The sequence below is a fragment of the Stegastes partitus genome, unplaced genomic scaffold (assembly GCF_000690725.1).
Source record: "Stegastes partitus isolate 25-593 unplaced genomic scaffold, Stegastes_partitus-1.0.2 Scaffold51, whole genome shotgun sequence".
Lineage (NCBI taxonomy): Eukaryota > Metazoa > Chordata > Actinopteri > Pomacentridae > Stegastes > Stegastes partitus.
The window spans coordinates 545,652-677,980 of NW_007577782.1; the positions used below are offsets into that span (position 1 = coordinate 545,652).

At 40.9% G+C, this 132,329-nt stretch overlaps 5 protein-coding genes across 6 annotated transcripts in view; 3 read left to right on the forward strand and 2 right to left on the reverse strand.

Annotated features, from left to right (window-relative positions):
• Positions 1 to 36,007: 36,007 nt before the first annotated feature.
• LOC103376584 (leucine-rich repeat neuronal protein 1-like) lies at positions 36,008 to 38,155 on the forward strand. Its single transcript, XM_008307001.1, has one exon. It carries the CDS (start codon positions 36,008 to 36,010, stop codon positions 38,153 to 38,155), a length of 2,148 nt encoding a protein of 715 aa, XP_008305223.1.
• A 1,067-nt stretch (positions 38,156 to 39,222) lies between these two features.
• sumf1 (sulfatase modifying factor 1) lies at positions 39,223 to 47,179 on the reverse strand. Its single transcript, XM_008307002.1, has 9 exons — positions 46,769 to 47,179; positions 43,560 to 43,733; positions 43,380 to 43,454; positions 42,234 to 42,316; positions 41,963 to 42,085; positions 41,746 to 41,860; positions 40,728 to 40,841; positions 40,577 to 40,636; positions 39,223 to 39,885 (listed from the first exon to the last, which is right to left on the reverse strand). Exons 1-9 carry the CDS (start codon positions 47,048 to 47,050, stop codon positions 39,784 to 39,786), a joined length of 1,128 nt encoding a protein of 375 aa, XP_008305224.1. The 5' UTR covers positions 47,051 to 47,179; the 3' UTR covers positions 39,223 to 39,783.
• Positions 47,180 to 47,460: 281 nt separating this feature from the next.
• Positions 47,461 to 121,222, forward strand: LOC103376586 (inositol 1,4,5-trisphosphate receptor type 1). Of its 2 annotated transcripts, XM_008307004.1 has the most exons (60): positions 47,461 to 47,644; positions 48,463 to 48,577; positions 51,516 to 51,586; positions 63,038 to 63,147; positions 63,807 to 63,893; positions 64,324 to 64,482; positions 65,800 to 65,898; positions 66,773 to 66,856; positions 67,544 to 67,690; positions 67,835 to 67,930; positions 68,823 to 68,867; positions 69,873 to 70,027; positions 70,800 to 70,899; positions 71,289 to 71,449; positions 71,579 to 71,720; positions 71,891 to 72,049; positions 72,634 to 72,806; positions 73,041 to 73,160; positions 74,198 to 74,392; positions 74,554 to 74,805; positions 74,930 to 75,071; positions 75,160 to 75,313; positions 75,404 to 75,594; positions 75,683 to 75,815; positions 75,904 to 75,958; positions 76,052 to 76,217; positions 76,541 to 76,714; positions 76,835 to 76,909; positions 77,032 to 77,169; positions 77,248 to 77,373; positions 77,501 to 77,701; positions 77,804 to 78,055; positions 78,766 to 78,891; positions 78,979 to 79,107; positions 80,552 to 80,672; positions 80,788 to 80,972; positions 81,094 to 81,242; positions 81,330 to 81,441; positions 83,114 to 83,149; positions 90,368 to 90,415; positions 91,932 to 92,064; positions 94,018 to 94,205; positions 98,955 to 99,138; positions 99,315 to 99,568; positions 100,879 to 101,079; positions 101,168 to 101,278; positions 101,607 to 101,702; positions 101,862 to 102,005; positions 102,169 to 102,276; positions 102,385 to 102,577; positions 104,084 to 104,206; positions 106,905 to 107,080; positions 109,390 to 109,554; positions 110,133 to 110,322; positions 110,441 to 110,533; positions 114,076 to 114,215; positions 115,080 to 115,245; positions 117,704 to 117,864; positions 118,708 to 118,869; positions 119,819 to 121,222. In XM_008307004.1, the coding sequence occupies exons 2-60, from the start codon at positions 48,486 to 48,488 to the stop codon at positions 119,903 to 119,905; spliced, it is 8,235 nt and encodes a 2,744-aa protein (XP_008305226.1). In that variant the 5' UTR covers positions 47,461 to 47,644; positions 48,463 to 48,485; the 3' UTR covers positions 119,906 to 121,222. The 2 variants fall into 2 exon arrangements, with proteins under 2 accessions (XP_008305226.1, XP_008305225.1); XM_008307003.1 differs by lacking the exons at positions 83,114 to 83,149; positions 90,368 to 90,415.
• A 2,854-nt stretch (positions 121,223 to 124,076) lies between these two features.
• On the forward strand, positions 124,077 to 127,895 carry LOC103376587 (class E basic helix-loop-helix protein 40-like). The gene is made up of 5 exons (XM_008307005.1): positions 124,077 to 124,437; positions 124,560 to 124,623; positions 124,901 to 125,008; positions 125,430 to 125,553; positions 125,776 to 127,895. The coding sequence occupies exons 1-5, from the start codon at positions 124,367 to 124,369 to the stop codon at positions 126,699 to 126,701; spliced, it is 1,293 nt and encodes a 430-aa protein (XP_008305227.1). The 5' UTR covers positions 124,077 to 124,366; the 3' UTR covers positions 126,702 to 127,895.
• Positions 127,896 to 130,949: 3,054 nt separating this feature from the next.
• ttll3 (tubulin tyrosine ligase-like family, member 3) overlaps positions 130,950 to 132,329 on the reverse strand; it is a 9,573-nt gene continuing 8,193 nt past the window's right edge. The window contains exons 11-12 of the mRNA XM_008307039.1: positions 131,824 to 132,259; positions 130,950 to 131,714 (exon numbers count right to left, since the gene is read on the reverse strand). Of these exons, the coding sequence (XP_008305261.1) occupies positions 130,950 to 131,714; positions 131,824 to 132,259 (1,201 nt within the window). The remainder of the gene's footprint in view (positions 131,715 to 131,823; positions 132,260 to 132,329) is intronic.

Here is a 132,329-nt window from a genome sequence, read left to right on the forward strand (position 1 = left end):
ACACACACACACACACACTAATGAGAGCCCTTCTCACTGCTGAGAGCGTGACCCAGATCAAGGACAGGGAGATCATGGCAACACTCTGTGTATGTAGCATGTGTGTGAGTGTGCATCCCATTGAAAACATGCACTTAGAGCTGATTTGCTAAAGTAGCTCATTACTGGTGGTAAGGCAGCACTCAGCATATCGCCCTATGGCCTGACAAGGACCGGTTTGTCAAGTGTGAAGTGAAGCAATGGCTTTTCTGAATACACCGCGTGACAAGGCCTTCTGACTCAGTCACTCCCTCAAAGCTACACCACACCAATGTGATGAATATGATGGTGATGATCTGTTAGATGATAGAAATATATGGAGACAAGTTCTTTGCAGGTTTTTCTCAGTGCTTACAGCTGGTGTTTCATTGTTGCTTGGTCATTTTTTGGACAGTAAAAGTACAACTATTTCAATCACTGATGTATGAAAATCAAAGGTTAGTGATCACAGATTTATTGCAAAATGACTGAATAACAATATTTTAATTTGCTTAGTACAGCTTCTGTATGTGATGGCTGTCATGGATCAGAAATTCTGTTTGTCTCTCCCAGACTGCTCCCTGGATTCCTCCCACAGTCCAAATTGCTCTTTTCCATCTTCATAGCCATCTTTGATATGTTTGAGATTGTCTCACCCCTGGGAGGTTACAAGAGCAAAATTTGACTACAGATGCCAATATGAAAGTCGTCTCTTTTTTGAAATTTCGTGGCGAGACTTGACATTCCTACCAATTACTCGGGGCTTGAAATCAAGAGAGAAAAAACACATTTTGAGAGCCTTAATCCTGTATTCACTTGCATGGTACTTCTGTCATAAGGTCCTAGGCTTGGCTGTGGTCTATCACAAATTAGAGAGTGTGTTGCAGCTGAGTTGAGTCAATCCAAGGTTGTTGGCACCTCATTAAATCTAATCACTGCCGTACACAGCCTCATTAAAAGTTTGTAGGATGGAGAATGAGACAGGAGGAGAAGGAGAGGAAGAGACAAATGCCATAATGCAGATGCCCTAACCATCTGCAGTTTGTACAGCTTCATAAGGCACATCCCATTTTAAATGTGTTGCACGGCACAAGGTAAATACTACAAAATCGAGCCCCTCAGCCCGAAAATCAACCCTGATGGCAGCACTCTACCAGTGATTTGGATAGTGGATAGTGTATTAATTCTCTCCCCTTGCAGTGCAAAGCATTAGAATTGCTAATTTAGTCCATTTTTCTGTTCACTACTGAATGGAGCCATAAATATTAATAGATTCAAACTCCCCTCCTGGCTGCTTGTCATGTGTTCAAAGGATTGCGGGTGATGGTATGATATTGTTAATTAGGTTTGCAGAAATAATGTTAGCAGTGAACCTATAGACGGGCTGACATGGCGAGGTGATGACTTTGCTGCCATTCTTAATGCACAACAGAATACACTGTACTGTAGCGTGGAAAACACAACCAGGAGACGTGTAGGTGGGGCTGTCCATCTTCTGAATTTACAACATAATGACTCATCGCTCTTCAATTAAATATTTAAAAAGGAAACAAGACTTTATTAACAAAATGGTGATGATGTTTTGTCATGCAAAGATACAGTACAGTGAGTATCAACATGTACACAACTTCGAACACACACTGTTACACACACAATACAAATGCAGCCATTAGAGTAAAATCAATTATTCATCAATTTTTCCACCGTAGCTTTGACCAGAGCAGCGAGGCACCAACACATACTCGGGTTCTTCCCCCCGCAGAGGTCATTTTGTCACATGTCTTCAACATGTGGCCTTTATACAATCTCCATCACCAACAACGTGTCCCACAGGACATTGTGTGCCGCATGGGATGACATGTGGTTACTGTAAAAATCTATTGTGGTAACAGTTGTATATTCGCGTGGCTTTAACAGCGAGGCAGAGTTAAACGAATGCAAAAACCTATTACTTCCTTGATCCTGTGATCCAAAGCTGTAAAAAAAAAATGCCTGTGTTTTGGGAAATCAGTGAGACCTAAGAGGCTCTGATCTTTAAGTCTGAGTAGGAGAGGCTTGCGTCAGCTTTTCTACCCTGAAGAACAAAAGGAAATTTCTTCATCTTGCTTGATTTGTTTTTTTTGTGTGAAATATGTATATGCTACATCTAAAATTAAAAGAGCCTTTTTCATCACCAGAGGAATGGAGTTTTAAAGTGTCTTCACCTGTCAGCTACTTTACTGTGCAGTAGGAGTCTAAGTTTTGTTCAAGGACGCCTCAGTGGGGTGACTCTCGCTGCCAAAGGGGCTCAAACCAGGACTTTCTGCAGCAGGTAAAGGACAGGCACTGTGCTCACTACGCCACCTTCATGTTTCAAACTAACATTCAAGGGCAAAGAAAACCAGATGGAAAGTCATCCCAGACCCAACAGCAAACAGAGGTTGAACATCTGTTGCAGGGATGTTTCCAAGCTCACTCTGGAGCTCGATACAAGTCTCGCCTCACCTTTCCTGCTGTTGTTTCCTCTGACTCAGACTTGGCAAAGAGATACAGATGGGATCGCAAATGCCCTCTGGATGCTGCTATTAAATTTCACTTTGAGATAATGCATGCTAAAGTCTCATTAAATCCCAGTCAGAGATAATGCATGGTAAACTCCCATTATGGTTTGATTAGAAGGCACGGGGCCTGCCGTCCTGCTGATTGTGTTTTTAATCAGATCCTTCCGTTGCAGAGCAAACAAGAGCTGAGAAGAGGAGGGGGAAAAAGGAAAGAACAAAGCAAAACAAGCTGAGCAGACAGTAACAATTTCCTTGCACTATATCATGTAAGGCATAATGAAAGCATATGAGAGTGGAATTGTTTTTCAGTGTTGTTTCTGTAGGGCTGCAGAAATGTCTAATTTGGTGGAAAGGAAACAAGAGTACAAGCAAATAAAGCCTTTGATTAGTTTAATGTCTTTTGTATTCAATGCTTTTATTCTTTTTTTTTTTTTTTTTGCACTTGTCCAGGATTGCAGGTGCATTATTGTTCAGTGGCAGCACATCGATCATTTTAATAGCTTTGTTTCATATCAACCTAATTGCTCATTTTGACACAATAGCCTGTATTTACACAGTATACATTGCATCATACATCATATTATACAATACGATACAGTGCAATGCTATTTAACCTGATTAGATGGCTAAATGTGTGATACAGTTTCCTCCAATGACTACACCGAGGCCTTAAATCCACTCCACTGATAGTGTCATCATATGTAACCTTAAGCTATGTGATGTGTTGTCATGCAGTAAGATCACACAACGTTTGTGCAAGCATATATGGATGGAAGAATGAGGGTACTTTTACCTGCACTAGTAAAAAAATTGCAAAATTATTAACTTTCAAGTGAGTCAGAAAATGAATTACTAACACTTCTGCCTGTGTGCCATCAGTAAGCGTGTCAAGTGTTGACCTCCATGTTGCCAGGACTTACAGAGACTTTGTGCAGTTTGTGTAGACTTTTGCATGATAGCCGCAGTGTTTTTCCACCCAGATGGTACAGGGCTTTTTAAAGTATTATGGAGAGAACCAGAGAGGAGTCAGCAGCTGTCTCTGTGTTTCCTGCTTGTTCAGACTCTGTGATTTATCATTGCCTCTACCAGTATTATTGGAGGACACCCTGTTCAGCGAAGTCAAATCAGGTTTATTCAAAATGCCATTTATCCCATTTAGTGTTCAACTGAATCTTGTTACAGTATCAGAGTCCATTTTTTCTGCACTTATACTTCATAAAAAAATGTGTTTTTATTTGAAACATTTTTTTTGTCTCAAGTGTCAGACTTTGCTACATTTCAAACTGAGTTAGATACGTCAGTTAGAATTATTAGTCTAAAATGACAATGGCAAAAAAAAAAAAAAACAAGGCCATGACATAAAAGCTGCACTGCTGTACCCCATTAACTTAAACATATTCACCAATCCTGTAGTGAAACAGCTACATGTTTAAACTGAACCTGAACTACACTAAAGTGACTGTATAATCCTATCGAAATAGGAAAGTTATACACACTTTTAAGACATAGGTTTTATGTCTGGATTGGAGAATCACAAGTGGGCAGCTTACTTGAGAGCAGTTGAAAGTTGATGCCAGATAGGGGGCTGGGTGAGAACAGGTTTCTATTTCTGGAGGATTTTCTTAATTCTTGGAAGTGATGATGCCTCTCTACTGGCTGTTTAGGATTTGTAATGTTTTATGTGTGACATTTAGTCCTTTCATATATGAGAAGTCAGCACTGGGAGGCTCAAACAGGAGAATTATGAGCCATCAGAATTCACGCTGTGCTATCCAAACCTGGTTTTTAATAAATGTTGGGAATATTAAAAGCCAGGGGAAATTACATTACACGACAGTCTGCAAGTTAAGTGTGCTGAATTCTCTGAGGAAAAGTCTGTTCACAGCACTATGTCCTGTACGTGTCTGGCGAGACTCTGCTTCTCTCTTCAGCTGAGCCTAAGAGACACTGAGGGCTTTGTGATTGGATGCTATAAAAATAATTTTCTGCTGATTACAGCAGTTACAGTACGTCTACAGAAAAGGTGCAGCTAAGAGAAGGGAAAGGACCTGAGACATTGTGAGTTATCTTATTAGATCCTATTGTCTAAAAACAAAATAAAGCATTTTTACTTTGCACTCATCTCCATAACAGACAAATACACCTGCACACACAGTTGGTAAAGACAGAAGCAAGGCATAAATTCTGGCAGTGAATCAAAATGTGTCATTTATGGCACATGGTAAACTATTATAGAGGCCATTATCATATTAAGTATGGGGAAAGTGGGAAACAAAGCCATTAAAATTGAGCACAACAGTATATTTTTAGCAAGCTTTACCAGCCCCACTGCTGTTTTCTCGCCACCATTACACACGTCTGCTGATGTGTGTGTACAACAGACAGCTCTATCTCCGCCATCCTCTTAGTGTGAAGCAGCCAATTAGAGACTGATTGGGAGAAAATGAACAGTACAGGTGGAAGAAACAAGAAGAAATTATAGGAGAGGTTGTTGGGAGAGGCAAAGTGGGGAGAAAGGAAGAGAAGATGGGAGATAAATTGAACAAAAGAACAGCAAAGGGAAAAGAGATACACACTTTTTTCTGAAAAGGGGAAATTAATTGGACAATCTTTAAAGAATCCAGATCTTTTTTTTTCTCCTTTTTTTTTCCCTTTGTGGCTCCAGTGTTATTAATCAAAGTCAGGCAACTGAGTGAATTATTCTGTAAGAGCGATAATGAATGATGAGGGAGAGTGTGTCCAGTCCTGTCTGAATGGTTCTATCTGTTCTGGGAGTAATCCTCATGGTTACAGAGCACCGGGGAATACAACAACAGAGCTTTCACGTGGTTCTGGTTCGAATAACTAACGAGAACCGTGATCATTACTGCACACGTGAGCAGAAGATAAATGACAATAGGCGTTTACTGTCACAAAGTACCGCTGTTGTATTATCACATGGTGAACAACTGACTTTGTGCATTCTTTGTTTTTTAAAGTCAGGGACGCTTCTTGTCTTTTCATCTTATTTTAGGGACATTAGCATTGTGACATGTTTGATCCAGACTGAAATATCTCTTCAAGTTCTAGATATATTAGCACATGCACTGCAAGCCCTAATATTGTGTAGGTTCTCGTTGCTCTGACCTGTGGTTGTGCAAATCCTTTGGGTCCTGTGGGTTGCAGAGTGAAGCCTCCATGGATCCTGTTTGTTCATGCTTGATCAGAATGGGATCTGGGGAGTTTAGAGGCCATATCAATATCTTGGACTCTTTGTCATGTTCCTCAAGTCATTCCTGAGCAGTGTTTGCAGTGTTGCATGGCGGACTGCTCTGCTGGAGGGAGCTGCTGACGTTGGGGATGCCGTCCATTGGAGGTCGTGTCAAAGTAACATCGACATGAATACCAGGACCCAAGGTTTCCCCTCAGAGAGTCACGGTGACATTACTGGAATAAAGGATGGACGTAAATGGGCTTTTTTGTGTTTTTACTTAATGTGAGCAGTTAGTCATTTACAATTATTCTGGGTCACTCCATAAAAGAATCAACTACATCTGATAAAGTTACCTCCTGACCGCCTCAGAATCAGCAGATTTTTTTCATTTTTATTTGTAATTGTGTTGGAACAAGATACCATTCACCTAACCTGTCACTGGCTCTAATGTTGTGGCTGATCCATGTATATGGGTTGCAGACGTTCGTGCTTCCCAGATTCTGACCTTTCATATTGTCAGGTCAAGTCAAGTCAGCCTCATTTCTATAGCACATTTTAAAGAATGAGATAAAGAATTTAAATGAAAAGTTGACTCAGAGTGCTTTCCATTTGAGAAAAAAGTTTAACACTAAAAGAAGTAAAAACACTGTGCCGTCATGAGATTGAGATATTAAGTATTTTGACATGGTTTACTGTGAAATTCAGTTTTGAAATTTATGTAGTAACTTAGTGGTTCTTTACATCCATCCAACCTGCAATAACAGATTTTTTTGGCTACCTAGGGAAGTTAACAAGTTATCAGCTTTGCATTAACAGGTCATCGTCTAAGTTGATGTGCCATACTTACAAAACAGATTACAGATTATTTACACAGAAGTTAAAAAGCATCTATGTGGCATCATAATTGTGCCCACCAGATGATGGTTAGTACATTTTTTGCTTTTAGCTCTTTGGTTCCTATCAACACCTGGGGGATTTTTTTTCCTTAGCTGCTAAATGCTCCACTGTGTCCATCAGGCTAGTCACTGACTTTGCCTGTCTGCTGTTTGTTGCTGAACAGATAGAGCACAGGGTTTTATTATTGCATTATTTGCTAAAATTGCTGCCTTCTGCAACACAGTTCTCTGAATTTTTGTATAAGAGCAGTGACAGTAAACCAAAGCAGAAAAGTTTTCGGCGAGACAGACAAACAATGAGCTATAAGGAGTTACAGGCTCAGGAGAGAATTCTCTGTTGGTTCATCGCTGTGAGGGCCTCTGTTCACATGGTCACATTTTTCTCGCATAATTACTTAAAACACTGTAATCAAATATCTGTTATGTCCACTTTATCACTCATACACAAATACACAGTTTTTTTTTGTGTGTTTTTTTTAAAAACCTCGGCTCCCATTTAGACTAACTGAGAAACTTGTGAGGTTATTTGTCAAAATAGTCTAACTATCCAGTAATCAGTTGTAGCTGTATTAGTACAACTGTACAGCATAATTATCTCAAAAAGAATATTCTTCCTAGTTTCTTTTCAGGGTAAAGTTTACGGCAACCTGCAGCACGGAGTGTCAGTGTCAGTAAGACCATGGCAGTCCTCCACCTCGTCATCTCACACGATGATCCGCAGAAATGCACACAAAGCTCCCTAATCTGCTCTGTGTAACCAGTGATGAATATGAATGAGCATATGAATATAGATGAGAAAAAAGAAATTAATATTGATGAAGGCAGTTTCTCCTCCCTCTGACTGATGGTGTGGGGACACAGAGTGGAACCAATCAATCATCGTAGAGAAATGACATGATTGGCAGGCAGGTCCATCACTCTTTTCAGTATATCCGCCACCACCTCGGAGTATATGTCCAACTACACATGCAGTACATGTGTTTGTGTGATGTACAAGTCATAGAAATCTCTAAGCTGCATGTATAAAAGATTACTGTGACTCTGCAGTGAACTGTCTTCTGCCTCAGTAACTATTAAGCACTGATTCTGGTACTACACCATTTGAAAATGAAATATATTGAATGCATTTGCCCTGACAAATGAATGGAATTACTGCAGAGGGTTTGTTGGGATGATAAATTGCATGCAAAACAAGTACATGAATTCTCCTTAATGGTTTCATTGTCATTAAACTGATTGAACCAACTCCAGAGCTTAATGAGGCATGCCAGTCAAATGGTTAGATGCATTGATGAAAGTTATTGGGTGAGGTCAGAGTTCACAATTTCTTATTGATCGAGCGATTGCTGCACCCTAAAGCACCGTTTCATTGATAGTGGATACCTGGCACTGATTTGATCTTTTCAGTGTCACACAGCACTCAGTCGCTTCAGCTTTAACTTCACTCTGAAATGAAAAACCCTCATACAGGTTGAAGCCTCTCAGTGCTTCATTACAAGGCTAATGCAGCGTCTCCTGTACCTACAGCTGTGGGATCATTTACCACCTCTTTACCTTGCGCTTCTCTCCATTTACCCCAGGCCTGCCATTCCAAGTAATGAGTCAAGAGCCTCCAATGACCGCGTGGATCACATTGTTCCCCCACCAGCTGTGGGATATTGACTGTGCAGCCCTTGATCCCTCCAAGAGAGGGAGATGAGTCTTGGTCAGAGCTGAAATGTCTGTCTGCACATTATTGCATTAGCACAGAGTCACAGTCAGTTCAAGGGCTCTCTGTTACATGACTGAGGTGCATATCTGCTGCTGGAGGAGGAAGATTTGTACAGATGCTGACCTGATGCACCACCTGGTGCACGCTGTACAAATGCATCAGGGGATTACAAGGCTTTTTACAACATTACAGGACAAAATTAAGTTAATAAAGCAGTAACAAATGGCTTATTAATCATGAAAGGTTAGTTTACATCCCATGTCCACCTATCAGCACCTGTACAGCTCATTTGTTTAATCTGTACTACTGTAAAAATTACAATCTATAGTGTATTCCTTAGAAAACCACACTTTTTCAGAATTCGTTCTTAATAGCTTTGAAGGACTTAGTTTTTTGGCTTTTTAATTCCCTTTATATCTCATCTTTATACTAACCTAAGTTAACCTGTGGCTAGCTAGTTCTATATTGAACAGATAGATACCAGTGATGAAATGAAATGAAAAATACTTTATTTATCCCAGAAGGGAAATTCAATAGTGATGCACGATATTAAAATTTCTGGCCAATATTGATATCCGTTATTAAGATTTCTGATATCGCTGATAACCAATATTATCGATGTCAATATTCAATTTTTGTTCACACCAAAAATTGAGTATAAGTAAGCACTGTGAGAACGTGAAAACTATTCAAAAGAAGCCCATACCAAATTAGATCACATAGTCTTCTTTATTACGTAGCAACAGTAAAACATATTTTAGCATATTTAACGTTCAAGTCCAGGATCATTTAAGTAAAAACATCTGTGAAATAGCAGCAACATCAAATGCAGAGACAGAGGCACTAATGTTAGACAATCATCAATTTTTCACATCGGCTAAATTTGTTCATTGGACCGATACCGATGTATCGGAAAAAACACTAATATAGGCCGAAACAGATGTGGTCGCCGATATATCATGCATCCCTAATAGATACAAGAGTGTCTTCTCATATACTGTCTGCCAGAAAATAAATGAGCTCCCCAACATTTCAAACTTTTCCTTTAAAGAAGCCACCTAAACCACTTATTGAAAAAAAAAAAAAACTCTTGCAAGTACAATGTTGATGTTTAAGATACAGAATTGTATGAGCCTCAAGAAAATCTGTTTTTGATGAGCTGGAGACCGAGATTTGCCAAATTGTGGGTAAAACCGCACTCTAAGAAACATCTTTCTCACTAAAATGCAATAAACTCTCACCGTCATGCTCTGTGTTCTGCTATAATACTGTATAATGGTTACTGCTGTCTTGTGCAGGAGAAAAGCAGTGTTTATGTGAAAACAGCCTGTAGCTGAATGAGATGTTGATGTATCTGTATCAAGGGAGAACACACACGGAAATGGTCATAAAAGCTTAAAATCATATCTTCTGCAAGAGGGGGGGAAGTGGGTATTGTTTTCCTCCATAATAAGATATTGTATAAATGTTTATTATCTTCTCTGATCTGACATAGACGCTGTATGACACAGCAGATCACAAACAAGGTCCTGTATCCACACTGTCAAACATGCTCTGCTGCTATCAAACTTTCCCGTCCCACAGTCTTAGCTCCTCTCACTTTCTGAATGTGCTGTGACAAGGCCCATTTCAACGGCGGCAGGAATCCCTGTGACAAGTATGATGGTGTAAATTGTGACATGTATCCATGGTGGCAGTGCAGTGTGACAGCGGCAGACAGGACTGTCTAGTCTGTGTCATGAGACAGTATGACAGCGTTGTGTGCGTGACATCACCCCAGGGGCACCGTTTGTACGAAAGAGACACTTAAACCGTCGATGTCCGCGTTAAAGCCTGCACGAGGACACGAGTGTCCAAAAAATATGAATGAACAGTTAATTAGAAGTCATTGTGCACATAATTGCCGGGTAATTTGTGGCTACCCAAAATAAAATGTTACATGATCATCTCTGGAGGGAATATAATCGGCTTATATGGATGAATCTCTTTTGTACAAACCCCCTCTGAAGGCTTTTAGCTCGCCAGAGGTGGCATTGCCCTGGGGTTGCACATTTGTGTTGGTTTTCTGCTTTACAATACACACTCAGCAGGCAGCAAATGCCCACAATGAGCCTGAGCAATGGAAGTCTCTATTACAGGCACATATTCACTGGGAGCTGCACACAGAATGTTCTAAATGAGATCATGGATTAAATTTTTTAATTGGTAAATGGGCTCTAAATTCAGACTAGAGCATAAGCTGATAGAGAAGGATAGATATTTTTAAAGCCAGAAACTGCACTCTCAGGCCCCATAAATCTGAGTTTTTTCCCCCTCTGTCTGCACTGTAGAGCCAATTAGTCAGATGGATGTGCAGTGTTATCTTCACTCTGGCTCATCTCCACTACACAAGCACACAGCCCCTGTAAACTACTGGGGCCGAATGGGCCCAGATAAGATCTGTAATAAAGAACCACCATGCTGATATTTCTGCCATCACAGCAGCTAAAGGAGAAAACGCAAAGGTTACCATCATGTGGTGCTATATATACCCTCATCTAATCAGATCACTTAGTACCATTCAAAACTGCAACTTCATTGAATTGGCAATAAAATGTGTCTGTAACCTCTGTACTCACTGTTCATTCTACGCATCTATTGTTGAAAAATACAGCGTATATACCTGCTGCCTTTACTAGAGAGTTTAGGCAACCAAGTATTTAATCTACTTGCATGTTATCTCATTGTTTTAATCTCTTTATCACAGAAGGTGAGGGACTCCATCTTAAAGGAGTACCTCAGCAATTTAATATTGCACTTTTATAAAGCTGGGGGAAATATGGGAGACATAGATTTTTTTAAATGTTGTAATTCCTTTACCACTTATTCAGACAGGACCTTTGCGTCTACCTATAAAATCAATAGAAAGGTGTAATCAAGACAGTGTTTGCCCAGATGGGGACAAATTGAAGAGAAGAGGTGCAAATATTTTAAGTTGAAAATCTGACTGTTGAATCAGCTATGTAAATGTACAGAGACGTGACGAAATACCTGAGAGAAATAGAGTTCCTAGTAAACATTGACAATGGTGATGTCACTTTTGTTGACTAACTTGAAGATAACATTTGTACACTCAGTATATTGAATGTCAGACGAACTATTAAACAAAGATGGGACGAATGATCCAGTGGTCAAATTAACGTGAATATTGCAGGACAAAACTTCACCTCAGGTTCCCCCTGAACACACCTTTTGGCTTCCTGGATTCACATAATGCAGCTCTAGACACATCCCATCAATGAACAAGCCTCCACAACCCCAGTTTATAACATGGGCTTTCTGTTACATTTGAAGTGTCAATGTAATCTGAGGTCAACCTTGCCAACGTCACCACCACGTCACTGGGATTAATTTACAAAAGCTCCTCCAGGTCAACAGAGGACATTATACAACTGATTTAACCTGTGTGTGTGTTTTTTTTTTTACTATGATGAGTAAACTGAACCCTGAGTGAAATCAATACAGTAGCAATTAAATAAAAATAATCTATAAATGTATGAATGACTGTAATTTATGGTTTTGGCCTAATTTTTGGATTTCCAAAATCAGACTACTGTATTTTACTGGTTTCACTCTTGTCATATTTCTTTTCCTTGGTGCACTTGAGGTAACTACAGTCTCTTGGGCTTGCACACTGAACATACCAGGGATGGGGAATAAATGAGTGATAGCGGAATGGCTGCCAGTAAACCGACATAGTCATTAAAAGTGGCTTCAGGCTGCGTTTTCAGAACAAAAAGCTGCATCTAATTCTTATAGATTTATGTCAACGGTTCACTGCCTCCGCAGCAGGAGCACCATCGCACATTATGCCAGTGTAGGCAAGTTTTGCCAGAGTTTATGATTTAGCCTTCATATTTATTTATGGTATAGTATTTAAGGATTATAGGAGCTTATTCATTTTCGAAATGTATTTATTGCTGAGATCTTTATTTTGTATGAGATTTCTCTCAATGATCAGCAGCTTGTTTAGAAAAGCCTTGCATCAAGGGCCTTATTATTCCATTGGAGTAAAAATATAACATGTTCAGTTCTTCCAGGCGTAGCAGCTATAATGTTAAACAATTTTGTGCTTTCATTACAAAGCACAGCATGCTGGTGATTCAGATATCCCAGTGGAATTTTGATTTACTTCATAGCCTGGTTCTGTTCTTTTCTTAATAAGCACAACAGCGTGCACCATTTTTACACTAAGGAAGGGGTCTTAGTGCAAAACTGGTATGCTTCTAAATAACAAAGAAGGAAGAATGAGCAAGTAAACTTAGAGGGATATATGGGGACGCTGGTCACTTTTCAGACAATTCATCAGCCATGCAGATTACTGATTTACAGTTACAATGTTTGTTTTATCGACTCATAATCCCACCCAGTGTTCCCAGAGGTTAAGTATACTCAGAAAAACATCCTGCAGGGAAGTCAGAGGTCAGTGCCACACTCTTGAACACTGATGACATGGCTTGACATCATTAGTCTGATTCCTCGGCTTTGTCACTGCACCCCAAAACTCCCCTCAGTGTGCAGGACTCCGTGTGGCTGGGACAGATGTTCGCTTCCAGAGACGGCCATCCCACCCATCAGAGCCTGGGAACTCATGCGAAAGCTCACCTAGCCTGGGCTCACTCTGCCGTTCACACACATCCAATGCCTTCACTCGGAGAGGTCGGGCGCTCAACCGTGGGACTCAGGGTGGGGGTGGGTTGTTGTGCCTGGTGCAATGCTTCTCCCTCCGCCCTCTTCCATATCCTATTGATGTCCCAAAGAGCCCAGGTTAGAGGTCAGCCCTTCAGAGGTGGCAGGGTCAAACCTCATCTCATGAATATGGAAGCACACTGAGCTCAGGGGACCATCTGGTCGGCTCTATTGGAAGCTAAACAAATGGGCCTGCTGAGAGGGTACCGTATTTGTGTAATTACTGTGGACTTCCCAGGCCTCGAAAACAGTGTCAGTACTTGTTGGCTCCCTCTTTGCACCCAGCATCTGCAGGTGGATTAGACGAAACTACTACATGGAGCCATAATTTAAATCTATAAGGAATTTCCTGCTAGTTTGCATTTTTTTCTTATAGGACCTGCTGTGTTGATAATTCAGTAACATTGCAACTCATTCGTGTTCCTTTTATTATAAAAATATGTTTTCATTGGAACAAATAATCATCATACTGTCAAGATCCTAAATTGATTTTATGTGTTTCGTTGTCAGTTTTGATTTAGTTCAGAGGTTTGAATGGTGGTTGTGATATATAGTTTTTGAAGACTGTTCTTTTGGTAAAAACTTAAGACACTATATATATATATGATGTCCTCATTTCTTTTGAGCACTTTTGTTCATTTCAAACCCCCTGTTCTCTGTAAGCTCACTCTACTATTAGCTATCTAACGAAAAGACATAAAAAACAATCATATTTCATCCCATCAACACATTGAACACAAACGTAGTAAAGATATTACATATCAACGCACCTTTTTTTGCATACTGCAGTGCTGCACTTTCATTTCAAAATGTTAATAAAACCAGCCCTCAGGACAAAAAGACAGTGGACACAGTTCATGGTACAGTATAATTATAGTGTAATGGTGCCCATACAGGAAAATTCTGAGTATTGTTAAGTGAGCAGTTTGACTTTATATGTGACTTGACAGCTTTATATGATACATACAAAGAGCAATGACCTTTCTATAGGCTATGAATGTCTAAGAAATGGAGACAGGCTGACTGTCTGGTGACCTTGATAAGAATCTCATCCTGTTTGTCACACTGCGAGTGGCTTTGTAAGGCCTTCCACCAGAGGCGAGTCATGGGTCAACCTCTTGCTGTCATTCTGCTTTCCTTTCTTCCTCTTTCCCTCATTTACTCCTCCCAAGAGTGGAAAAAAATACAATGCAGCTCTGTGTGTCATTGGCTGTGCGCATATATATTTGTCTCTGGAGTGTCTTTTTTTTTCATGTTTGAGTGCAGTGAACAGTGTCCCTATTCTTTTGTCTTGCTCACTGATACAGGTGACCTGGAGTCAATGAAAGCAGAAGCAGCAGCCTGAAGATTTCAAAGGGATATTGAAAGGGTTGGGATACCTTTCACAGCAGACAACACTGTCTGAAAGCTTTGTGACGGTGGAAATACAAGGTACCATCAGAGCAGTTGTGTATATATATTGTGTATATATATATATTTGAAACAGCTTCAGGTGCTGGATTTGGTAAAATTTAAATAATCCAAATCAGAATCAAAATCTTTGGTGAGGTAAATAAATTCCTGTTATTGTATATATATATCCTGTAAATTATGCTTTTTGCTAGAGGGGCTCTGTTGGTTGACCTTTCTCTTAAAAATAGCCCAAGGTGTTCTGCTGGATTCAAGTCAGGCAACATACTTGGCCAAGTCATGATATTAAGTTCGCTCTTCTTTATAAAACTCTTGTGTGATTTTGGCTGTCTGCTTTGGATCATTATCATGCTAAAATATTCCTCCTCTGCCAAGCTTCTGCAGACACAGTCATCTCGTCTGCCAGTAATCTGGTATATCCACTGGCATTCATGATGCCATCTATAAATGCCATCTCCCCAACACCTCCAGACTGTGCATTCACTGTGGTTGTCCTGGAACGGTTCATGCCAACCATGCTGGCCCCCATCTGTGCCAAACAAATTTAGCTTGGTCTCCGTGGATTATATAATGTGCTCCCAACACTTGTCAGGCTTCTTTTTATGAGTTTTAGCAAAGTTTCATCTTGCAGTTTTGTGCCAAAATGCAAGCAAGGTTATATTTTCTTGGATGTCGTTCATAGAGGTTGACATAATGAACTGTTCTTCACACTGTCTGAGCTGTCACAGAAACTCTGATATCCATGAATAACTTCTGTGCCAAGTCTGAAGCACTTGGCTGTCGGTTTTCAGAGCTAGATTGTACAATTAGCACACTGTCTGTGGAGTCATTTTGGGAGGATAGGGTTAGGGCCTCTGTGCTGTGGATCAAGGCTTGAAATTCTGCACAAATTAGGGCGTGGTTGCTTTGCTTGACATGTGGATGCCGTCATATGACAGCTCATGGCCCAGAGATGTTCACATGGCCTGCCTCGGCTACACTCAGATTCTACCTCTTTGCTCATTTTTTAACTAAGAGACAGGTGGAGTCAGGAACTGCCAAGATGGCAATAGACAAAGATACTATATTAAGCTTAAAAAACACTGTTTAGAAATCCTATGTGCAATGTCATGGAGGATTTGTGCACCTTTATATTAGATAATGGGGAATACACAGAGTGGAAACAGTATGAAATAACAGTTTAATTTTAGTCACTCCGTAATAGTGTTCAGATATTTTTTTGACATGTAGCCAAAATTCTGCACCCTCGAATTACTTCTAATTGTGTTTGGAAGCACAAAAACATAAGTAATATAAAAGACTGTATATTGCAAATATATATTTTACATGCAGGTGTATCAACACAGGGGGAAAGCAGAAAGCCTTTATGTTCAGAGAGGGTGAGCCTACAGCTTGCCTGTCAGGCTGAGTGGCACTAAAAGACTCAGAGCATGAATAAATCACCACAGTTTGACCCATTTAAATACCAAATGGAACCATACTCTCCACTGGGAAACTACAGGCGTGCTTCAACACACAGCCTCATTTCCATGATGGAAGCGAGAAGCCACTGGTAGACAGTGGGACAGTGGGAGTCACACAGCGATCTTAAAAGTACTTCTGGCCTGAAGGTACTGCCTTTGACTCAGGGTCAAATGAACAAATATGACCCAATTGTAGCCTGAGGTGGATGATAGCACAGTAATCCAATGATACTGTAACCCTGATTTGAACTCAACATTTCTCAGCCACAGCTGAAGGAAAATTCTCAGTCGTGATTATCTTCTTACAGCTGCCCCACAGCGTAACCCTCCACCGTCCATCTCTAATTGGTCATGGAGTTGCTCAGCAGCAAAGTCATCATATCTGGCTAATGGATGCCTCTGTTCACTTAACTCCCCAGTGCTTTAACAGTTCTCATAATGTAAGCCAAGTAGACCACATTAAATTTTTGGAAAAAAAAACAAAACATTAATTTTTCAGTTAATTGTGCAGGCCTAGATTCACCATTTTTTTTTCAGTGGTGTAATTTTCTATTCCCTTTAGAGGAACAAAGATTTAAAAAGCTAACCTTTGGCCCTGCTGGGCTTTTTCATTCATACGACTGCAATCACTCAGTTAAATTACTAATGAGATGCCCGTGGTTTGACCATGGTAGATGTGCAGATGTAGTTTCACTGAGCTGGTTTCCACCTGCCACCGCCACTACTGCCATCTGTACGACTGTCCCAGAGTGTGTGTCACTTCTTGTCTGTGGAGCTATTAATATTTAAATTCCATGTTTGTCTGGATATGCTTAGTGACAAGAACCACAGCAGTGGGAAGGAAGGAAGGAAGGAAGGAAGGATATAGGTAACAGGGCTGTAATAAGCAGGCTGGAGGATCAGACAGGAGGTCATCGCTGATATGAACCTGTGGATACTTGATCTCTCTGTTTCTGTCTTTATCTGTGGGTCCCCTTATCTACAGAATGAGGAACTTTGTCACAGTGTCACACTTAAAATAGGCCATTTATTGGACTGCTCAACATAGACTCAGAACAAGTACAGTGACACCTGCTGAGGAAATGTTACATCCTGTGAATGATGATTACCTGGAATCGTCCAGTGGTTGGTCTGAGATGATATCCGACGTGTACACATTGACAGAAAATCTGTTTCACTGGAGCTGACTTAGACTGCAGGATACCACAAAAAACAGGACTGCAGCAGTAGTGGTAGACAACGTGGTGACAGAACCAAGAAACTCACACTTCCAAATGCTTGTTGTGACACTGTGACAACTGACACAAAGAGGGGAAAAGATGGCTGAATGAAAAAAACAAACAAAAAAAAAACAGCCTCACATTAGGGAGTGTTACTTAAACAGAAATGTGTTCTGCTGAGTGTAGAAAACTGAATGTATGCAACCTCAGCTTTACAGAGAAAATGACAGAGCAGCACAAGGTGTGACTTTTACCATTTATGATACTTTTGCATAATATGCTTTAAATACCTTGTGATGCATATAAATAGTTTAATGTGTTGGTCCAGGCCAGTAATAATACACTTCCTGTGTATTATACACTCTGCAGATACTAAATAAATGAGAGATGATGTGACACTTGCATTAACTGCTCATTATTCATTTTAAAAGGCCGATCTCCAACAGTATGTCTTGGCTGGTTGTGAACATAACTGCAGCTGCTCTGTCTGGCTGTGGTGGTGAAGCTGTGGCTGGATATATGGTTATTGTTCAGGCTTCAGCTGCTGCTATGGTTCAATCTGTGGTGCTATGGATGTGTCCAGCTGTTACTATTTCAACCTGCAGGGCTTCTCTGACTGTGAGTTTATTTAGGAGTACATTTGCATTCCCTCACAACACTTCCGCAAGGGAACGTAAAAGTATTGTGTGGTAGCACAAAAGCTACCGCAAACTAGTGCAAAGGGATTGCAAGGGAAGGCTAAGGAAGTGAGAGGTAGCTCAAGAATTCTCTCTGTGAACTTTAAGGGTGTTCATAGAAAAATGTACTCTGACCACTAAGTATTTTAACACAAGAGATGTGGCAGATAGAGATGTCTCTACTTAGGGAAAGGTCATTGGTTTTAGATCTCAGATGAAGTTACCAAAAAAGCAAAATACTGAAAAAAGAAAAAAGAGAGAAAGCTTGATATGAAATATGAGGGATATTATTGACTCTTGGGAGGGCAGAATGATTTGAGGAATGGAAGAACATACTTTATCTCCGGAGCCACTTCTCTTACTCTTATGGCATCTTTATAATCTGCAGAGGGCAGTTAAAATCTGTACTTTGCCATATTATTGCCCTCTGCAGTGGAGAGAAGTTCACAGTCAAGAGTTATTGTAGAGTGTAGTGTGAAAGTTTGCCACTTACTCGAGTAAGCCACTGCAAAACCAAATGTCGAGGTTAGAGGCAGGGCCACATTGCTTGTTTACTTAAAACGATATTTACTAATTATTCAAATGTAACGAGGCTCAGTAGAGTTGCAACACTGCTTCACTGTGTCCCTTTGAAGAGAAACTCATTATTGATTTACCCTAATGAAGCTCTTTTATAAAATCCCAAATGTATTCCAATTACTGCACTGAATCCTGGAGCTGCAATTAGTCCCAAAGCTGATGGTGTGTTTTGGGCTGTGCAAGGAATCAGCCGCAAAGGTCGATTCCAACACGCTGTATCAAGAGGACACCTGAATTTGTGTCAGTCTTTTTTTTTTTTTTTTACACGAAAACATATTCTGTTTATGAGTAATCTGTGTGTATGTGCAATACTGGTAACTAAGGGCAGCCTAGTATCCATCAAACAATTAGCAGCTGTATAGTGTATCAGGCAGTATTCCACAATAAACCTACTCTATTCCTGAAAGTTGGGAAGTTAAAAGACTCTTTAAGGTAAATTCTCAGGAGTTTTCCTGTCCTTGACAACCTCCACCCACCCACTACCTTCTCTTGAGTACCAGCTCTCTCTCTTTAGAATCAGCATGATTTATAAGGGCTAATAGCCGCCTACTCTTCACGCTCTTTAACTCTCTATCTATTGATATTAGTCAGCCAGGAAATGGAGCTAAATTATCCCATTCACCAAGAGACTTTAACAGTCCATGGGATTTACCCTCTAACTGAGGCTTTTGTACACTGCAACATTAGTGCAGGGCATACAAACTGGCATATCTTAACCCAATCACTTCTGCTTATGCACATAGCAATTTAATTATGCATACATTCTCATCATGTTATGGAAATAATTCATTGCGTATACGCCCTTATTCTTGCTACAACCTAAAACAGCACAGCAATATAAATCAGCATGAAAAGGCTATCGGTACTTTCAGTAAAAGATGAACAAAAGAGAAACATTGCAGACAAAGAAATTCTTCATAGGGGACCAGACTAGTTAAGGAGGCCATCCACCCCCTATTCCCCCCTCACCCATATCCTCAGAGAACAGACTGGTCAACCACTTCATCAGCCCTCAGCACATCAGTCCTGCCATATATAGACAACATTGGGTGGGGCATAAGAGATAGAAAATTCCATCACTCCCCTCACTTCTCCTCCAAATGCAAATCCTCTCCCCCTCTCGTTCTAATCACTCCCGTATGTTTTTACTCACCTTGCTTCTTCCCAAGTGGGGTAACCCAGCCTGTCATTTTATCCAAATCCTTGTGCTCACTGGGCACTTTTTCTTGTTAAAAAAAAAAAAAGCACTGGCAGGCTGTAGGGATGAAGTGCTTTGTACTGTATCTTTGACAACATCTCATCCTCCTGACAGGAAAAGTGCAGTGTTTCTTTGAAAATCTGAGATATTTTCAAGCTGAAGCACCCAGAGCAGCAGAACAAAAAGGTGGAGGGTTTTGAACAAGAAAAGGTGCTGGGTAAAGCGCTTTTATGGAGACAGCTGCTTCAGCTCTCTCTACTCTGTGTCTATTGAAAATGCCTGAAAAAGGCGCCAGTGCTCTAAAGAGAGACCTAGTGGGCACAAGGCCGAACATTTTCTTTAGGATTATTTCCTCCCCCCATATCGCCTGCCCATAGTCACACACACACATTAGCAGTAGGACGACAATCTCTGCCATCAGCATCAGTAAAAAGACAAATTCTGACTCCGAGTCTCAGACAGAGCGTGTAGCTAACAAAGAGCAGTTGTCTTTGTTCAGCTGGTGCAGGAGAGGGAGGGGTGAACAAGGAGGGATGAGGATGGAGGATGGGGAGAGAAAGATTTTTCCTTTTACCCCTATGAACACAAAAAGAGCTGAAAAGCAAAATTTCCTTCTCTAATCATACACATATACACACACATTCAAAATTCTACCTGCTAAGACCCAGCATCCTGAGTTGCATCTTTTTCAACAGGATTGTGCTTACTCAGATAAGTCTGCTTACACACTACACACAAGTGTATATTATTATTATTGTTATTATTATTATGTATTATCATTAATAATAATAATAAAAACAATAATGATAATAACAATAATGCAATATACTGTTCTATTGATGACATTACTGCTCGCAGATGTTTTTAAGAGTCAAGCCCTGTGAGGCTGAGCTGTAGCCTACTTTTGCACAGCTTAGCTTTGAGTGAAACATACTAACCTATCATGCTAGTATTCTTATAACGACAGTGCTGTCATGCTGATGTTTTGCAGATACACAGTTTTTTTCTTACCATCCAGTTTTGCGCATTAGCTTGATAATGAGCACTAAACGCCAATCACAGCTGGTGGGACTGGCATTCGTTCTGTAGGTTCTGGTGGGGCTTGAGGAAATGTCAGCTCCAAAGCAACGAGACATCATCCTCTCATACCATTAATGTCAGTACAAAATTTCATGACCAGCCATCTAATAGGAGATATCTGATTGTGCATCAAAGGCTGACAGTTCTCTCCCTCCACACCCATGCAGACTAAAAACTGAGCAAGGAGAAATTGAATTTGTGACCTATGTTAGACAACAGCAAATATGTGAAAATATCTAAGGTCACTACATGAGCAGCTTCCCAGTATAAACATGTAAGCCCTGCTGTAGTGTTCAGACCATCAGAAAACTCACAAAACAAAGTAAATGTATTTCATTATTAACTAACAATGTTTACATCCTTCTCTGTTTCGGTCTCTGGAGACCAAATGCAGCATCTATGGTTCCATGATCTCAACATACTGATGATAATTACTTAATGATGAGACACAGATGGTAAAGACATCTTTAACACTGCCTTACAATCTTACTTTGGAATAGATTGCATGGAAAAGATCTTAATTAATTCAAGAATAATTTAACGTGATGGCATTTTCCTCCCATGTGTCCCCAGCTGTGTCTGAAATGTGAAGTTTCAAAAAACAAACTCCATTAGTCGAGCTGAAGCAGCCGAGGCATTTTCTTCTCCTCCTTTGCAAAACATCACTGATGTAAAAATCTGCTGATGCCACATGTCCATTAAATATTAATGTTCTGTTTTTTTGTAGGAATGAACTAAAAGGAAGAAGAAAAAAAAACGTGGCTGGTTAATGTTCTTGTTTGCCTAAGAGGGAACATAAGAAGGATGGATAAATAAAACCGATTAACAGGACGCTATTATTCTACTATTCTATGCTATCACAAGGCAGCACACCCAAGAGCAATTACCTTTATTAATTTATTTTTGCATAAAGCAAATTAGTACAAACAGTTCTTCTCATTGATGTCTCACACACACACACACACACACACACACACACACACACACACACACACACACACACACAAATGATTCAGAAACTATTTTAATTTTCGACTGGGCCAAAACAAATCAAGCAAGGCCTGTGTTTGACAGACCCAAATGAAAGTCAATCCCCCAGAGCTTCTGCTAAATTGCTTTGCTCAGGAGCAATTAGAAAGGGATCTGTTGACTTTGTTAAGTGGCTCTGATTGGTTACAGAGTAGAAGGCCCTAATGTGGACACTAATGCAAAGTGACATGTGTAACATGAGTCAGGACCTCATCACCTTTGTGGCTATTAAGACAGATTCCCAAGAGACATTTCACACTCACATTCACCTTAAGTCTTGGCAGAGCAACTGGACATAAACAATCAATGCCAACAAGAGTGGAAGAGCACTGCCCTACATTTCAATACAGAATGGGTAACAATTGACAGTTTGTACACAGCATTGGAAACTTACACTAACTTAAGGCTAATTCATGCCTTCCACATCTGTGGAACACCTAACATTAATTTCGTCATTCACCCAAATCTGCAAGTGTCCCCCTCTGTGAACATCCATGTACAGTCTAATAGTTGTGCACAAACAAATCAGAAGATTCTCCATAAAGCACACCTTTAAAATCTATCTATACACTGCTTAATCCTCACTAGGGTCGCGGGGGGCCTATCCCAGCTGACAAGGGCCAAGGCAGGGGACACCCTGGACAGGTCGCCAGTCTACCACAGGGCTACGCTTAGAGACAGACAACCAAGCACACTCACATTCACACCTACAGACAAATTAGAATCACCAATTAACCTCAGCATGCTTTTGGACTTGTGGGAGGAAGCCGGAGAATCCGGAGAGAACCCACGCTGCACGGGGAGAACATGCAAACTCCATGCAGAAAGATCGAGGTGCCCCCACCGCAACACGAACCGGCAACCTTCTTGCTGCGAGGCAACAGTGCTACCGACTGGGCCACCTTGCAGCCACCTTTAAAATCCATCAATAAATGAGTTGTAGTTGATGTAGTTACTGCCTGGCGTCAGAGATGCTTTGAGTTGTACATGGACAGAGCCCAAACTCAGTGGAAAATTCTAAATTCTCTAAAAATCTTGTGCTATGTCCATCCACTGTATTCTGCACAACTGGGGAATCATCAAATTGAGACAGTGCTACAGTCCAATCTGTAACTAGCTGCTATATCCTGTGCAAAGTTACAGTCAAGCCTTTCAGAAACATCCAAAGGAGTCCCGTGTGTTTTCTTTTTTTGATATGAGGAGCAACGGTACTGTCTGTGTAGCAGACTGACATGTACCCATGGTTTTATGAGTAACATTGCATGTACTTCCACTGTCTGCTTTCAAAGTCTTTATTGTTCTGCACACGCAAAGACAGAAAGCACAAATTGGCCTTTATTCCAGAGTAGTCCTTTGTCCACATATACATAAGGCTGATACGAGGACTAGACTTTCTCATATCACTTCCCTCTAGCGTAGAATAAAACCGGCCCATTGCTGACACCGTGTTATTTAGATATAGTTTACATATACCTGCTAGTGACAATAATTGCATTCTTCTAAATGGGGTCTGTTTTTTAAAAGTGAAACATTTCTCCATATCCCTGTATACGTAATACACTGTATTACTTTTGCCTTTTAGGAGAAATCAAGAAGTCATGTTAGAGAGATGTGTTACAAACAGCTGTGGTCATACAGTACTTGCATTACACCTATTCACTTTCTTACCAGGAGTTCAATAAGAAGACTGATACTCATATGAGTCACTTAGGCTGACTTTGCATAAAGAATGGAAAGTGAGAAACAGCTAGTCTGGCTCTGTCAAAAGGTGGAAGAAAATTCACCTATGACTACCTCTAAGGCTCACTAATGAGCACGCTCCTTCTTGTTTTCTTCAAATTAATGCAAAAAACAATGTGAAAAATAGTTTAAGTTCTGACATTATGACAGGGTTATGTGTGGTCACCTCCTGGGGTCTCAGTTGGTTGCCTGGCAACTTGACTTTGATTACAAATCCAGCATATACTCCCCAAAATCCACATCTTCTCATTAGGCAAACAAGATATAGCATGTTAATATAGTGACCTTTAGATGTGTCAGAGTGTAGATTTTGCTATCTTTGGACAGAGTCATTCTAGCAATTTCTTGCTGTATCCACTCAGTAGATTTTCACTTTAACATAAAATTGTAATGCCTGTAGCTTCATAGTTGCAGACATGGGAGAAATGTTGATCTTATCATCACTCAGCAAGAATGTGCACTTGTATTCCCCAAAATGTCAATCTATTTCTTTAACTGTGATCTGATTATATTTTTTGATATGATGTTATAAAGTCAAGTGAAAGATACAGAAGAAACAAAATTATGTGTACATTCTGTTGTCATCCCATATAAAGACCTAGCAATAAAGTTCTGTTTATGTTGAGAGTAAAAATTGCTGATTCAGCTGTGAGGGGATTTTCTGAGGTTGTTTGCACAAATGTATTGTTGGACTGCATCATGTTAGAAAGTGCTTCTGTTTCTGTGTCCACCCCTGTCTGATATGTTCCACCTGTCCTGCAGATGGAGTGGAGACCACAGGACTACCAAACATAATATAAGGTTAGTTAGGACAGAAAATGTGGATAATCTGGAGACAGACAGTGTTTGTCATTTACACACACACACATTTTTGTGTCCGCGTGTGTGTTTGTGAGTGTGAGTGAAACAGCATCTGCAGTTTGTCAGCAGTGTTTGGAGCTTGGCAGAAGGTAGTGATGCTACCAAGACTGGTGTGTGTGTGACATAATGCCACAACAAGGTTGAAAATGTGTTAAATGTTCACAGACAAGCATCTGTTCCAATTACTGAAGGCAGCATCAAGATGTTCATATTAATGGAAATTAAGATTAGATTTAATCAAGAAAATCTAATTAAAAGTGTTACATTCATCCTATCCGTACAAATAAACCTCTCTGTCCTCTTGCTTTGAATAAATAATGTTGTATGTATTCCAAATAAACTGTGGGTGAACTCAGAGAAATGCTTCTAGTAAAGATGGAGGCATAATCAGTTTGCTTGCAGTGAAGTCTTACATGTCTCAGTGTGTCTTTATCTACTTCTCAGCATTTACTTTATTTTCTTCCAACATTCATCTTATCACTGCTCACTTCACATTTAATATTCCACCAATCTATGACTGAAGAGAAGCACTGACAAGAAAAATAACACCCTGTCTTCTCTTCAGCAGAGTGTAATGCGGCAAAATGATGTGAAGACTTGCAAAAGGTAAAACGGGGGGCATATGTTTCTTTGTGACTGGTTTTCCCAGATGGCCATGTGGAGGGAGCTATGTGATCAGAGATCTAATAAACCGGTGGATATGCTGCATCGCCTTTCCTGGGAGGGAGCTGTTGCCATGGCAACCACACCACAAGCACTGCAGGTTAATGGTGGGAAATTATGATTTGTCGGTTGCAACTTACACACACACACTGACTGCTGAATCAACTTTAAGCTCTCTGTGGTGTTAGAATAATGTGAGCAGTTCCCACAGAGCTGTTCTGACAAATACATTTCAGATGGCCCCTAGCAAAATTAAATACATGTCATAAATATATTTGTATTTAGAAAGATTTTTCTGTGTAGATGCTAAATAATCTCCGTCTGCACTATCAGAAAGTATTAATCAGGGCAAATAGCCAAAATAATCTCCAGAAACGAATCCTTCTCAAAGGTCTCCTCTTAGAGGATCTAATGATGATGAAAGCTTTTAATGCTCTCATTTGGCAGTTGGATTCAATTTCATGAGCCACACCCACATATGATTACTGCCAAGCTTGTTAAATATAAACATCACCTAAATAGAACCTGTCTGGCATTGTGTAGTAGACTACAGGGTCTCAAAAAGCTGCACATGATGCTACATTTTAAAGCGATTCAAAAAAGATGAGTAACAAAGTCAATGACATTTATTAGCCTGGAAAGAGTTACAAAGCCATTGCTATGGCGCTGGGACTCCAGCAAACCACAGTGAGAGTGATTACCCACAAATGGAGAAAACATGGAACAGTGGTAAACCTCCTCATGGGTGGCCAGCCAATAGCGTGTCGACATCTCATCCAGGAGGTCACAAAAGAACCCAGAGGAACAATCTAAAGAACTGCAGGCCTCACTGTCCTCAGTTAAGGTCAGTGCACATGATGTGGCAAAAAGGAAGGACACTGGTCAGAAATGGATCCATGGGAGAGTCACAAGGCTCAAACCATCAATCCATCCATTATCTAAACACCGCTTAATCCTCACTAGGGTTGCAGGGGGCTGGAGCCTATCCCAGCTGACTTAGGGCAAAGGCAGGGAACACCCTGGACAGGTCGCCAATCTATCGAAGGGCTACACTTAAAGACAACCAAGCACACTCACATTCACACCTACAGACAATTTAGAATCACCAATTAACCTCAACATGTTTTTGGACTGTGTGGGAGGAAGCTGGAGACATGCTGCATGGGGAGAACATGGAAACTCCACACAGAAAGAACCTGTGTGTCCTCACTAGAACGTGAACTGGCGACCTTCTTGCTGCGAGGCAACGGCACTAACCACCGAGCCACCTTGCAGCCCAGGCTCAAACTAATCCTGACCAAAAAGAACATAGAGGCTCACCTGGCATAGGCAAAAAAAAAAAAAAATCTAGTGGAGCCCCAAGACTTTTGCAATAACATCTTGTGGACTGATGAGTCAAAGGTGGAACTTGTTGGAAGACACGGGTACCGTTACATCTGGCCTAAAGCTAATACTTTATTCTACAAGAAGAACATCATACCAACACTGAAACATTGTGGTGGTACTGTGATGGTTTGGAGCTGCTTTCCTTTTACAGAACCTGGATGACTTGTCATAACTAATGGCACCATTAATTCTTCTCTCTGTCAGAAAATCCTTCTGGAGAATATCCACACATCAGTTAATCACCTAAAGCTCAAAAACAAATGGGCTGTGCAGCATGACAATGATCCAAAGCATGCAAGCAAGTCCAACTGTGAATGGCTCTAAAAGAACAAAATTAAGGTTTTGGAGTGGCCTAGTCAAAGTCTGGACTTGAAACCAATTGAGATGCTGTGACAAAACCTTAAAAGGGCAGTTCATGATCAAAAACAATCTAGTGTGGACAAATTAAAACTTTTTTTGCAGAGAGGTGTGAACCAAAAACTTTTTTACAGCACTGTATAATATAAAGCATATTAATTAATGAGCTTTGGAGGTGCTGGTAAGAGAATTTGCTACCTTTAGACAGATCCAGGCTAGATTTTTCTCCTGTTTTTAGTCTTTTTGCTAAACTAAGCTAACCAACCTTGGCTTGCTATTTAGTGACAGACATGAGAAAGTATCATCTAACTTGCAGTAAAAGGGTTAATCATTCATGTCTAGAGACCCCAAGTCCTTTGGCAAAACAAAAGGAATAATCTAAGCTGTTCACTTTGAAGATGTCGTAAGGAAAAAGTCATATTGACATCGTCAGAGGAAATGTTTGTCCCCTAAGGCATCGGCTCTATATTGACAACAGCTCTTTGAGTCTGCAAAGTGAGGATACATCCATTTCCAGAGTCCTATTTTTTGTCTATGGCACACAACACACTTTAATAGACTTTACACCAATTTGATAAAAAATACAAGATATGTCTCTAGTTTCAAATTCGTTGGCTTGCTAATATCAACAAATCCTTGGCATTTTAAATCCAACACCTGAAATATTAACTGTGGCCAAACATTTTCCAACAACAAAATTTCAAGTGCAATGTCACAGAGATGTCCATCAGGAAGCCCCAGCCTTCCCGCATGTAGAACTTCGGCTATAAAAGAGAAGAAAACACTGAAATAGCAAAATTGTGTTGATCCTCCTTGTGTTGAAAATGTAAACACATCTGTAACTATCTGCTAAACTCCAATGTAAACAGACAAAACCTGCACATGACATCTGCCGGCGAGCTTTCTTGTCACCACACAGAGACAATCACATTTCCTCTCTGTAGCTACAGTCTGGATGAAGAAGCAGCCTGGCAGCTCCCAGAGTAGCAGCTCAAACAGAAAGTGATGAAACGTTGTCATTTTCACTGCTCCCCTTAGAGAGGAAGGGAGGAGGAGGAGCAGGAGGAGGAGAAGGAGGGAAGCAAGAATCCAAACAAGTGACATGTCTGAGAGAAAAGATGCATCTCTTTTTCAACATGGACTCCTGTGTGCAAGTGTTTGCTTGTGTTTGTGCCTGTATTACTCAAGTTGTGGGAACCTAAATCAATTTATGCAGTCACACTGCGAGGACTCTGTGTCCTTATGGGGTCCAAAGCGAGTTTCAATGATGTAAAAGGTTCAATATAAGGGTGACTTCCCAGTTGAAGGTGAGGGTGATGTTAGGTTAAGGTTTGGTTAAGGGTCGGGGTTATAAAAGTGGGGGTTATGGTCAGGCTAGGGCTCGAGGTAATGGTTGTAAGTCAATATTATGTCCTCTGAAGGGATGGAAACACTGTGTGTGTGTGTGTGTGAGAGAGAGAGAGAGAGAAAGAGAGAGAGAGAGACAGACAGACAGACAGAGAGAAAGAGAGAGACTCATAAGATCCACTTTAAAGTCCATTTCATTTCATAATTATTATGAATTATTAATTACCAAGTCATTAAATTTATATCATCCCTGGGACCATGGCACCCAAAAGTCTTCTGATGTCCTGCACTAATTCAAGCCCCCCCCCCCAACCCGGATCACTGATCATGACTACACTTTGGTGACTTGACGAGCGACAATAGACGCAGTTTTCGAGAGAAGCATAACACAAACGTTTAAAACAATGTCATCTTGTCAGCGCGCTCAGATGTCGGCGGCTCATACTGCGGCTCCATCACGCCACAATTCGCGCATAGCTGCTCGTGGCCGGTAGGGTGGGACTTTTGTTCCCATGGTTGTGATGACAGAACAGATGGTGAGGTTGCCTGTTTGGGCACCACAATCGGTGTCAGACGCGTTTCAGTCCAGCTGACCTGCACAGGGCAGCTGCTCGTCTCTGGAAGCTGCGCTGCTGCTGCTGCTGCTGCTGGTTTTCCCACTTCTGAAGTATCACCGTGTTGGAGCAGAACGGATACCAGAGGGCTGTTTTCCACACAGCTATTTATTGTCGTTAATAAGGCTGATTACTTCTATTCCAGAAGAAAAAAAAAAACAACACCAACAAAAAAAAAACCCCATCATCTGCACCCTTCGAGCATCATCCTATAGAGCTGCGGATACTGCATGGGTCAGATACAGTAGCCTGCAGCATTCTTGCGTTCAGAGGATACAGCGCTTCATAGGTGAGAGCATGATTTTTTTATGCATGTGCTGAGATATTGATATATGTCTGTAGGATAATTCAAATTATTGCCTTTGTTTCTTACCGGACGGGACGAAGTGAATATTCAGTCGGGTTCAAAGTGATAAAGATGAAGTCATCATTTCTTGTGTGTTTTTAGGAACTGCACTGATCAACAAAGATGAAATGAAACAATAAGTGCTGTGGATCCTCGTGTTACAACCGTTAAGAGGAAACACTGTTTTGATTGCGCGAAACTGAAAATAGATCATAAAAAAATAAAAATCATAATCGATGTTTGAATTTATCTGCAATGTCCATTAGTGTAATTTTTATTTTTATTTTTTTTTAAATCCATAAAATGTATTTTAGTAGTGATTTGCAAGGACACCGTGCCCTGTAGTCAATCTATACAAAGTATATGATTATTATGGAGCTTTCTCAAGTCTAGACAGTTGGTCAATATGAACTGATAGGAGGGAGGAAAACAAAGAAAATGTGAACCAAATCTACAAACCTGGGTTAAGTTGCAGTGTTTTTGTTCCATACATGCTGTTTATTTATTTATTTATTTTGCCTATGAAATATTATAAAAACATCTCCATTGCTGAGCGTGTATTCTTGTCAACAGCCCTGACATCGGGTTCAACTAACAATGTAGTGTAACGTTTACACAAACTGCAGCATCCCTCCACAGTGCAGAGTGCAGCTGGAACAGCTGAGTAGTAGCATCGAACCTATTTGCATGCCTAAGGGTCAGGAAACTGGCTGATGTCTGAAATTAAGACAAAGAGGAGAAAGACAGACAGTCCAGTGTTTCTACTCATGAGTTTGAGAAAGCAGTGGGAATCTGCATTGTTAGGGTCACCTTTGTCAAGTGGGCTCTGTTGTTTCAGCTGCTGCATTACAGAGCACCTGTTACTGAGCTCACTAATGCAACACAAAGAGCTGGAGATCGATAATGTTGACACACATTTACAACTGAGACAGGAGAAACATCATGTGTTGCATAATTTGCACTACTAACCTGTTCTCTGGCAAACGCACAGCGCACAACTTTGTTTAGTTGCGTGGTGAATAAATAGGAAACAGTTGATCCAGATGTCACCCAGTGAGCCAATGATACGAGAGTTTAAGAGGTTGTGGCACCTTCCCCCCGTCCTGGCAATCACAATGAACAGTGACGTATCGCCTCAGCTGGCAATGAGGAGTGTGAGAAAATTCCGAAACAAAGACACGTCTTGGTGTGTCTGTGTGTGTTGGGGTAGGAGCCTTTGTGCGCCATAGGGCCAACTCTGCAGCATGTGCTGGTGCTGGGGTTCCCACAGCAGTGGAGGGGAGACAGGGGGTACAACAGCTTGACCCTCTCCCTTTGAGAGTGTTCATCTGAAGGGGAGACATGGAAACACGATGGGTCACTGAAAGGTTTTGTCAAGGTGTTGTGACTGAGTCAGCAGTTTTGTCTTTGTTTGTTTATACCAACAATAAATTGGAAAGAAGATTGCAATATCACTTCTTCTGCACACTTCTTGTGTTCTGGGTTTTCTCTGTATATTGCTTCTAAAACTAGATTGAATTCAAGTTTAAAGGAGCATTATCGATTCACAGCTAAATGCACACTTAAATATGTGCTAAAACAATTACAATTGTACTTATAAAATCATGCAGAAGGAGAATCATGAAAATCCATTTTGAACGCATTATTAATAGCATGATCTCTGTGGCTTATACCTGTAGGTCAGTTTAAACAGTGGGAGTTAATTTTCTCTGACCTCTGCATTGTTTCGAATAGGGATTCCCCCAGAGATTAGAGACTTTGGCATGTCAGTATGATTGATCGATGCTCCAATGACAATGTAATGGCTTTTCACAGACACTGCTACTGTAAGGAGAGGTGGTGGGGGAGGATGTGGGCAAAAAAGTGGAAAGAGAGAGAGAGAAAAAAAATCAAAGCCAGAGAGGAAAAATTGTGTCAAGATTCATCTCTGTTCCACAGGGAAATAAAGCGACCTTAAGGATTTGCAGTAAAAAGAAATACAGACACAATATGCTACGCTGTGACTTTTAAACTGCTGTGGAGTCTGTAAAAGCATTGTTTAAGTATGCAGCATACTTTTCTTTGATTCCATATACTGAATTTAACACTGGCTTTTGTCATTGTACCTTCAGTCCTGTTGTGTTTTCAGTTCAGCAGTTTCCTCCTGTGGCCTTCCCACTGAGGCAGGGCTCTCCATCTTCTCCCTCTTTACTTTCTGTCTTCTTTCTAACTGAGTGGACATGCATCCTTCTCCTCCTCGGCTACACCTCTGCTATCAGCAGCTGCACCAAAGCCCTGTGTGATGTGAAGTGAGACGCTTGCATACTAATGGAGCAGAAACAGGATGTCTCTCAGGCAGGCCAGCACAGTGAGGACATAGAGGAAACATCAGGCAGCACCACTTAGCTTTTCAGCTCCACATTATAGATCTGGATTGAAACCATTTGTCTTGGAAACTATAGCTTTGATGTAGAAATCTGAGTACTTACTGTATCATTTTAATATGCTGATGATAAAAGAGTCACACATATGGACATATGTGTGAGATATGGTTGTGTTTACTGGTCGTGGTGTAATCTCAATATTTTCAAGCGCATATGGCTTTCACATGGGTTCATGCTGCAGTCACCTTGTTGCACCAGTGGAGGTTCTCATTGGCATATTCCTTAAGCTGCCTGATGGCACTAATAGCTGTCTTCTCATGTCTTCTCATTTGGTTATGAAACAGAAATGCCGGTGGCATAGCCGTTGCCATGGTGATGGCATGTCTGTGAGCCTGTTGTACGGCTGCTGATTCAGAAACACTGCTTACATTTTGCACCCAGTGAAAAGGGCCCCAGAAACAGACGGGTGAAAGCATCACCTCCTGTGGAAAAATGATGCAGCGTGCTATCAAGTGAGGTTCCTCTTGGCTGTGCCACTGGTACGTGGTGAAGTGTTGTATCAGCAGTGTTGTGTCTAGACTCTTAGAAGGTGTAAAAATCAAACGAACTGAAATTACTCCACAACAACCTAAGCGACGTCATTTTGATTATGTCTTTTGAAGTAAGGAGTCTTTTTGACTATTTTCACTAAAAGAGTGACTGCCACCTGCACAATACCTGGGCTGAACAGATCTAAAGAGAAATGACAGAAATAAGCCTGCGTTTGACTGCAGGCACTGACGATTTCTCCCGTCTTGTAAACACATTCGTAAAGCGTTAGCAGGAAGCAGACAAACCTCATTATGTCCCATAATTACATCTTGCTACCTTGTTTTGAACCTAAAGCCGGTGATCCTCTTCTATGCAAATAGAAATATTAGCTACTTTAGATGTATACAGTAGTGATACCAACAGCAGTTGTGGAATGGATGTGAGTGTGTTTTATATGTATAATGTGTACTTTGATTAAATCCTCATAAGGATTGGGTGAGCAAAGAGAGTAAATCCGCCCTGCTGGCGCCTTCAATTCAGACAGTCAGCTGGATAATGCCAAGCTGTTGAAGGATTTTTCTGTCTCCTTCCAGTAGTCTGTGTATGCATGCATGTCAAAATCAGGGAGTGGAATAAGGAAGGGTTAGGGGCTGATGGGATGGGACAAAATGTGTATTTTGTAAGGAGTGAAGAGATGGGTGCAGTGCAGATACCATGTAAGCATGCATTTTAAATTATGCCCCATACAGTGTCTTGGCTGCCTGAGAAAAAGAGATTAGAATAGATTTTCATGATACAGGTGCTGGGAAACAACTGGTGTGGCCCTGAATCGGCAGTCAGAGTATTGGTCTCGGCCATAATCTCTATTGCATCCCTGAAAACAAGACTTCATAACATTGTTTTCCCCAAAAATGTCTCTCCCTTTTGGTTGTGATCTGTTGCCGTTTCTGTCATTTGTTGAGGAGTGTAGCCAGAGCTTTAAGGAAAAATAAAATAAGCAAAATGCACTATTGGTCCTTTAACGGAGATACAGACATTAGTAAAGCAATGAGAAAGTGGAGTTGGTTAATAAATCAAAAATATATTTTTAAGATTGTCTGCAACAACACACACACTGTATGGAAATTGATTTATGGTTGACAGAATGTGTATTAAAAAAGATACAACATATGCATGATGTGGTTGTTTAGGTATAAACTAGAAATAATTTTACTCTTTAGACACAGCAACAGAGTAGCAGTGGACAAGAGGTCAGAGCAGCATGGTGTATAGCTGATCAAGCACTGGGCCACAAAAGCTTGATGTTATGAACAGGTGGGAAGCCACTCTAGCCACTTCAGTGAAGCTGGTCTGTGGCCAACAGCAGGTATCTGCGGGTAAACTGGGGAGGGCGTAAGTATGAATTTGTGTACTGCAGTGATTATGAAGCAGGCCGTCAGTAAAAAAGAACATATGTGCTAGGCAAATCTTCCTTGGGTCAATGAGGTCAACACGTACACACAGTGAGAGATAGGTGGGAACGGATGCAGATCCCCATAGTGCTGCCAGGCTGCCAGAAACCTGGTGCCAGGTGTCTGAGTTTTATGGCCTCAGCATGAAAGCAACGATTTCTCCGCCTGTCTCCTCCAATTTAATACCCGAGCAGCATGACACATGGAAGGGGAGAAAGACAGACAAAAGAATTATAACCGAATAAATCTTTACATACCACGGCACAATATATCTACAGTAATTAAATTGAACAACATATGAATGGATTATCTGAGAGCGATTCTGCATGTTCATCATTTACAACCAGGATCTATGAATAGAGCCAAGAGAAGGTGGAGGTCACTGCTGCCACACTTTAGTCACACCGAGGGAATCAGTTAGATCAGTTCATGTGTGACTGGGTTATTGCAGAGATCAGCCACCTGATACCAGGCACCAAATCATCGTTACTTACAGAAATGAATACTTAAACACTTTCATTTCTGCAGAGTCTTTCATCTATTTGATTGTATTTAACTTGTTGAAAGCTATATTTGCAGTGAAGTGCCAGCCTTCTGGTATGTCTAAATTTCTATACACAGTGTCATAATGTTGTTTTTCTGTATAGTATGGTGCTCCATTCTGTATTTGTCAAGGCTGCTTTTGTATTATTGCTCATGCAAATGTGAAGGAAAAACTGTGGGAAGGTGTCAACACATCATTGGGCGTGAGCAGTCGGCACATGAAAGGAAAGGGAAAACAATCTGTATCTATTTTATGTTAATATCAGAGGAACTTGTCAGTTTTGATGTGAAACAAAATTCACCCGGCTTCCTCTTCATGTTGCACACACACACAAACAAACACACACACACACACACAGAGACACACGTATATATAAAGTCTGGGTGCTCAGCCCCAGTCTGTGAGGATGAAGATAAATGTGAATTTCTGAGTGTTAGTCATAGCAGGAGCTGACACTGTGATGCTTAGCTTTAGTGAAAGAAAGCCAAGAGTCTCTCTTCCTTTCTCTATTACTACATCACCTATCACAGATACAGTATAATTTAGTTCCATCTGGTTGTTTATAGTGCAACTTTTGGCACTCACAAATAAAGCCTTACTTACATATGATAAAGCTAACAGAATATTGTCTTAGTTGTTATATTTGTAGTTTTTAAAAGAAAATTTAATTGATTATACAAGTGTTCAGTATATAGGGATTATTATTTTATCTCAAAAAACTTAACTCCCATGGCTCATATTGTCATATTTTGTGAAAATCTAGTTTGTGCCTGTCATCCTTACATACATTTGTAGGAGTTGAAGGCATCAAATTGACAAATGAAAGCAAAAGCATGAAGTATTTACAGTCTGTCACTGAGCTTCAGTCTTTCTTTGCTCCACTCAGTTTGACCAAACATGGATGTGTAAAGTAGCACAGCACATCTGCAGCTCATTTAAAAGAAATGACAAATACATTTTACATGTGTGCCACTGCCTACCATGAGCCTGTATCGTAAGCAGTGAGTGATTAACAGTGAAGAGCAATCACTCTCTGTATATTAAGCCTGTTGTGTAATGGGCTCACTGCCAGAGCCACCGGCTGTGCCCACTCCACACACTCGTTCAAGACGATAGCTGATACTAAGCTGGTATGCAGATAATCTAACCAACCCGGGGAGAAAAAACATGTCGGTAATCTCCAAGGAGACAGACACATTAGGGAAGCAGACCCAAATTAACTCTATCATCTTAGATACTGACAAATATACTGCATACTCTACAAATTTTGGCTCCTTCTCTCTGGTAGTTCATGTTGCTTGGTAAATGGACCATTTAGATGTGGGAATAGCTTGAGATTTCATTACTCTAACAGTAAATCTCTACATTGAAGCAGATATTGTCAGTACTTTTTACTTGACAAACTGCTTTTAGTTGTTTTTTTGTTTTTTTTATTGCATGAATGGTCTCAGTCACTTTTCTTTCAAGATCCAGAAGTAACTTTTTCTCAAACTTAGGCTTATTATCAAACTGTGTCTGGCTGTGTAAGAGCTCATTAAAAAGTAGGCATGAATGTCTATGCAATTGAAGGGCAACCAGATGAAATTGACGGATTCATTCTGCCCTGTTAGACACGTCAATTTAGTCCCCTAAATATCTGTGGGGGTGGCACCGTGAAAGTCTGCCACTTGCCTCATTTTTTAATCCTCTGCAAAGAAACAAGTATAACTCTGTTACTCCCTCGCTTCACTTTATTGAGCTGTTTTTCAGTTTCACTGTCATACATTTTTTTTGGCAAGCAGATAATCAAATTATATATGCTTTAACAATTGCATTGCTCTCTTTCTGTTTTTTTTTTTTCAGGTTTAAACCTGAAGGTGTGCTACACAGGGGAAGCTTGGACCAGATGTCTTTTGGGCCTGCTTTTTGCAAATACTGTCCTCTGGGTTAGAAATCACCATTCTGGACCTCCAGCAGTTAGCTATCAGCAAAGGAGACTAATGCTCATGAACCATCCCTTCATACCCTTTTCCCGAAAGCTGCCTCTCATCTAAGCCTTTTGTGAGCAGAGAGAGCAGACAACATGGCGCTCAGCTCTCAGCCGTGGCCTCCTCTAATCTGGCTCTGCATGGGATTGCTTCTTTCCTTTCTGTCACCAGTTCATGGCAAAGAATGTCCTCGTTTGTGTGTATGTGAGATTCGCCCATGGTTCACCCCACAGTCGACCTACAAGGAGGCAACTACAGTGGATTGCAATGACTTGAGGCTGACGCACATCCCTACCAACCTGTCAGCAGATACCCAGGTGTTATTGCTCCAAAGCAACGCCATCTCTCGCACCAGTGGAGAGCTGGAGGCACTGTTCAACTTGACAGAATTGGATCTATCCCAGAACAACTTCAGCACTGTGGAAGCTGTTGGCCTCACAAACATGAACCATCTGACCACTCTGCATCTAGAAGAGAACCAGATCAGTCACCTGCCAGACCACTGCCTGGGAAACCTCTCCAATCTGCAGGAGCTCTACATCAACCACAACCAGATAAGCTCCATTTCTCCCCGAGCATTTGCAGGCCTGCACAGCCTGCTGCGCCTGCACCTTAACTCCAATAGGCTCCATGTCATAGACAGCCGCTGGTTTGAAGAAACACCAAACCTTGAGATCCTCATGATTGGGGAGAACCCAGTTATTGGCCTACTTGACATGAATTTTAAGCCTCTAGTAAGCCTGCGGAGTCTAGTTCTGGCAGGAATGGATCTCACTGATGTTCCAGGAAATGCGTTTGTAGGTTTAGATAATCTGGAAAGCATTTCTTTCTATGACAACAAACTGGTCAGAATCCCTCAACTTGCCCTTCAGAAAGTCCCCAATCTGAAATTCTTGGATTTAAACAAAAATCCAGTTCACAAAATTCAGGAAGGAGATTTCAGAAACATGCTCCGTCTAAAGGAGTTGGGCATCAACAATATGATGGAGTTGGTGTCTATTGACCGCTTTGCTCTGGACAACCTACCGGAACTGACAAAACTGGAAGCCACCAACAACCCTAAACTGTCTTATGTCCACAGGTTGGCATTTAGGGACATGCCCTCCCTAGAGAGCCTGATGCTCAACAATAATGCTCTCACTGCCCTTTACCAGCATACTGTACAGATGTTGCCTAATCTGCGTGAAATCAGTCTTCACAGCAATCCATTACGCTGTGACTGCGTTATTCAGTGGATGAGTTCCAACAGGACCATAGTGCGCTTCATGGAACCCTTGTCCATGCTGTGCACCTCCCCACCAGAACTCAGAGGCCAACGGGTCCGAGAGCTAAGACTGCTTGAGTCCCTAGAGCAGTGTCTTCCCCTTATATCCCACGACACCTTCCCCAGCCACTTGAACCTCGAGCTAGGCATGAGTGTCAGCCTGGACTGTCGGGCGGTGTCGGAACCAGAGCCTGAAATCTACTGGGTGACTCCACTAGGGACCAAAATCACAATAGACACCATGTCAGAGCGATACCACTTGAGCAGTGAGGGCACTCTGCGGCTGTCTCATGTGCAGGTGGAAGATTCTGGTCATTACACCTGTGTAGCCCAGAACACAGAAGGGGCGGACACACGAGTCACCACCATCCGTGTAAATGGGACCCTGCTCGACAGTGCTCAGGTGATGAAAATCTATGTCAAGCAGACTGAGTCCCACTCCATCCTGGTCTCCTGGAAAGTCAATTCTAATGTCATGACCTCCAACCTGAAGTGGGCCTCAGCCACCATGAAGATTGACAACCCACACATCACCTACACGGCTCGTGTCCCTGTAGATGTCCATGAGTACAACCTCACACACCTTCAACCTGCAACTGAGTACGAGGTATGCCTCACAGTCTCCAACATCCACCTTCAGACACACAAGTCTTGCGTTAACGTGACAACACGTAGCGCTACCTTTGCCCTTGACCTGTCAGACCAGCACCCGAGTGCGGCTGTGCTGGTTGTCATGTCAACCATGCTGGCATTCCTCAGTCTGGCCACTGTGGGTGTCTACATGGCTCGCAGATGGAAGCGAAAAAACTACCACCACTCTTTGAAGAAGTACATGCTGAAGACATCCTCCATCCCACTTAATGAGCTCTACCCTCCACTCATTAATCTTTGGGAGGCTGATGGCGAGAAGGACAAAGACGGCAGCACAGAGGGGAAACCCTCTCCTGTCGACACCACACGTAGTTATTACATGTGGTGAGTATTCACTAAGGAGGCCTGACCGCCTCTCCAGCAGCACAAAAAGACACACTTTTGCCATTTTGGTGCAAAAGTCGAATAAAGTTGCAAATGTTTTTTTGTATTCTCAGCTTTGCTAATATGAGGCAGAGTGATCAAGTGCAGGATTTTTATTAGTATAGCGTATCGCCTTTGTTTGACTCTTTCTATCTCTTAATTGTTCTGGACTCTCCAAGATGGCAGCTGTATTTAGCCTCCAGGTTGTCTTAGTTGCTCTGCTCTGTTTCTGTGGTGCATTTTTGACTCACGTTCTTTTGGGTTAATTATACAGCAGCAGGGACAGATGGTCTTCTTGCAGCATTAGTACAAATCAATGTTTCTTTCTCTGTTTTGTAAAACAGTTAATCTGTTGTGCACTGATAGATAAAGAAGTTTGTATGAACTTCAGTTAAAAGCTGACAGCAGGATTTAGACTTGTTATACTGTCTACTGAATGTTAGCAATTGTGCAGTAATGTTGTATCAACTATACCTTTGAAAATTCTGATTTACACTGCAACAGAATTAGCATTTTAGTTTGCTGATAAATGTGATGTTAAATGCTAGAAATACAAATGTTTGTTAAAACCTTTCAAGTTTTTTTTGTATTATTATGATTATTATTATTAAGGTGCACTAGAAACTTTCTGACTCTTTTCCCATTTACTCATTTATTTGGCTAGAGTTTTAGAGTTTTTCGCTAATTGCTTAGTTTATTATTTTCTCATGCACTATGTATACTAAAGAAGTCAAAATAAATAAAATTTTGGTTCTTTTGCAGACATTTGTTTTTTTTTCTTCTTCTGGTTTTCTATATTTTTGGTTTAGACAAATACTCTCACTCTGTGGTGATACATGCTGAGACATTCTCAGAGCTCACACTGTGTCTGCTTAAATACATTGATAGATGTAATTTGATATGAACATGTGCTGCCCCCTGGTGGATGCTACACATTACAACTACACATTAAGCCTGTTTAAATATGATTATTACTCAAACTTAAATTTTTGCATATAATAAAAATAGTAATAATGAAAAATACACAAAGTGTTTTATTTTAAAAGCTTTTTTATTTTTTTCATCTGCATACATATATACACAAAGATAAGGCAAATGGGATCTCATGAGACCCCATGTGTTCGCAAAGAATTATACCAAAATATTTGGCAGTAATTTTACAGAAACATTACAGTGTCATTATACATTAAGAACTGACTTTTAATCTTTAGCTCAGTGAGTCCTATGACTGACAAGGACAACCACTAAAGTTGACTTTACACCTGAAAAGTTCTTTGACTCAAGCAGCAAGTCTCTGTCCACCTGTGGTCAAAGGTGCTAAAAGAACAAACTTCAAGAATTTTCTTTTTTACTTCAAATAAGAAAAGTCTACAAAAATATAAGTTATAAAATCGAAGAGTTTTGCAAGAGTCTACACTCATGGAGTGCTTTGTCTTTTTCTTGAAAATTATCTTTCGATGCAGGGTAATGTGATGGCAGCAAAAGCCTGTCCATCAAATTCATCACTCCATTCATGGGTTTACTCTGCATTCAATACTGGGGTTGGAGAGCAACTCGATTAAGAAAGTCTGTGTTTAAGACGAGCAGGTCAGGTCATCGTTGCTCCTGAGAAACACAGCGAAAACCAAGATTAGAGGCTGAGCTGTCCGGCGTGTTCTGGCTTCGAGCTGCACATCGATATCTGTAGCAGTAAGACTGCAGAAGGAGGGAAAAGAGAGGGGGGATTTATTATTTAATTTAAATCATTTTTATTATTAATGGAAAACTGTTTCGTCACCGATTTCTTATTGCTTTACGATCAAGGTTACTGTTATGTTTGTGCATTTTCGCCAGGACTGTTCTCTGCTCCCTCACATGGTTAAGTTACATGAAACAAATAGAACTCTGTGCTATGGACTTATTTTGCATGCAATTACTAACATTCCCATGGCAACCAATGGTGGCAAGCAAAGGGAAATGGAGGCCAGTGGGCGGCTATATATATATATATATATGCATGCAACCACTAGCACTGAAAAACTTCCATATACCCGGAAAAAAAAGAGAGAATAGCAGCACCTGTATTTTCTCATTGTTATTCAGCAACTGGGGCTAGAGAGCTGTTGTTTTCAAGGTTCACATCTTGCAAAAAAAAAACACCCAGAAAAACAGGATTGCTTTGCAAGGCTGAACTGTTTTGTGTTTTTACTGATCCACTCACTTAACAAGACCTCACAGCCGACCAAATCTACCCACCCAGTGAGATGATCATGACATACAACCTCAAATATACCATCAATCATTCAGACCGGTGTCTGAAATTTCATTTTGAATATCTAGACAATAAATATAATGTGTTTATGGTGAATAATTAGCATATTAGAGCTGAATGAGTTGTCTTCTTTACCTTGTGGCACATATATGAGCCTCCCTTTTTCACTTTGTCCGTGCCTGAAGGAGGACCCACCTGAGAGAGAGGACAAGGAGATAGTATAGAAAAAAAACAACCTAACCTAATGGCAGTCAATGAGAAGGCCTTAAATGTAATGTGTTTTTACTGGATTGTATTGCTGGTCTGTGGTGTGATGCACAGTCCACCAGTCTGAGGTCCACTCCCATGCGTTTCCCACAATGTCGTACAGACCAAAACCATTAGCAGGAAAGGACATCACCTGCAGGTAGGGGCACAACAATGTCACACGATTGTAGGTTCGGATGATGAAATTTAATTTAGAAAGCAGTTATTTCTTATTTCCTTTTCTCCAAGCATGGATGATAGAAGAAACCCTGGCTGGCTGTATATACTACTGTATGTGAGTGTTTGTGTGTTGCAAGAAAAGAGCACGTTACTCTGAGGTAGTTTCCAAGAAGTGACTCACAAATACAGAATTTTACTCGATCACTGTGTACAAGTGCACTTATGGAGGTCATCTACAGGGACAGGGACCATATATACCATATAGTGTGTATCACATATATCAAGGACAGGATGATGTTTTCAGACATCACTGAGAAAAGCTCAGTGGGTTTTACAGAGTGAAATGACATTAAAAATCTCTTTTTAAGATATTCTTTCCAGTTGTGAGTTTATTGCAGAACACTAAATACAAGAGTCAAAACTTGCCAACTAAAGGACTTTAACCCACATTTATTTTGCCCTATAATAATGATTATATTATCAGTGAGGCAGAAATGAACATATATTTTCAGCTACTGGGATCAGATAGATGCAGATTAAGTTATTTTCCTTCAGTGCCATTTAACCTTAAAAACTCTGAGTACACACATTCATGATTTGTACTAAAATTGGCACTTTAAAGCTCCCCTAGCAGTGAAAGAGATTGAATTAATATTGTCTGATGGTTATTCATAGGACCTCAAGAATCTGAAAGCTCCTGGTGTGATTTAATCAAATTCTGAAATGAGCTCTTTTCTTTAGCACCTTTCATTTCCTGTAAATTCAGTAGACAGGGCCTCTATAAATCTGTCAAGTTTTCTCCACCTTAACCTGAAATATGACATTGCTGAACACTAACGTAGTCATGGCATCTCTCCATCCTTCTCTGTCCGCCTTACCGGTGACGTTTTGACGTAGCCATCCTCTCCAGAGTTGTGTGTGGGAAAATCCCCCTGCCAGAGGTTGGCATAGTGTTGTCCTTTTGGGTTTAACTTGTTTCCCCAGGGGTAAAGTCTGCAGGATACATCAGGAAGTTAATTTCAGACATAATTTATGTAGAACACTGCACAAGTACATTGGCATAATGTGTAGTCTCATTATGACAAAGCATCTTGCCTGTCTTTCAGGCCACCCCGGCAGGCATACTCCCATTCTGCCTCTGTAGGGAGTCTCTTGTTGGCCCAGGAGCAGTAGGCAACAGCATCTGCCCAGGAGACATGTAGAACAGGATGATCCAGCCTAAACAAAACAGGTTTTAAGTCAATTACTGAGCTCTACTATAAATAAAAGATGAGTAAAGGTTTGCTTTGGGATTGCTATTGGCCCTTAACACAGATTTCTCTTTAATATATCTGGATGCTTTCAGTGTACATAGAGTACACTCTACCTGGCTGTGATGTTGGAGTCTGGACCCTCAGGGTGCCTCCAGTTGGCTCCTTTGACTGGAAGCCACCAGGGGGCAGCAGCCACCTGATAACAAAGTAAAAGTGGTTACTCACTGATAATAAGTTCCTCCCATGCTCTTGTTCTGGTTTTCCCTTACAAACTACCCTTAGGGGTCATGAAAAAAAGTCTTTACAGAATTGCAGTGAATGATATCCAGTGGTGCTGCACTAATGGGTACACAGCATCTTCTCAGCCACATGATCAAGCTGCACATGACAGCTGAGTTGAAACAGCAAATTCCCTGCTGCCTGGCTTTCGTCTGTGAGAGGCCCGTTGTGCTCAGGCCTCTTAACATCCAATCTTTGAACAGTCTTGAGACTCTTATATAGCGTAAATATAACTCTTCATGTCCATACAACTAAAAAACTTGTGACTTAAAGGTAGTACTTTGAGGGTTTCCAGATAATTGCACAGGGTACATGTGTCATTCTAAAAAGGTTCAAATACATCATGGTTGGAGGAAGTTCCAAATGACATCATGAACAGGAATAGACAAACAAATTTACAGGTTGAAAGCACTTCCTTACATGGCTTGTGGACCGTTTTACATCCCTCCTGAACTGGAAATAGGATTATTTCATCTTTTAGATAAATGCATCATTATAACTAAACCCTTTTTATTATTATCTGTATTCCATCACTATCTTGAAATACAGTGCCTGTCAAATTCTATCATTTCTAATCGCTATGATCATAGCAGCCTAGCTGACTAAAATAACAAAATCTGTCATAGCCATCTTTGCTGCATTCAGGTTACACTCTACTTTTACAAGCCTTCCAGTGCCTGCTGTTGAAAATCATCCCTACATCATGATGCTGCCACCACCATGCCTTATAGTCGGGATGGCATGTTTGTGATGATGTGCAGTGTTTGGTGTCCGCCAAACACAGCATCTAGTCTGACGGCCCAAAAAGCTCCATTTTGGTCTCATCAGACTATAAACCTTAGAGGATCCCACATGCCTTCTGGTGAACTCAAGTCAACACTTGTTACGAGTTCTTTGAAACGCAATAAACAGGGAAAACATCCAAGGAGGTGAAAACTTTTATAGCCATTGTAAGTCAACTGTTGAGTAAACACACTTACTGCTTGAGTGATTTGGCTTTTAACTGGCTCACTCAGAATTCCCTCGAATACAAATGAGTCTCCAAATTTCTCTGCCTAAAACCATAAAGATAAAAATATTATGAGTAATATGAGCCAAGATTATAATAACTGACAAAAAATATGTATGGATTAATCATTAAAACAGTAATTATTTGATACCTCAGTAACATAACCTGTGACACTGATGAAGCTCTGGAACTGTTGGTTAGTAACTTCCTGGATGTCCATGTAGAAGGAGTCCACGTGCACCCATCTCTGAGGACCCTCACCATCTGCAGGGATGGCTGGGTCATCTGTTCCCATCAGAAACTCTCCTCCAGAAATCCACACCATCTGTTAGCAGTAAATGACCCTAAATATCATCTATATTTTTTACAAGCAGAGAAACTATTCTATAAATCTATTCGATTTTAGAAGAAGAGAGTCACAGAATTAATAGAATAATAATAAAAAAAACAACAACCTAGAAATAATCTCATCTGATGACAACACAAAGACACGATACAGTTATAAAATCATGTCAACAGCAGTAAAACCTTATAAAAACATCTAAAAATGTAATGTATCATCAACCAAACTGTAAATCTAGATAATTCTGAATTATTATTATCCATTGTATTGGCTGTGTTCTTAGCAGTTCTTGACCATTTCTGTCAGCTGACGTCACGTACTTTCAATAGTCTGAGTATTGTGCGGAACTTGTTATCTAATATTGCCTTAGGTTTTCCAAGATACAGAGACCTGCTACACTCTGAGCTGACTCTGAGGCAAACGGCTTCACCAGAAAACTCTGACAATAACTTTCACTGTCTTTAAACAAGGCCAGAAACAATAATGCAATTAGTCAATTGCAGAACACACTGGAACATTGAGCACATACTAAGAATCAGTTGAGTGTAAGCTATAAATAATTGCAATAACAATTCTAACAAATAAAGAATTCAGCTTGGATCCTAGTCTACTAATATCAACCATAATGTCACAAATATGCAGTCACTCTCTGAACGGGTTTGAGACAGTTTAAACAACAGCTGGAGATTCATGTACAGGAAACAAAGGCTCATTTGTCTATTAAGTTTTTTTTCTTCAATGTTCTCATATTTACTCATCTTTTATTTTATTCAACACTGCACCACACTAAAGATGAGGATTATTAGAATTAACAACTATATTCCACATCTGGACAGAAATCTTGCTACTTTTAGTTCGAAATGACCTACAGTGCTGATCCGCAGATCCACGTCATTGCTAATAGTCCACATAGTCACTTCCTCCATGCATTTGTATACACTTTTGCATGTTATTAAAAGCGCGTCTTTTCTCTGCCATTGTTTGTGTTTTGTCCTCTCTGTTCTCTCTCTCCCTGCACCCCTCTGCAGGTATTTCTGGATCTGCATCAGTCTGACCTGGTGTTTGTGTTCTCCTGATAGCTGTCCATTAGCCCCTGCTTTCCTTTACTTTCTCCTTTTAAACCACCCCAACCAGTCGAGGCAGATGGCTGCCCTTTTAAAAGGAAGTTCTTTGCCTCCACTGTCTCCAGTGTGCATGATCATAGGCAAAATTTGGATTTGCTGAGTTTTCAATATACAATTTTGTATGGTCCTAACCTAAACTTTCTGCTGTATGTTCTCCTCAATGTTTCAGTAGCAGGAAAACTGACTTCTGACGTTTCACTGCTCATCCAAGAGGCTTCCTCAGTACTAACTGACTAACTGGGTGTCACAGATATATATTGTCACCTCTGTATTCCACAACTGATGGTCTGGTAACAACCTAAGACTTACATGACTCGAGGTGTTTATGGTTGTAAAACTACCAAGTGACGGATGATTTAAGATGTTAATGGTGGTAAAATTGCATTACAAGTGTCTGATGATAAGTCGTGTAGCAGACCCCCTCCTCTGTTCTGAGATGGCTGTTCAGTTTAACATAGATGTCTTCCTTCACTTCTCTCTCAAACCATCTCTACTCTTGCTCCAGAATGTCAAAAAAGTGCCCCTCATCCTCTAGATGCAGGTGGATGGTTAAATCTTGTCCTGTGTTGAGCCATGTACTCCCCTATAGGTCTGTGCACTCCTTGCTGCATTGTGCTACGTGTACAGCATTGTTCAGCCCGTGTTTTTTGTTGTTTATCCTCAGGTGAACCAGTATTTGAGTGTTGCTTGGTTTAAAGTTTACTGGTATGTTGTGTTTGGAGAAAATCCCTCTAAGTTTCTAAGACACATCAGCTACATTTACAACAACAATGTTGTTCTGCCTGTTCTTTTTTTTTTTCTTTATTGAAACCCAAAGCCTCTTGGGTGAGAGTTGATATATCTTCAAGAACCACAGGGAAGTTAGTCAGATTAATCTGTATTATAATAAACACTGTAGGGTCTTAACCCTAATATTTAAATCAGGGTTAAGATCCTACAGTAAGTATATTCACCTAATAAATAACACCATAGGGCTGGAACTTTTATACCTGAAGTAAATCACTCTTAAGTTCCTCAGACACACCAGCTACATACAGAATGACAATGTTTTTCTTCCTGTTCTTGTTTTCTTCTCTGTTAAAGTTTCTTGGATGATAGTTAAAATATATTCAAGAACCTAAAAAAGTCCAGTTGCTTTTTACCCAAGCATTCAGGATTACGCTAAAAGCCATACATTTCAGGACCTGGATGACTCTGTGTCTATACATATATGTTGTGGGTTCTTAACTTTAACATTTAAGTTAGTCTAGTTAATTTATATTATATGTAATATTTTAGGATCTTCAACTTTATATTTAAATTAGTCAAGTAAACTTCTTATACTGTGGTGGGATCTGGACCTTAATATTTAAACTTATTAGGTAAATCATTCCAAGTTCCTCAGATACACCAGCTACATACAGAATGACAATGTTGCTCTTCCTGTTCTTGTTATCTTCTCTGTTGAAGCCTGGAGCGTCTTAGGTGAGAGCTAAAATGTCTTCAAGAACCAAAAAGAGAAGCTGAAGCTCTGAATGACCTCGATGACTGAGAATCTACACAAATATTGAAGGATCTTAACCTTAATATTTAAACTAGTCACGTTAATTTGCCATATTTGAATTACTCAGGTAAGTTCACTTAATACATTACACTGAAGGGTCTTAATCTTAATATTTAAACTTGTTAGATAAATTCCAAACGCAAATCTAACTTCTCTCATGGAAGGTACTTTGAAAAGCTGTTGTTTTAATGCGTCTTGACTTACCTAATGGCACTTCAACAGAGAAATAGTCTGCAGTCCCACCAGACAGACACGTTTTTGCACGAGATCTGTAACTTATTCACTTTTCTCCACATTCTTATTCCTCCTCCGTCCATTCAAGACAAAGGAAAACAGAAGCCGCTGCATACCTGACTCTGTATCTTCTTCTCATCTCCCTGGGCTTCAGACGTCCTCTCATTAGCCTCAGTGGAGTATTTGACAGCCGGGTCTGCGGACAGAGTCTTGTCCTCGCCCAGCTCCACAACACTTCCATGTCCACCACCAACGGCTCTCTTCAGCTTGTCACAGCCGCAGCCTGCCGCTCCCTCCGGGGCTGAGGGCTGCTCCTGCTCGGCCCCACATGCACCCTGTAGACACACCACTTCACTGGCACATCCTAAGAAGAAAACTAAGGCGAAATAACGCGCCATTCTCCGCTCATGTTGTTGACGTGCTTACTTCCGCAAAGTCACATGGTCGGTCAGCTGGCCGCGCGCAGCGAAGTTTAACCATTTCCTGCACGAGTTTGTTGCATTTCTATTAATGCGCAGGAAGAAACTGCATATTATGCTTATGAATATGCATCTGTTAGTTGTTTTAGTGGACATAAATCACTAACTTGAAAGTATTACTTGCTCAACCAAAAACCCAAATGATTTTTTTTTCTCACCCCTCACCACACTGCCTAACTGCAGACCCCGCAGTGGGAGTGATAGTTCCTTAGTGGTAGGATGGGACCACATGGACATCATTTCCCAGCTATCAACACTACGGTCGCTTGAGAAGAAGAAGAAGAAGAAGTGGCAGGGAGCCAGGCAGCTCAGCCAGCCAGTGCCTGCCTCAGTGAGCAGAGCCGCGGAGCAGCGACAGTCGCGGAGAGGTGCTCAGAGAGCCGTCAAAAAAAAAAAAAAAAGGGCTGGATTATCGCGGTCTCTGTCGGCTGGATCTCACCCTCAGCCCGGCGGAGAGGAGAGCCGCAGTCATGTTGTCTTAGCTGGATCCGAACGAAAGCTGAACATCTCAAGGTAAAGTTGAGCGCACAACTTGAGTAGCCACAGGCTGCCATCCCACTCTTCCGAGCTGTATCTTCTCATAGAAAGAGATTTAGTGTCCTTACATGGTTAACTCCGACACACAGCGCGTGGTTGGCTATTCTCGACCAAAAAGAAGAAAAAAAAAAAAACACACATACAAGCAAGACTAGTGATTATTTCCAACGAAGCACTGAGAATCTCGGGTTAAACACTGGACGTGTTTTCTCAAGTTGTGTATCTGTGGTTAAATAAACAAATCCAGTGAGGATGATCTTGTTGCTGTGTACAATCTCTGCCCACTTTGTCATGTTATGTAGGTATTTTTAGGGCTTAGGGCTGTCAAACTGTTTATTTGTTGGGATTCACTGCTTCACAAACAGCAGTGGAAGCCAGAACTGGCAGTGCTTCACATATCAGCCTCGGTGGCGGTGACCTGTTGCAGGTGCATAAACCTTCCTGGTAGCTGCAGCTCCTCCTCATTTACACCAAACTGGTTCCAGTGACAGGCAGCAAGCAGGGAATTTGCCTGTCCAGCCGCTTCTATGCAAATCTGTGCAGCCGCACAGTGGATTCTGTTCACCTCACAGGGAACCCTCTCCTCCTGCCACCTCAATGTGAACTCAGTGAATTTATGTGAGTGGATGTCATATCTGCAGAGGAAAACTCACAAAGGAATGCTCAGTCCATACGCAGTGTTGCATTGCTGAGGCAGATCATTGTCACAAATGTCAGCCAGGTGACTTCTATGGTGTTAAGCACAACACTTTAGGCTTTTTACCTGACTTTATTCTCGTTTTCCTCCTCTCTAGGTGCTCCCTAGTTTGTGTCAAACATGTCGGATAAGATGTCCAGCTTCCTACACATTGGGGACATCTGCTCCCTGTATGCAGAGGGATCTACCAATGGTTTCATCAGCACCCTGGGGTACGTACCGCTCACTGGCTGCACATTATGTATGTGTGAGAACCCACTTCACACTTTTCTCTATGCAACTGAGCAATATTGGAACATATAGTCTTCATAATTCACTTGCGTGCGACACAGGCGTCAGGTTCCATCAGTCGCAAAATGTGATGAGGTAGCTAAGCAGTTGCAGTTTATCCCACAGAACAAGTCCGTGAGAACAGTGGGAAGCATTTGAAGGGGGCACTCTATCCGCCACTGACCCCACCACTGATAGCGCTGGGAGAAAAGGAAATGTAGGGGCGGCAAATGCACAGTTAATGATAAAGTTTGTGTTTTGTGAGAGTGTGGGGCAGGAGTGGACGTGAAGGGTAGAGTGATGAGAAAAACACGGTGAGATGCTGCTCTGTGTGGTACTTCATGCTAATGGTAAAAAAAAAAAAAACCTTATTTACAAGCCACTCGTCCACCTACACAGTCACAGGAATATTGCGTTGTTTTCGTCCATCAGTTCTAATTCACATACATAACACAACGGAGCTGGTGCTGATTTTCTAGATGTAGGATGGATATTCATCAGCGCTCCGCCTGCGGGGATGGCAGAATGGCCGAGTGCTTGATACACTGGCCTTAATCATATCACAAAACATTAATAATTCACATTTAACCTTTCTTCCTTTGTTTTGAATGTATATCAGGCCATAACAAGAAGTTTGCATTAATGTATTACCGGTATAAACCACAGGGTGGGTAACAGAAGGTGAATTCTTTGTGTTTAGCAGTAGTAACGGTATCAGGGCTGTCAGCTCAGTGTCCTGGACCCCCCCCCCCCCTCCAGCTCATGAAAAATGGAATGACCCACAGCAAAGACTGAGTCACTATAGAGACATTGTGGCCTTTTCTCGAGTTCAGGCTCTTCCCACATAGACACACACACACACACACACACATGCTAGAAGCACACTTATTTACGAAATTGTCAGGGCAGTTTTTGGCCAGGAGCCATCTTCTCCACGCACAAACACCAACTCAGCAGCATTCTCCAGATCATCAGCCCTTCGAGGAAGAAGACACCACACTGAGAGGAGAGAAAACTCTTTGAACATCACAAGTTCTCCACTCGAGCAGCATTCCAGGCTCCTGTTTTGTAGCTTGAGAGAGGCCGCTGTGAGCAAATCAAAGGTTAAAAATGCTAAAAATGCTGCTTTGTGTGCGAGCCTTCAGCAGGACTCGTGCTGTTTGTACAGAGGTGTAACTATTAAACTCCTGTTAATGACTGACCGCTCTGAGAGAGATGTTGATGTAACTTGCATCATCCACACATGACACAGATGACCGCATACTCGTCCTATATGATATCTTCTTTCACACATTCATTTTTTTTCCCAAGTCTAGAGCCTTGTTCTTTGAGGTGTACAGGCAGGAGGAGTAGCCCAGTCTGTTTGGACAACTGCAGACATTCTGCTGGAAAAGGCCTGAAATGGATGTGGGATTTGGCCCGTGTCCAGACAAGTGTTATTCTAAGCCAGTAAAAGCTAAATTTGTCACCAGAAATTCCAGTCTGCTCACTGGTCATCTAATCCAGAATATTTTCTTGTTTTATTGTGGAGGGGGAGGGGAAACATGCTGTAACCTTGTAATTCTTAGTTTTGCCCATTTCTCTGTTTGACACACTCCCAAATCAGTTTACAAGCCAAACAAAGTTACAGTTGTATAGTTTTGCTTATTTTTCTGCTAAAAAGCTGTCTGACTGTTGTTTGATTTTAGTATCAAAACAGTATGAAACATCAATTTTGACGATTTATAAAGTCGCTTATCATGCAAATATGTTGAACCTTTTCGACTTCCAGCCCTTAAAATTCTCTGATCACTGCTTTCTTTAACCCTCTGAGCCCCAAAAATTACTAGCAGCTTTGAAAGGCATGTTTTCTTTTTAAAAAAATCACCAAAGTGACTCCATTTATAAGAGCCAGGATCTGTAAAAACAGAAAGAATTGTTACATTCTCAACTTGCTGATGGTCCTGGAACATATCACATGTGATGTACAGTTCCACCATAAAAAAACCAAAACCAAACCCAAACCAAAGTAAAGCTAAAACTTGTGATTTTAATTTTCATCAAAATCTCATTCTGTCATTGTTAATTACCTGATCCTGTAAACCCCCCAAAGAACTGCAATCCTCAGCGCAACTTAGAAGCCATGATATGCCACATTTACAGAGTTTTTAGATGAAGTGCAGGCTGTGTTTACAAAGAACAGAGAGGAGATGACAAGAGAGACTGAAAGGGAAATAAAACATACCCGATCAATAAGATAAATGGATTAAAACAAAAAAGGTGTACAGAGAAGCAGGTTGTTAGTAAGTTTTTGGAAAATACATTCAGCATGGTGAAATGTCATTCTAGACTTAAAGTGCAGAGTAAAGAGCGCTTAGTTTGTAGAAGGTGTAAAAATTAAGATTAAAATTTAAAAACAGTGCAGAAATGATTAAATTGGGGTGCATCTAACAACTTATTATTAAATTATCTATTTATTCTTTTCCATATTAATTGATTAATTGTTTGTAAATGTCTATAAATATAATCAAACCTTGAAAAACTCCAAGGTTGTTTTGTCTAACAGACCAAACCGTAAATAAATTCAATTTACTACCACCAAAGACTAAAACAACATACAATATTTCCATTTGACAAACTGTAACCCCGGAACTTTTAGCAATTTTGCACAAGACTTCCAGGCTGATTTTATTGTACTGCATCTCAGTGGATTTTAATTGTACAGTCAGTACCATTAGTTTTGCTCTGAACACATGACAGGTAGTGGTTTCATCATCATATCGTCATTAAACAAACAAAAACACAGACATCTCCTGCATTAAACTCAACCTGCCTGGTTAGCGAGTTTGTGTGTGTCTCTGTTGTACCATATAATTTCTAATGTTGCGTCCATGTTTGCAGTTTGGTGGATGACCGCTGCGTGGTCCAGCCCGATGCTGGAGACCTCAACAACCCTCCGAAGAAGTTCCGAGGTAAGAGGCGCAGAGCGGGCTCTCCTCTTCCTCCTGACATCATAACATTAACTGCTGCCTGTTTATACTGCGGATTGTGAGAGAGACGCTGCTGAATGTGTTATGCTGTGTTTCTTTGGTGACAGCCACAATATCTCAACCCTCTGGACTTCAAACAGGCCTGCCTTTGTCAGTGTTAATGGCGTGTGTGTGTGTCTGTGTGTGTTAATGCATCCCTGCATGTTTTTGTTAGCTGCTTGCTCGCACATGTCTGTGGAGGTAGAGGCAGATGGAGAGAATCAGCTCTGATGATGATTTGTTGTAAAACAACACACTTGGGAAAGCTGCTTTTTAAATTAAAGCCTTGAGCTGTTTCTTTGGGTGAACTCGCTATTATTAGCCCCCATACAGGATGTAGAACTCATGACCCTCAGTTCTCAGGCTGGAGGTTTGTGTCCCAGGGGAGAGGCCAGGCTCTATATTGTACACAGACTATGAGTGTATTGAAGGCCTCCAAGCTTTTACTGATAATGCAAGAAATATAAGAAAACAGTGCTTTTGCTTGCTGCTGCTGCTGCTGAGTAAGTGTTTGACTGAAAAATGCAACCTAACTGAACTATATTCATTGTGTTAGGTAGATTAGGAAGGTGTATCTTTTAGAAAAATGCTGGTTTTAAATGATTGTTTTAAAGTCAAAACTTCCCACTACAAGTTTAATAGCTTTAGAAACTAAAAAATATAATACTCAAGGAATTGTAATCAAAGTCAGCAGCAGTTAATAAAAGAATTGTTGTGTGCAAACATTTCAAGTTTTTTTTTTGCTTTCCGATTCCCTGTTTTGAGAATTTGCTGATTTTCTCTGTCATCTATGATCGTAAACTAAATAGCTTTGGGTTTGGGACAGTTTGACATCATAGGAGGCTGTGGGAACTTGTGAAAGGCATTCTTCATTTTTTGTATTCTCTGATGTTTTTTTTTTTTTTTTACACCAGCGCAGTCATTTAGAAAACAATTGTCAGAAATCATCAGTTCCAACACTATGACATGGATTGTTAAAAGGTTTTTGCACCGTTGCTTTGGAGTTCTTTCATTGCTACTAGAGCTGCAATAATGCATTAATCATACATCATCATTTTCTGGCATTGTATGAACCAATCACCTAATTGATTAATCATGAAAATGATCAACAATGAAATGAATTGTGAGTTGCAGCCCTAATGGTTACACACTTCTCAAATGTCGTATTTTTAGTCTTTGATTTATTAGTGGACTTGATTGAACACTCTCAGTTTGGCTTTGAAGTGTGTTGGCTAGCATGCATTCCACGTGCACACACTCACACTGTGTATTTGGGATGATATCTGCTGTCTCGAGAGTGTAAAGAAGATTGCACTGCATTTAGAAAGTAGAGCACTTTGATCTCAGCAATGAGCCACACAGTTAAGCTTTCAGTGGGTCTCTGGTGTCTCCGGACATGTTATCTCCCCCCGGAGACAATCGCTGTCAGCAAGATAAACACAGACTACAGACTGATACCTCGACGAAAGACAAGTCTCTCTCTCTTTCTCTGTGTCTCTGTTGCTGTGTGCAACTGTCAAGTTTATTCCCTAGACTTAACTTGAACAGAGTGTCCAATTCACACCATCCTCGACACTCAGTTGAGCATCATCTTTTATTGAGGAGTTTAGTTAACATGAGTGTGTGCTACAAGAAAACAATTGTGAAAATCTAGCAGCAAGGTGCTAGAAAGGAATACATGAAAAAATGGTTCAAAATGTATAAAAACAACACCTGTGAAACTGGTGACAATAATGGCAAATTTTTAAACAATAAACAGATTTTTTTTTGCTGATTTCAACACAATAAACTGTAATTTTATGCTCAAACACTGCAAAAGCATCCATTCATATTGGTAAAAACACACATCTTCGATGTGGACATTATGTACAGTTTTGGGCTGTTTGTTTTTAGAGTCAACTTGTAACTTAATACTTTTTTTCTGTGATTTTACAGTGTATTATCTGTAATTTAACAGTACAGGAAAAATCTAAACAAGCGTTAAAAAAATATTCAGAATTTTATAATCTCTAATGTACATAAATTTATTTATTTATTTTTTTTTTTTTTAAATGCAAACATCTGTAAAATCACATGTAAAACTAGAAACTTTTATGTGGATGTTGTTTACAGTTTTGGCCGGTTCTTTTTAGGGTCAGCATGTAAACAGTTTCATTTTTGTTATTTTAGTGGTTACATCTATCTTCGGTTTTACAAAACAAAGATAATCTGTCAAATAATAGTAAATTGTTGAAAAAAATACAGCTAAAAATGTTCATTTTTTTAGAGTGTGCATATGTCCCTGCTGTGAACATGTTAACTGACTGATACTGTAATATTAATATGATAATATGATGATTTAGCTCAACATGGACCATGTGTGTATGTCTTCTGTAAGTGACTGGAGAGACAGACTTTAAGCCTTGGTCATTTTAAACCACTTGCAGAAAATAATTCCAAGGGTTAGTGTGGCTGTTTTCAGCAGCAAGCATGATTTTAGTGAAGGAGCTGCTGTTGGCTCACTTGTCTCATTTAATCTTCCATCCTCCCACACTTGGTTTTCCCTCGTCTCACTCGTAAAACTCATTACTAAGTAAAGTGCACTCACACAAAATGTCTTGTTCTAAATCAGACCCAATGCTGGACACTCAGTGCTTTTTTTCTTAATTAAAAGTAAAATGAAAAGGATGTTGAAAATACATGGTACAGTGTTCTTCCTGCCTTCCTAAATGTTTGTTTTTTTTTTTTTTTTTAGCTTTTTTTTCCAATGTCATGTATACATATAAAAAAATGTTTTTGTCTCTACAGTATATTGTACATATGCTATGAATGCTGTGAAACTGAGGTTTGTAACTTTTTCACCACGTCAGCTGGTGTTGACCAGAAGAGACCTTAATGTTACTGTGAGAGTCCTCTTGATGTCTACCAGACAGCAGAAGTAGGTGAAAATCTGTACTTAGGATAATATGAATGTTATACAACTGAAGGAAGTTACAGTGAAGCCATACGTGATCTGTGATATAACAGAAAATTAAATTTTTGAGGGATATTAACCCTGTTGCCAAATGAGAGCTTCATATTAAAGGGGATTTCCTTGGTTTTGCCCTTAAATGTCAGTTTACTCATGATGTGGAGTGCTACTCTGCCTGTAAAAACAGTTGTATGATGGCTGTTGTTCTTGAAGAGTGTTGTCAAGTCTGACAAAATTACAACTTATGATATCATTGTATTGAACTTGAGGAACTATACCTTTTGACACAAAGGTGAGGTCTGCAGATTAAAAGAAATCAGTGAGTCATTCTACAGGCAGGGAGGATGAGCTGAAAAGATGCATATGGTATGTCCCATACTGTGGACTAAAAGTCTGGATATCTCTGGCACCGCTGCTTCAAATCTGACAGTTCTGTTTATAATTTGTCTGAAGTCTCACAGCTTCACAAAAGTGCAGTTTCTGGAGTGCCCTTTCTAAAAAGGACAGGGCTTATTGCGTTATGGCTCCTCTTTGTATCAAACCAGCTTGTAAACCCTTGCAAAAACATGTTTAATCTAAGTAAGTGTGGTCCTTTTTGTGAAGAGAAATCCTGGAAATTAATGCCACAGTTATCATCTGAGGATCATCCAGCTGGTTTGGGCAGATGACTGCCGTCCCTAAGCCTGGTTCTGTTCAATCAGAGGTTTTGGAGGTCCCAAAGCAGATCTTATAACTTGTCAAACACAGGTGTAATCGATAACATCAACAGGGGCTTCATTCCATTAAGCCCTGTCACTTGCAGAGTCCTGGGGTTGTGCATGTTCGCTCACCGAGACTCTCAAATGAAACCAAGTCATTGTTCATCTTATTAATTCGATCTCCTGTGACATGTCAACAGTGCCTCCCAATACAATTCTAACTGTATAGAATGTATACTGTGACTAACAACATTACCAAAGGCTCTGTTGTATGTAAGAATGACAGTGAGTCTGCTTGAACCAAACAAAGATCCTGAAGCTGAAGCAGGCAGATGATCATTTTTTGCCACTGACACCCACACTTTATCTACTCTGACGTGTCAAAATGTCTTTTCTGCAAAAAGTCCAATATTTAATGTATATAGTTTTTGGAATTACTATATAAGAAAATTAGAACAGCTCCAGAACACTTACACATCCAGTAAGGTGGACGTCTTAGTAAAAATACATTTTTGTAGTTCATATTTTAGTTCAATAATTATCTGTAGGGAGCAGCGCCTTCCTTTTCTTTATTCATTGCAGCGTGAGATATTTGTGTGTATCAAGACCACATTAAGAGTTTTTAATGTGCATGCTGACATCTCTAAGTAGACTTCATTATGTTTGTTTTCTTGGGAGAAAAGCATACAGTTTTGCTTTAAAAAAAAAAAGACTCCTGATTTTGATTCAGGGCCATGTTGCATGTATAAAAATCTGACGGTCCTAGTTGACAAATCATTTTTTGTGTTTACATGCAGTGGAGACTTAAAATACATGCTAACACAAAGCTGTCACAACACAAGGCCATATTAGGAGCTTTATCTCTGTGAACGTCGTCTCAATTTTTCATGGTGCACCTCAAACTATTCTGCAGTTACGGATTTTAAATTATTTATTTATGGCTTAATATGGCTCTGGGCCACACTTACAGCCAGCTGAGGAAGTTGAATATTTGTCTTCTGGGCTTGAGCTTGTCATAGAAGAAGTGTGAAACATTATTAAACAAACAAGGAGCAGGGTTGTCCTTCGTCAAGCATCCACAAACAGTCTGGCTAAGGCTGCTAACATATCTGGATTTTTTTTTCTCCAAACGTCTTTGGGAATTGCTCAATTCGAGTCCTCCCTTATTTCTCTGCAGAGCAAACACGTTCATGTTCCTCCCCATTTGGGAGGCTACTCAGCTGTTTGAGAGAGAAACAGTTGTGCAGAGATAATCCTACTACGTGGACACTGTAAGGCCAGATGGGCCATGTCCACTGGGTCATACTGTCACTGCTGAGGTATGCTTAACATTTCCTTCTAATGTAAACACAAGCACCCTCCGCACAATCACACTCTCACTCATGTTGCCTGTATGCATACGCTGATACATCAGCCTCGCTTTGTGTTTCACCCGGACAGCATTCGAAATACCATTATGAGTTCAGCAGAGTGCACTGAGCAGCAGCGACAGCACAGTAACAATGCTTTGTGATTTCATTCTTAGTTGCTGAGATTTATTCTTTGTCATTCAGCTATTTGGATGTCAGACCAACTGTCTAACTTGAAGTTGTTGTGGTGGGAGCTGTTTGCTTCTATGTGAAAGTTGCTGAGCAATTTGAATGCTGCATTGTTCTAATGTCATCCTCTTTATGAAATCATCAATCATCATCCTCACATATTAATACAATTACTTTGGGTGGCGTATTGTTGCAACATGGTCACAGCAGTGACTTTTTGTCTAAAGTTTGAAAACTGAAAATACACATTTAAGTCTATTTGGGCATATCTATGTAGCTAGTGGTATTGACATAGTGCATTTATGTACATGCATGTTTGTAGTTCACAGAATCGGATGCTCTTAATTTATGAGCATCTATGTAGAAACCCTGTTAAAACTAATAAAGCGTGTCTGTATTTGTGTCTGATAATGTAATCAGATCTTTGGAGGGAGCAGTAACATGTCACATGTGTTTAGTTAACTGAGGCAGCCTGGACTTTTATAAATATCTCTGATCAGTACTCGTTGACACTGACTTATTCTGTTATAAGTCATTTTGACCCATTTCCACTTTTAAGTTGAGTTTCTGACCTGCTGATTTGTTGTAGAATTTCAAAAACATAGCTGGTCTTTTTGTACTTGTACACTGTATAACTTGTATAGATTTTCTATGTTTAGTAATTGTCAATGGCAATGTTGGTGTTATGCCTTTCAGTACACCACTGTGATTGTAGACTGACAAATGAAAAAGCTATTCAACTGTTCGATAGATCAAGATGAAATGAGACGTTAATGCTACACCGAGAGTGAATTCTACAGACTTTAATAATCATCCGAGTTTTGCTTTTATACCACACTGAGGTTGAGTTTTTATTTCTTTGTCAAATATCTTGTTGATTGGATGTATTGCTGTGGAATTTGAAACAAAAAAAACACATGCTGCTGAGAGGATGAACTTTTCCTGTTGCACCTTCATCAGGTTGATGATCTGTGCAATACTTTGGTTTATGCCCAAACACCTGTAAAACTAATGACATTAACATTAGCCTCAGCTACACTTTGTTTAAGTGCCAATTAACACTGACCATGGTAGCATGCTAACACGGCAACTAAAATAATCAACTTAGTGAACTTTGTACTGGCTTAGCACCAGCATGCTAGCATTGTCATAGGGTCATTAGCTTTCTTCTCAGTTTCACAGCTGTCTCTAGAATGTCTCTGGATCAACCAGTCAGGTTGCTTGACAGTTGAACGTGTGCATTTTCTCCTCTGTGAACCCATTTATGCAGTCTGTATGTGTCCTTCTGCAAACAAAAGTTTTAATTTGGACTTGCGATTTGTGTAGTTTTGCATAGACATTTGTTTGTATTCTGCAAAAGCATAATTCCAAGGTGTACACTTCACATAAAGTCACTAAACTAAGCACTGTGTGTCTAGGGAAGGAAATGCATGTTACCCTGATGTAGTAAAATAGTGTCTGTATCAATTAATCTCGTTTATTCTTTCCAACTTGTCTGACAAGCCATAATGAAATTGTGATTTGAACATATAATTTTCTTGCTTCTGGGTGTATTTGAACAGTGCAGCTCAATTTGACCTGCCTATAACATAATGGATGTATTTTTTTTCCATTATAGTGGAAGGATTAATTGTATATGGAATGGGAGAGGTGATTTCTAGTGGCTGTGTAATCTGACACAATCCATGAAGGAGGAGGGCATCAAAGCATCCCTTGCTTTTACAGAAAGCTGAACAGCAAGAGCTGATGTGTTTGTTATTAGTCTGATTCGTTCGTTTGCTGAACGTGTAACATGTGAATGCCATTATAGTGGCTAGTGTCCTGTGTCCTAATGTCTATAACACCTGCACAACTCAACTTGTCCTTAATTTCTTCAAATGTCTTTAACATATACTCTAAAATATTTAAACTATATACACCCATTGCACGTTAGAGTATTACCTTCTCACCACCACCATGCATTTGTTGCCACTGTTGCTGTCAGAGACACACTGCAGAGAAGCTGGGTGGTTCATCTGGGATAAACTCCAGAAACTATTCTGTCTGTAGTCCCTTTCTCTGCTAATAATCACATATGTTGCTCTCATTTCTACTGGGAGAGGAGAGCAGGAAATAGTCAAGGAAGCTGATGTCAGTAGACCCATGTATTGTCTTATATGTACTACAAGTTATTAGTTGCTTCCTGTATAATATCTCCAACAGGACAAGAAACTCAGAGTGAATAGCAGTTTATACAAGCCAGATCATTGAAGAGATTCTTGACTTAACACAGAATAGAGGAAGTATTGTGCAGTGTTACCGTCTAATTGCTGCAGGGTAGATCAACTCAGATCAGAGACAGAGGTATGATCAGGCTTCCCTGCTTGTGTTTGGACATTGTAGACTTCTTTGTTGCACATGGCGCCTCACATCAGGATACTGATCTTGCATGATGTGCTTTAGTTGCTTTTATGGTAGCATAGTAGACAACTGGGGAGAAAATAAAGTGGAAACTTGAATCTCAGGTTCTTCAATTGTTCTGCAATTATCAAATCAACTATTAAAGTGTTGACCAAGGATAATTATACCGCTCTGTGTTGCCATACAGAGAGCATAGTCGCAGTTGTGCTCCCTAATAAAACTTCCCAAGAGGTAAATCATCTCCGCCTGCTTTACAGTCCTTTATAGTTTTTATGATTGCTAGGGCTACACACGTCTTCCTCTTGACCCTCTTAAATCTGCTGAAGTCTGTCAGTGACTGTAAAACTTTTTAATGGCTTTTGGTTGGACTGTGCATGTCAAAAGAGCTGGTGTTAGTAACATAAACAACACACAGACCAACCGTAATTTCACTCATTCAGATCATCAGCACGTAAAATATTGCAAATAAACTTGTGAACAAAAATACACCCATACATAAAAGGCAACCAAGTACAAGATGTACCAAATTGGATGGATTTCCATGATGTCCCTCAGCACACAAAATAAATACCTTTTTTTAATTGGAAGTACCTAATAAATTTAGATGAAAAGACAAACTTCTAATAAAAATGAAGCATGCTATCCTCTATAGCATGACACGTGTTCAGATTATTTGAAGGGAGTTTATTTCATCAGATCTTCTCACATTAAAAGGTACAAGTTGTCGCAAAACTAAATGCCATCGAATGTTTTGGTAGTTTGCCGTGTCATTTTCACACATCGTTTAAGTTTCCACACCCAACAGTTGGCCACATTAAATAAGAGAGTTATTTCAAAAGCTGTTTGTCCACAACAGTCGTAAAAAGTTACCATGTCATGTTACTCACCAAGTTGCTGACACTTGTCATGCATGTAATTAGCACCAAGCAGTTTTTCCTTTTCTTTTCTTTTTTTTTTTTTGATGTACTGTTGAAATCGGTGTCAGAATCTAACACGATCCTCCCCAGCTCTGCATCAGTTCATCACTCAGCAGTGTGTGCGTGTGAGAGGAAGCAGTGTTGCTCAGTTTGATGAATAGGACTCGTCTTTGTTTAGGAAGGATACCTTAATTAATATGCATCATTTAACATGCAGTCATTATGAAACTTGGCCTAAGACTGCCTTTATGCTTGCAAATGTTGTAATGATTTGTAGAATTTCTCTTTTTAGCCTACTGACCAATAGTGGTTTAATGTCCTGCTCAGTCATGCATAGTCTGAATGTACTTTGACTGTGTGTGCTCTCAAGCATATAGGGCCTGAGACTTAGTAATAATTGTAGCTGTAGTTGGACACTTGACTGCTATAAAGTATCTGAAAGGTTAAACCAACTTTAGACTTAAATGCAAAAACACTCAAATCTGAATGTTAACAACAAAACTATAAAAAATTAACAAGACAGCCTAGTGTTTTTAGTTACATAACCTTCTTGTTGCAAATAAAGAGATCCGAACTGGGAACACGCCCATGATTTTTAGGCCCATATGTTGAAAGGACTTTGTCTCACCTCTTCATTTGGGCCTCCACCAATTCTGCACATCAAAGTGTGTCTCCGGGTCTTGGGGAGTAACCTTGTATATGTGAGGACAGTTGTATAAACTCTTTTGTGGCTCTGGAGGCAGCTCTGTGAAGTCTGATAAATTGCCGAAAGTGCTGTCTCTTGACATTTCCAGGTTTTAACCTGAGGGAGGAATGCATTACGACTTCAGACGTGACTTAGACTTGTTCTGTGAGACTTGCAAACAGCGTTCAGTAATTTTTTAGTGTGTTTTACAGTTTAATCACACATACTGTACCTCCAGTGGCGTGATACAGCAGCTTTGTTTATGATCTCAATAGATATTTGGATGCTAATTAAAACAAGTTGCACAGGTTTCTAGTAGTGAAAGGTGTTTTACGTTTCTGCCCTCTGGACTAGTCCCATCCCTTTTCCTCACCCCAGACTTCATTATGCTTCCTCTCACAGTGGATTAAAGACAGAGCCGGTGATCATCTGTCACAGGCAGCACTTACTTTAAATGTCGTAATTGTCTTTAGATAATGATGAAACTGAATTTGTTAAATTATAGCGCAGCTCCCTTACCAAATGGGAGCTTCCAGTGTACATTTGTTCATTTACATGTAATAGTTTGATCCACAGCCAATATCCGCCGTGCGATCTTGTGTTAATGTATGTGGAGCACATAAATGCGCACTCCGACTGCATCTACAGCACCGGATAGCTCCGATTCTTCACTTTCTTACCCTCCCTGTGCTCTTTCTCTGTCTGTTTCACATTCTTTTACTCTCTTCCTGTCTTCCTCATTTCTCTTTCACTTCCGTTTCTGTGTTTTTCTAACCACATTTTGGGTCAAACTAAAGTAAACCATATCTGATGAAGGAGCTTAAGGGGAACCACAGGAAGATTTAGGAGATAGAGACTATTAACTCTGAGCGAACAAATGGTGTGTGAAGTGGTTAGAGAAATTCAGAAAGGAGAAGGAGGGATGACAGAATATCGAAGGGGGGGGAAAAGATAGGGAGTCCCCACCCTCTTCTCTCTCTTTCTGTCGTCCCACTCCCCTTCTTGTTGCTGGCCTTATTTGGTCATGTTACTGCAGCGAGAGCAGGAGGAGAGAAAGAGAATGGGGGAAGGATGGACAGATTGTTCTTGTTTCTCCTCTTTTCAACCCTCTCAGAGAAGAAAGCTGCGTTCTGATGAGAGGTGAAATCAGAGTAAAGCCAGGGCTCAGAGGGAGGAGTCACCGGGGAGCACAAGTTTAACTCTGCAGGGAAAGCAGTTAATCTGTATTTGCTAATTAAAACCTCGCTTTCATTCAGTGCAAAAGTCTCTGTGTGCTGCAGTTGTAGCTTGTCACAGAAGAGGAACTCTCCTGGGACAGAAGAGGAACTCAGTTAAAACTGTGTCCACATGCAAATAAAAGGACCCATTTCCCTCCTGGCATTTTTTTTTTCTGTATCTATGAAAATGAACAGCACAATCAGAGACTATTGATGACAGCAGCATCTCATCGCTGCTGCGGTTACAAACTCGGACGTGACCGCAGCTTGTTACAGTCACGTCGTAACACACACACAGGCACATAGATGCATTTGTGTGTTCTTCCTTATCCCTGTCCAACCACAGGATGTAACCGCATGTTGCTATGCTTGTACATCATACAGAAAAACATGATTTCCTGTCCCTGATTGCTCCTCCCTGCACCAGACCGAGCCCTTTGATCTCCATTCAGCAGAATTATTCATATGTGTTTGAAGCACACACATGCATGGGTCAGTTTATAGACAAGTGAATGAAAATAAATGGTGCGTGTTTATGTTATTTGGTCTAGTCACTGAATACATCACTTGACATGTCAAAAAGGTATCATCTATCAAGTGAGTGTTGTTCTGTGTTATGTTGTTTTAGCAACTCGGACATTTGTTGCTTTGTGCTCAGATGTAGCTGTGACCTGTCTCCCACACTGCAGCACTGACCTTTCCAGGCTTCACTCACAGTGCATTAGCATATTTTCTATTTCTGTTGTCTTTTTGTTTGCTTTAAACCCATTTATCAACGTCTGCCATAAACACTGTGGTCCGCCTCCACGTTGTTTTTCCGCTTGATTGTAAACATCTACGTTTCTGTTCATTTATGTGTCCGTCGGTCGCTGATCTATATGAATGTGTCTCTTTGTTTTTTCCCTCTTTCTCGCTCTGTTTCTGCGCTCAATGTCATATCTGTAGATGAATCTGTGTCTCCGTTGATGTCTGTCTCTGTCTCTGTGCAGACTGTCTGTTCAGACTGTGTCCCATGAACCGCTACTCAGCACAGAAGCAGTTCTGGAAAGCAGCGAAGCCTGGAGGGAACACGGACACAGTGCTGCTCAACAAGCTCCATGTAAGTGAAGTGACAACATGTTCACCTCCCAGCAGTCACTACAGACCAACACTCCACACACAGGCCTGTCTTCACCGCCCCCAAGACGGGACACTGACTAGGGCTGCAAAAGACGAATTTTTGCAGAAATGTGTGTTTTTTTTTATTTTCTTATTTTTAAACTTTAGATGTTGATGTTGTAGACATTGAATGCAAAGCTATACACTAAATGCATATAACATTAACTCCACACCACAGTTTGAGCCCAGTTTTCAAAAGCATTGTGTATATTTGCTGAAGTCAAATCCTTTTAGTCCTTTTATAGACTCTTCTGAAGCCTTTCACTACTACTGTCTTACCTTTCTGCCCTTTACTCTCCTTTCTCTCTTTCTGCCACGATACAATACCATTTAAAGGAATCTTTTATCTGACTGCACAGTCATAAAATGGAAGATTGCAATCTCCACTGTTTCCATGGAGATATGAGCCTGAGCTTCAGCTAAAGCCCCTCTGCTGAAACGTACATTTTCTGGATAAGAACTTTGTTGCTACTGTAGTTTCATGCTTTGCTAAGCTCTAACCAATCAGATTGCTCCTTACAGCGTTACTAAGTCGAACAGGTGGTTGTGAACTGACCGTCTTTATGTTTGAAACTTTCTTTTGTCTCTTTTGCATCCCAGCATGCAGCTGACTTGGAGAAGAAGCAAAACGACTCTGAAAACAAAAAACTGCTTGGAACTGTAATTCAATATGGGAATGTCATTCAGGTTTGTTGCTCGGATACAGTTGCTTGGTGTTCGATCAGATAAACTTTGTTGAGGCTGCCACCATATTTTGATCATTGCACTGAGATCCATCATTTGAGACGATTTAATCTCACAAAAATTTCTAACATGGAATTCATATTGCCCAATATTCATTCTTAAATGAAAATTAAAGCCACCTTTTCTTAAATGAAAACGTACATTTTAGCATAGTCCCGTTAACAGTCGAGTCAAACTGCAAATTAATGTGATACAAAAAAAAGTACGAAAAGCAGGTTAATCAACGAATCCGTAGCAGCTATTTTTCAGAACACACATACACATGCACTGCCTTTATATGAGACAAAATATCTTCTCCCTGCGTTAGATTTCAACACATCTAATCAGTTTGTCTGTATAAAACGTACTTTCAATGTTTATTAACTCTGCTCAGCTCCTCCATCTGAAGAGCAACAAGTATCTGACAGTGAACAAACGTCTGCCAGCGCTGTTAGAGAAGAACGCCATGAGGGTGATGTTGGACACTGCTGGGAATGAGGGCTCCTGGTTCTACATTCAGCCTTTCTACAAGCTTCGCTCCATTGGGGACAGTGTGAGTCATTGTGTGTTTAAGTCTGTGGTTATGGTACGCTGAGGGATCACTGCACTGTGGGGTGAATGAATGAACGTGAAGCAAAGCAAAGGTTTGAACTGTTTCTGGGATGACGTATTTATATATATACGATTTTTCAACCCTGATCTTATGGAATTACAAATGTGCATATCGTGAATTTGTATTTTAAGATTGTAGAATACGGTTTCCCGCCTGGCGAGTTTTTTTTCAGTGTCTATGAATATGACGAGCACAATCAGACTACTGATGATAGCAGCATCCTATCGTTGCTGTGGTTACAAACTCAAATATATTGCAGCTTAGTACTGTCACATCATAACACACATACGTACTTATGTGCTGTTCCTTATCCCTAATAAAACCACAAAATATTCATCTTTAATCATTTTAATAGTCCAGCAATCATTTTAGTCATTTTGTCAATCAAAGATTTTGAATAGTTGTTGGTCCCAGCTTCTCATATCTGAAGATTTTTCTGCTTTTCTCTGCCATAACTCACCTGAATATCTTTGCACTGTTGGTTAGATAAAAAATAAAAATGCTTGAAAACATCACCTATGCTTGTGGGGAAATAAGGCAGGCACTTTTCACTAATCCATTAGTTCAGTTGTTTGCAGTCCTAGTGATGACCTTAAGGACACAGGTCTTCCTCGTCCTCACAAGACTCAGTCAGATGCATGTGTTTGATCACATCTATCCCTCGAGGGACTCCAGCCAGCACCTAGTTTACCTGATCACAAAGCTCTTGTTGGCAGCAGCTCCTCTTCCCTGCAGCAGGAAGTATTGGGATGTTTGCCCAAGGACAAATGAACCACAGCAGAAACCAGGCTTCACCGTTAAGCTCCTCTCAAAGTAGGTATGGCATGAGGCCTAAGCAGCAGGTTTTGGACAGAAAGATAATTGGAGTTACTCCCAGACTTCTCAGAATAGACGGTGACAATAGCATGCAAGTGGATACTGATGTTCTCTGACCTGTGCATATGTCGATGTTAGAGATAGACAGGGAGGAACATGTATTGGATTCCCAAAGATGACTTACTGGTTAAATTTTGGAAATGCTTTTTAACTAAATTAGTGAATACATTTGTGGAGACTTCAGAAAAAAGACTAAAATGTTTACAGTATGTGCATTACTGAGAGGAGGGTGATTTGATGAAACATCACGGCCCTGATAGCTCTCAACCTTCTTAAGTAACCCTATTGCTGATCCTGTAATCTGTCTTTGGCAACTCTGTTTGTGCCAGACACACAATACATTTCCTTTTTTCTTTTTTTATATTGTGTCTCTGATTGCAGGTGGTGATTGGAGACAAAGTGGTTCTGAACCCAGTGAATGCTGGTCAGCCGCTTCATGCCAGCACACACCAGCTCGTGGATAATCCAGGATGCAATGAGGTTCGGCTGATTATAGCTTTTTTTTTTCTCCACTCCTAACAAACACTGCTTGGTAAATAACTGCTACAGGATTACTCTACTGTCCTCTAGATTCAGCACAATCAAGTGGAAGGCTGAAGCTCACATTACATTTGGAGAGTTGTCCTGTTTCTCTCTCATAGCACTCCTCTGCTCTGTGTTACTTAGCAACATTACTTTGGCTATTTTACCAAAGGGCATCACAGTTGGTTTACAGAAACACACCGAGAGAGCGAGGGGTAGGACAGTTTTGGGGCAATTGTGTATTTTTTTTCCCCGTTAACCAAGAGGAAGATAAACTTATTAATTTGTGTATGTGAGTGTGCAAACAGTTTGCAGATCTGTGAAAGGTTTAATCAGAAAGAGCATCAAGAATAAAATCACAAATCATGGATATCTATGTCATTAAGTAGCAAATGAAGGAAGAAAGTTAGACATTTTTTAGTTTTGGAGTTGACATTTTGTGTTTATGTTCTTCACAGTTATACATGAAGTAGAAAATATTAACATTTATTTTATTCAATTGCTGTTTCTGCGGTGTTGGCTGTGTCACATATACACAGGAAGGTGACTTAAATGTGACGGCAACTGGTAATTGTAATGGTCATTTCAGCAGCTTTACAGCTACGTCCTCAAATGTGTTTACTGGTGCAAGGTGTTTATCGTTTGAAAGGTTTAAAGGTGTTTTTCTGTCTTATTTAGTTTAAGTTTGAGGGGGGGAAAAAAAAAAACTCCTTAAGCATTACACTGTGTCTTTGACCCTGATGGCAATGTTACAGCACTCCCACTGTGCAGGATTGTTGTCAGGAAATTATAGGCTACTTACTGTCATGTTCACCTCCTGTTTGTTTTCCAGGTGAACTCGGTCAACTGTAACACCAGCTGGAAGATTGTCTTGTTTATGAAATGGAGCGACAATCAGGAGATCATCCTGAAAGGGGTTTGTCTCAACAGATCTTACTGGCACTTTTACAAAACTGAAACGTTCAGAACGCATTCTGTAGGCAAGCTGTAGATGTATAAACATACATAAAACAAATGGGCAGTCCGGTGACATAACACAATGAAATAGAAGTACATCATTACAAGTTTCTACCTAATATTATGTTAGTTGTTTCAACACAGTGTTGCTGTAATAATTATACAAAGGATTCCACCATATATAGAATATTTCTTTCAATGGCATGCATGCTTTCCTAACTGGACTGTAGGTATTGCATAAGGCCCTTCATCAGAGTTGAGTGGGCTGGTTACTTTGTTTGTTTCCATATCAGTGTCTTCAGTCACAGTACATGCTTACAAATGAGATTGCGTTTTATCTGTTATTCAACAGCTCCATGTTTGGAGCTTTAACATCAAGAACAGGGTAGACGGCCATGTCTTCCAAGTGATCTCCCTCAAATAGGAAATATTTGGCAGGCATATACATATATTTCAATTATTATTTGGTCGCCTTTAAAAATTAATAAGTACTGAAACTGGTGTCTGTCCAGAGATTTCTCCAGAATCCTCTCCTGGGGGTTTTAAAACATTTCATAGACCCTTGAGATTTCTTTGTGCAAATTATTTACTTTTAACTTTAAGCGAAAATACTTCCAACGATAACAAATTTTCTCCCTCCCTCCAGGGGGATGTGGTACGGTTATTTCATGCGGAGCAGGAGAAATTCCTCACATGTGATGATCACAGAAAAAAACAGTATGTTTTTCTTCGCACTACTGGACGGCAGTCAGCTACCTCAGCAACCAGCAGCAAAGCCCTGTGGGAGATAGAGGTGAGCAGGAATATTTTTAGAGCTGGTTTTGCTGATTGTGCTGTTGCGCGCGCTGTGAAGTTCCAAATTCCAGCTGTAAATCTAATTCCCAGAGTTCATTTTACATCCTCACCTGTTTAATACATTGTTTTTGTTCGGTGTAAGGTGGTGCAGCACGATCCATGTCGAGGGGGCGCAGGATACTGGAACAGCCTGTTTAGGTTCAAACACTTGGCCACTGGACACTACCTGGCTGCAGAGGTTGGTCCCACAAGCAACCTGTGTTTTTAGTAAACGGAATAAGAGAGAGGTGATACTGACTGTAAATATCACTGGAAATCTAGCCAAACATCCTTTTACCTGTAAACTATAATCTGATGCAGTTGTCCTCAAATGTATTCATACCCTCACATTAAAGAAGGAAAAAAACTGCTGCCATTGAAAAAAGTTGAAATTGACAAAAGTAATAATAAATAACAATTTAATGAAAATCATGACATTGCTTTTGAGTTGTGGTTCAACAGAAATATATATATATAAAACAAGCAAACAAGCATGATAGGACCCGTAAACTAATATTTTGTTAAACAACCCTTTGAGCCAATCACTGCAGTCAAGTGTTTTCTGTGACTCTCAATCAGACTTCTGCACCTGTTGACAGGTATTTTGATTTTGGCCCACTGCTCATCAGCAAAGTGCTCTAATTTGTCCAGGACAGTTTTTTTTTGTTTTTTTTTTTAAATTCTTTTTAACCATAATGTCTTGTTTCACTAAATTAGAATTTAGCATTTTTTTTTTTTTTATTGTTACTTTTTCAGTTTGTAGTTATTTGACTGACTATTGTGAATTTTGCCCTTTTTTTTTATTGGAAAGGTTTGAATACATTTGAGGATGACTGTATACTCTGATCAGAATCTAGGAAGTACTGTTGGTGATAAAGGTATTTACACTGAAGAAAATATTGACAACCAAAGAGGCAGAAATATTCATTGTTTCTTTAGTAATCAGTGTTTTTTCATCTGTGTGGCTGATATAAAGACCAAGAAAATATACATTTTTGTAGTAATGTGTGATATTTTATGTAATAGTATTCCAGACAATATCTGTACTACGTCTATAAACTATGTATTTGACCACTTTTGTATTTTGGCAGGTGAACCCCGAATATGAAGAGGAGTGCCTGGAGTCCCGCTCTTCAGTAAGTAAGCAATGCATACACACTGGCTTGTTTACCAGGTGAAATTTGTATATAGTAATCTCAGCTCAACAGAATAAGTCACTCTGTTTAGAGTTCATTAATTTATGGATAGCTATGAGGTGTAGTGACCTGAAAGCAATCACTTTACAACTGTAATATTTCGACAAGTTCATTAGTGTAGCACTCTTCATACACAAAGGCAATTTAAAGTACATTACATAATGTATTAAAATGTTTAAAAGTGCATAAAAACATTAAAATACAGAATAAATTTGTCAACAGTAGAGGGCTCAGTGTGTTTTTGCAGAACGTGTAGAGATTACATGTCAGTGAACAGCAGATGGCAGACTTCCACTGTGAATGCGTCTCCCTTCAATGGAGCTTCTGCAGCGTCTTGCCGCTCGCTGACTGTCAGCATGAAGCCGTTCACATCTGCTGACCAGACAGTGACAAAGTGAACCAACTCACAGCCGGTCTGCTCCTGAGTTTACTGCCTTGCTACTACAGTTAAAAAGACACAGAAAGAAGCTAAAGATCTTCTCAAAGGAGCTGAAGTATTGCAAAAGATATTTCTGTTGTGACGTCTATTTTCCCTGTAGGCCTCAAAATATGACTCTAAATGGAAATAGGACGCAACCGGTGTCTAGTCCAGCTATCTATCTGAAACTCAGACTCAGTTAATGAAGCCTTTTGCCTTAAGACTTTTCTGGCAATCATTGTGAGGTTATTGAATCAAGACTGTGCCAACTTTGTGGGAAAATTCAACTTACAGAAGAAAGAGCTGGTTGTGCTCTTTCGAGACATGGGGTCTTGGAGCAGTGATTGCCTAATGCTAGCATTTCATTTTCAGTATCTTGACTTAGTTCCTAGAAAAATTTCCACAGTGACTGTTAACCCCTTCACCGACATCTCTGTTGCTGAAAGAGAACATCTGTGTGTGATATTTAGATGTTTTTTTAAATTTTGGCGTTAATGTCTAATCCGGTTTGTTTTTTCTCCCTCCAGCTCGACTTGGAGCAAGAGGCCTTGCGAGCCCGTTTGAGGAATGTCCAGGACAAAGTCATGTACACGCTCGTGTCTGTTCCTGATGGAAATGACATCTCTTCTATATTTGAGCTCGACCCCACCACCTTGAGAGGGGGAGACTCACTAGTGCCCAGGTAGGAAAGCAGCAAGAAAGTAGAAACAGTTTTTAGACCTACGTGGTTTTTTTTGTTTGGTTTTTTTTGGGGGGGGGTTGGCAATGCTTGACTGTAGAGAAGTAGTGTGGTCTTTGGTTTGTCACTCTTTCCACTGAAAACCAAACAGCAGACACGTTACAATGAGGGGACTTCCACACGATCATAAGTCATCATAATTTGTTTGCAAAACAGGCATGGAAAGTATATGTGCGATATTACTTGTCAGTGCAAGAGAGTTTGTGACTGACTGTTACTCACAAAAAAAAAAACAGTGGGATGCGGCTATAAAGTCACAGTTCTCGTTCATGGTGGTGACGCAGATAAGGATATCACGCTAACAAATTGCAGGCAACAGATAATAGTTCTGGCATCACCCACTGCTGTGTATGTGAGCAGATGTGTCTGTGCAAGTTTGGTGGGACAGATTTATTCTTCACGGCTATGACAAAGTAAATACAGCACTGAATCACAGCACTGTGCTACAGATACTGATCAGTACTCCACCATTGCCTGGCCTGCATCATAGTAACAAACATAGACTGCTTGTGTTTATATGCTGCTTTATATTTGACTCTGTAATGTCCGTAGGTGTGAGAGTGAGGGACTTGTGCCTATAAGGGATGCCTAAGGAAAAAACAACGAATACTGCTTTGTGGTCGCAGTTACTAGTAGTGTCTGTACGCACCCTCTAGCATTTACATCCAAAAACAATATGCAAACATACATAAAAAATGTTAAAATGTTGTTTCAGAAATTCCTATGTGCGCCTCAGACACTTGTGCACCAACACGTGGGTTCACAGCACCAACCAACCAATTGACAAGGAGGAGGAGAAACCTGTAATGCTGCGTGTGAGTGGCGGTTCATTTGTACTAATGTGTGTATCAATAATAAATTGTTCATGCTGAGCTGAAGTTTTGTCGGGGTTCATGAGATTAAATGAGTCACCAAGGGGTGATAGGTAATAAAACTCTAAACCAAGAGTTGTCAGCCAGAATAACATTTGTGCAACCCCTTTCTTCAGTGCTATAAAGGTTGGGTTATGGAAGGTAAAATTAAGTGTTGGTAGTCTTTAAATGCACTCGTTTTTAACAATGAATGTACAATTGCTCATTTCATTATGGGCTCCAAGAGACATTGGGTAAAGAACTGAAATAGGTGACTGAGAGACCAATTCCAAATATTCAAAAAATGTCTCATTTGGCTCTGATAAAGTTGTGTATCTCTTTTCCGATTCAAGATTGGCACCTCTGCACTCAAAGAAGACAAAGAGGCGTTTGCCATTGTACCAGTCTCCCCAGCTGAAGTGAGAGACCTTGACTTTGCAAACGATGCCAGTAAAGTGCTGGCTTCTATTGCTGGAAAGTTGGAAAAAGGCACCATCACGCAGAATGAGAGAAGGTACAAAAGACATAATGAGGCAAAATGGAGAATTTCTAACAGGAAGAAAGGTGTTCATGTTCAATAAAAGCTTTGTGTGACTGTTTTTTTGTTTGTTTGTTTGTTTGTTTTTGTGTCATTTACCATCAGAGCGGTTACCAAGCTTCTGGAGGATTTGGTCTTCTTTGTGGTGGACATTCCCAACAATGGACAGGATGTTTTGGAGATCATGGTTAACAAACCCAACAGGGAACGACAGAAACTCATGAGAGAACAGAATATTCTCAAACAGGTAATGTCTCAATGCAATAAATGCAACATTTCGAATTCTCTTAACCTCTTCTCTTGCGACTCTTTGTCAACATGGCCTGTTTTCCAGGTCTACTGTTTGTATCAGCATGTATCCCTTGGTGATATAATCTCAGTATAGTTATAATTACAACAACAATATCCTTGAATTAGATCTTCAAGCTGCTGCAGGCTCCCTTCACAGACAGCGGGGACGGACCCATGCTGCGACTGGAGGAGCTGGCTGACCAGCGTCATGCCCCCTTCAGACACATCTGCCGCCTGTGTTACAGGGTTTTGCGTCACTCTCAGCAGGACTACCGCAAGAATCAGGTAGAGTTTTTTCAGACCTTAAAGTCTTTATTTGCACCGGAAATGAGTGACATACCTCTGCAGTTTCTGTAAAGGTGCATTACAAATTTCCTTAATTACATTCTAAATCGAAGAAACCATTATTCTGTCGCAACACGGATTTAATAATCAAATCAAGAAATACCCATAACTGTTATGCGAAGCTCCCCTGCCAAGCCCCTTTACCAAAATGTTCTGTGTATACAAAGACACAAAGCCAGTGTGATGTGAGCTCACGCCAGAAAAAGTGCTTGTGAATGTGGAATTTACATTCCACTTTTCTAAGAACAATAAATTGTTCTTCAACACATTAAGGGAGTCATTTCATTAGGCCGAATAAAGAGAGGCCCATGTGAACATGCTCTGTGTGTCTGTACAGAGATAAACAAGAACCAAAATGACCAATATCAGTCAATAAAACCAACACATCTCAACTTAAGAAGGTTCGGCCTTCTAGAAAGATATAAAGATACAAATGTGCCAAGATAATAATTACATTTTTCACATTGTGTTTGTTCCATCTTGTATTGCCTTTGGTTTGTTCAGACTGTCTGTCTGTCTTGTAGGAGTATATAGCCAAACAGTTTCGCTTCATGCAGAAACAAATTGGCTATGACGTCCTGGCAGAGGATACCATCACGGCTCTGCTCCATAACAACCGCAAGCTGCTGGAGAAGCATATTACCGCTGCAGAGATTGACACATTTGTTAGTCTGGTCCGCAAGAACCGCGAGCCCAGGTTTGTCTGTGTGTCTCTCTATGATTGAGATTTAGTTTGATAGTTTTATAGTTTTGTATGTCAGTATTGACTTGATGCCAGTCTGGTGATCAGATGAAAGTCTCTTATGATGTTTTGTCATCAGATGTGGCACAAGGGTCCATTAGGCATTTTGAAATAATGCTGTAGTTTTTTCAACTGATGAGTTGTTGTTTTTTTAATCATGGGTAACTGAATTTTGCATTTTGTGTGCAGGTTCTTGGACTATCTGTCAGACTTGTGTGTATCAATGAATAAGTCCATCCCCGTGACTCAGGAGCTCATTTGTAATGCAGTGTTGGATCCAGCTAATGCAGACATCCTCATAGAAACTAAGTGAGTCCTTCCCTGTTCTTCCCCTCAGCTTGCCAACATTGCTATTTACCATTTTCATTGATTTCATTGCAGTGAAAACCAATGACACCTGCTATCATACATCCATACTGGATGGAACTGATCTGTATTTCAATGGTGCAAGTAAACACAGGTCTGACAAAAGTGTGAAGAAGTAGTGGAACTGAAGATGTTACAGGACATCTGACTCATGATCATGATTGATTAATTATCATATAACTGAAAATTTACCATCAACACTTCTGATAAATCAGAAACTGCATCTTTAATGTATTCTTCTCTTTCATATTATTGCGACTATGCTATCTTTCGGGTCTGACAGTTTCTCACCAATTGAGTTCTGGGAATGACAACAAGACTTTAATCACATAAACATAACACACAGGGTGAGTGACTGATTAAAAGATGTTGATGCGCTAATATATCAGCTGAGAAATGTGTGTAGACTTATCCATCCATTCATTATCTATACACCTTAATCCTCACTAGGGTCGCGGGGGGGCTGGGGCCTATCCCAGCTGACTTAGGGTGAAGGCAGGGGACACCCTGGACAGGTCACCAGTCTATCACAGGGCTACACTTAGAGACAGACAACCAAGCACACTCACATTCACACCTACGGACAATTTAGAATCACCAATTAACCTCAACATGTTTTCGGACGCCCTGTGATAGACTGGCGACCTGTCCAGGGTGTCCCCTGCCTTCGCCCTAAGTCGGCTGGGATAGGCTCCAGCCCCCCCGCAACCTGAGTGAGGATTAAGTGGTGTATAGATAATGGATGGATGTTTTTGGACCTTGTGGGAGGAAGCCGGAGAACCCGAAGAGAACCCACAATGCACGGGGAGAACATGCAAACTCCATGCAGAAACATTCCAGTGCCCCCACCGGGACGCGAACCAGCGACCTTCTTGCTGCGAGGCAACAGTGCTACCAACTGCGCACCTTGCAGCGTGTAGACTTATTGCAAATTTATTTACTTACTGTTTATTTTCCTTCTTAATGACCTCCTCCTGCAGACTGGTGCTGTCAAGATTTGAGATTGAAGGAGCGCCTCTTGGGGAGAATTCTGTGGAGTCAGAGGAGGACGAGGAGGAGGTGTGGTTGTTCTGGAAGGACAGCAATAAAGAAATTCGCAGTAAAAGCATCAGGGAGCTGGCACAGGATGCCAAGGAGGGCCAGAAGGAGGACCAGGAGGTGATCAGCTACTACAGGTAGTTAGAGCACCTTGTTTTTACTGCTGACTGGTGACTGGAATAGTTTGAATATGTGGAACAGGTCATCTGTGAAGGCAAACAACTTGAGTTTGGGTTGTTAAGGCACATTTTGCCATTAGAAATCAAAGTCTGACTTCGCTTGTGTGTATTCACTACAGGTACCAGCTAAACCTGTTTGCCAGGATGTGTTTGGATCGACAGTATCTGGCCATCAACAAGATCTCTGGTCAACTGGATGTTGACTTGATCTTGCGATGCATGTCAGATGAAGATCTGCCCTACGACCTGCGAGCCTCTTTTTGTCGTATGATGCTGCACATGCACGTTGATCGTGACCCTCAGGAGCAGGTTACACCGGTCAAATATGCTCGGTTGTGGTCTGAGATCCCTTCAGAGATTGCCATTGATGAGTAAGACAATGCACAAATAAACTATATTACTGTAAAGGACTTCTTGTGTGTTGAGTGATATGCATGACTGCAGCTTTTGCAGGTTGTGTATTATTTTTGTCCTTTTTGTATCATCCAATTGCAGCTATGACAATGATGGAACATCTAAAGATGAAATTAAGGAGCGATTCTCACAGACTATGGAGTTTGTGGAGAACTACCTGAGAGATGTGGTGTGTCAGAGCTTTCCTTTTGCAGACAAAGAGAAGAACAAGCTCACATTTGAGGTCAGTTTTACACATTTTTGATATATAATTACACTCGCGTCATAGTAGTCATGTTTGGGAAGTGAATGCATTGATTTTCCGTGTTTAGGTGGTGAATCTAGCGAGGAACCTGATTTATTTTGGCTTCTACAACTTCAGTGACCTGCTGAGACTGACCAAGATCCTGCTGGCTATTCTAGACTGTGTGCATGTGAGCACCATTTTCCCTTTCAACAAGCTGGACAAAGGAGATGAGAGTAAAGGTATGAATGCTATGGGTGGTGGTGGAGTACGTGAATCTGATGGGCATGAAGTTGATCTGCGTTTTTGTGCATCTGTGTGAATGTTTCCAGGCAGCAATGTGATGAGGTCCATACATGGTGTTGGAGAGCTGATGTCCCAGGTAGTCCTGAGAGGAGGAGGCTTCCTTCCAACAACTTCAAACAACAACTCAAATGGAGACACAGTCAAGACCCAGACTGAACCTGAGAAACAGGACATACTGGTCATGGACACCAAGCTCAAGATCATTGAGATCCTGCAGGTGAAGGATGCCACACTTAAATGTTTGCACAAACATAGAATAAATATAGCACAGGTGTATATATGTTGCTTTCCGTTCTGCCCCACAGTTCATCCTGAATGTCCGCCTAGACTACAGGATCTCCTGTCTGCTGTCTATTTTTAAGAGGGAGTTTGATGAGAGTAACTCCCAGAGTGAATTATCTGTAACTGGAGCAGTGGAAGGGCCAAACAATATGCCAGGTCAGATTGAAATATAGCTGCACTATACACAAATGTGAGGGCAGTTTAATGGATTGTGTTGGTTACAAATATCTTTCTGTGGTTCAAGGAGCTTTGGATTTTGAGCACATAGAGGAGCAGGCGGAGGGGATATTTGGTGGAAGGTAATTACAGTTTAAACACAAAAAGAATCCAAAGCACAACAAGAGGATGTGGTTTTATTTGAGTATGTGTTCCGTGTCTGTGTGCGTGCATAGTGAAGAGAACACCCCACTGGACCTGGATGATCACGGTGGCCGAACCTTCTTGAGGGTCCTGCTTCATTTGACCATGCATGATTATCCTCCTTTGGTGTCCAGAGCCCTGCACCTGCTCTTCAGGCACTTTAGCCAAAGGCAGGAGGTTCTGCAGGCATTTAAACAGGTATCCCAACACGCCTAAAAAGTAAAGCAATTGAAACAACCATTACTGTTGGTGGACTTTTATTTTCTTTGTACCTGCATCACATCAACATAAGCTCTGCTATTATTCACACTTTTCTCAAATAGATGGGAAACATTGAAATATCAGTATTTGTTATGTAAATGATAAGAAACAGAGGCACTGCTCGGAGTGTCAGTGTTACATACTCTACATACATGCAGAAATAAATGCATTTCCAATAACATTATGTGGAATCTGCATAATTTTTGTGCTCCAGTTTGCCTGTTGTTGCCCCATATTGCAACAACTTTTTGTGTTTCCAGGTCCAGTTGCTAGTCACGAGCCAAGATGTGGAAAATTACAAGCAAATAAAGTCAGATTTGGACCAGCTGCGCTCTATTGTAGAGAAGTCTGAGCTCTGGGTGTACAAAAGGCAGGGGCCAGATGAGGGCATGGATGCAGGAGAGGGGCTCTCCACTGAGCCAGAACATAAAAAGGTGCCGTATGTTGTACATCAAAGGAACCAAACTCATAACACTGAAAAGCCAGCCACCGCCAATGATCTTGACCACAGTAAAGTCATGTTTTCTAACACTTTGTTATGCTGTCTTCTGCAGGGGGAATCTGGGGGCACAGATAAACCAAAGAAAGCAGAAAGCACAAGCAGTTACAACTACAGGGTGGTAAAGGAGGTAACAATCTCTTTAACTGCGCTAAAGTGCAGTTTTCATCTATTATCTGTGTAGTTTGCAGATGTTGTTACCCTTGAAGCTTGTTTTCCACATTTGTTGTCTTTCCGAATGTTCTCTCGCAGATCCTGCTGCGTCTCAGCAGGCTGTGTGTCCAAGAAGGTCTGTCAGGTAGAAAAAGCAAGAAACAGCAGCAGAGGCTTCTGAGGAACATGGGCGCTCATGCTGTGGTTCTTGAGCTTCTACAGATCCCCTATGAAAAGGTACTTTCATTAAATGTTCATGTGTTTTTTTGTGTGTACAAGTGAACAAACCTTCACCTGAGTCATTTTCCCCTCCAGGGAGAAGATTTACGCATGCAGGATATCATGAAGCTTGCCCATCAGTTTCTACAGAATTTCTGTGCAGGAAACCAGCAGAACCAAGCATTGCTCCACAAGCACATCAATCTTTTCCTCAACCCAGGGGTGACGTGTCCCTCCTGACCACACACTGCTTGATACCCACAGTATTATTATGAATATTCACTGATTTTGACTTTAAACAACAACGTTCTGCTCTGCTTCTCCTGTCTTTGTTTTCTCTTTTGTTTAGATCTTAGAAGCCATCACCATGCAGCATATCTTCATGAACAACTTCCAGCTGTGCAGTGAGATCAACGAGCGTGTGGTTCAGCATTTTGTCCACTGCATCGAAACACACGGCCGCAATGTCCAGTACCTCAAGTTCCTGCAGACTATCGTCAAAGCAGAGAACAAGTTCATTAAAAAGTGTCAAGACATCGTGATGGCAGAGGTTGTGCCTTGTTTATACACTGTTCATTTCCAGCTGTGTTTCAGTTATGTCACAGTCTCCGTATGATCTAATGTGATTACGTGTGTTCGTTTCGCCCTACAGCTGGTGAATGCTGGCGAAGATGTTTTGGTCTTCTATAATGACCGCGCCTCCTTCCAGACGCTGGTCCAGATGATGCGATCAGAGCGGGATCGCATGGATGAGAACAGTCCTCTGATGTACCACATACACCTGGTGGAGCTCCTGGCGGTTTGCACTGAAGGCAAGAATGTCTACACAGAGATAAAGTGTAACTCCCTGTTACCACTGGATGACATAGTGCGGGTGGTGACCCATGAAGACTGCATCCCTGAGGTGAGATAAGGCTCAAACGGTGACACACGGAGGGTTTGACCACAATAAAAAACACTGAGCTATTTATGAAGCAAACTTGGTCTGTGCTTTGTAGATACAGAGGCTGTGATTTCAGTGTGTCAAGTATTGGCCATATACAGACAGGACTCTGACATGTTAAGCAATGAGTTTCATTGTAGACAAATAATACAGTCAATTTGATGTTGGTTTAAGGTTTTAAAAAAAAAAATAAATGAATAAATTAAAATGCTACACCAAATTCACAGTATTAATCATCAATTTGTATCGCAGCCATTATAGATGAATTTATTTCTTTTATTGGAAATCAACAAAACAGAAATGAGAATTTACATGTTAGAGGTAGGGCTGCAAGGTGGCTCTGTGGTTAGCATCATTGCCTCGCAGCAAGAAGGTTGCAGGTTCGCATCCCGGTGAGGACACCCGAGATCTTTCTGCATGGAGTTCACATGTTCTCCCCATGCAGCGTGGGTTAAGCAGTGTATAGATAATGGATGGATGGATGTTAGAGGTATTCTTTGGTGCTGTATGTAGGTGTATTTAAAGTTTTATTTACAGTGTTCTACTATAAAATCCATTATAAAGAGTCTAATGCATCAATGTTTAATTAATTAGGTGCTTCATATTTGATCTCGTCACTGATATTTGCCTGCAGTTGTGCTTTTACATTAACTATAATCATGATCCTCCAGGTGAAGATCGCCTACATCAACTTTCTCAACCACTGCTATGTGGATACTGAGGTAGAAATGAAGGAGATCTACACCTCCAACCACATGTGGAAACTCTTTGAGAACTTCCTAGTTGACATTTGCAGAGTAAGGAACAACATACTTACTTTTACCCAGGCACTGAGAGCTATTTAAAACAACTAAGAGCCTTTTTGTTATTCCTGTTGCGTTCAGGTGTGCAACAACACAAGTGACCGTAAGCATGCAGATACCATTCTGGAGCGTTATGTGACAGAGACGGTCATGAGCATTGTCACCACCTTCTTCAGCTCACCTTTCTCTGACCAGAGCACGAGCCTGCAGGTAACCACATTTTATTAACAACTGCAGTATGAGACTTCACAAGAAGCAGTAGCTTTAAAAGTGTTTAATGTTATTGTGTGTCATCCCAGTTTTAACTGGTTGAGATCCAATGGTTTCTCTCACCTAAAATCGATTTAAATATCAGCTAACCTCCCGCCTATTAATCTACAGTTTGTGTCATCCAATAGATTGCTGTCAGAGGGAATGTAAGTACAGATCGAAAATACAAAAGCTGCCCCTTGTAATTTCAAACAAATAGCATGCCTCTCAAGAGAAATTTCCCATCCAAAACCCTGACTTTTAGATTAGAACCACCAGTTCACAGTGCTTTCCTAATAAGTGGTAAAATCAGTGCTTCCTCAGAGTTTCTGAGAATTGTCTTGGCTGATTAACTTCACTGCGAGTGGTTACCGAGAAGGAATGTTCCCCTTCGCCTCCCATTGGTATGTGTTCATCAGAGAACTGTTAGTCACGGTCCTGTGGGGATAATCAGACAAAATTAAGACCAGTTAGTCTTAGCTGTGATTGTTGACATTCTGTTGTCCTGATTTATCATTTCCCTTGTTATTACATAAAATATTTCCTTTTCATTTTAAAGCAAACTTTGAACATTTCATAGAAATAGCCTCTTGTTCTCACAAAATATTTTCAATGCACTTAGTCATTTTGTTGCCTTTGTTGTCTTTTGTTCAAGTAATAATACCTTTTCAGCTATGATGCATCTAATAAGAACATTTCTGAACTATCTTCTCATGTTTTTTACAAACGTATTATACAATCGACTTAGAATATTAAGGTTTCTGTTGTAGAGTAGGTGATACTGACATGTTGCTAGGAATGATACTTGGCTCTGAAATGTGTAGTGCTGTGTTGGGAAGTAATGTGCATTATCCACCTTGATTATTTTCCATGCATGTTTTATTTATTCACTGCTTGTATCCTCTGCTGCAGGCTTCTCTGTTGGGGAAAATATTTCAGGTATTTGTTGCAATTTAATTCCACAAGGAAAAACATAGTTGGGTGTAATACATTTCTGTTGGATGTAGAAGAGAATTCTTTACCTTGTTATTTGCAGTATGTATGTGTGAACATTTTGTCAAGTAAGTGCAATATAACAGCTTTTCACTGGGTGAGAGTTGTGCAAATGTCTGCTCAGGGATTGATGGGTCTTCAAGAAAGGTAACAAACCACCTCTGAGTCAGCATGCTGGTCTCACTACAGGCTCTGTCACGGCTACAGCACTAGGTGACAAATTGTGTGTGCGATATTCAATCGCAACAGCCATGGTCCAGATCATTAGTGCTATAGATGACAGATGGGTTTTTTTTCATGTTGTCGAGGGTCTTTTTTCTCTCTCTCAAGACTGGAGAAGTTACATCAAACTGGGTAAAATAATAATGTACAGCTTGTCGTTCTTTTCTCTTATCCCGTATCTTCCTCTTAGACCAGGCAGCCCGTCTTTGTGCAGCTGCTGCAGGCAGTTTTCAGGGTTTACCACTGCAACTGGTTGATCCCAGTCCAGAAGGGTTCAGTTGAGAGTTGCATCAAAGTGCTCTCTGATGTTGGTAAGACTCTCCTTTATGGCTTTGTACTTTTAAAAATCAGTCAGTCATGTTCATTCATATTAGTTTGTCCTTTCACTGCTTACGCTTCTTTTCTGTGTCTTTGTGCACCCACCAGCTAAAGGCCGAGCAATAGCCATACCTGTGGACCTAGACAACCAGGTGAACAACCTGTTTGTGAAATCCAATAACATTGTACAGAAGACAGCCATGAGCTGGAGACTTTCTGCTCGCAACGCTGCACGCAGAGACTCTGTGGTGACTGCATCACGTGACTATAGGAACATCATCGAGAGGCTGCAGGTATAGTTGTGTGTGTGCGTGTACATGTGTGTGTGTGTGTGTGTGTGTGTGTGTGTGCATGTTTGCGTTTTTTCATGCCAGTTTATTCATACAAACAATAACTGTTTCTTTGTAAAAATAGGACATTGTGTCAGCTCTCGAGGACCGTCTGCGTCCGCTGGTCCAGGCTGAGTTGTCAGTACTCGTTGATGTGCTGCATCGACCCGAGCTGCTCTTCCCTGAAAACACAGACTCCCGAAAAAAGTGTGAAAGCGGAGGTTTTATATGCAAGTAAGCAATGCAAGTATCTCTGTAACTTACAATTCAACATTTAAAGACATTAAGGAATGAGACTTATGTACAAATATGTATGTGCAGGCTGATCAAACATACCAAGCAGCTGCTGGAGGAAAATGAGGAGAGACTGTGCATTAAAGTGCTACAAACTCTTCGGGAGATGATGACTAAGGACAGAGGCTATGGAGAGAAGGTAAAAGATGCTGCCAAGCACATGTATTTCCATTTGTAAGATGAGGTACTTCACTGTGACTGTGCCTTTACAGTTAAAAGCAGAAGTTGAAATACTCTTATAAAGACCATGTATATCATGGCAGTCTTGAGTTTACAATAAATCCTAAAACTCGACATTTTGTATGATAAATAATAAATTCAGCTCTTTCATAAATTAATATAGATCACCTGGGTCAAAAACAGACATACAGCAGTTCATATATGTCCGTTGGCCATTTGCACCCCAACTAGGTGCTTTTGGCAGCTGTCCAGAAACTTCTGGTTGTATCTTTGACCACTCCTCTTGACAGAATTGATGCAGTTCAAGAAAATTTGATGGCTTTCTGACACAGACTTGTTTCTATATCACAGTCCACAGGTTCTTATAAGGGTTTAAGTCAGGACTTTGGAAAGGCCAGTCTAAAACCTTAATTCTAGCCTGATGTTGGCTATTTCTTTACCATTTTTGGTGTGTTTGAGGTCATTGTCTTGTCGAAACACCCAACTGCATCCAAGACCCAATCTTCTGGCTGATGATTTTAGGCTTTCCTGAAGCATGTGGAGGGAATCCTCCTTCCTCATTATTCAGTTTACTTTGTGCAAAGCAGAACAGCCTTCATAGCATAATACTGCCACCACCATGCTCAACCCTTAGGCTTGGTGTTTTTGGTGTTAGAGGCCTCAACTTCTCTCCTCCAAACATGTTTCTGTGCTGTATGTATATTTTTGACCCAGCAAACTTTGTCATATATAAGACCTGTAATAAATTTATGAAAGAATCAAAATGCATGATTGTTTTTTGTGACAAAGACTTTTCAATCATTCGTCATAGAAAATTAAGAGATATAGGAGTCATCGGACTTAATGGACCACAAACATCGTCTTTACAAGTGTATTTAAGCTTTTGTTCATAACTGTATATACTTTACATTGTGTATATTGTATAAATACATTTTTAGAATATATTATATTGATAGTTTCTCACTGTATTTTCTCACTGTTGCAACTTGTACTGGTGAAAATGTTAACGTTTCAGGAAGTTAGAGAAACGCTGTTTAACTTTACATTTTATTGCAGTTTGTATATTTTAAGTATTTTTTTCAATCTCAAGGTTTTGTAGATTTTCGTCACCTAGAAGATCAGTCTTCAGTACTTTAATTGAATTGGAGACACAAAACTAACCAAAAGTTGCCAAGTCGTAACGCAAGTCCTCACACAAAGACAGCAATATGACATGATGTACAATATGGTTTAATTTATGACAACTATTTAGTGTAATTAAATTATATCTCCATGTGCAGTTAGTTTTATGTGTTGTTACATCACTGGACACACGTGCTGCATCAGACAAACACTAACTGCCAAGTACTGTTGTTTACTTATTCTCACTGTCACATTCACCTGTACATTCAGTGAGACACTACTAGTCACTTCCTACAAACTCTTCAGTCACATTCACCACTGTTTGAGACTGCACTACTTCCGCTCACTTTGGCTAATGTTCATTCACAAATCTTCTGTGCTGCTGTGGTTAAGTATTTCACCAGTCTTAACTCACTTAACTAACATGTCATGCTGTATCATTGACCTCTGTTTTAACTTCCTCCTTCCTGCGTTGTTGTCTAACCCCTTAAACCTCTGTTCTCTTTCAGCTCAGGGTCTTTGATGATGAGATGGATATGCCTAAGGTTGTTTCTCTTTTTCTTCTACTCATGCCTTTGTTTCCCTGAGCTCCTGTCTGTTACATCTGCGTAACAATGTTAGTAGTGCTGTAACTGTAGTGTAGCAGCTGCTGTGGCTCTGTTCTAGTTAGCGGGGGCTTCAGGCACAGCTGGTAACAAGCAGTGGCAGACTAATTCTGTCATAAACACCTGCTGCATTGTCTGCCATAAAACCATGTGCAGGTTAACTGAAAACGGTGAGATAGAGAGGAGTTGGGAGATGTGTGCTGTGGCTGACTGCACGTTGCTCAACAGAGTTGTGTTATTCTGAGTTCCAAGGTGAGTCACTTGCCGGCTGGGCCAGCTGCCAGCACTGTGTTTGTATCTGCTCACTGTCCCCACGTTTACTGTAATTGCCCAACTTTCTGCCAAAATGCTCAATCAAGTCAGGTCAAGGTCATTGTGGGACACATTTAGTGTGTTTTTTTTGTTTGTTTTTTTTAATAACATGGAGTCCTGATCAGCAGTTTTTTGACATGATGAATTGATGAATGTCATGAAGACAGATGTGAAATGAGAGGTGGGTACAGATCAAATATAATGAAAGTAAAATAAAATAAGCAAAAATACAAACAGAATAAAAGAAGGTTAGCAACGTAATTTGTAGAGCACTACAGTAGGTATCAGTTAGTGGCCACATAGATAAACAAAAATAGCTGGATGCAAGAGGATAAAGGAGCGCACATAACGCATGAACTCACACTTTCCACCTTTAAAATGACAGTAAACTCGTAACAGTATGAAGGTTGATATTTTGCCGCAATACTCTCCCTGTTTGGTTTTTGAAATAGAAGAGTGACGGCAATGCAGTACTTAAAGCCACATCACCTGTTTCCCTCCTTTTCTTCTTTTCACGCAGGTGTTTTATTCTGCGTTCAGCTCTTTCTAGGGTGTTTCCCCTGCAACTCCTTCCCGCTCCAATAGGGGACACTGTGGCTGTGTGCATGTGTGCGCATTAATGAATGTGTGGGGCTGAGAGGGGCTGTGGCAGTCATTGAGGCTGTGTCCTAGTTTTCGTTGCCTGCGAGCTGCACGATTCCTGGGTTCCTGCCAACTCTGGGCTGAGGTTACATAAGAACCAGGCTTTTTTTTTCCTGGAACTCAGCCCCGCCGCTGATGTGTGACCTTCAGCAGTAATTGCCAATAAAAGTGTGGAGGAGCTGTTTACCCACATTGCTGTTGTCTGTGTGTGTGTGTGTGTGTGTGTGTGTGTGTGCGTGTGTGTGTGCGTGTGTGTGCGTGTGTGTGTGCACCTGTGTGTATATAAATGCAAGTTTTGAACTAGGGGCGGAGGGTTGCATGAGTCTCTCTCATAAACTGTTGTATCTTTGTCTACACATGAAAAGCAGTTCTGATGTAAGACCGACAGTTAAAGGGAAACCTGTATTTCTCTTCCCATCTGCCAATCTTCATATTTCTTCTCACCTCTTTTCCCCTTTTGGCCCCCTTAAATCACTGTGACACAATTCTTCAACTGCTCAAAAGACTCCTCACTTCCACTCACACACACTTTCTCACATGGATGCAAACACACACCCACTCCGTGTAAGCTTAATGAAGTTGGCTGTGAATGTTTGCGTAGGTGTGATATAAAAGTGCATAGTTGTCTCTTGTCTCTTGTGTTGATCTTTGAGCAAAGCAGAATGGCATGGTAAATGATCAGAGAGGAAAAAGGATGAATATGTGCGCTTGTTTAACAGGAAACATGGCTTAAATGGGTCACACTAAGTCGGTGCTCTGCACAGTATCGTCAACGTATTTGTTGAAATGGAGAAATAGAAATGGAGATAGCGTGAGATATTTTTTTGACCTCCCTGGTGTGTGTGCCTACCACCCCATTGCTAAATGTCAGGGAGGTGATTATCAGCTAAATTCCTTGCTCTTTGACTGTCAGACTTATGTAAGAGCCAGAGGAGTTCAGGATACACAGTGTTGGGCTTTTTACTCTCAGGCCGCCCTCTTCACCTGGCCTTGTGTGTGTGTGTGTGTGTCTGTGCGGGTGTGTGGGTGCGTGCGTGTGCATGTGCGGGCACGTGTGTGTGTGTGTGTGTGTGTGAGAGGTCTAGTCAAAGCAGTTATGCAAGTCCTCCATGTTGAAAGTAAGACATGTTTCATTCCTTTCAGCTCCCTGTTTCTTCCTATGACAAACCTGTCAGTGGATTGACATAGACATCTTTTTGACTTATAGGTTTTAAAATAGCACTGCTTTTTCCTCCTCTCAACACATTTTCTCCCACTCTCACAGCGGTACTTTGCCCTCTCCAACCAAGACAGAAATCCATTTTACAGCTCTGCTATAGAAGTAGGTCAGCTACAATGAAAATGACAGAGCACGGTCTTTTAATTTAGTCTGCATCTCTGTCTGCACATAACAAGCAGCCGAGTGGTAAACCCCAGTTTTCATGTCATTCACCACTGGTTTAAATATGACTCAGCCTCAGCCTGCGAAGGCATGTTTATTTATGCACTTTCAGAGAAGACAGAAAGTAGAATGAACTTATTGTACATGTGTGTGCGTACATTTATTTCCTGCTGAACTGAAAGGTGTGAGCGCGATCAGGGGTTTGCCCTGGGGAGATTCCAGCTTTGTGGAATACACTGTAGTTGGGGCGGATGTGGCAGCTGAAAAGGGTTACTCTGTGGTGTCTGTGGCGAGGCTGGGGGCTGATTAGCTGCGACATATCTACTCTGATCAGCATATTGCGTTGTGGTTTGATGTGGTGACAGTGAGGTAGTGTCCACAGACTTGTGAAAGGTGCTGATCCTCTGGTGTGTGAGCACTGAGTGTGAAGCCCCTGAATCTGCAGCTGAACCCTGCCCTACTATGGTGTCGGCAGCTAGTATCAAATCAGCTGTTGTGTTTGTCAAAAGCCAGTTTTAGGTGTTGACACAGGAAGTCCAAGCTAAAGTCAAATACAAGATACCAACTTTTTGTCATTAGGAAACGCAGTGGAAATATTAGAAATCAGAAGTAAGAGCTAATAAGCATCAGTAGTCATTTTTTAAAAACCCTGCAAAACAAGATTTTTTTGCAACCTAATAATATAGCTTTTAAATACAGTGTGCTGAAATGCCAACATTTGCATTTTGTGTATTCCGAAGCATTTTTCTGAGTCTACTCTGTGTTTCCCTTTTGTCTTTCATACTGCGTCTGTCTGTCACTTTCACTGTCTCATTCTGTTTTTGCACCCCCTCCCACACATGGTACAATGAACAAAACCTGTCTCTCTGTTACCTGTCACGAAAGATTCGTTGTCACTGGGTATTACAAGGCAGAAATCTCATGCTTCTGATTATTAAAAAAAAAAAAATGAAATCAATCTCATTGTCACAAGGGTGAAAACAGTCCTGTTTTATTACCTCTTGGGACATTGCAAGAACAGATTCAACATGGCTGTCCTTTGTCTGGGCTGATCCAGTGTTAACTTTGTTACATTCACATATATTCACAGTGTACTTTTACACAGTGTACTTTGATGAAAGTACACCGTAAATACCCCTCATACAGCACGGCTAGATGAGGGATATTCACAGTGTACTTTTAGCGTTTAAGCATCCGTGCGTTCTTTTTTTTTTTTCGTTTGACTCTAATTTCAGTAAATTTAGGTCTTCTTCCATGACTTTTCGGGCCCACCTGCAAGTGACTTGTTTGAGTAGTACCTTGAATGAAGTGTTTCAAGATCTACAGATCAGTGACAGACTAATAGAGAAAGCATAACAACATAAAAACATAATGAACTCAGATGTTTCCTTATATATTATTTAAAAACAATATGCACCAATGTTACGGTCTTTATAGTCATCAGATAGCCCAAATGAACACCTTGTGGAGGATCTTTTTTAAGATGTTTTGAGCAAGAGCATGACATGCAGTAAAAGGTGCTGGCCAGCCTGGAATTGAACCGAGGACTCACTGCTTAAAGACGTTTGCGCCCTTTGCTCTCTAAATATTATCAGGTTTTCCCTGCGGTAGAGCTCCATTGTGGTTATCATGTTTTTCCCTATGATTTGTCACCAATCTGTAGGTCATGGAGCAACTTAGCAAGCATGCTTGTCAGTTCCGTGAGTGTTTTAGCTGAGGTGGAACATGTGCTTCTTCTTAGGTTTCTAATCTGTTCAACAGCCCCTCCAACTTCCCAATCGTATATTTTAAATTGTTTAAGTTTAGGGAAGTGGCCAAGGTAAATCTGAGTTATCGGTGTTCAAAAAAAAGAACTTGTAAGCTTTTTCTGTGTGTTTTATACATTGGACTTTGCCTGACAGGGAGGCTTTCTCAGCTGTCTAAGTGTGTAAAAATAGTCGTAGTTTGCTTGTTATTCTCTCTCACTCTGTCTCTGTCTTTCACGAGTTTCGTCGTTGTTGCCCTCTGTGTTTTTGGTGACAGATGGCCACTGTAAGCAGCTCTGTGTCACTGGTTTAGTGGCCTGGTTCCTTTTGGAGTGATTATGTAACTATAACCCCGTCGCCCCTTGCTTCTCTCTTTTCCCCTCTCCTGCCCCTCCTAATGTGTCCTTTTACATAACAATATATGTGGAGCAGCGCCTCTTACTTGTTTCATTTTGTCTTGGTGAGCACACAGTGTACATGCAGGTGCTGGAGTCCTGATACTGCAAAATGGTGCCTCATCTGAATTCCCACTGTTTATGTGAACCAAAAAGGAAAATAGAAAGTGAAAATGTGAAAACAATAGATTTCCATATTCGATGCTAAATTTTATTATTGTGCTTTATGTTTTTTTTTTTTTTAACCTTGCTGACAACATGGCTCATACTGAGAACGTCTCACCGTGTGTTTACTCATTCCTAACTTAGACTGACAGTTGCAGTGTGATTTCAGTTTTTGTATTTTCTGAAATATTACAAGAAGAGTTTGAGATTTGGGGGAATTTTCTAGTTCTTGTCCTCAGAGCATCATTGTGAGGAAGCCATCGTGGTATCTACAAACTCACTGTGCCTGGCATGGAAATAATATATGGATGTGTTCAGAGTTTTTAATTCTATCTTAGATTTACTGCTGAGTGCTCATATCAGCATTAAACCAGTTGCTGCTTGCTCTTGTCATTTGTGAGAAAAGAGAAGACATTTAAAAATCCTTTTAGTTGGTGATTTTAGTGTAAGTGATTGACAGCAACATCTACAAATCTCATTTTGTGAAGTTTGTTTGAAACTAATATGAAGCTTGAGCTTTCTGAGTGAATCAGATCAAACTAACATCTTTCAAAGTTTGTCTTTTTGGTATAAAAATCCACCTTTTCACCACAGCTATGAGAGAACACACAATCTGTGGATGCACAGTGGAAATCTGAACAAAAAAGCAACTATCTCCTGACTTGGTTAACTCTTAATGTCAAAAGTGCATCAGGAAGGACTCTTTAATGGTATATATGAAGGGCATGAACATTTAAAAAATTAATAATTTAAAGTGTTGTATGTTGCTGTGAATGTATTCTTTAAATAGTGAGTGTGACAAATGCTGAAAGGTGGATTTTTTTTTTTTTGACAGAGCAAGGCTAAAGTGCTGCTGTAGGTTCCTATTTATCATACAGTACCATCAGTAAGAGAATGGTATCTGTCTTCTAACGCTCAGCTTGAAAAGTGAATAAACATAAATCCCAAAATGTTAAACCTTTAAAAAGAACTTGAAAATTGAAATATTCGAACACTTACAGATTTTCGTTCTTGTGACTCGATGATTCAGTACACTGAATTTGAAATCAAACAATGTTAACTGCTTAAAAGTGTCAAGTCTCGGCCTTTATTTGTTTGGTTTACATCCACACTGAAAGAGCTGTGTGAGGGGAAATAGCCACTTTAGCACAATGTGCCCAAATTGCAAGGGTTCAAAAGTAATCAAACAAGTAAATGTTTCTTATGCAGCTCTGTGTTATGTCAGTGTCAGTTCACGTGCAAAAAAAACCTCACACGAGAGTTGACATTTAGACTGAGGTTGAGCTGGTTGTTTGCATGAGGACTCAAAAGGTGACCATGAAAGAGAACATAATAGTACGACTCAAAAGAAGGAGCAAAAATCTATCCGAGAGATGTCAGAGCTTGTTGGTTTGGTAAAACTAACAATTTGGTTTATTATAAAGAAATCAAAGAAAGAGGAAAAAAAAAAAAAAACCTGGTATACTTGGAGCACAAGTCTTGTGGATTAGAAGGCTGTTTGTATGGTGAAGAAAATAACCTTTATGGTTCCACAGCAAGTCAAAAATGTACAACGTAGGCGATTGTGCTTCCAGGTTAACAAACGAGAGAAGACTTTGTGACATAATTCACTACAACAGGTGCCTGTTAAGCCTGAAAAACAGCCTAGCTACAGTTCAAGAAAACCTATGACTTGAGCATGTGAAACTGACATTTGATTTTATAGCTCATGGGAGCAGCAGAATGAATGAAGGTTCAACAGAATACATCAGAACCTGTTGGACATTTCTTCATTCAGCAGGACAACAATCCTATCATACAGCCAACAGCAACCAAAGAGCTTTTCAAGTTGAAGAGATGAAGTATCCTATAATGGCTGGATCTCAGTGGTACTGAACATGTGTTTTACTTTCTAAAGACCGAACTAACGGCAGAAATACCCCATAAGAAGCAAGAGTTGAAGGTGGCTGCAGTGAGGACTTGATTTCTTGCAGTTAGTGACTGCAAAGGATGTCCAACAAAATATCAAATATGATGACTTTGAGCCATATGTGTTAAAAGGGTTACAAGTCCCGATAGTTTCTTTTCTATATTAATGTACCTATTCAATCTTTTGTGTAGTATCCATTGTTTTATTTCAAACTAGGTGCTCTGAACGCAATATGTGTAACTGCCTATACTTGGGCTGGATGAACTGTAAGAAAAACATAAAACAATATGTTAATGTAATTGTGAAAATAACTGAAGCCCAATCACACTGCACATGTCCCTCAATGTTTTATTCAATAGTCAACACTGTACACATCTCCTGCCTCAGTTCTCTAAACACTCTGCAGCCATATTGTTTCCCCGGTTTCTGACCAAGCTATAAAAGCATGGCAGCTCGCACTGTGCAGACCTTTGCATGGCCACTTGAACCAGCTGAATAGGAACATGATGTGGTTATTAACCTGACAATTGCCTCCTCTCTGCTGCATGAATACTAACCCTGTGTTTGTATCTATTGGACCACTGTGCTTGCACTGCACACTGCACCCAGCAACTGGATCAGAATCAGCCTGAGAAGTTGTTGGAGGACCAGAAGAGGGTAGGTACTAATGTCAGCATGGCGGCTTAACTAAAAACCCCAACACTGTATAGATTCATGGTGAGATTTCAAGTTTTTAATGTACAATGATAATACATCCTGAATGAAAAATTACCTTTTCGTGACCCAACCACACTCGCTTTTTGTGCTTCAAGTAACATCGAACTAATCAGTCACAGCTTTTGTTTAACTGCAGAAGGGGAACGCATCAAATTTCCCTTTGCCTTCTCTCTCTGATTGTGTTAATGATAAAGCAATGACTTTGCAGGGCCTAGATGTGCGGGATAAAGTGGCTGACTCAAAAAAAATGACGTTTCAGAGCAGCAGTATTGATTGGAATTTGTCAATATATAATTATCACCCCCGAGAGAAGAACATTGTTTTGCAAGCAGGTTTCTCCGTCAAATGTATACAAACAAGATGTCATTGTCACTGGTTTCCTGGGAGCATACATAATCACTACCATTACCACGTAATCAGTGATGCATATTTTAAGACTCCCCAACCTTTTCTTATGGCAGATTTGTTAAAGTTTCAAACATTCTAAAGAAACTTCTGCCTGTATTGTCATCCAAAATGATCAAGTTGTGAAGTACCATCATGGTTTCTGCAGCTCCTTAGTTCAAGTTTGTATGAACAGTTTAGATGACGTCCTGAAGAGTTCTGCTCATGACTCAGGACTTCACAAAAAGGGATTCTCCAATGAAAACAGGGAATAATGCTCCGACTACAACTGATTGTGCTGTGCTGTTACGCACAATGCATATAGCTGATTAATTTCCTGTCAATAAAAGAGGACAGTGAAGAGTGTTCTTCACACCTCCTACATAAACTAATCCAGACCTCTAAAAAATAACTATGGCAGCGGAGCTTACATAATGCTGCTGTCGTCTATCAAGGACCACCCACAGCTGACAATGATTTGCACATAATCACACAAACACAGGGAAAAAAAAAAACAAAAAAAAAAACCTTGTCTTTCATATCCTTCACTTCATCCCATGGGAGGTCTGTCAGGTAGCTATGGACTGTGGTTACCATAACAACAGCAAAGTCGTGCTTCTGACTGCTCAACGGTGGATGAGTCACAGTGTGGGAGGGCTGGCCCCAGGTCTGTCTAAGTGAAAACCAGGACCTCACATTGTCACTACGCAGGGTCATTGTTGCTATGATAACCATAACAGCGTCAGTCGCGTGGGTGGCAAATGGCATAAACTTTGATGCACCTGAAAGTTGTTTTTTTTTTTTTGTTGTTTTTTTGCACTTTTTAAATTTACCATGTGGAATTAAAAGTCGATATGTCGTCGCCCCAGAGCTATCGATTACAGAGGGCGGTCGCGCAGGCAGGCAGGCTGTAATTTTTCTGAGTCGGGCTGTTTTTGATGTCTTACATAGAGCTGAAATGCACAGTATATATATCACTGATGATGCATGTTGTCCTTGTTACACAACCTCTTCCCTCTCTCCCCCCCGTCACTGACATCACATCATTGCATCCTTTCTTTTCCTTTCGTAGGGCGAGGCACTGAGGCAGATTCTGGTGAACCGTTACTATGGCAACTTCCATCGGAGTGGTGGGCGGAGGGAAAGCCTGACGTCATTTAGCAATGGCCCCCTCAGTCCGGTAGGACCAGGCAAAAACCCATCAGGTGGGACGCTGCTGTTGCTCATCTCTGACACCAAACACAGAAGTTTGCTGTTAATTCTTCTCAGCAGGAAGTGTTGTTTAGTTGGCGCACACAAGGCCATGAGAACACTGATTTCGACATCTCATACTGAGCTGATGTCTGTTGAGCATTAACCAAAGGGCTTTGCCAGTGAGGAGGGGGATTTAACTGCCAGTTATGACTACAGCTACTTCAAGGGAGCAAAGTCTAGATAGACCTTTCCCGTTTGTTTAGCCAAAATCTTTCTGCCCCTGAAGTCATAGTAAGGCAAGGTTCTCTCAGTTGTGTTATATAAGGATGAGGCTGTATCTGTCTGTCCCTGAGCACATTATCAGCTCCAGAGCTGTGCTACGAGTTGCCCTTTGAACACGCAGAGCACAACATTCTTATCTCTACCTGATAACGTTGTCATTGTCTTACTATCTGCAGTCAAAATACTGAAGCAATGCATCTGTGTTCAGTTTGTCTCCTTGTATTTGAGCCTCTGGTTGATATGTAACACATGTGATATAAGTAATTTTATCAGCACAAAGTTTTATGAGGACATCCAGAATTGGTGCCAAAAGTTTGTGCTGTGAGTCTGTATTGAGTGCTACTACACTGACCTAATAACCAGAGAGGCTTGTGTGTGCTGTGGCCAGCAATGGTGATACTTGGGTGTGACATGATTAATACATGCAGTATATATAATATATAATAATCATATATGTGTATTACAGCTGCAATGAACAGCTCAGATGTTTGGATCAATAGCATTTTAAGTTCAAACACAGGGAAAAACCACTCTGGTTCCCAGTTCACCATCTTCCCCATGTGCACCAAGATGCTGGCAAACTTCCAGACCACAGGAAGTAGACCCCTCCTCTCCATGATCCACTTTTCACTGTTGCTAAGTGACAGGCTGCTACTTCCTGTGAAAACAGCCTTTGCACCTGTTGCAGAAACAAGAGCCAGGCTTAGAATTCCATATGTAGCCTGAAGTTGAGGCCTCAGGGGGGAAATGTGCAGGCAACAGCATGTACAGTGAATTATACAACTGTACAGTTGCACAGAACAGTTGGTTAATACAGGATTAGCAACACAGCAGTTTGGGTTTAGGTTTTGTTGAAGTAAATCAGTGAGGATTATGTTTTATTCTAATAATAAATGTGTGACATGTCAAAAGAAATGATATTTTTAAGGATATGAGCTAAGAAAGTAATAGGGAGTTTAGAGATGACATAAACAATTTCATGTTTATTACTATTATGGATGCATACTAGTGAATTTTTGCTCATATTTCACAACATATATTTGCTGATGCCTTTGTATGCACTTATTTTTTCCACCTAATTGCAGAGAGCATAAAATCTCTCTTGTAGTGAAATGAATATATTATATTAGCTATTCTTGTCATGATAGCTCACTGTCAAGTGCTTTTTAAATGCACACATTCGCAAGGCAAATTAAAAAAACAACGTGAACTTCCATGTAAAACGTCATGACAGGCATCATCTCTCTGTCCACATTTGATTTGGGAAGATGTTTCATTTTACAGTGATGATGACGATGCTGGTATTATTCTGATCATGTCATCCTTAATTATTATAGGTATATTACATAAAAAATAAATATGAATAGATATTATCTGCATATATAAATATGCAGATAAGCTGAATTTCTTAACTTTTGCCACTACAATATTAGTGAAGACAAGAATGATTTTTTTTCCTCTGTAGGTCTGTCTTGTTAACTCATGTAATCCTAGGATATCAGGTAGTTGGGTAATTTTTTGTTAATTCACTTTGTTTCTTATGCACAGATCACTTAATAAGCTTAAAATTTATATTAATTTGCCAATTAAACATGATTTAAAATGGAAATTGAGACACTGAAAAGTCTTAAATTTACATCCCTATACCTGATTTGAACTGTTGCTTTTTGTCTGTGGTGCAGCGTTAGGGGGGCCTGGAGGTCTGAGTCGTGGGGAAATGAGCCTGGCAGAGGTACAGTGTCACCTGGACAAAGAGGGAGCCTCTGACCTGGTTATCGACCTCATCATGAACACCACTAGTGACCGAGTCTTCCAAGAAAGCATCCTTTTGGCTATTGCACTGCTGGAAGGTGGAAACACCACCATCCAGGTCAGTCAACCACAAACATCTGACTCACAAGTATGGATTGTAGAAACAGAGGGAACATTTTCGCCTCCTGCATCTTTTGACTAATGCAACATGTTTGAATCTTTTAGCTAAGCTGTCGTATGGTAAAAATTATGCGCCGTCCTATCACTCTAGATGATCTGCTGCGATACAGTCAGTGAAATGAACACACTGTGGTATAGATGGATGTTTCCATTACTAGACAATCTACACTATGTGGGTCAGTGGGCCACCGTAGCTGCACATGTACATTATCAAAGCGGCTTCTCTCCACATCTTGTAACTATATTATATACTGTATTTATTAACTATATCATTTAACCAAAAGACCAGACTAGCTGTTAATAATGTCAGTAGTTTGTAGATAAGCACATTTTCTAATGTTCTTATTTTTTGTTACTTTGAACACTCTAAGGTGCACCCTTAAGCAGCGTGAATGAATGTTTTTCCCATATTTGGTTCTGCTTGAGCTGCTCTAACCTCTTTCTCTCCGTCTGCATGTCTTTTTCATGTTTCTGTCTGTTGCTCTGTCTGTCGAGCTCCCCGTCTTTTCATTTGTCTGTCCGTCTGCGTGTTGTTGTGTAAGCATGAGGCTTGCATAATCAGATTAGAGCGAGGAAGCCACTGTGGCGGAGATAATGCTTTGGCTTCCCACGGCTGCTGCAGAGCTACGTCACGTGATCAGCCCGTGTTACATAAGGCCTGTGTGAATGAACAATGAGGAATGTCTCAGCCTTCAAAACATTCCAGCCTCGCTCCCTCGCGTTCTCTTGCCGGCCCAAACTGGGTCATGCTGGGCCTCCGGAACTGGGGCAGTGGGGAGAGAGGGCGGAGGTACAAGGAAACACAGAGGGGATTGAAGGAAAACTGGAGCTCCTCTAACCCTTGCATTCTTGAGTTGGTTCTGGAAAGGGAGATTTCTTTGCAGGGAAAAAAAATTTAAAAATTCTGCCGTGCTAGAAATGCACCATATAGCGCAAATATTTGTGTTCTTTGAGTGCAAGTGAAGCCAGAGTTGACAGGAAGACAAGAAAGGATCTTTTGACTGATAGCTTGAATCTTGAATTTATAAACCAAACATACCTTTTCCACAAACAAAATGGGCAAGATTTACTGCATTTGCTTTCTTCTCTCTTGAGGAAAACACACCAAGAATAACTCAGGTTGTTTTTTTGTCAGTGCCTTCATTTGACACGCCAAAGCTTTGCACCTGTTGGGTTTTGGATATCTCGTTCTCACGTAACACAGTTAACTATTTACTCATGGCCCACATATTGCAAAAAAACAAACCGTGCAGAGTAACCCGGCTGCATGCAAATTCACTCCCTTACGCACACGTATTCTGTTTTTGCTGTCATGTTAAGCTGATTGCACAAACTTCCTTGGGAGATTTGATGTTTTGTATTCGGTGTATTTTGCACTTGTTGGCTTCTCTCCGCTCTTACGTATTTCTGTAACATGTCAGCTTCTGTGCAACAGCTACGAGATATCTCAGACGGCTGTAAATTGTGCTGTGACATGTCGACTTGTGACATTTCACTTGTCAGCAGTCTGCTGTCTAACCACATGGCATGCTGTACGGTTTTCCTCCGAAGTACTTGATTTGCAGGTGCGTTAAACCAGTGTTAAGATAGCAAGTATTGACTAGACTTCTCCTTCAACTTGGAAAGATTATGACACAGGTGGCTCATTTGGGGAAAGAATGGAGAGACGAATGAAGAGGAAAAGGTCTCGGAATAAAGGAGAGCAGAGCTGCGATTCCATTTGGTTTGCATGTGGTGCTGCCTGACATGAGAGGGAGGGTGAGAGGAAAAGGGAGCACGAGTATAAATAGCTGTTACATAACATCCCTTTGTTGATGCCAAGTGGCGGAACGGAAGGAGAGAAGGGAAAGCGCTATGACCTTGTTTTTCAGTATTGTCCGCCCCCACCTTGTCCTGCTCCTCTCCGTCTCATTCCACTCAGGGTTTGTCTCCATAGATACAGACAGGCTCTGTGTTTACCCAACACTACAGGGGTCCCTGAGATGCTCGTCCCTTTCTTCAGTCCTTTCGTCCGTCCTCCTCTGTTACTACCACTCCATTCTCTCCTTGCCTTGACCACCATGTGTTACTTCATCTGCAACGTCATCTCTCCATCACGCCACTCTTGTCCTTGGTCCTCAAGCGCTATCAAAACACAGATGGTGTCTTGACACAGCAGCAAAGATTTCGTGTGTAAGGACAGGCATCGAAACACCACGGAGGCAGCTACGTGGCTAGACATGAAAGTTTAGGTTGTCACTTTTGATTCATTATCACATACATTTCTGAAGAAACTGTAAATGAAAGTTTTGCAAGGGTGCCTGTTTCCACTGTGGAGTCCTATCTGTCTGCACAGGCATTGTCTTTTTCAGTGAGTCACTCAATACCCTGAAACTCAGTTCAGTTCTAAGGAACTGGAATAAAAAAAGAGTCCCTCTCAGTCTGCTTTTGCTTCAGGTGAAAGCTTTCACTGCAGGGTAAAATAATTAACACTCTGAAATGCCAAATACATCACCCCCAGCTGCTGCCAATCAAACAGACTTGCCCCTGCCACAGTGAAATATAATATCTCAACGTTCCCTGATCCATAACGTGATATATCGCTGCCAGTCTGAGTCAGAGACTGAAGACAGCATCTCTAACCTGGGATATCCTCGAGATGAGCATTGCGGCATTAATAAAATGATAGGCAGTGGAAAATGAATGTGATTGCATAAGAATAAAGTTGGCAGTGGCAGAGTTTTGGAGTGAATACTGTATTGCGGAGCATGTGTGATATGTGGGTGTGTCCTCTCAAAATTGGCATGTGCCTATGCCGGAGACAGCTGACCTAGTTTTGTGAGTGTAAAAGTCAGTGGGCGTATTAGCGTATGCGCTCTCCAGCCTGTGTGTGCTTGTACTGTACAAGTGTGCGTGTGTGTGTGTGTGTCTGTGCGGGTTATGTAATGGTAAAGGGTGAGGGAGTGCTCTCCTCTGTGTTTGCTCTGCTCTAATCGATGTGTGCTATCCTGGCCTGGTGCCTCATGCCTCACCCTCTGCACCCTCCCTCCCTCCCTCCCTCCTTCCTTGCAGGCCCACGCTTGAGCTGGCTGATGGAGGACGGAGTTATATGAGCAAAGACAGAGGCATGACCATTACTGTCTGCAACCCCACCCCTCCTCACCCTCACCTCCTCAGCCGTGCTTTGAGTTGTGAGCTGCGAGTGGGCTACCAGCGGTGCAGTTGATCCCCCTCTCTCCGCTCTCCACTCTTTCATCAAGCTGTTTATTGCGTGATGGCCTTGCTTGGCAGCCCCCCTCCTCCCCTCCCCTCCTTCCTCCCCTCCCTTCGTCTCGCCTCCCCTCGTCTCCCCTCCCCATGCTGCTATCTCCTTGTCCCTGAGTGTTGGCAGAGTGCGTACGTGCAGGAGGGCTGCTGCTCAGTGGTGGAGGGCCTGGGTGGGGCGCGAGGCTCTGGAATCTGCTTTGGGGCACAGCACACAATTATGTCATTGTTTCTTTGGAGGAAACTTGGATGTGAAACTGCGTTAGCTCCACTTTGTGTCACATTCATAACCGGCGTAGACTCTCTCGTTTGGCTGCTTTACTGCTTTGCCGCTGGTTTTAATTCAGAATGAAAAAAGATTTCCGAATGTGTTTAACATTAAATTCCAATACATGTTAACCTCCTATTACAGACACTTAAAAAAAATAAATAAATAAAAAAAAAAAGCCCTGAGACTAGGAGGAACAAGAATGTTTTTTTCCCCCCATTTTTCTTAACATTTTCCTTGTGACTGTCATTGATTTGATTTCTCCAGTAGCCCAGTTTTACATCTAACCTGGAAAGACAGATGGTTACATAACAAACTGGCCTAGATACTGTCTGATAACATTCTCTCCCTCCCTATCTCTCGCTCTCGTTTCCCCTCTCTCAGTCATCTGTTTTCTCTCCTTTTTTTCTCCCCTATTCTCTCTTTGGTGTCTTTTGCCTCTAGCTTTTCTTCCCCCCCCCCTCCCCCTTTGCCACCATCTACGTTTCTGTATCTGTGTAAGTAGGCCAGGCTTCTCCCTCTCGTGTCATTTTTCACCCTGTTAGTGTGGCAACGCTGCTCCGGCTGGTTCGAGCCTCTCCATAGGCTGCAGCTTTAACAGCACTTACATAATCAAAACAACAGCCCTGTGGGTTGGGACACGGTGTATACATTGCGCTCGCAGGCTTGAAAGTGTTCTAATTCTGCGTGACCCCATTCCACAGCGATAACTGCAGCGTTTAAACCCTCAGAACGCAGTAAATCCAGACTTGCCTCTCTACAGTTATATAAGGTTTTGTGAAGGTCCTGTCGAGACCGGTTTTCTCAGATCAGGTGATGATTTGTTTTCCACTGTTCACGGAAACAGTTTCTGCTGACTAAAACACGCATGTGATCATTTATATTAGGACAGAAACAAATTCTGTTGTCATTATTGATTAATCTGTTTTCTCTTGGTTTATCTATGTCCTTATTTAAACTTTTGAAACATTGCAAAGCAGCATCTATAGATTGCCAAAACCCAAACATATTCCATTTTGAAGTGTTACAAACTTCTTATTCTCTGTCTACCAACTAGCTGATGCTAGTTGATATGTAACATATTAGACTGAAAGTGACAGACGATGCAGTCGTGATGCTTTTATCAGAAAATGCAATCAGTAATATGATGTTGCTGTTCTTGTCCTGTGTGTCCAGCGTTCATTCTTTTGCCGTCTGACAGAAGACAAGAAATCAGAAAAGTTCTTCCGGGTCTTTTACGATCGTATGAAGTCGGCCCAGCTAGAGATCAAAGCCACTGTGACAGTAAATACCAGTGACCTGGGAAACAGGAAGAGAGACGATGAAAGCCAGGACAAAGAAGTCCCTGTTCGCAAAAAAGGTCTGATAGCATCTGTTACAATTAAATGTATGAACTGAAGATGCTCAGTTTGTGAACTACAGATTCCAGATTTGTGTCTGAATCCAGAATAGAAAAAAGATTTATGAGTTAGTAGTTCTATAGGTTAAAGTTTTGCCTGCATCCTTAGTCCCTTTTTTGTGCCTCTGTCTGTGCAGCAAGAGACTCAGCAGTGGTTATGACTGAGGACGTGAAAGAGCAACTATTAGAAGCCTCATCTGCCACCAAGAAGGCCTTCAACTCTTACCGGCGTGAAGCTGACCCTGAAGACCACTTCAGCTCAGCAGATGGGCAGCCCAGCACTGGGGACAAGAACCAGGATGAAGGAGAGATGAGCTTTGTGATTGTTATCATGCAGCCGATCCTTCGCTTTCTCCAGCTGCTTTGTGAGAACCACAATCGTGACCTACAGGTGGGACTGACTGAGCATTAGACGCTAGTTTTACAGATGTCTTTGCATCTGTTTACTTCTCCACTGCACATTTTATTACCAATGCCAAATGATTGTCATTTGTGTAGGCCTGACTTACAGTAGAATAGAATAGAATAGAATAGAATAGAATAGAATAGAATAGAATAGAAGTACTTTATTGATCCCCAAGGGGAAATTCTGTTCTTACATTAGCAAACAGAAACACTAAAGTGACCGTCAAAATGTACTAAAGTGAAAAATGCTCTGTAAAGTGTCAAATGTTAAATATAAAAATATTAAATTACAGTCCTAGAAAGAGCAGTGCAACATGTGCAATTAGTGCAATGAGTGTGATGGCAGCAGAAAAACATAGCTGCAAAAACAAAACGGATGCTACAAAGCAGAAAGTGCTGAGAGCTCTCTGCTAGCCAGAGGTGAGGTGTTAAACACAGTTATTGCAGTGTCTTCTTTAGAATAAGGAAATGGAGTCATTGCATGCTATCTTTATTTAACAGGATATAAAAGCTGCAAAGTCCTTGCTTCATTTTTTACCACTTGCACTCATTGAGCCTTGTGCTTTTTTTCTCTCTGCCCTGTTTTTCCACAGAGCTTGTAAAGGGCAGATTTCTGTTACTTAACGTGTAAGCATTAGGATCAGTTCCAGAAAGAAAACAGCTGTATAACCTTATTGCATTCTGAGCATTACGAAGACCTAAAAGTGATGCCTGCAGCTGTTTATCTTAAAAATGAGAATTTCCTCAATATTTCTTTTAAATTATATTTTATTTCACATTATGCTGTGTCTGCTGACAAACTCATGTTGTAATGGAGCTGACGGTCCCTTCTTGCTATGTCTGTGGGCTCTTTTAAAAATATGAACATGTTAGGAACAAAGCTGATTCTGTTGATTCCAGTAAATGTAAAAACACCAGACCTACTCATATGTTATAGGCTACTATTAAAGAACCAATTTATAAAAAAAAAAAAAAAAAGATGAATCGTTTAACTGCTCTTTTATCTCTGCTGAAGTTTTGTCAAAGACAAAGTGGATTATCTTCATTCATGTTTAACAGAAGTAATTGTGCGTTGCACCTAAAGTTTACACCTCAACCATATGCAAAGATTTTTACTTGAACTGTTCTTGTAATGTTTTGTCTTTAAATTTGGTCTTGATTTCTAACTTATGTTTCTAACTTACTTATATCCACTGCAGTTAATACAGACATATCACAGTCATTCATCAGTCCAACCATTGTCACTGCTTCTGCTGCCTCGTACCTGCCAACCACAATCTGTTTCATGTTCTTCAGAACTTCCTTCGTAGTCAAAACAACAAGAACAACTACAACCTTGTGTGTGAGACGCTGCAGTTCTTAGACTGTATTTGTGGCAGCACCACAGGAGGTCTCGGTCTACTGGGACTGTACATCAATGAGAAGAACGTTGCCCTCATCAACCAAACTCTGGAGAGTCTTACAGAGTACTGTCAAGGCCCCTGCCATGAAAACCAGGTACAAAAGAGAAAATGTATATGTATATATTTATATTCTAAGAAGGCCCTGTCATTTTCATAATTTTTTTCTCCCCTTTTTCCTCCAGAATTGCATTGCCACTCACGAGTCCAATGGTATTGATATCATTATTGCCCTGATTCTTAATGACATCAACCCACTTGGGAAGAAGCGGATGGACCTGGTGCTCGAGCTCAAGGTAGAGTGCCGGATGGATCTAAAATTTTCTAAAGACTGGGGCTTTGTGCTTGCTTCTTGCGTCAAAAATGAGGAAAAAAACTGCAGTAGTTTCCTTTCACAGCAGGATGGAATATCACAAACAGGCTTCAAGTGTAAGAGCAGGACATTCATTCGTCTGAAGTAGCTTTTGTGCATATCTGCCAAGACAAATAGCAGCAGAGCGCATTTTCCTCGAGCAACAGGGGTTCTGTCTGTTTTACTTGGATAAAGACCCTTACAGAACTTAAGTTCTTATCTTGGAGTTTTTCTTCTCTTTTGCCTGCTTTCTCTTTTTTTTCCACTCTCAGAACAATGCATCCAAGCTGCTGCTCGCCATCATGGAGAGCCGTCATGACAGCGAGAATGCCGAGAGGATTCTGTACAACATGAGGCCTAAAGAGCTGGTGAGGAACTGATGTTGTGCTTCTTGTCTTTTAGAGAGCTGCTCAACTGCAACATCCATTCAGCTCTACTTGGCTCGTTCTGGTATCACAGAGTGATAATATCACACATTATGCTGCAAAAGTACAAAGCTGTGTGGGAATATGTGTGTATTGGTGCAGGTGGAGGTGATAAAGAAGGCCTATCTTCAGGGAGAGGTAGAGTTTGAGGACACAAAGGAGGAGGAGGATAATGGAGAAGAGGAAGAACATGACGCTGCTTCACCCCGAAATGTTGGACACAACATCTACATTTTAGCTCACCAGGTTTGTTATTTGTCTCTGCAGCATGTTTGCTGAATGCAATGTTTATTGCCCAACTGCATGAGACAAAGTATTATATAAATATTTTTTTAAATCGCTCAACTCATGCTGAAATGTGTTATTTTTTGTGACAAGTTCACTTGCTGGCTGTTTGTCCCTCATATAGCTGGCGCGCCATAATAAAGAGCTATCCATGATGTTGAAGCCAGGAGGGACCAGTGGAGAGGGCGATGAGGCCTTGGAGTTTTATGCCAAACATACTGCTCAGATAGAGGTCATAATACACAACCTTTGAATTTATTGAAAAAAACTGCATGTTTACTGTATATTCATACAGAAATTGACCAAGTGCTTGGAGGTGACTGCGTGTCTCTCTGTACAGATTGTGCGCCAGGACCGTACCATGGAGGAGATAGTGTTCCCTGTACCCAACATCTGCGAGTTCCTGACTTCAGAGTCCAAGCTGAGGGTTTACTACACCACCGAGAGGGACGAGCAGGGCAGCAAGATCAATGACTTCTTCCTGCGAGCAGAGGACCTCTTTAACGAGATGAACTGGCAGAAGAAGCTCAGAGGTGGGGGTTAGACTTAAGTTAAAACAATGTTGCAACAGTGTCTCTATTAATTATGTCACATAATAAAGAACCACGTTCACTGATATAAGCAGTGAAAATCTTTAATTGAAGGGAATGGACTGAGCTCTAGAGGGCTTCACAGTTAATCCAATAGGGAGAGAAAGACAGAGACAGAGAGCAGACAAGGAAGAGAGAGGAAGGTAGTGACATACAGCAAAGGTTTCTCACTGGAATCAAACCGTTCAGTTATGCAGCATGTGGGTTAAACATGTGGTTATCAGGATCCTGTTGATGGTTTTCTTAAAAAGAAACTGCAGTTACAGATGCCGGGTCAACTCTGCCCACAAAGCAGGTACAGAAGGTTGTAGCAATAAGGAGCTCAGATTATCAAGATGGCCTTCAGGAATGTGATTCCTGAAGAGTTAATTGATGCTCTTCAGTTAATGCTATGCACAACTTCAGTGCCTTTTTTCCTGAAATATCAAGCCAGCTGGATGGCATTGTTAAGTATTGCTGTGTTGAAGTTGTGATGTGTGGATTTTTGTATACATGTGAATGTGGTTTTCCTGCTGTGTGTCTCAGTAAAAGATTGGTCACATGTCCAAGTTGCACCTGACCCGTCACCTAATGCATGCTGGGACAGGCCTGTTCAGGATGAGCTGGTACGGAAAATGGATGGACAGATGTTCATCAGCACCTTGACAGCAGGGCTAACGTCACCGTGCGTGTGCTCATGTTGTGTGTGTGCGTGTTTCCGCTGTCTAAAAGCAGACAGGGGCTTTCCACATTCTTTGAGCCATGAAACATTTGCACGGTAACCTTATGAATCACAAGTGAGAGGGTGCTTGCTCATGCACACAAACATACACATGCAGACCCGCACCCACACTCAGTCACACTTCTAATCTACGTACAAGACGACATGCCCACATAAAGGCTTATTTTGTCTCTCGCTCAGGAGGGGATGGACAGAGAAAAGTCCCTGCATCTGTTTCTCTTCTCCAATAAAACCTGAGTGCACAAAATAGTCTATTAAAAGTCAAATTGTAGGTCTGGACAGAAGGTCAGAGTGACATGCTTTAGAGTTTGGTTCTTCCTGTTGACCTTTTTAAACTTTATTTTCAGCATCCTCATTTTAACAAACAATATAGATGGTTTAAAGTTCTTTCTGCTGAGTGTCACACTGTTCTCATGTTACCTTTATATTAATGTATTTTCTTCATGACAACAGAGACATGAGAGGTCAGTTTTCTACAGTCTGTTTTTCTTAAGTACTCCTGTTTGTTCACAGCCTCTCAAATGTGCTGATTCACTGCCTATCTCTGGTTTATATAATTTTAATTGAATACTTTGACCTTTGGTTTTGTTGTTAGACAAAAGAGCAACCAGCCAACTTCACATAAGGCTCTGAGGAACTTAAATGATTGAAATGATTTTCGGTTAGATTCCTAAATCATGCCACATGGTCCAAGTTTTTTTTCCAAGTCTCTCCTCTCCCTTCTTCAGCCCAGCAGGTGCTGTACTGGTGCTCCAGAAACATATCGGTGTGGAGTAATGTCTCCTTCAACCTGGCCGTGCTCATGAACCTGCTGGTCTGCTTCTTCTACCCCCTGGAGGGGGTCCATGGAGGTCAGTCACATGAGTAGATGCTTCAGTATAAAAAAAAAAAAGAAAAGTAAACTGACCTGTGACTGTGCTCACATCCTGTTGCTGATGTTAGTGTGAAATTTCCTGTTGCATTTCCAGTTCTTCAGTAATATTAAACTGAGAAGTATTGTGTATCAGACATCAGTTGTGTTTTGATGAAGCTGCCTGTCACTCATTCGTGCATATGAAACATTTTTCTGTGTTTGTGGGGATTTAGTTTCCTGCATATTGATGTTGTGTTGATGCTGTCTCCATCGAGTGTATTTGTATGTTCTGCACGGATCTTGTATTCAGACTTCTTTAGAAACCCAGGTCAAACAGAGGTTATGCGCTCAACAATGCAAAACAGGAAGGGTAGCAGATTGCTGACAAGTTCTTCTGCTACAAAACACTTCCATTCGATTTTGCAACTCGTACGAACACGCCATGAGTTGAATAATACCAGTGTGATAGATGTGTGGTTATTTTCTACAATGACGGCTGAATAAAGCCCTAGTATGGAAAAAGAAATGAAGGAAAACCAAGTTGAAGCAGAACTCTAAAAAGGCATGTCACACAGTGCTGCCACCCACAGAGGTACACCAACTCACAATCTTTCTACCAGGCATCGGCACTGACCCACTGATCTCCTTTTGCTACAATGTCCTGATCTGCTGACTTCTAATCAGCTGATCTGGATTAGGAGCAGGACTAGAGAAGCTCTCTATCTTTGTTTAAGACACACCCACGGACACAGCACGGCCTCAGAGGTTCAGCTCATATTTGCCTCCCAGTGCTATGGAGACCACAGTAAACACAGGAGCGGTGCAGTTTCATTTGCTTTAGACTGAACCTACGTTGGCGTACGCAGCACAAGTCATATATAAAGACCACATATGAGGTGATCAGAAAAGTCAGCCATCACGTTTTACACTTGAAACAAACTTTTTAAGCCTCCTCAGTGATGTGAGGCATTTCCTATCTGATGCTCCTTAGACTCATGAAAGGAGTAAATAGTTTGTTTTTTTTAAAAAGCGATAAAAAATTTTTGCAATATGCTATTAAAAAATGTCATCATTACATAACACAATATAAACAAAATATCATGTGAGAAAACGTCTCTTTGCCAACTTTATATTAGTACATTTAAATGTTCACAAAACATTTGAAAGTACATAATCAATACATCTTGATTTGCTAAATTGAGCTGATCGAGTGAAATCATGAATGATGCTGGATTACAGATAATGCTGAAGTCTAAAATCAAAACTAAGATCGTAATTTGACTGTCAGAATTTGGCAAAAGCTGAGCACACAACATGAATAAGGTCTGACTGAGTCTCCCTTCTACTCTGGAACTTGGTCTGTGTGTAAGACGTCATCACGTGAGGCTCCAGCATAACTTTGGCCTGCTTAAACAGGCACTTTTATGGCTTTTGGCCTTTGCCGTCTCTCTTACTCTGACACACACACACACGCACGCACGCACGCACGCACACACACACACACACACACCCTGCTTGCTCTCCCTCTGCTCGCCTCCCTCCTTTGCTTGGGGCTTTGGGTTATAAGAGCAGGAGATCTAGGTCAGTGTGTTCTGCCTGCATGCATGACTAACTGCTTTTTGATGAATAGCTTTGGTTAGCATCACACACTCATACCACATGTTCTCACTCAGACTCGGCGCATTCTGACAGCCTTCTCACCTGTTGATTTTCTAGGTGTTTGCACACAATCATCCACCTGCGCATTAAGCTGCAGTGCGAGGCAGGCACACGGTTTTGCGAGTGCACATACGTGCCCCTCTTTCGGTCTGCGGCATCACTGGAGCTGCGTGTTGCTCGCCGCTCGTTCCTCATGAATCTTTCAGCTGAGGTATTTTTAGAGATGGCTGTTATGTAAGTGGCACCTGTCATGTGATCTCTACAGGGACTGGGAGGGAGACAAAACTAGAGACAGGGAAGGAGACAGAGACAGGCAAGGTGGGAGGAAAGGAAGTAGAGGGGAAGGAAGGAGGGCTTCCTTAACTGCAGCACTCCTCCTCTGTTTTGTCATCCACTGCGTCACTCTCTCTGCTTTTTTATCATGATAGTTGTGCCCCATTTTCTTTCTCACCTTATCTATTCTCTAAAGTTCATCTACGGCCAGTGCTAATTGAGTACACACAAACATGTACGCGGTGTAAGAAAGCAATCACTTATCGAGGCAGCAGTTTAGGTGTGGCCTTGCTTTTAAGCTGGTTAAACCTGGTTGAAGATTTTTAGTCTAAGGGACACGTTGGAACATGAAACCCTTGACTGGAACACAAATCCTGGATTTACCCCAGGATCGAGGGTGGCATCAGGTAGGCTCTCGCTAAAGCTTAGTGCACAGACAGACAGACGCACACACACACACACACACACACACGCTCTCCCACAAAAACTATGTCATACGCTTTTGGGTGTTATGTAACCAGCTCCTTTTGAGTTCAAATTCTCACCAACGAGGAAGAAGTTCGTGGAAGCATGTTAAAAATCTGATGATCCAAACAAGGCCTTGTTTAAAATGCAAACTGCGCTGACGCTCCCTTTTATGTTAACTTGGCTGTAAACTTCTTAAAATTTAAGGTCAGGGTCACAGTTTTTGGCAAGTATCTCCTCTTGTTTGCGGATGCATTACACATTTAGCCTCTTTGTGCATTTTTATTTGTTTTCTGCAGGTATGCTGGATTCCCATCTGTCTGCACTGCTGTGGATGGGAGTCTTGGCGACGCTGGTCATTGTTATCATCATGCCCCAACCATTGGGCATACGTGCCCTGGTCATTGTCACAATCCTCCGCCTCATCTTCTCTGTGGGGCTGGAGCCCACACTCTTCCTTCTTGGTGCTTTCAATGTGAGTGGTCTTACTTAAAGGGTCACTTCACTGAAGTTACCAGTGGTAGTAATTAGTCATCTAGTTGGTTTGGGTTTAGTTGCACAGCTTTTAAGATATTTTGTGTTGCCACCCTAATACAGTAAAAGGAAGTGAAATTGGGTTTTATATGTCTTCAGACCTGGGAACTATTTATGTATTTACATACACTATATACACAATTACAGGAACTTTCTGGGGCTAAGGTGTTTTTGAAATAAATAAATCAATCAATAAATCAATCAATAAATAAATTATTATTAGTAGTAGTAGTAGTAGGAGTAGTAGTAGTAGTAGTATTGATAACAATAATAAAAAAAAAAATAGCGATTTCTCCCAGTGTTAAAAAAAAAAGAAATTCTTACAATGTTGTTTTTGGCCCCTATGAAGACATGTATGAAGAGTGGGCAAAATCTGAGACAGTGCAGCAACACTGGTCTGTCTGAATGATTGATTTTTATATATACAGCGACCTCCATAATTATTGGCACCCCTGGTGAATATGTGTTCAAAGCCTTAAAATAAATTCAATATTTTTTGGGCGCCTGGATAACTTGCAGGTAGGGCAGGCGACCCATGTACAGGGGCTACAGTGCCCGACGCAGCGGCCCGGGTTCCATTCCACCCAGCGGCTCATTTGCTGCATGTCATTCCCCGCTCTCCTCCCCACGTTTCTCTGTCACTCTTTCACTATCAATAAAGGCAGAAAAGGGCAAAAATAAATCTTTTAAAAAAAAAAATTCAATTTTTATAGCAGAAGCATACTTTCACACTGAAAATTGTAGAAAAATGTAACCTTCAATTCAACTCAGATGAATTGTTGGCAAAAGGGGATTGTACAAAGTATTAACATCAAGGGTGCTAATAATTGTGGCACACATGATTTGATGTAAATATAATAATAATAATAATAATAGTAGTAATAATAATAATATATAGATATAGATATTTCATACACGAACCCATCAACTGAGATAATTTAAAGATATTAAAAATAATTAAAATAACTGTTTCAATGTGAGAAATCTGTGAGACAAATATCATCAAACTGCCACAAATTAAGTCAGAACTACCAATGTGGGAAAATGTTTTTAAAAGTACATTTGTATATTTATTTATTTTTTTAGTTATCTAGGTAAACCATTTATGTCTTTGTTGTTTTTTGTTGTGTGGCAGTGAGTTTGTTTGTGCGGTTTGTTCTTCATTTTCCCCAGAGAATTGCCCAAAACAAGCCACTTCTATTTACCATTCACACGTGCTGCCATGTGCATTTTCATGTATCGAGAAAACCACTGCGCCGGTTCCACTTCTCCTTTCAGCGCTCACCCACACTCGTGCCCACTTTGCGTGCCGGTGCCCTGTCTGCCTGTGGTGTTGCCCCAGAGTCCTGCAGTTCTCCCTGGCAGCGCCTGGCTGTACTGTGTGGTGTGAAGTGCGTCACTGGACCCTAGAGAGAGTGACACCGCCCCTTCACCCACTAGAGATTTTCTAGATGTGCTCTTAAACACACACACACACACAAAATAAAGACTGAAAAACACAATTGTCTCTCACTTCACCCTCCATGTTTACATGTACCTGGGAAAGCAGGTTATTGAGAAAAATTAGGTTAAGGCAAGAAAGCAGAGAACCCGTTACCATGGGCTGCAGTAACCTGGTTACTCTAAAATCTAGTTTACCTGCAGCAGATCAGATGTCTCCCTGACTGTGTTTTTGACATTTTTGAACCAAACGTTTTTGGTGTAGATTTTGTAAATAGGCTGTATTTCAGTTGTGCAACTAATTTAACTATATTTTACTGTCTTCAGACTATAGCTTTTCATTACCCCTAAAAAAAAAAGGATACACTGCTGATGACTTCCATTTCTTTCTTTCATTTTGTCCTCACTGCTAACACAGTGATATTTTCTCAGTCTGAAGTGTTTTTTAACCACATGGCTCTTTTTAAAACTGTTGGAAACTCAGTTAAACATATGTATGACCGAGAAGTCAGGTCAGTCCAGCAGGTATCGACTCCAGCTGTATTAACCGGGTTTCCGTTAATCCCTTACCCTGACTCAGGAAACTGTGTTTCTTGTTTGGATGAAAAAATCAAAATTGGGTTACATGTTACCTACATTGTGTGTAACACATTCAATGTGTCCTCATTTAGGTTAAAACTGCAGTCAACACTTTTCTGTATCAGCCCTACAGCCATAGAAAAAGACCTTTGTTTTTTCCAATAGTAAAATGATTAATGATTCATTAACCTGTTTTCTCATTATTGACAATAGTTTGCATTTATCTTCCAGGTTTGTAATAAAATCATCTTCCTGATAAGTTTTGTTGGGAACCGAGGAACCTTCACACGAGGCTACAAAGCCATGGTGATGGACTTTGAGTTCCTCTACCACCTCATCTACCTCATCATCTGCTGTCTCGGGGTGTTTGGCCACGTCTTTTTCTACAGTCTCTTGGTAAGAAAAACACACGTGACCCTGTTGCACACGCACATTCTATAAATTTACCTTAACAGTTAGGTAGACACACATCCTCTGAGCAGCGCTGAGGACAGGCAGTTCAAACCATTGTGTGAAGGCAGCAGATTTTGAGTAAAGCCATGTGTAAAATACTCCTTACCCTTTTTTTGAATGTAGCCTTAAGTTTCCGTCATGGTGCATTCGAGGCCATATCTTCCCAGTAAGCCAGAAGTTGCCTTATTTGGTGCTGCAATCATATTGCTGTTGTTGTTGTTGTTGGGGTGTTAAGCACTGTGTGCAGGTGCCTCAGGCCTGCTTTATAATGTGTCAGACTGAATATGCCAGTATTTACACATGTTTTCCATTCACAGTCCAAGAAGCTTATATGCTGATTCAGCACAACATAGCTTGAATAACAAATTATCGATGTCAGACCAAGAAATAGTACAAGAGCATTATTGTGCAAACTGAATCTAAACCTTCTGGTTCCTTTCCACTTATCTATTGCCACATGTTTGTCTTTTTTTGCTGTCCCTTAATTCTGAACCTTTGTGTCACATGCTTTGTTCCTGTAGCTGTTTGACCTGGTATACAGAGAGGAGACCTTGCTGAATGTGATTAAGAGCGTGACTCGTAATGGACGCTCCATCGTTCTGACGGCTGTACTTGCTCTCATTTTGGTCTACTTGTTCTCCATCGTTGGTTATATATTCTTCAAAGATGACTTTATCCTGGAGGTGGACCGTATCCCCAACACAACCCTGAGTGAGGACAGACTGCAGTCATTTATCGGTTTTCCAAATAGCCTTGAGCATTACTGATCATAAGTGCTACATTTAGAAACAACTGCAAAATGTACACACTGTCCATTCTTACTTTCTAGAAAGTGGCGCCAGTCTGGCCGGCGAGTTTTTGTCTACAGGGATGTGTCATGGAAGTATTGATGAGAATTGCACCACAGATGTCCAGCAGGAAGGTAACTGTATACTGCAGCATTAAGGGTCTTCCATTAGTCTATAAATAGTGTTTTAGTGTTGAATGCTCTTGTGGGGATTTCTCATCCTGAATTAAACCTTTTAAGTTGTATTACCAATAGTACCCACAGTTTATATAGTGATTAAATTTAGTTGCAAGGTTAGAAATAGACTGTAAAGATTTTAGTTTGTGGAAATTGGTGGGATTGTCAGCATGGGATTAAGTGCTGCCTCAGCTGACCTTAGTATGAAAAACTTACTTGTATGCATACAAGTTGGTATATTGAGTTTAAGGTTTGATTTTATGTTCCTGGCCTTAGGGATATTATGCAGAAGGGTAGTGATTAGTAAAATGAATATGTATTAAGAGGTCTGATATTACGCCTGAAGTGACAGATCAGAGAATGTAAGAAAACTGGGAATAAATCTGAGATAAAATCCAAATAAAAAAACAGCAAGTGGCTCATGTCAGGAGAGAAGACACAATCATCTATTGCATATCCTATACTTGTCAGACCACAGAAAGTGAAAGGAAAACTGTTAGATGTGTTTGGAAAATTAGTCTGCAGTTTCTTTGTGTTCTAAAGTTTCACACAAAATCACACTTCAGTTCATGTGACTCTGTCGTCTGTCACATGACTGCCATCTGACCTGAGCAACTCGCTGGTGACCTCAACGACCCTCATGTGACAATGATTTGTGAAGGCACCGTAAAAGGTTAAATTTCTAGGCGCTACCAGTCAGGCTGCTGCTTGGTGCCATCAAAACCAAAATGGCAAACACAGTTGCAATTGTCAAATACTTTCTTTTATTTGGTTTTCATATTTAGAGTCATGGCCCAGACATGACCCATAAAGTGCCCCACTTCTGCATTATTGTTACATCTTTATCCATAGAAAGGGTCACACAGGCAAATAAAAAGTATTCACCCCCTTGGAACCTTTCCTTTTTATTGCATTTCAACATTGAATCATGAAAATAGATACTTTTTTTTTCAAATTAATGTCATTTAATAAAAAATGTAAAATAAATGATTGCATAAGCATTCACTCCCTTTAGTGACTCAACAAATTCAGCACAGGTGCAGCAAATTGGTGCTAAAAACGAAGATTATCTGTGGGCAGTGAATGTGTCTCAGGTAATTGTATTATTAAGACACCTGTATCTGCAAGGTCCAGTCACTGGTGAATCAGTCTTCCTGGCAGTAATGACACCATGAAGACAAAAGAACACCCCAAGCAACCCTGTGAAAAGTTTATTGAAAAGCGTGAGTCATGGGATGCATATAAGCAAATGTTATAGTCAGTGAATATAACTTAGAGAACAGTTAAACCCATCATTAAGAAACTGAAAGAATATGGCACATGCGTAAATCTGCCTTGGGCAGGCCATCTTAAAAACTGAGCAATTGTGCACAAAATAGACTGGTGAGGGTGGTCCCCAAGAAGCTTGTGACTCTTCTGAAGAAGTTAAAAGCTTCAGCGACTGAGATGGAGAAGGGGGGGTAGTAGTCTGAAGTCAACTAAAAGAAAGTTCTTTGTTCTGATGAGACCAAAACTGAGCTTTTAGGCCATCAAACCAGACACAATGTTCAGAATGAACCAAATAATACACACAATGACAAACACACCATCCCTAATGAAGCATGGTGGTGGCAGCATCATGATGTGGGGACTTCTCAGCACTAGGCCCTGGAAGGCTTATATAGGCAGAGGGTAAAATACATGCAGTAAAGTACAGGTAAAACCTGGAAGACAACCTGGTGGAGTCTGCATGAGAAGTTAGGAGAAGATTTGTTTTCCAGGAAGACAATGACATAAAGCATCCAGCCAAAGCTACAAAGAAATAGTTTAAAGACAGTCCAGACCTCAGTCTAGTTGAGAATTTGTGGCTGGACTTTTCACTCACAGTCTGACAGAGTTCTAGCAGTTTTGCAGAGAACAATGGGGTAAAACAGCAGCATCCAGATGCAGAAGACTGATTGAGACCTATCAAGTCAGGCCCAATGCTGTAATTGTGCCTAACAGTGCATCTACTTAATACTGAAAACTTATGCAATTACCTTTTTAACATTTTTTTAAAAACTGACATTACTTTGGAGAAATCTGTTTTTACTTTGATATGAAAGAGGGGTTTTTTGTAAATTCTTGTCAAAAAAGCAGGACTATATTGACCACGATTCAATGTTGAATGCCATAAAATGTTGTAACTTCCAAAGAGAGTGATTTCTTTATATTGGACATATTATACTTGGTATTGACATGGTAATACTTTGGCCAATAGTACACTCAGTTTGCAAAGAGATTTTTGATTTGACTGTGTCAGAGTGTGTTTGTCTGTGTCTTACTGATTCTACAATGATCTAATAATTTTGATAAATCATTCAGAAATATTAATCATTTCTTCTGTCTCGTTCTTCACATTCCAGCTAAACAAAAACATGTTTGCTTTGACTAACAGCCTTCACACTGTGAACCAAAACATGTAAACATGGTTTCAACTGATACTAAGTTGTGCAACTAAGTCAAGGATGTTTATGATAAAAAAGCAGATGATAACTTATATTTACAGAGTGACTACATGGTCAAGTCCTGCTCTAGCCGAAATCTTATAGTTATTTATTATCAAAGTAAATTGTTCAAAAAGAAAGTAATGGTCTACTTTGTGTTGTTTATCAAAAGACATTTCATAACTGCTCATTGTGAGCATCATAAACACAATCATTACACCTCAAATGCATATAGAATATTATAATGCAATTATTGTGAGTATGGCATGGCATGATTATAGAAGTTTAATGGAACAGAGAAGGTAGCGTGGTGTGCCACACTGTTTAATAGGCGCTCCATTAACTCTTCATAATATCTGAATAAGAACGGCATTAGTGCTACACCGATGCCATCTCAATCTTTTTCCTACAAAAGTTACTTTATTGAAACTGCTGAGTGGCAGTACAGATAACTTTGAATCTACTTAATGCCTTGGTGTTAATTTAGTGTTTAAAGTGCAGCCACATGACTGCAAAATACATGTTTTCTGTTCAGAGAATAGCAGAAGAATACTTTAAGATGTTAGCTGGACTAATATCATGTCATAAGTGATTATAGCAGAGAAAGTGTGCTATTAGCATCTAATTTAGAGCAGTATGTTATATATGAGCAATGAATTTACAACCCAGTCTTAGAATAAATATAAATATTGCTGTATATTGTACCCATACTTCACTTTTGGTTCTAGAATTGAGGGATTTTCTGAAGCGTATGTCAGGCTGTTTTGATTTTTACTTTACTTACTCTATGAGTTAATTTAATACATATTATGAGCCACAGCTTGTTGCTTCTGATCCTACATAAAGAAAAAAATGTAGGTCCTTGTGGTCCTGATTGCCTGGTTATAGGAGTTCAGTAAAATAATATAGTGTAAATGACATTCACCAGTGTTGTAGTGATGTAAATAATATGCAGTTATGGTAGTTTTGATAGCCTCTTACTGAATTCTTCAAATACTTTTGTAATCACATTCGTGGTCATCTCTGCTTCCTCAGATTTTGGGACTGACGGTGAGGAGGACAGCGACATGGAGCGGACGTGCGACTCTCTACTTATGTGCATTGTTACTGTGCTGAGTCACGGCCTGAGAAGCGGTGGGGGTGTGGGGGATGTTCTCAGAAAGCCTTCCAAAGAGGTAGATGCAACTATGATTAGGCCTCTGGTGCGTGCGAGTTTGTGTGTGTGCCTTGCCTTAGAGGGTGCCGCACCCGCAGCTGCAGTACGGGTCATGTGAGCTGGCTTCGAGCCTGTCATGCGCCAAACTTGGTTTTATTTCAAAAGCGTGGCGGTTTCGCAATCTTTCCTTACAGCTGCATTGCCTCCGCCTTGTGTGAGAATCAGTCCTCAAAATAGATTTCCACTGAATTCAGGCTGAACCAGTAATGATGTCAAAGAGGATGTTAATGTCTGTCATGATTCACAACACAAAGCAGCTGAGGTCAATCGTTGATGGCTGTTGAAGGTAAGTTAAGAACAAAAGAAGTCCATCATATAACGCTATGGGTGGCACAGTGACTCAGTACTTTGTCACTTTAAAGCAAGGCTGTCCTAAATAAGGGTGAGTGCAATTGTGCGACTGCATTAGGCTGGTTACCACTGCAGGGAACTTGAATGTATCCAGGGACAAGCTCATCCCATTACTTTCGAGAGGATTAAGTAAAAATGAGAAGTGAGTCAATGAATCTGACCAACGTATCCGAGAAAGGCTGCGTGGCGCTGACCGACTTTCTGTTGTCTCCATTACTGTGGCATCTGGCAGGGTACACCTGTAGCCTTATGTTTCCATTAACATCCATGAGGGCCAAGGTTAACCTCGTTTTAAACCCATAACGTCATCCCCAGCACCTGTTTGCATAAAGGCCGGCTTTTGGGTCATACATTTAAATGGGACAGTCTTTGTTTTCACACTGTTGTCGAAATAGAATTAATATCTACTAATACATACACTTTCAAGATGAGCCTAATGCACACACAAGCCTGTTTCCTGTATCTCACCCAGGAGCCACTGTTTGCAGCCAGGGTGATTTACGACCTGCTCTTCTTCTTCATGGTCATCATCATTGTCCTCAACCTGATCTTTGGCGTGATCATCGACACCTTTGCTGACTTGAGGAGTGAAAAACAGAAAAAAGAAGAAGTCCTGAAGACTACCTGCTTCATCTGTGGTGAGACTGCTCAGCTGATCTGTTTCCACACGGTGCACTTTGCAACGTTGATTAGTGGTTAAACCATGAGACTACCCGGGCCAAGCAGTTCATCCAAAAACAATCACTAGGTGGAATAACCGATAATGGCAAAAATGAGTTAAAGCCCAAAAGCTGACTTCATTGCCATTTGAAAGAAACATATTTATAACAACACCTAATGTGTAAATTATAGTTCATCTGTGTTGCAACGTTCTTTGCCAAGGATTCAGTAGCTTGTGCTGGAATGTCGTCCTAAGAATAAAGTCATTGGGAAACAAACCTCGAACTTTCCAGGGACAGAATGACTTGTCTAATCATTAGGGCGCCCAGCCAGCCTGGCAAGGCTGTGCTCTCTTCTTGGAAGGTCTCTCCGTTTCAAAGACTGTGTGTCATTTAAACTCTTCCACAATCTATCTAACACCACTTCATTCATTTCCAAATTCCTCTTTCTCTCGCAATATTTGATTTGTCGGTGTATTTGTGGTTTGTGGTCAGTACGTCTGTAAAGGTGAATGCAGTTTCTTGCATTCCCCCTCGTCTCTCTCCCCCCCCCCTCCTTTTTTTTCACTTCTCTGTCGTTCCAAAGAAGACTGAGTCATGAGGGCTTCCTGCCACTGCTCTGCTCGCCTCCATAATTCATGTCTGTCTTACACGCACCGACATTTTCTCCCACTCACTCACACACTTGATTTCCTTACCATATGTTTTGTGCAACTTCACAGATTAACTGAACTTTGTCCCTTTTGTGTGGCAGCATCTGCATGTCCTTATATGTGCATTATATGCGTTGGTGCCTAAATAAGTACATGCTCTACAGTGTGTGTGTGTGTCTGCGCTTCATTGTGTGTAAGCGGAGTCGTACATGTTGTATGTGAGCATGTGTGTGTGTTTGTGCGTGCTTATGTGGGGTCGGGCAGTCAGGACAAGTGGTAAGCATATGGAATGAGAACAGTATTATGTCACGCAGCCAGCCATCAGCTCTGACTCACTCATGTTAAATAAGGCCAGGCCACAGGGGGAGCTGCTGTCTCTATGGTTTCCAGAAGGACCACGAGAGAACAGGAGATGCAGAGATTAGGAGCCGATCTCCACAGGAATTAAGTGGCTCGACGTCCTCTAGCTTGGTTTTATAAGCCTTGTATTCATTTTTAGATCTTTCGGGTCCATAGCCAATGATTGATTTACGTCATCAACTTGGTGCAAGGAGGCTGATTTTTACCTGTAGCGGAATTCATTTTCGTGCAACAAAATCAGGCTCAATCACTATCAAATCCTACTTAAATATTAAATTATTCTTTTCACTTTTAAGTTCACTTCTAAGGTTTGGAGCAAAGCTGTCATTTTTTTAACTGCAGCAGACAAAACACATTTAATGTATATTTTACTACACAACTTCACCTCAGAGCAAATACATCCCTGGTGTTCTCCTCATCTCTATAATCTATGTAATAAACTGCAAAATCCAAAAAATGTGCTGCTCCATCTCCTTCAAGAACATAACATTAACTTTGCTCATCTGACAGCCAGTCATGTGCGATGCTTAATTTGCCAGAGCTTTAATAAATCATTTTGAGCGGATGTACTTTTTACCATGACAGCTGGTTTAACGTTTGAAACTTCTGGTATGTGCTATTTTTTTCACCAATAATGTCTTATTTTCTTGTCAGTTTTTTACTCAGTCTGTTTCACAGAGTACTATATGGGGAAATGTTTTAGATACACTTGTACTTATTTACATTCTTACCCAGCATGCAATACCACCATAGACAATCCATCCCAAATTAAAATGGCATGACAGTGACCCATGACATACGGCCAGAGTCATAAAGAGCTAATTTTGCCCACAAGAAGATCAAGGAGTCCTGCAACAGATGGTCCGACCCCCACAGAGCCCCGATCGTAACATCACGGAGTCAGTCTGCGACTGCATGAGATAAACAACACAGAGAACTGTGACAAGCTCTCTCAGATGTTTGGAACAACCTACCTGCCAAATACTTTGAAAAACTGTAACAGCATTGAGGAGAACTGGCGCTGCTTTGAAGGCAAATCAATACATGGTCAACCACAAAAGATGCTGTTACAGAACTTAGAGGTGTGGAGCTGACACTAAAAGGAAGTTGGAAGATGGAGGTTTATTTACAGATGCAGACAACTCTGTATGAAGTTCATTGATAAATAAAAACTATGCATGACATTTTGTGCCTATTTCATTGCTAGGCACCATCATGATTGTGAGTGACATTATTTGCTTCGTTTTTAGTTTCGGTTATGCAGTACTGACACGAAGAATGTAAATTTGCAGTACTAAAATGGATTGTCACACCGAAAGCGGCAGATCAGAAGCCGTCATCAGTTCGTGTTTCTTTTGTTTTTCTAAAACACACTGTGACTGCATACCGTAACCACATCCATGTGTGTTGTCGCCCCATTACAGGTCTGGAGCGTGACAAGTTTGACAATAAGACAGTGACTTTTGAAGAGCACATCAAAGAAGAGCACAACATGTGGCACTACCTGTGTTTTATAGTGCTGGTAAAAGTTAAAGATTCCACAGAGTACACTGGGCCAGAGAGCTACGTCGCTGAGATGATCAAGGTAAACCAACAAAACAAGGACACACCCTTAAAACATACATCCACCACCTTGTGTAATATTGCTACTTGTTGTAAATAGACTGAAGTCAGTGTCAGACCACACCGTTTTGAAAATAATGGTGACTTGCATGTTGCCTGAGATCACAGAGCTGCAGCAGGATTATTGATGTCTACAGAAAATATACTGCGTAAAGATGCTAGTTTCTCTGCAGAGAGGAGTTTCTGTGAAAACTCCTGTTAACCACAAGAGTTACTACACAGTTGTTTTCATCATTTCAAAGGCATTCTGTGGAATTAACGCACTACTGGCTGCTGACGTACATTCAGTCCTGACTGAAATTGCAGCATTATGGGCATTTTTATGTGTACCACGTTATAGTTAACTGTGACTAAGCAGAGTTCATCGGTTATGCTCCTGAGTCACACTGGTAAACATGCACTGGCTCGTCACACACACCTTAGTACATTAATCTGTTCCTCTTTTTTAATCTTAACTGACGGACTTGCTGGTCATGCCCATTTAATGGCCCACACTGACTAGTGAGGACAAACAGGAACTCTGGAAAACCAAACCACATGAGCTTCAATCTAACCCTCAAACTGGTCAAAACATCACATGAAATCTTTGATCAGTTACTTGGGATAGTCACTACTATGCGCTATGGGCTCAGTCATTTCCCCATTGTTACCTCTGCAACAGCAATACCACATAAACCTGTTCACATATTGCCAGTCAAGAGAGCTTGTTTGCTTTACAGTAGCAAGGTTTCGGTAAAGTTCTAATTATTAGCGCCAACTAATAAATCTTAAGCTACACTCAGCTCATGTGCTTGATGAACCACAGGAGCACAACCTGGACTGGTTCCCTCGGATGCGTGCCATGTCACTGGTGAGCAGCGATGCAGAGGGCGAGCAGAATGAAATTAGGAACCTGCAGGAGAAGCTGGAGTCGACCATGAGGCTGGTGGCCAATCTGTCTGGACAGCTGACTGAGCTGAAGGAGCAGGTACATCATGTGACGGGAAAACGCGCACCTCCTCATTCTACATTGCACCATGCTTGATTTATTGTTCTCTTGCCTTCAGTTCCCTTTGCAGGATCTTTTTTTATGTGCACCCACTGGACTGTTATTGACAAAGCCCTTTGTTATTCTTAGTTATTGACAAAGTCACTACTCAAGACCACATTTTAATGAACCATAACATGGTGGAGAGCTGTGGTGGATTGTCCATTGCCGGCCAATAACCAGGGTCATTTCAATTTTTGCAGTTCAGGCTTTAAGTTGGATGAGTTTGCTCATGCATAATTAAAAATGTTCAGTACTGCGTCACATAATTCATTGAATGCTGGCATTTTAAAAGGAGCACACTATTGCTTTTAGACACAGTATAGCACAGTATTGGCCTCTGGAGTCTTAGAGGAATAGTTGGCTACATTGGTAAGTGATTTAAATTGGTTTCTTGCTGAGAATTAGATGAGACAATTTATATCAGTCTCATGTCCATACATTAAACATGATGCAATCACCTGCATCTTAGCATAAAGTCTCGAAACAGGAGGAACCAGCCAGCCTGGCACTAGCAGCACCCTTAAAGCTCTCTTATTAACGTGTTATATATTTATTTAGAATTGTTTAAAATGTCTATTAATGGTTAATGGGGCACCGTGGCCAGACTACCTATTGACTGGGAACAGTAACCTCCTGGAGTCGAGACTTAATCTGTCACACATCCCCTGATAAACCCCAGACATGCTATTTTTATGCTTGCATTTCTGCATCCTTGCCTCTGTTGGCACATTATTGAGAAACCAGCAGCAGGATGCATACATACACTAGTGGTCAAAACCTCCACAGAGTACCTTTAAGCTACAATATGGTCATAAGATTTCAGATTCAAAAGGTAACGCTAGTTTAAATGTCATCTTTAAACTGCTCTGTTTGTGTCCCTGCACAGATGACAGAACAGAGGAAGCAGAAACAACGAATTGGACTTCTTGGTCATCCCCCTCACATGAACATCAATCCCCAGCAGCCTGCCTGAGGCCCTTCAGGGCCAGTTTCACTAGTGCCTGAGCTGCTTAACAGTGTACCACCTGTTAGACACGAGAATGTCAAAATGTGTCCAACTCTAGTATGTATTTAGGTCAGTGTCTGACTGTATTCTTCACCAGACACTCCGAGAATATGTTTCTTCAGCAGGCATGCTTCGAAGTGTCAGTGTGAAGTGGAAGTTACCATGGTCTGTTGTGTGGATGTGTCTGTGTGGGTGAAGTGTGCACAAAGTGCCTCAGGACCTGAGAAGCAAGTCCTGTACGTTTAGGAGTTGAACACACTGACTTCAGCTTTACTACCCTCAATGCCTTCTGCATTCGACCACTCTGACAGCATGCCAAAGCACAGCCATTGTTCCTGTAGGAGTATTCCTCTATAGTGGCCTTGTATTGAGGTTTTAATCCTCAGTGTTGCACCAGCAAACTCAGGTCACGTGGATTTGAAGGTTTGTTTGAACCCTACAACACATTTAATATATTCATCTGACAGCAATAGGAATGCTGAATTATATGCAATGTCTAAATAAGAGTTATTATTATTATACAGTCGATATAAACTATTTTTTGGGAAACTATATTTGCTTTTATATTTGAAATGATTTATCTTATAGTTAAAATATAAAGACAAATTGCTCCTGTAAACTATCCTGAAGAGGCCACTGTACTTTTCCATAATTATGTAAAAACCTTTACAGTGTTTTGAAAGCAAGCATTTATTATCACTTTCAGAATTCTTTGTACATTGAGGTTCTGCTTGTTCCAGGACAGTTTAGATTTTTTTTTTTTAACCCTAAAGTTACATGCTTTTCTATAACTACTATTTTGAGTAATGAAGCATGTGCACCTACTAGAGTAGATACGAATCATGTGATTACTTACTTACTTTGAAGCCAGGTACATGTTGTGTTTAATATCAGGAGTTGTATGAATTCCCATTGGAAACACGTGTCCAAACTTTTCAAACAACAATTTTGAGAGAAACTTCATATTAGCTTTATTATTCCTTTTTGATATGTCTGCACTGAATTATTTAATCTTTCTTTGATCCATTTAGTCCCAAGCACTGATATTTTCTGTAGCACACAAAATGATTGTTACTTTTTGGTTGGTCACTTTGTAAAACATCCACTAAAGAATGACTGAGTGTTTGAGTGTATGTGAGAAGAAGAAAAAAAATAAAAGAATTCATAGATGTTATTTGGAGTGCTGCTTGACCAAACTTAACTTTTATACTAATTGATGGTTTGTGTCTGAGTTGTACGTTCCATTCTTTGGAGTCTATTTAAATAAACAAGTGTGTAAAACAATCTTTGGGTGAATAAAGTTCCTGTATCAGCAGACAGAGGAAGCTCACAACACATGTGATACTGAAAGGAGTTAAGATCTGGTATTTCCCCCTCAGCACTGTCATGTACTAAATTTTGATACTACAGTGTGCGTGATGAACACTGTAGTATATTTACTGGGAGCTTGAGTGATACTGTTCTTTCACAGTGCTGCAGATGGAGATGACTAAAGAGTCTCACAGAAAAAAAATAAAATAAAATTCAGGAATTGCCAGCATGTGAACTCTTTTTTGCAGTCATCTACAAATGAAGAAGTACACTTATCTTATAATCATGTCGCATGAGGAAATATGCTGTGTACATACAGAGGTTGCACATTTTTAGCTTTGGTTTGACCTTTTTGGATTTTGTCACAACACAAAAGATTGATTTAAAGAATTTTAGAAGTATACAAACTGCCTTTTATTTGAATTTTCTAAAGATTGACATAAGTATAAACCTTTAAAAATCCACTTTGCTCTCTTTTTTAATCACATAAAATGTTTCTGAAATAGGCTGCTGTAACACCTAATGATGACATTACCATTGAAATATCCTGCTATTTGTCACTGGGTTAAGTAGATGCAACATTTTAACACTTCAGGCTTGTGTTCCATAAATTTTAACAGCATGAAATTGCACAAAACTAAAGCATTTCATTTTTAATAAATACTTCTGGGCTTTTGCTGAAAATAATAAAGACCAATAGGTACTTTCCCAAATAATTCACAAGAATGCTACAAAATTTACAAGTGAATTGAAATAAAGGTGCCACTGTTGGGATTTTTAAAAAATCCAATTTAGTGTTTAATTGTGTTACATGTGCCTGGACTGTTTTCATGGGGCTTTCCATCATTGTTGTGGTGATTTGATTATAGCTGTGACCTGTGTTACAGTCATTTTGTAATTACCGAGTCCCACAGACTGTCTAGTTTCTAGTTTATTCACTACGCTCTCATAATATCTAGGAACAGCACATCAGTTAAAATCGCTGACTGGTCATGGGATGTGAGCTTTTAGAAGTATTCAATGGAAATGAAGACCCTCACATGTTCATGGGAAAGATATCGCTTTTCTGAAAAAATAAAACATCCGTTTAATCAGGTTTGTCTTACAATGAAGGCCAAAGTGTTGAGGCTGATGTATTCAGAGGTCATGAAAACAACTGTGACAGCTGTTATTTTCTTTACTTATTTTTGTCAGATAGGAGAGATAGATGGTGAAGGAAAACGTTTTTTTCATTTTTAAACTGTCTCGCTCTAAAATTTGCGTTGACAAATTGTAAATAATTTAAAATCTATACAAATGAATACATAAACGCATTGGAAACGCCTTTAGAATATGTGAGAGGCTTTGCATAGTGCAGATACTATGCAACTACATGAGTCTTAACCTGCCTGCAAAAAAATGGATTTTGTGTTTCTACCCTGAAAAGACCTCACTGAAATCAATAAATTGTCAAAGCCATATATCCGTGTGTTCACATGACTCAGTCACTGCACGGGTTTTGCAATTTTTAAAGGAATCTGAGGTTCAAATGAGAAGAAAAGCTGGAGGAAAGGAAAACTGACATATAATTGCTTACAGAATTAAGTCAGTGAAGGGAATATTTGTGGATTGAAGGTCTTGTGTGTTGCTGATTGTGACCCAACAATGAAGCCACAGTTCCTGTTTACATCTACAAACTGCAATTATCCTCTTATGGGCAGCTGTAGTAGAAATGGTGTTATTAAGTCTAAATCATTTCCTTGTATGTTTGGTTTGTAAGGGCATCATCAATATTTAGGATATTTTAAATAATTAACATATACTATTTTAATGAAGAAGAAAAAAATGAACACGTGGCACTTTGACATCATTTGGGATTTCTTCAAGATATTTTCCAGCATGGGGCGACATTAGATGACTCATAATTGCACTGTAAATCTTACTAAATCTGTTTGGTTTGTTTGTTTTATTGCCTACACCTTATCATTTTAAGATTTCTTTAATCACAGTGTATATTTTATTTTGTTTTTTAAAAAAGCTCATGTGGTCTCTGCAGTAATCGGTGCTGGTCGCTTGCAGCAGACAGGTGCAGCCGCCGTGTGCTTGATAAGCTGGATGGGCTGGATGTGCCCTGCGCGCTCAGCAGGCTCCTGAGGCCATGAGGAGATCAACGTGACAGCAAACACAGAGTCGTCCATGCACAGGTACACGTGGTGCTCACACCGTGACCGCACTGTTTGTACTGGTACCCTATAGACATGCGCGTGAGTGTAGCTATAGAATTTTATCAAGGCGCTGGAGTGACAAACGTTTCCACTTTCAGCAAAATGCGCATGAAGCAATGCATATAAAAACAGCTGATTCTTGCCCACTGCATTAGAACTCATGATGCTTCTTAAACCTGCAAAAAAAAAAAGAAAAGAAAAATCTAAACGGGATTTCTTTGCACCTCTTTGCATGCTGTCACGTTTGCTCAAAATCATTTCAACATGTGCGCTTGGTGACTGCTTAGGAGTTTTACTTGTTGCAGTGGCAGTAGGTGCCATACCCACTCCTTCTGGACTCTTGCACTGGTTTTCTGCCAGCACGTTCCCCGCGCACAGCCTTGTTTCCATACACTTCAGCATGGTGGTACACGGGATCAGACACGCGCCGCCCTCCGCGCTGACGTGCGCCGCCGTCCGCCCACTGAGGCGCCTTATCTGCCCGAAGTGGGCCGTCCTTCTGCCGAGGATACAGCGCCGTTTAACACGTGAGCCTCATGTGACAGAGGTAGGTCAGGCTGAGCGGAGAGTCGGAGGGTTTATTTAACTCGTCGCTCTGTCCTCCCCCACTTTCCCAACGCGCCACCAAGAGGGTTTGACTTCCTTCTGCGGCAGGAGCACGACGTGGTCAAACGCGGGACTAAACTGAAACCATTTTACGCACCCAACAATAACATTAACGATACTGTTTGTTAACGAAAATGACAAATCAGTAAACGTTTTTGTTGTTGTTGTTGTTTTTTGTTGATTTTTTTTTACCTTTCTTGAATTTTTTGGTGCATTTCCCAAAACTTTCTACCGCGCGTAAATAAATGCGCATTCACTGACTTTGGAGAAGCACTTCGACTTTGGCAGCATAATTGGAGTACAAAGAATGGAGCGAATTCCAAGCGCGCAGCCACCTCCTCTGTCCAAGCACCAGGCTGATCTGTCAGACGTGCAGGGGTGAGTTACACATTTGAAAATGTGCCCTTCTTTGACTGTTCATTTTTCTTGTTAGAAATGATCAAACGTGTGTACTTAAACGCCTCATTCCTCACTCGTGCGCGCTCTTTCTGTCTCTTCAGGGTGGATTTCCAGATGTATGTTTATAAACCCAGGCGAGGAATGAAGAGAGGAGAGGAGAGCAAGGTTGGTTTGTTTGATTTTTCTTTTTGTTTTATTTTATTGCCAACTTGTTAAGTTACAGCCACAGAGCGGAAAGCGTGTAAGCTCCAGGGGAGGAATTAGACTGGCAGTAGCCCTGTAGTCCCATAAATGGTTGACCTAATTTCTGCTATGACATAACTCCTGGATTCCTCCCTATCGGTGTAACTGCCTCTGATCATGAAGGAGTCTGTGCGCTCTTGGATCACAGCCAACGTCTTATGTTTTTTTTTGTTTGTTTTTTTTGTTTTTGCTCTTGCAGGAAACCTATAAACTGCCTCACAGACTCATCGAGAAGAAGAGACGTGACCGGATAAACGAATGCATCGCCCAGCTGAAAGATTTATTACCCGAACACCTGAAACTCACGGTGAGTTCAGTGGCGCTGTAAGCAAGGGGAGGGATAACGGGATCCACTGGGTTGAGCTGCATGCACCATCGAGTGGCTGCTCGGTGGTATTACAACTGTGCTGCGTGCGTCAGCAGCTCCTAATGAATGACAGCTCACACTAATGAGATAGTGTCTCCTGTCATGTTTCACAGTTTAACCTGGGGGGGTGCACTCTCATTTCACTCCAGTTAACACATAAAGTTAATTAATTACCACTACAAACTTAATAGTGTCTGTGAAATTTTACATAAATTTCAAATCACATTTTTGGATTATTTGTGCTTCGAGGTTGCTGTTGTTGAGATTCTGCTCGTAAAAATGTGTGACACAGCCAGTAGGGCTCGGTTTCTGTGTGTTATATAAGCGGTGAGGTTGTGCTGACTGTGAGTATCTCCCTCAGACTCTGGGCCATCTGGAGAAGGCGGTGGTTTTAGAGCTCACGCTGAAGCATGTGAAAGCCCTCACCTCTCTTCTGGAGCAACAGCAGCAGAAGATCCTCGCTCTGCAGAATGGCATGCAAATTGGTGAGCTGCAAATCATTTACATGCACACACATATATACGCACAACAGGCTGGTTTTGTTAGACGGAATGCAAATTGCTCACATCAATGCATAATGGCAGGATTATGCAGAACTGCAGGCAAACAAGTAACTTCAAATAGAGCAGCTGGAAAAATCAGCAAAATGTCACATCTGTGTCAGATTGCAGAGTTTCTGACTGTGTGCTTCATCGCTGTGTTTACAGAGCAGCCTCCCGTCAGCCAGGAGAAGTCAGAGGAGATGTTTCGCTCTGGTTTCCACATGTGTGCCAAGGAGATTCTTCAGTATTTAGCCAATCACGAGACCGATGAAGACTTTGCGCCATCCCATGTAATCAATCACCTCCACAAAGTAGCTGCAGAGGTGCTCCAAAACCCAGTCCGACCCCACACCCCCCTCAGCCCTCGGCCCGAGGAGATTCCCGCCTATCACCAGCACCAACCTCACAAAGAGATGCCCACCAGCCTACCGCCTAAACCCAGCGAGGGCTATGGGAGGAACTGTGTGCCTGTCATCCAGCGGGTGTACGCTCCACCGAGTGGCGAGCAGAGCGGCAGTGATACAGATACAGACAGTGGCTATGGGGGAGAGCTGGAGAAACCAGAGTCTGGAGCCCCACAGGGACGTCCAGATTACTACGGGCAGGAGAGCCAGCCGAAGCGGCCGCTGGGCGACAGGCAGAGCTCTGGCATCAAGCAGGAGGATGACGAGCCTCGCCACAAGCGGCCCCGGGTGGAGTCATCCGAGGATGAGCTACTCTCGGGTGGAGAATCATCGTCATCGACATCCTCCAGCGGCTACGGCAGTTACATGAGTGTATCCCCGAACCATGCTCCTCCTCCTCCACCACACCCCCTCTGCATGCCATTCTACCTCATTCCACCCTCCGCTGCAGCTTACCTGCCAATGCTGGAGAAATGCTGGTACCCCGGGGCTGTGCCCATGCTCTACCCAGGTATGGGAGGCTCCTCATCCACCATGCCCAGCGAGAGACCACCTCCACCTCAGCTAGTGTTGTCTCCCAGGGGAGGCTCTCCAGCCCCAACCATATCTCAGACCCCCATGGATTCCCCCGCCCTCCTTCAGGCACTAAAGCAGGTACCACCCCTCAACCTGGAAACCAAAGACTAAGAGAAGGGAGAGCAGTTGAAGAGATGATCCTGTTCTGGCGCCCTGAGGCAGAGTCATTAGTAGGACGGAGAACATTAATAAGCTGTTCCTTAATCCATAATCATTCATCTCCCCATTTCCTCAGCCTGGAGGTCAAACAGCAAACGATAGGACTTGTAGAAATGATCAAGAAGAGAGAGGGAGAGAGGTGGGAGCAGCATCTATCCACATTCGAAAGAATGCAAAGTTTTGTTTGAATGTTTAATTCTCAGTGATATTCCTCAGTACAAATGTATCATACAAACTGGACCTACCCTGCACACACACACACACACACACACACACACACACACACACACATATATACATACACACTTGGTTGAATGTAAAGAAAGAAATGTTTTAGATGCTGCTGTTCAAGTGTAAACGCCGATGACACTGATGCATCTCACTTGTAGCTGTCGCGATACAGACATGCCATGTTGTACTCTAGAAACTTTTGCACCAAATGTTAGCGCTAAAATATCACCCAAAGTTTGTTGCCTATGTCCTTTGCTCACCATTATGAAAATGCCCTTTCAACCCGACACTATGATGATTGGCACCATAACTTACAAGGTTTCCCTCAAGTATGTACAGACACGACTAAGGGTACATCTGTGGTGGATGAAGGAATAGGCCGCCACATGGCCACACTGAATGAGAAGTCTTGTTTTTCAATGACAGACAGTTGAGATGGATTTTCTGTAATTATTGTTCATAGACTTCTTGTACATTTCTATTTTTGATACCTGTTCTTGCACTTTGTCCGCCCAGAGAGATAGAAGGAGGGCAGAGTGTGGACAATGTACGTTGTGTACTCAGAAACTGTGTACATATTGTAGCACTGTGCTGGACCTGGTCTGCATACTCAACATCTGTTTCTGCTCAAGTCAAACCCGGTGTTTGTTCTTGCTGTTGCCTTTTACTTGTGAAAAGCTGATAAATCTCAGATGTTTATTCTCTGTACTGCGTATGAATACTGGAGTCAAAGGAGTCAGGAGAGGAGAAGTGAATGTAAAAGTTTTACCAGAAGACTAGTTTTCTATAGAAAGAGGTACTTGAGATTTTATATTTTGGGACCTACATGAAAGATGTTTGATGTACATATTTTGTCTATAAATGTTGATATACATTATATAAGTGTATTAATAAAGTATTTTTTTCCCGTGGAAATTCGCTTCGACCATATGTGTGTGTGTGTGACAGAGAGGGTGGATGTGTGTGAAAACAAGGAAACTGTTTCAGATGTAGCTACGATACAGCACCACAACACGCATGTCATTGGGAACACTTATGTAATGGCAGATCTGTAGCCGGGCTCTCCTGCTGGTTAACCTTCTGTGCCCACGAATATGAATCGAGTAAACACACACGAATGTAAATAGTTACTGCTCATCTCCTGAGGCAACAATCAGGATCCATCTGCACCTTGTCAACATCCAGACAGGGAGACATTTTTAACATGTCCTATGAGTCAGTTGCAAATCCGATTTTTTCCAGATTCGTCACGAATCTCTCTTTTTTTACTTCCCCAGCACTACACTACGCATCCTGGAGAATTACATCGAAACATGTAGCAGTATAAATCACATCAAATCCTATTTATTCCCTCTTCCTGTGTTGTGCTGTCACATTTTTCAGCTATGAGATGAAACTCTAATTCAGCGCAGTTGTACACGCGCCCAGTTCCGTTTCATCTACATATTATTGTTTCTGTCATTCTCGTCCTATCACTGCCTTCCGAGCGTTAGGGTTGATGCAGTCCATATCTGGTTTGTTTGCATGAATTAAAGTCTAAGGTTTTGACGTGTAACCTCAATGTCATTAGTTCCTTTTAAACTGGTTCCCCTAAGGTTGGTTTGAGAAGTTGCATGTTTTACTGCTGTCATGAGACCGTATTTGTAAGCTGCTTGTAGTGGTGTCACTTACACATTACTTCAGCATTTAAATTTTTTATCTGTAGTTACATAAGGGCTTTTAAACTCATTTTAGTTGGTGGTTTCTGGAGGCCTGGTGAAGACGAACACCATAAAACCACAAAAATCTTTTCCTTTTTTTTTCACCTTTATCGCACATTATACCCATGAGTTCCTCCTTCATTGTTTCCTGTCCGCAAAATGCCACCAACAATTATCTTTTAGTTTGTTAGGTTGTCAGCTTAGCAATGCGCAGTTCCGAGAAAAAGTGACTAAGCTCTTTAGAATTGTCAGGATTTCTGCATTGATTGCTCCTAAAATATGTTCTGATCTTCGTCTAAGTTACAATTTATTGACAAGAACAATCTGACTGTTAACCTATTCATCTGAACTAATAATCACAAACAGCTTTATTTTTCATGTCGTTATTGAACAGAAAAAAACGACACAATTCACAGTTTGGGCTGGAAAAAGTCAGTGAACTCCTGTGGTCATGACTCAAAAAGCTACTTTGCTGAGGTTGTAAGTGTTGGCTGTTGAGGTGCTCCTCCCTGTACACGTATTCCTCTCTATGCATAAACATTGTTGCTTTGGACCAAGTCTGCTCATCTCAAGACAGACTGGTTGGTGTGAACAATGCCTCGATCACAGCTGCTTTCACAGAGAAAGCATTATAGAGATGCATTAAGCTGTAAAAGACTACAAAAGCATTTCTCAGGTGTTCAACAATCCACAACAAAAAAAACGCCTACAAATGGGTGAAATTCAGGACGGTTGTTTGTCTTCTTTGAATTGGGTATCTCTTATACCAAGAGCATAACATGTAGTCCTGAAAGAGGCAGAAAAAGAACCCAACAGCCAAACACCTGCATCTACAACATGGTCAGTGCTGTGTTTGGAGGTAAAAAGACACTACACACCAAGACCAAAACCTCATCCCAACTGTGAAACAAGGAGGATAGAGCATTATGTTTTGGGACTATTTTGCAGCCTCAGGGCCTTGGACACCTTGCGATCGCTGAAAGAGCAATGCATTTGAAATCGTATCAGGAAATCTTCCAGGAGAAGGTCAGGGCAGCAATCTGTGACCTAAAGCTTATGAGAGGTTGGATGATGCAACAAGGCAGTGACCCAGGGCACACCAGAAAATCAACAACATAATGGTTAAAAAAGAAGAAAATTCATGTTTTGAGTCCTGACCCTAACCCAATGATATGCTGTGGCAGGACCTGGAGAGGGCTTCAATCAGGACATCATAGAAACATTGATGAACTGAAACAGCTGTGTAGGGAGGGATGATCCGAAAACACTCAACGTTACTGTGCAAGTCTAATAAGCAGCTATAAAAAAAATTAAAATAATAATAAAAAAAAATCTGCTGGACGTTGTTTCTGCAAAAAGAGGTTCTATAAAATACAAGAATTCTCTTCATTTTTCGACTGATAACTCAACATGTTTAATAAAAACATGGAAAGTATAACTGCCTGTGTATTATTAGTTTAGTCAGATTGTTTGTCTGTAATAGTGAATGACATGCTGACTTTTTATGAGAAATCAATGCAGAACTCCAGTTAGTTCCAGAGAATTCACAAACTTTTTTCTTGCAGCTGCACTTCTAGGTAGTTGAAACACCCTGCCTTCTAAAAACTGGTGATTAGTTAGAATAAGTTACACCTAATTGATCAAATGTAATGTGTGTTGGTGTATAAATCACAGAAAATTGGTATTTTACTCCAACAATGGTCATTTTCAAGGTCTTTTTCATGAACATTGACATTTCCACAGTTCTGTACCAGGACTTATAACACTGTGAAACTCTACAGGCTGTTTTTACATCATGATCTAATGTTTATGAAGAGGCTGAAAGGTCTGATTAAGCAGTTGTTGCTAAAGATATACTAAACCAGCTAAGGACTGCCAATCCTTCTCTGTACTTTGATCCCCTCTAGTTGCCTGGCTTTGGCCTTAACATGCCATTTGATCATTGAACCTTTATTGCCACCTGCTGGGGAGCTAAAATACCTACATCCTGTTTCGACAGATTCCTCTCTAAAAATGTAACAGGTCAGTGTCAACATAGCTTGTATTTACCTTGAAGTTGAATATATTCAGCCTCTGCATGTAGGATATGAATCTGAAAAGTGTGAGTGATGATAATCCTACAGTCACATCAATTTTCCATAATCAGGTTTGAGAGGTTGAGAAGGTAATACGTTCTTTATTCGGCTCAAACTCATTAAAATATAAATTATGTTGATGAAACCTCTTCACCATTTCTGCTTGAGTTCCATCTTCTTAACACTTCACATCTCTAGTATTTATGTTCTCCTGTGTTCTCTCCTTTATGTCGGGCCGTGCTTTGTCTTTGAGAGTGGAGAAACAACTGATGCTTGTGGTCGCTGGGATGAGCTGAAAAGGCAGACTTGCGACAGACAGTTGTTCCGGCCACAATATTGGGTCGCAGATGAAGGACCTCCAGGCTGGGAAGGGGACCCTGGAATGAAGGAAAGGCCTGTTTAGAAATCCTGTGTCTGGGTGCAAAAGTTGTTTGAGGAAGGAAGGATCTGGAAATGCGTGATCCGGAACCAGCAGTAAACTGAGGTTTGCCCTCTGACTTGCTGTGAGGAGGGCTGAGGGAAAAGGAAAGACTCCTTGGCACCAGGGTTGTCCCATTGGCACGAAAACTCAAACCCAATCGCCTCGCTTTCCTCTGAGGTTCACTGTGAACCACCAAAGACTGTTCACAAGCCAGACTGCGGCTGGACCTGCGAACACAGGAGGTGTTCTGAACTGCTGCTCTCATCTCACACTCCCTCTTTGGACATGTAGATGTCAGCTGCCGTTTTGTCTCTTGGTTCTCTTTGCCTGAACGGCAAAAAGCAGCAACTGTGTGTGGCTTCTGACCCAAAGGTTTATGTTTTGTCTCCTCTGTAGATGGCTGGTCTGAAGGGAACAGGTCAATGAGAGGTGTGTCAGAAGCAACAGTCTGTCTATTAAGCAAAGGTCTGGACCGTCTTATGGAGGCTCCTTCCACCAGCAGGTTCACTCCCACATACTGCGGAACCTCAACTGCAGCCTGGAAATAGTGATAAAGTAAAAACATAAACCAGTTAGTTCTGTAGCATCTACTATTCAGTGGGGTTGCCCCTGAAATAAACACCCTGTGACTGTAGAGGTAGTCTAACCTGTTTGTAGATGAGATGGAAGCCTCCAGTGTAAGCATTAGGATCGGTCCGTCGGTCTAACACAACCCTCAGTGTGTCCACCTGCACAGCAGGGCAGAGCCGAGCAGTCACAGAGGAGGAACAGGCCATAGTTGGGCTGGCGTTAATCTCCAGAAGCCAAGGCCTCAGATCTCTGCCCAACATAAAGTCAGCTCCATAAAGCTCAAAGCTTGCCTTGCGGGGCTCAACCAGGTCCTGAGTCGTCTGTAGGGCATGAACCACTGCTTGCTGCATGCCTGGGACCACCACCGACTCCCACTCTGCCCCACGGCCCTGTCGCTGCAGGTAGGAGCGAAACTGAGAACAGGACCACATATTGTCCTCAGGCACTCCTGGATGGCGGGCATGAGATGGCTGAAAGTGCTTCTGGATGGAGTTGTTGCACAGGTGGACTGAGCTGAGGAAAATAACAAACAAGATAAGCCATGAAGTTTAGAGTGTGCTTTGAATATATATATATATATATA

What these genes read in the sequence shown, in the direction of transcription:
- LOC103376587 (XM_008307005.1), top strand. Translation starts at nt 124,367, where the DNA reads ATGGAGCGAATTCCAAGCGCGCAGCCACCTCCTCTGTCCAAGCACCAG. An exon ending in AGAGAGGAGAGGAGAGCAAG is followed by an intron (nt 124,624 to 124,900) that starts GTTGGTTTGTTT and finishes TTGCTCTTGCAG; the next exon opens with GAAACCTATAAACTGCCTCA. An exon ending in GCAGAATGGCATGCAAATTG is followed by an intron (nt 125,554 to 125,775) that starts GTGAGCTGCAAA and finishes CTGTGTTTACAG; the next exon opens with AGCAGCCTCCCGTCAGCCAG.
- sumf1 (XM_008307002.1), bottom strand. Translation starts at nt 47,050, where the DNA reads ATGGCGCGTTATTTCGCCTTAGTTTTCTTCTTAGGATGTGCCAGTGAA. An exon ending in CGGGGTGGCCTGAAAGACAG is followed by an intron (nt 41,861 to 41,962) that starts GCAAGATGCTTT and finishes TGTATCCTGCAG; the next exon opens with ACTTTACCCCTGGGGAAACA. An exon ending in GCTACGTCAAAACGTCACCG is followed by an intron (nt 40,842 to 41,745) that starts GTAAGGCGGACA and finishes CCCTACCTGCAG; the next exon opens with GTGATGTCCTTTCCTGCTAA.
- LOC103376586 (XM_008307004.1), top strand. Translation starts at nt 48,486, where the DNA reads ATGTCGGATAAGATGTCCAGCTTCCTACACATTGGGGACATCTGCTCC. An exon ending in AGTCCCTGTTCGCAAAAAAG is followed by an intron (nt 99,139 to 99,314) that starts GTCTGATAGCAT and finishes CTGTCTGTGCAG; the next exon opens with CAAGAGACTCAGCAGTGGTT. An exon ending in GCCCCTGCCATGAAAACCAG is followed by an intron (nt 101,080 to 101,167) that starts GTACAAAAGAGA and finishes TTTTTCCTCCAG; the next exon opens with AATTGCATTGCCACTCACGA.
- LOC103376584 (XM_008307001.1), top strand. Translation starts at nt 36,008, where the DNA reads ATGGCGCTCAGCTCTCAGCCGTGGCCTCCTCTAATCTGGCTCTGCATG.